General features: G+C 43.7%; 1 protein-coding gene across 2 annotated transcripts; it reads left to right on the top strand.

Moving 5' to 3' along the window:
* Positions 1 to 71,812: 71,812 nt before the first annotated feature.
* Positions 71,813 to 139,895, top strand: MNT (MAX network transcriptional repressor). Of its 2 annotated transcripts, XM_054008604.1 has the most exons (6): positions 71,813 to 72,073; positions 97,354 to 97,939; positions 100,830 to 100,871; positions 101,542 to 101,653; positions 135,754 to 135,946; positions 138,412 to 139,895. In XM_054008604.1, exons 1-6 carry the CDS (start codon positions 72,001 to 72,003, stop codon positions 139,125 to 139,127), a joined length of 1,722 nt encoding a protein of 573 aa, XP_053864579.1. In that variant the 5' UTR covers positions 71,813 to 72,000; the 3' UTR covers positions 139,128 to 139,895. The 2 variants fall into 2 exon arrangements, with proteins under 2 accessions (XP_053864579.1, XP_053864580.1); XM_054008605.1 differs by lacking the exon at positions 100,830 to 100,871.
* Positions 139,896 to 144,179: the final 4,284 nt, after the last annotated feature.

Genomic DNA, 144,179 nt, shown 5'->3' with positions numbered 1-144,179 from the left:
AACGCTGCCAAACAGCTGTTTGGCGGCAGCCGGGTGGGAAATGCTTGGGAGGTAGGCGGAGGAGGAGGAGGTGGGGCGGGGGGTGAGGGGAGCTTGGCTGCCGGTGGGTGCAGAGCACCCACTAATTTTTCCCCGTGGGTGCTCTAGCCCCGGAGCACCCACAGAGTTGGCGCCTATGCACGCTACTGAAATAGTCCTAAATGTTGATTGAGAGTTTCAGTCCCCCCTCTTTGCCCCACAGTTGCTGCCATCATTGTCCACGACAGCGAACCTTCAAATCCTGTTAGATAAAAGCAACAAGAATCCCACTGACATGTAAGATGGAGGAAATAAACCACTCGTAGTGCTAAATGTCATGCTTGGAAATGAGCCTTGCACGTGTTCAGCAGCCCTTTACCAGTTGAAGATTAAAAAATAATGTGAGGGGATGCATCACCAGTCAGAAAAATAGAAAGCACTCTCCTCGAAAAAGAACCGAGCCAGCAGAAAGCACTGGCAGGATCTCTGGGCCAGTGAGCTGTTACCTAGTAGCTTAGCAGTTCAGTCTCTGGGAGACACAGTCACAGAGCACAGGAGAGCAATAGATAGCTGTAGCTTGACATTTTGGCACCTGAAAGAGAGAATTAAATAAAATCACTGGCTTTTAAAAAAAAAATTAAAATGTGTGTGCTCCCATCAGCTGTGAGGCATAAAAGAGAGCAAATTAAAGTCAAACAAGACGGTAAAGCCCCCAAACCAGCCTTGTGGCATGGGATTTACCATACAGGTGTGGCTAGAGGGGCCAGTGGTAGTATGGCTGCTGGGGGAATCCTGCTGCCAGATAGGAAGGGGGCTCATCTATATGGCTAGAACATCCATTTCTATCAGATCCTTGAGATCTGTGTGGCTTGGATTCCTGACTCATCTACAGATCCTTGATTCCCTCACCTATGAAGGGAACATTTGTAGCGAACTCTGCAAGGTGCACGTTGTGATGAGCTTGTAAGTTGTATTCATTCTGCTCACCCATTAAATGTCAAGGCCTAGATCTTCCAGACTGTCCAAACTGCATTAAGTGCAAGAGCAGGGGATGGACCTCTATGCATCTCGAACGCCAGAGCTGGCTGAGGATTGGGCCAGTCCCCAACAAAGTTAGAGCAACATCAGAGCTGGTCCTAATTATGACCAACTGATCATAGCTTTGAAGGGGCCATTTCAAAAGCTGGGGATTGCTGAAGCATAGGGACTACGGCTGCTGTATGCTGTGAATTCTCGTAGGCAAAGGCAATCCTATGTGGTTTGGATCCTCCGGCTTTATAGTTCTTTTGTGATGCCAGAGGAGGCTCAGGATCTGGCCCATAATCAACAAAATTCAATGCTGGTATAACTTTTTTACTTTAGTGGAGTTACAGAGGACATTAATTTGGCCTGATAGGAGGATATTTAAGCTTTGCATTTCTTCAGCAGGAAAATCATCAAGAACAGAAAAAACAGAGGTGAGAAAGTCTCTTGGTCGCTTCTAAGAAATCATGTAAAGCGTGTATGACAGCATTTTTTCTGGTACAGGTTTGCATAGTAGAGACACATTGCTCAAAGGTAGGCATAGAAGCTGCCAATACATGATCTCTCAATGGCAAGAAGTGATTCCTGATACCTTCTCAAGAGTAGATCAAAGAAAAGCATACATTTGACTGAAATAAGGACATTTTTAACTGGGAAGGCACCCTAGCTTTACTAATTTAATATGGCTACTTCAAATAGTTTCTCCTACCTTCAAACTAGAAAAAGAGTCTTTCCATAATTATGGCTGTGTTAAGATAAGTGACAAAAAAGCTACAAAGGATAAGTAGGCTAATTCCAGGGAAGCATAGGGACTTGGAGGCTCACACAGCCACTGTACTTTGTAAAAAGATGATAGCACTTTATTTAAATGTCTTCTTATGAAATCTAACTTGAACTTAGGTATGTTATGGGTGAGTAAAGGCATTTGTTTTTCACCCCTGCTGTGCTATCCGTGACTTGGATACTGTGCCTATGATAAAAGCGTAAAAGGGATATTTAAAATGACAAATCAGCAATGGAACTAAAGTCTTTCTTTCTTTCTTTCACATATGCTTTCAATAAACTATATTAATATACATACGTATATAAAATTAAGTAACAATAAATTTACTCACACACACACACAGAATATCCATGAACTGAACTGATCATAACAGACTGATGACAGTCTTCAAATATGTTGACGTGATAGGTCTGTTATAAAGACTACGTGATAGGTCTGTTATTAAGCTGATTACTTCTCATACTACCTTCAGCGGACATGGAGAACAATTGATCACCATCAATTGTTCTCCATGTCCGCTGAAGGTAGTATGAGAAGTAATCAGCTTAATCTGCAGCAAGGGAGATTTAGGTTAGATATTAGGAAAAACATTCTAAACATAAGGATAGTTAAGTCACCAAGGGAATTATGGAATCCCTGTCACTGGAGGTTTTTAAGAGCAGGTTAGACAAACACCCCTCAGGGATGGTCCAGGAGGTATACTTGGTGCTGCCTTAGTGCAAGGGGATAGACTGATTGACCTCTCAAAGTCCTTTGCAGCACTATGATTCTATTAGTTTATAAATATCCAGAAAACTGGACCAAATTTTGTAATTTCTTTCTTATATGAAAAGAAACCCTCTCAAGATTAACCACATCTGCTAAGCCAATATGCTATTTTTCAATATACATTTTAAAGCTAATAACGTTTTAGTTGCTAAGCTAGCCCTCAATGAAAATTTCCCAGGTGCTATCGTTATTTGAGATGAATTACTTAGATGTGCAATATGCTTCTTTTTAGTAGTTTTATCTTTTGCAAAATCAAAAGACAAAAACACTCCATATCTAGAGCAAAAACCCTCACTCGTTTGATTTCAACTGAGATATGCCATTTTATACCAGCTGAGAATCTGGCTCCCTAAAAAAAACAGTTTCTCTGCACTGCTTTGTACATTTTCCATTGAATAGTCAGTAGAAAGTCTTCCATTGCCTTCAATGGGACAAGAAGCTATAAGAAACAAATTAATCTCTGGTTAATATTAATGAAGTTACCCCAGAGATGAATTTGACCCTATATATTTCAATCAGCAATTTAATTTTTGTACAAAGATTGCAATTAACAAAGTACATTATTTTCAAACCCCCATTAATGAACATAAAAACTTGATATTAGCTATTAATTATATTAGTAGGCAAAATTTAAAATACCACAAAACCTCATCATAACACACTTGTAATTGGAAAAAAATCATTTGCAGTGTAAAGGATTAAAAAAAAAATCTAAACTGCAATGCATGGTGGGAAACTTACAGTGCATGTTAAATATTCCAGAAACAAGTTAATTCTTTCCAGTGCAAATATGGGGGCCAGATCCTCAGATGAACTATAATGGCATAGCGCTGTTGACTTCAATGGAGCTATGCTGATCTACACCAGTTGAAGATCTAGTCCATTCGGGCCTGATTCTCATTTACTCGAAAACCACTTCACACCACTCTGGTGTTGTAATGGGTGTAATTTACTTACTCATCACACTCCACAATAAATATATGCATCTCCTGTTGTGAGAAATTATTTCAGATTTCCTGCCTTTGATACTATGAGAAATCTTCTGCGTAGCATCATAAGGGCAAATCTTTTGGATCAATTAACCAGATCAATTAACCAGACTGGGAGGTGTAACTTATGCCTCTCTTTGCCAGTTAATCCTCCCGATTTACACTAGAAGATAGGTGGTGTTGCTGTTGTTGCCGTTCCTCAGAGTTTTCTACCGAGGAGAGTAACTTTGGTTTCTGGATTCATACAAGCCCTACTAGTGGCTGATGGGATGTGCTGAATCATAGCATCCTGTGGCTGCCCTTGCCGTGCCCTCGTCCCCGCCGGGCTGTCCACTTTTGGGGCTATATCTATTTGCTATGAGATGCCCCCACCGACCTTGCAGAAGGAAGGTTGCAGCAGTTTTCTGTCAGTGCAACCTCATCCTCCATAGTAAACTTTTCCCTTAGGGAAAACCCTTTGCCTGAGTTTACCGTTGTGAAAGTCAGAGCAAACCTGGGCTGACTCTGACCCATGGCTTTCAGCCACATAATAATTGCTGGTTACTTGTTGGAAATGACATCTGGCTTAGGAAATGAGGTGGAGAACATTGCATTTGCCTATGTCACTCACTGGTAGAATACCAAGCATTTCCTAGAATATAAGAATTATCATTGTACTCAGGACTTGTCTAGTGTGTTCCATCCAAGGATCCCAATGCCGTTATAAACTTTAATTCACGGATTCTTACAACATTCCTTGTGACATATTAAAGTATTATTATTCCCATTTACAGAAGAGGAAACTATAGTAGAGAGATTTTAAGTGACTTGTACCAAAACATAAAGTGAGTCAATGGCAGAGTTGGGAATAGAACCCAGAAGCAGCGTGGCCAACTCTTCTGATATTGCGAGTCTCTCGCTATTTGATGTAGTCTAACTCCTCAAAAAAACGAAGATAAACAAAAACCCTCTACATTTATTATTTATTTATTATTTATTTTATTAATTAAAAGAAAACTCAGGATTTTTCAGCCAATCTCACGACTCCAGGTCACCTAGATTGGGTTGGCAAGATACTGCTGAGGTCTGACTGACCCGTGCTTGCATGCTTTGAGTCTGATTCTCCATTGCATTGAACCTTGTGGAGTCCTTTACATCTGTGCAAAATGAATGTAAAATGCTACCGAATCAGAATGCACCATTTAGCACTCCCATTGCACAGGTGAGGGCATGACACCAGGTACAAGGCGGTGGAGGCAGATGCTCTCTGGGCCTGAATCTGATCTCACTTACACCAGTTTCATACTGTTCTAACTCCTCTGGCTTTGATGGAGTTACTTCTGATTATACAGGCCTGAGGACAGAATCAAGCCCCTTAGAGTCACAAGAAATGTTCAGTGAGCTGCTGCTACAGCAGTCATGAACTGCTATCAACCACTCCAAGTGAAATAAATAGTCATCTGGAATGCTGAGGACCTTAGGTTAGACCAGGAGTCGGCAACCTTTCAGAAGTGGGGTGCCGAGTCGTCATTTATTCACTCTCATTTAAGGTTTCACGTGCCAGTCATTTTAATGTTTTTAGAAGGTCTCTTTCTATAAGTTTATAATATATAACTAAACTATTGTTGTATGTAAAGTAAATAAAGTTTTTAAAATGTTTAAGAAACTTCATTTAAAATTAAATTAAAATGCAGAGCCCCCCGGGCCAGTGGCCAGGACCCAGGCAGTGTGAGTGCCTCTGAAAATCAGCTCGCGTGCCACCTTTGGCACGCGTGCCATAGGTTGCCTACCCCTGGGTTAGAGGCAGGAGGGGAGATGAGGGGGGAAGGGAGCTTGGAAGAAGCTAAGGAAATGGGAAGAGAAGGGAGAGAAGCTGATGTCAGTCTCATTTAGCAATTAAGGAAAGAATCTGCCTTTATCCGTGTGGCAGACAGACAGAGGAAAGTAAGGAGGGGAGGGGTTGGTCTGGGGTGTTTTCTTAGGAACCCAGGCTAGAGTGAGACAGCTGAGTGAGAGCAAAAGAGAGTGTCTGCTGTCAGTATAAACAATAAAGAAATGTCTTATCAGGTTGACAGTCAGCTAGTCAAATATTCCATAGCCCATTTATTAGCCAGGTGGCCAGTTCCCCACTTAGCCTGCCAAATGAGTTGATCCATCAGCTAAGAGCCAGACAGAATGCCAGGTGGCCAGATCCATCACTCAGGATCCAATTAACAATTAGACTGGTTCAAAGCCAAACAGCAAGCCAGTTACAAAACAGGGAGAAAGCAGCACCCCAGAACTCCTACGCTGCTTCCAATGTCATGTCTTTTTTGTCCCCCAGCCTTTAATTCTCCCATAAAGCCCCCCTCTGTGACTCTCCACTCTCAGTTCCTTTTCTTACAGCCCTCAACTTTCTCTCTGTCTCTCCTTCCTGTATCCTCTACCTCTTTTGGGGAACCTGTCCCTCGTTTCTGAAATTCCACATTGTCAGAATTGTGCCTGACTATGTGTGATGGCACTGGGTCTGTCTAGTCTACAAAGAAACTCCCAAACTCATTTCTGAATGGCGCGCAGTATTACCCCAGAGACAAATAAACCAATTGGATGTTAGCAGGTAGCTGGTACCCCAAGCAGTAGAGCAGGTGAACTCTACCTGACTGGATCTGAAATATTTGGTAGCAAACAATGGACCGACCCACTGTCCCTCCTAGTTCCCATCGAGAGTGTCCTTTACCTAAGAGAGCTGTCTTGTGAGTGTTTTTTTGCACAAAGGCCCAGTTATAAACAAGAATCTACTTTTGGAGCCTGATTTGACACCCATTAAAGCCAATGGAAAGACTCCTATTGACTTCAAAGGGTATAGTGTATGGCCTTTATTACATAAGGGCCATTGAAGGTATATCTACATTGCAAACCCCCGCCCCCAAACCCCAGTGGCAACAAGCCGGGTCAACTGAGAGGCTCGTGCTACAGGGCTAAGAATAGCAGTGTAGACGTTCCCGCTTGGGCTGGCGCCTGGGCTCAGAGACCCACCCCCCTTGCCAGGTTTCAGGGCCTGTGCTCCAGCCCAAGCCAGAATGTCTACAGTGCTATTTTTAGCCCCATAGCGTGAGCGCCTGCGAGCCTGAGTCAGTTGACCCAGGCTCTGAGACTTGCAGCCGGGGGGTATTTTTCGCTGTGTAGCTGTGCCCTGAAGGGCCTGATCCTTTTCCACTTAAAGTCTGTGGCAAACCTCCCTTTGACTGAAATGGGAGCAGGATAGAGTCCATATCAATTAGAGAGAGAGAGAAAAGAAAGGATTTATTTAGAAATCCAGCACTCTCCAGAGCACTGTTAGTGTGTCACAGCAGAATGTTCCATCTTTACAGCTTGAGGCTGACAGTTAAGGCAAGATAAACATTCGTGAATGAAACTATTTGACTGGCCAAAAGTGACCTGATGGTTTATAGGGAAGCATCTATATATAGCAGCCAAGATTTAGCAGCTCAGTTTGAAATGCAGTAGTCAGGGACGCATGAGCAACTCAGGAATCATCTGGCACCACATCCAGAAATCTGTTAGATTGTACAAAATCCTTCTGAAGAATTGCTACTGCCATTGATATGAATACATGCCTCCACCTGAGGACTAGTGGTCTCTAGACAGCTAAGATAAGCAGATAGAAAGTTAAGAACATTTAAAAGTCCATTCCAGAAGATAGATGTTAGGTATGTTGCACCTGATTGTTTCAGTTTTGTTTAAAACATAAATAAATGTATATAAAAGGCAATTGAATACATATTATGGAGGTATGTTCTAGTGAGACAGAGGTGTGGTAAACTGGTCTGACCACTGAGAAGAAGGAGACCTGTGTTTATTTTCTGGCTCTCCCAGAGAGTTAATCTGGGAACCAGGTCAAATCACTTAATACCCGTGCCTCAGTTTCACCAGCTGTAAAACAGGAATAACAATACTTGCCAGCCTCACAGGTACATTTTGAGACTTAATTTATTAATGTTTACAAAGCCTCTTGAGAGCTTTGGAGGACAGGATATTAACTGATTAATTGGAATCCTGGGTCTACCTTTGATACCCTCTATGATCTTGGGTAGGTTTCTTAGTCTCTCTGCCTCAGTTTCCCATATGTAAAATGAGTCTAATGATACTTAATCTTGTACTTTAGAGGGCTGTTGTGAGGTATAATTACTGTTTTTAAAGGGCTTTGAAGATAAGTGACTAAATATCAATGCTGACTGTTATACTGTGCTCTGTAATTTCTGGAATAACTTCATGAGAGTAAGAAGCAAAACATGGCTCTTGTTGAGGCAGGGTTAACAAGCAGATGAAAATGCTATGCACTATGTCACTCTTGGCTCTGCAGTCAGAGTTCTCTCCACTCTCAGTGACTGTATCCATACATCCGTGCTGTCTCTCTTGGCTACGCATGCTTCATTGGCTTCTTACGAAAGGACGCAGTCTGGTGATTGCTGAGCATGATACCAACCCCCTTGCATCATCCTCTTTCCTCCCCCTCTTGGTAGCACAGCTGTTATAGTCACAATTCTGCCAGGAGGAGTGTATCTGTCTGTGGTACCGCTACCCATTTCAATCCCTTTCAAATGATCACAAGAAGGTGTGGTTTCTGTCTTGCTGACGTGTCTATGTTTTTAAAGATCCTCTGCAGTCAAGATACCACCCAACCGTGTCTCTGCGCTGCACTATGTATAGCAACATGTCTGCATCAGAGGCTGACAACTTGTGGCTTGAAAACATTATGCAGCTTTTCAAAGACAGTCAAGCAGCTCGGGAGCAAGGCCTTGAAAAAATCAAATATCTCACCAGACACTCTGTCCCCTGTTCAACTCCCAAGTGCCAACGGTTCAGCTCTGCCTCTTCACTCTCTCTGATTGGCTATTTGGTGTGCTTGAGAAGAGAGCGAGAGGGATTTTCTTTTTTATAATGTAAGTTAGAGATGGAAAAGACCTATTACACAGTTGAGCCTATCCCCTGACAGTTGCAGGATACAGACCCCCTGGCAGAGGGTGTATCAGATATTAAACTGATACAGCACTAATATTGAGCACCGTATACACTAAAAAAAGAATTGTATATAGTACAGGTACATCTAAATGCACTTGATCCTCTCAGAAGACACTCAGCACCTCACAGGATTAAATCCTCTTGAAAACAGATTTTTAAAATAGATTTAACATACTCTGGCTGATACACACTTACCAGGCAAAGCATCTTAAACCCTTGGTCAGCTACGCCATTTTCAAAATAGTGTTCAGATAACAGATTTTTTGTACTCTAGATGGGGCCATCCCCTTATCCAAAAATGCTTCTTCTCTCTTTCTTTTGTCCTTTACGTTTTGAGTAGAACTGGTCGGGAACTTTTCAATTAAATGTTTATTTGTCAGAAAATGCCAATTTGTCACACACAAAAAATTAGTGGAAATGTATCAGTTTTGACTAAAGATTATTCAGGAAGATGTCTTAGTTCCAGGATGGAATTTCTGGTCAAAAGTGGAGGGGAGGGGCCTTGGTTTTGTTCCACATCAGGACAGAAATCAGTGTCGAGACCTTGCATTTTTTTGCAAAGCGGAAGTTTTATTTTCTGGCCAACCCTAATTTTGAGGACTTTGTTTTTGTTTTTAGTTTGGCTGTTTTTAAACATCTCCCCAATTTGGGGGTGGAGGTAGGTGGCTATTGCATCAATTTACTGATGTGACTTTATTAATATAATATTAGTAATATCCATTGATTAAATCAGTTTACCAGAAAGTTTACCAGCTTCATCAATTTCAACGCACCAGGGTCCAATAGATCCCCAGGCTGTAGGGTGTCCTTTGCCATTTAAATCATCTTAGCTGGAGATATATTTAGCTAACCGGTCTTCATAGATATTATTTATGCCAGGCTTATCATTGTGGTATCTGAGCACCTATGGATAAAGTATTTTCATTTGTTCGTCTTGATTCTCAGAGATCTAGCCCGGCTCTTCATCTGACAAACAATATACAGAAGACGAACGGGATCAAAATCAGTTGACAGTGTACAAACAATGTACCATTCTAAGTCAGTTGGTGACTGTTTTTCTGGTCAAGGTTCTCACAGAACCAGACACCAGATGGAAAGCAATTATGATTTGTGGACCTGATCTTGCAAGGTGCTGAATGGCTCCTGAGTAGACTATGGGAGTTGAGGTTGCTTGGCGTCTCCTCAGGATCAGAGCGACAAGACCTTTTGGGGGCAAAAAGCAGCTGTTTGCCTTGAGCACAGGGGCTTCCACCAGCGATATCTCTGTGTTCATGTGAATTTAGACATGTTTTTAGGTGCACATTAAGCCTCATGCACTACCAGGGGTGTAGCCATTAATTTGAAATTTCTTCACACACCGGCCTATCCGTTGTCCCCTGACAGCAGCATACCCATTATTTACCATGATAGACATGCCATTGCACACAATTTGATCACTAACACAGCAGGTGCTGCTATAGATCTCTGGCAGTGTGTTAATAAAAAGCCTTATGAAATTCAGAAAGCCCCTGCCAGTCACCATAAGCAATGTTGCCCCAAGGAAATGAAAAATTGCTTGCCTGCTTATACCCATGTGCATTACAGATTAGAAAGTGGCTCCAGGTATTTAGGTGCTTGAAGCCTGTCTGTAAGATTACTCTCCCCCATAATAATGAAGTGGAACCAAATGATCCATTTTCCAATATGCCACAAGGCTGATTAAAATGGGAGGTTGGCAAGGAGTTTTAGACCCAACATTTAGCTTTGTTTTTTAAAATGGGGGAAGAGTGGGGAAAGATTACAAAGCCTGGAATGAATACAAATAGTTTCATGATTTAAAAAAAACAAAACAAGAAGAATTTCATTTAAATCCTGCCCTGCAGAGCTGGAAACCCAAAGATAACAGCCTGTGCTAGAGGAGAACCCCAAAGGGCAACCGACTGTGAACAGAAAGTGTAACTGACCTCGCTGGTCTCACTTCAAGAAGCTTTCCCTGGGCAGGCAGCGGCCCGACTTTGAGAAGCACTGGTTTAGTCTGCAGAAGAGAAGAATGAGGGGGGATTTGATAGCTGTTTTCAACTACCTGAAAGGGGGTTCCAAAGAGGATGGATCTAGACTGTTCTCAGTGGTACCAGGTGATAGAACAAGGAGTAATGGTCTCAAGTTGCAGTGGGGGAGCGTTAGGTTGGATATTAGGAAAAACATTTTCCCTAGGAGGGTGGTGAAGCACTGGAATGGGTTACCTAGGGAGGTGGTGGAATCTCCTTCCTTAGAGATTTTTAAGGTCAGGCTTGACAAAGCCCTGGCTGGGACGATTTAGTTGAGGATTGGTCCTGCTTTGAGCAGGAGGTTGGACTAGATGACCTCCTGAGGTCCCTTCCAACCCTGATATTCTATGATTCTATGATTCTAAGTTCTTTCAACCTAACTGTTTATGGCTACTAAGATGGGTAAAGCAATTATTATTTATAGTAGTGCCTATGTAACACTTTTCATCTTCAAAGTGCTTTGCTAGCATTAAGTGATTCTCACAACACCCCTCTGAGTTAACAATAATCATAATAATTGTTTGTACCTAAATAGCACTTTACATCTTTGCAAACACTCGCCAGTCAATCCTTGCACAACACCCAAGAAGTAAATAAGTTACCTACCCATATATAAGTAGTGGGTAGGTGTGACTGATGCTTTACAAATGAAAACAGGCTTTGCCCCAATGAGCTTGCGGTATAAGGCTTCGACCTTGCAATTGGATCTGTTCAGGAGGACATCTGTGTCTGCATGGAATGTCATTGGGTTCTCCATTCAGGTGCATTTTCTGCCCGTCTAGAGCCACTTGTGGGATTGTGGCCTACAAAGTTATACAAACATGGATAATGAGAGCAGATAAGGGTAGGGTGAGTGAATGGAGGGAAACAGGTGACAGTAGAGATTGGCTGCTTTGTTGTGCTTTCTTGTATATGCCGTTTTCTGAGAATAAGTCAGGCAGGGGAGCAGGAGTGGAGAAGAGAGAGAAGAAGGCTATTTTAGCTGTAATATGTTGGATGAATGGATTGAAGAGAGAAGAAGTTAGAGACAGAAAGGCTGGAGAAGAAGAAGTTGCTGTAGTCTGGGTGAGTGAGAACCGAGGCGTGAACCAGGCCTTTTGCAATGGGAATAAGGCAGGAAGGGATGCAATTTAGAGTTGTTAGAGAGGGAGAAGCAGCAAGATTTTGTTGAAAACCTGAATGTGAGGGGAGAAGGAAAAGGAAGAAAACCCCAAGATTGTGATCTTGAGTGACCAGGAAGAGACTGGATTTGTCAGCAGAGATGACAAAAGCGAGAAGAAAAATTTGTAGATGGAAAGTTTGTGAGGGGTTGTGGAAATGGATTGAATCATGGGGTGGGTTACAGGGACACAATGAGGGTGGGGATTAGCCCATAAGGGTGATTGGGGAAGGCCTAGGGTGAGGTGAGGGAGATGGGAAGCTAGTGAGAGCAGTGATTTAGCTAATAGGGACATAAAACTTATAATTACCAGCTGAAGCTGATTCGGGTCCCATAATTTGTATTTGTAGCACGCTACAAGCACATTGCTTAGACTATAAACCAGGGTAAGAACAGTGTCTTCCAATGCAACACCTAACACAACAGGGTCCTTATCCTGACTGGGTCACTTGGACTCCGCCACAACATTAATAGTAAATATCATAATGACATAATTAATTAGTCCTCATAAACTCTGTGTGACAAGGGCAAGTAAAATTGTCCTTCCTGAGAGGTGGGCAAAAAAAAGGCACAGAGAAGTTAAGTCCTCCTGGAACTCAAGCACATTCCACCCGGTCTCTATCTACCTCGATTGCTTTTCTCAACAATGTCCTGATTGCTGACATTTGCAAAACGGCCACCTGGGCGTCCGTGGACACTTTTAGTCATTACTACGCAATTACTCATAAGGCAGCTTCAGATGCCCTACTAGGACACACTGGCCTATCATCCGTATTAAACACCACTACAAAGCCCCAGCCTTCCAACTACGGGCACTGCTCTACAGTCACCTAGAATGGAGCACCCATAGGGACATCACGTGAAGAAGAAGAGAAGGTTACTCACCCTTTGCAGTAACTGAGGTTCTTCGAGATGTGTGTCCCTCTGGGTGCTCCACTACCCGCCTTCCTCCCCTCTGCTTCAAAGCTGACAAGCTCTGCGGTAGAGAAGGAACTGCGGGGCAGTTGGACAGCGCAAGACTGGCAAGAGAGCATGTGAGGTCCAACAGGCACTGCTACCGAAGATCTCTGATCTTAGGTGCAGGGGGCGCTCCCGCACCTACAGTGGAACATCCATAGGGACATCCATCTTGAAGAATCTCAATTACTGCACAGGGTGAGTAACCTTCTCTTCTTGTCTATAGACTGTGCTATCAATCTCTCATTTCCACTAGCATTGAACAGAGACAGATTTGACCCAGGCTGCCTGGGTGTGGATAGCTGAGTAGTTTTTTTTAGATATAAAATGCAGTATTATGATGATGTTTTCTGAGCAATAATATATATGTCAAGAGCCCCTTCCTCAGCTGATATAAATCACCTTAGCAACATTAAAGTCCAGGGAGCTACACCAATGTACGCTAGCTGAGGTTCTGGCTCCAAGTATCTTATTCTTGTCCCTTGATTTACATTACCGTGCTTAGCTACAGATTAATACATATTGCTTATCAGTTTATCATTCCCTGTATTCTTTACAAACTGTTCCAGTTGAGGATGGCCCTTAATAAATCAATGAAACAAGTGCAAGGACAAGCTGCCTGAGTTTGCTTATCTGGCTTCTAAATACCCAGTTTTTAAGCAGCATGAGCAGATAAACTCGTCTGGAAGAGTGTGGTAGATCAACATTGAAAGGAATACTTCATTTAAATGATATTAAGGGTCTGACCCTCCATTGTCTTGCACCTTGTGTAGTCATTTAAACCACTGCAAAAGGAGTATAAATGCTACCAGATCAGAGTGGCAGTGTTTTACACCCACCTTGGAAAGGTATAAATGTTTACACAAGGTGCAAGGCAGTAGGGAATCAGGCCCTTAAATTAAGCAATATGTCCTATGCATGTATGTATTGCATATTGACAACTATGTATTATCGATGGACCAACCAGTATTTTTGTTCAAAAGAGAGGAAACTGCACAATCCAAAATAGAGCAAACAAAGTCCAAACATAACCAAAACATTTAATTGTGAGCTGTGAAATAACCTGTAGCCAGTGTCATTTTTCAGAGAACCCTAAAGAGAGGATTATTGCACAGATCTCACCAAAAGACCCCTGTGGATTGAATCCATAGCCAAATCATGCTGCTACCTGTTAAACTAAAGCAAGGGTGTTTCAGTTCTTAATTACTTTTTAGGTTTGTTTGAAGTTAGGGTTAATTTTGTTCCTACCTTTCATGAGGGTATGCAACAGCTCTACCATCTTTGGGAGCCAAAAATATACTGAAAACACCATCTAGTTTTATAGCCTTTTGGAGACAAGGGGATAACTATTCATTCTGAACCCTGATCTACATTTTTTTAAAGTGATTAGTAATTTTGGATACCTCAAATTTTGGGTGTCCAAATTAAGACACCTTAAAAGGGCCTGATTTTCATAAAGTGCCACCCTTGAATAATCAGGCCTCTTCAAGGCATGTCAAATGGGGCACCCAAAAACGGAGACATCCAAAATCACTCACCATTTTTGAAAATTTAGGCCACTAGCTTTTCTGATTTTTAGTTTTCAGCTTTTTGTTAGTATTAACTCTGTGTACAAACCCACGCTCCTAAGTGCTGTCTGTACCTCGGACACACTTTCTCCTTATTATACCCATTCTTATGGCTTTTGCTTTAATACTGGCCTCATTGAAGTCAATGAGAGTTTTGCCACTGGATTCAGTGGAGCCAGAATTTCACCTAAAGATTTTTGTCATATTGGTAACATCATATGTGGTGCTGCCAGATTTTCATTGTGACCATTCAGAAATGCAGCCCACATCCTCTGGTCAAGGGGAAAATGTATTGCAGAATGAGCAAGAAGCTCTTAGATCCTGCCAGCTACCTGATACAGAACCTTAAATTTCTGCCTTGTAAGAGATTGACATCCAAGCTTGCCTTCTTCTCAGTCAAGCCTAGGAATTCTTTTCATGCTGAGAATTAGCGAGGAGATGAGTGGCTCTTGCCTGTAAATCCTACAGTGAGGTAAATGGGGCTTCACTTAGGAGCTTAAGAAGTCTTTGAGAGTTTGTAATTTTTTTCTTGGATGGTTTGTATGTATCTTTTGCCACTGAAAGTTTAACATCTAATCGTAATATGCAGCACTTGTATCTCTTCAAAGTATGGTGCAAACATTCATTAAGCCTCGTTGCTAATTATTTTCTTCTGTGAGGTAGGTAAGCATAATCCCCATTTTACAGATGAGAAAACTGAAGTAGAGAGTGTATGATGCTCGCCTTTTCAAGAGTGGCCTCTTAATGCAGGTGCTTACATTTTTGGGTGTCCAGTTTTACATACCTGAGGCCTGATACTGAGCAGTGCAGGGCACCTATGGTTCCCATTGGCTTCAACTGGAGTGCAAGTGCGTACTACCTCTATTAGGCCTCAGGTGTCCAAAACTGGGCACCTGAAAATTGAGGCGTCCAAACTAAGACTCTAGAAAATTTTGGTCTATGTGACTTCTCCTAGGCCACACAATGAGACATTGGTAAAACTGGGATTGAACTCCTGAGCTCCTAGCCTATCAGATATGAGACTCCAGAGAGGGCAGATCCTCAGCTGGTATAAATTATGACTCTATTGACTTCAGGGACAGCTGACAGTCTCACCTTTCTATTTTTTTCCCACCTCCCTTTTGTGCTTTCTTTGGCAAGTACAAAATTGTAGCTACTCTCTAGGGATTGTCCAGGCAGGAAGCTACAGTCCTTTAACTCTCTTTCTGGGGGCAAGAGAAATGTCTTTCCATTTCATAGGCTATTCTTAGAGAGTTTGTGACATATCAAGAGATTCACCACAGTTAGACAAGGTGCTGCAGGTTGTCTGCCATTTCGCTGAGCACTGAAAGTTGTTGTTTGAAACACTTCAAAGTTCCCAAGCTGCAGCTGAGGGCGGTCAGCAATCCTCGTGCTGCAGCGCCATTCTCTTGAACGTTTACGTGCTCAGCTATTGTTCCTGAGATGCTGCGCCACTTACAGAAGATGCCATTCTGTGCCAACCTACTGGCATTTAATCAAATTCTCTCTCAGCTTCAAATGGAGCAAAATTTCAGCACTGCTGTCATTGTATCATGTGTTAGAGGCCTACTCTGTACTCAGCTTCGGTACTGATATAACTATTTCAGTTAGAGGTGTGATTTTTACAGAAATAGGTATACCAGTACAACCCCTTGTGTGGATGCAGTTATACTGGTGCCTTATACCGGTATATCTTATTCCCTATCTCACACAAGGATAAGCTATACTGGTAGAAGCACCTTTATATTGCATCCACACTGGGGAATTAGGAGGGTTGTAATTATAAGAGTATAATTAAAGCAGTACAGCTTTTATGTGTGGCCAAGCCCTTAGCATTGTTACCATCGATTACACCTAAGTAAGGATTACACAGTTGGGCTCAGTTCAGTCTAATTATTTGAAATCATTGTCAAACAAATTGGCTCTTCTCTTTTCAGTAAAGTAATTGAGTGCAGGGGACTGGACTAGATGACCTCTCGAAGTCCCTTCCAGTCCTATGATTCTATGAATTCTGAGTATCAAAGAGAATCTATAGTCATAATTTATTCAGTTCTAGTGTAAAATTTGGCTTCATGATATGCGGCAGTTAAAGAGAAACTAAATCCTTGAAGAAAAACTTTCCCAGAGGACCTTCCCGTCCCATTTTTTTATTTCCCCTGCTGCAGGTGAAACGTTTTGGTAGGATAGGTCATTAAGTATGGAGGCATCTGTTCTTTCCTTCTCCTCCTTCATGTATTGGTATCTCTATGGCTCCCTGCTAACGTGTCCTATCTGACTGCCAGCTGCAGTTGAATTCCCTTGCACTTCAGTAGTGAACGCACACCAAGCACTTCTGCAGCTAAGCATGGATGTAATGGCGCCACACTTGGCTGCTGCAGAAGATCTGTTTGATACGTGTTCTCTCGGAGCATGAGGGGCACTGAACTGCAATCGGTGGCCATCCACCATGGAGCAAATTGAACAGACTGTAAGCTGGTTGCCGTAGTGGCAATTCTGAGACACAATATATCACCGAATTGAAGTCTCAAAGGTGACCTTACAGTAGCATTTCTTTCACCCTGGCTGAGAGTCGCTTTTATAGATAGGTGCGCTACGTTTAAAGGAGTTTGTCTTTGTTCCGAGGAACTTCTCATGAATAGGTTTTGTGTAATGTTCGCTGGACAATCAAGCGTTTCTGTATTTTACATGTAAGTAGTGTTTCGAAAAAGCATGCTTCCGCTTTACGATTACTTGTATAATTTCAAATATTCACATGGGGTTTCGTATCATCTAGAAAATGGGTCTTATTCTCCTCTCATTTGCACCTACCTGTTTTATACCCAGGGAGTTCCATCGTCTTCAGTGGAGCTACTCCTGATTTACAGAGGAAGGAATTAGACCTAGTGTTTTTATTTTGGATGCAATTTTCTGTAAATTGCCAGATCCCCAAAACAAACCTTAATGTATATATTAGACAAGAGTTGGTTCATTATTGTTATTATATCCTATTCTTTAACCAATGTTATAGAACCAAGAAATGAGCAAGCTAGTTAATGTCAGTATTTGAATCCTGCGATTGCTACAGCAGTATGGATAGTTAAACTTGTTTCTGGTTTTGCTAAGGAATTAGCAGCAACACAATTTTGAAGTGAAAAATGCAGGTATCTGATGGAGATACAGAGACTAGTAATAATAAAGATCAATGAAGTAGATCACCCCCAAAATAATCCCCAGTCTTTTCGTACACAGGGTAGCAATCAGTAAAATCATTATTTTTGTAATGTGAGGGAATGTCAAATTTTTGATCAGTTCATAGCAGCTATTTTGTGGCTCTTTAGATGTCTCTCTTCCCTCTTAAAATAAGATTCTGGCACCGCTATTCACACATATGTGAGTAGTCCTGTTGAAACCAATGGGTCTACTGGAGTAAATTCTCCCCACTATGTATACGGACTCCCCAGTATAATTCATTACTTTGGATTAATCAGATTTTTAACGTCCAGGAGCTGATTTGTCTTTTCTGGTTTTGAGAGCTTGTTTTGTTTTGTCTTTTTCCTATGGACAAATATTGGTTTTATGTTATGCAAAGACTTCCAGATACCCAGGTTTTCCACCCGCTAGCTAGCTTGCCTTTGCGTGGGGCATTTGAGAGCTAATTGTTCGGTGATGGCTGGGTTCAATCTCTATGCTCAGGGCTTTAAAGTTTTCCCCAAAGAAGGAAAGTCCCCACTCCAGGCAGACTGACTAACAGCCAGTTCTTGCTCCACTGTTATAAGATAACGTCATCATCATCATCATCATTATCAGCTAGACAGAATGGACTTCTTGATTATCTAGCAGACTTCCAGTTTTCCACAGTGTATTTGTGGTTCCCCATTTCTTGTAACCTTGCTGAAACGGACTTTTTAAAAGGCAAGGTTGAAATTTCTTAATTTTTTAGGATTTTTGTTCTAATTTTTAGCTGATTCTTCATTTTCTCTTATCCATTGGGCCTGATTCTCCCAGGGTATGGTCACAAGTTGGGGTAAAATGTTTGGTAGCATTCTGCAGCCACTTTTCACAGCAGTAAATTACTGCAAAAAGTGCAAGACATCAGAGAAGCAGGCCTATTGGTTGTTAACCCTATAAGGAAGCATACTGCTTTATTCACTTTTTTCATTCTTTGCTTTGATATTTTGGATATAATGAGACCTCCAGGAATAAAGTCTGTTTAAACTCTTTTCTTCCCCTTTCTCTTAATGGGCAATGTTTTTTTGCAGCTTTTGATGTACACCATTTTGTCTCTCCCTGGTACTTCTGTAGTTCTGGTATATTGTGATGCCCCTAGGTGAGTCATCAGCAGTGGGAATAAAACCATGGCATAGAGCTAAAAGAATGAACCTCTGCTGCCTGAGCCAAAGGACCCATCTCAACCTTGTACCCAATTCATACACCTTCCTATGTGATCCAGCCACTAGAGGGAGACAGAGAGCCACCCTATATTAAGGGAAGGAAATACTTTTGTTCTGTCACTCAGCAATAGCATCATCTCAGCCTCTGCATTACTAGTAAGGTTGTAGGATCTGGGGGAGAGCCTGCATCTGAGCTCCACCCAGAACAACACATGACACAGGAGATTAAACTCACCATCACCAAGAAAGTGAAATTGATTGTATATCCGGCCTATGGTCAGTGTTATACAGCCGGTAGACTAGATAAGCACAGTGGTCCCTTCTGGCCTTATAATTTATGAATCTATTAATCAAACTGCTGACAAATTCACAAATAAACAGACTAAAAAGAGCAATATTAATGCAGGTGTTTCTTGTCACAATACACACGTTCAGATAGAAAATGTGATCAATGTTCTTTCAGTATCTGAAAGCCATATTTCTAATCATTGTGTGCAGTGGGGTTCAGAGTCATTCTATCATCTTTAAATATTTTCTATTGCCAAACAAATGCAATTTTGTTTTTGTGTGTGTAGACCAGCGGCGGCCAGCACATCCCTCAGCCCACGCCGCTTCCCGCAGCCCCCATTGGCCTGGAACGGTGAACTGCGGCCAGTGGGAGCTGCAATCGGCCGAACCTGCGGACGCTGCAGGTAAACAAACCGTACCGGCCTGCCAGCGGATTTCCCTGATGGGCCGCGTGCCAAAGGTTGCCGATCCCTGGTGTAGACTAACAGTGACATCCAGTGGCTGACCGGCCTAATCCCCAAAATAGTAGCACTCATTTCACCTGGAGCATCTTAATAGGGTGAGCCTGTGACGTAGAGCAGATTTAGTTTGTGGGAAGATCATTGCAAGATTTTGGGACTGATACAAAGTTGTCAGCTTTGCATTTATTCCTTTGGAAATATGCTAGTGAAAGTCTCAGACCTGCTCCCACAGTAACCAAAGGAGATGATGTTTTCGTTAGTGTACAGTTGCTTCCTTTTAGATTTCCTTGTCAGCAAATTTGATTCACTCAGCTGCCTACAGATTTCCCTATGGTTTAAATGCATGACAATGCAAATCTTTGTATAGCTGCTAAGCAGAGTACAGTAGCCACTGAACATATAATTAGCCAGTTTGGCCTATATCATTAGGCCTTATTGAATATTACTTTATAAGGCTTTTGAGCACACACATGAATATAAGTTTTAAAAAAATATGTACATTTTGGTTAGCTAAAGTGAAGCATACTAATGAGCTACCTGAGGCTGAAGTGATAGGGCCCTGGAATGACAGGAATCCATTTCTCTCAAAGCAGAATTTATAAGAACAGGTCTGGGATAGAGATAGTGCGGTCAGATGCTCAGCTGGCGTAAATCAGCATAGCTCCATTAAAGTCAGTGATGCTACCCTCATTTACAGCAACATAGCTCTAGCCCGTTTATCTTTTAAGTCTTGGTTGTTTTCAGGATAGATAGTTCTTTATGACGAAAAATGTCAAGGACTGAATTAAGAATTAGTTACTTTTTCTAATTAGCATATGGGAGGCAGAACATGTTAAACAATACAATGCCAGTTCATGATGGAAATGATGTAACTAAATACTGCAGGACTATACCTTTTAAAGTTCAAATAGAGTGAAATCCTAGATATGGTAGGAAAAGCATAGATGCCAAATACTATGGTGCTAGGCGCCAGTATAAACCCTACATAGATAGCAGTAAAACTTATTACCAGAAAACTGCTACATCCTGTGAATTATGTAGATACTATAAGGTCTATAACAATGATGTAGATATGGTGGCCATTGGCCAATAAAGAATTGATTTACAATGTAAAAGGTCATTTCATATATACCAAAATATAACAAACCCCTTATGAAGTAAATTATACCAAGAGCGTACTCCCAGAAGCAGTAATAGGACAATATCCTAACAGTGGCTAGAAGTAAAGGGCAAAAAAGAATACGTTAATTTCACTGTGACATGTGAATGGTGTTTGACAAGAGCAGGTGCTTGGTGAGGATATTGTTTGTCATTGCAGTGGATAGCCTCAGGCAGTAAGACTGAAATTAAAGCTATCATTGCAATCAGTGATTACTACAGTGATGGGTGTAAAATGAGAGTATGTGTTGCACGTTTGTTGGTAATGCAGTGTTTATTCTGTTTGCAAATTACTGATGTAGGGTCAGGGTAGATAACTATTAGGGAATCCTGTTACCACACTATATGCATTCTGTGGAGATGATTTTAGGGTTGTTTCCTACAATCTGCTGTAAATTTTAGTTCATCTTAATGATGCATCATACACAGAACCTACCTGGCTGGGGGAAGAGGGGAATATTATATTATCATTAGGCCTACCCATACTTACAGAAGTGTATCTTGCCCTAGACTTACTCATAATAGTAATACTGTGTTTCAGTTATTATACAATCTGTGTCAGAAAAATCTGGTACAAAAGCGATACTGTATCCCATAAGAAGCTGTCTTCTGATACTAAACACACAAATAACCTGATAGAATGAATGGTTGCTTCCAATGTGAACACATCTAATTTTAGACAGTAGCACTTTGTGTGCCTTCCAGTACTTCAGAAATGAATGATTTACAGTTAAAAATAGATTTTTTTCATGTGTTTACATGTGTCAGGGGATATAATGTTTAGTTACAGAACTATTTATTTCAGTATATTCTGGAGATGGGTTTCACAAGGTCTGCTTAGCATAACTAATTGCACTGTCACAAGTGGAAAATGTTTCCAACCCTGGTTATAATTCTAAGAAGTAGCTTGCAAATTTATTCTGACTTGACTGCCTTCTGTTTGGTTAATTTAAAAAGTAAATGAGATAACTGTTATAATAGCTGGTTGAGTAAGCCATGCATTGTGGCATAATTTCCTTTCTACTAAATAAATGTACAGGATATAAATTGTGTGCAAAATGAGGATTCTATTTCAGAATAAGAATGATGTGTATGGAAATGCCGCCTTTGGTTGATAGTAATGGTAAATTGTTATTATATTACATTTACCAAATGTCTCTTTGCAACAAGGGGCCCAATTTTCTTCTCATATACACCAGAGTAATCCTGTTGAAGTCAGTGCAGTTACACCACTGAAACTGGCATAACTGGGACCCTGCACAAATACACTGAGGAAATTTGACATGTCAACCACTGTGTGTTTCCCTAGCATGCCTTGCAGCCATACACAAAAGAGCTCCCAACTTTCACTCCACTATTTGGACTAGACATTCTTTGAGAACAGTGGGTATTTCAGAAGTCCAGATTAGTGGACCTAAATAAAAGGTATTTTCTCTTTTAAGAAGTTAACCTTCATGTACTGCCTCTAGAAGGGATTGGGAATTTTTTCCCCCCAAGCCTTGTTCTTAGTTCATTTCTTTACTTGTTATTTGCCATCTCACTTATCTTGTGTTTGTTAATCTCCACTTTAAACATTTTTCTCCCCAAGTCATTTCACTCTGCTTACCTCCTTCCTACTCGGTGATGTAATTTTAATCAAATATCACCAGAAAACGAACAGATATTTTAAATGTGCACAGTTGCAAACAGTGCTCCCGTCACAAAGCCAGCTTGTTATTTTAGCATCCTGAGGACTGCATGTTATGAGCACTAAGGGACCTCAAGATTTAACAGGGAACCAGCTTATTGTGCAAAACCTGGAAAGCAAATATATACAGCACATGTTCTTGAAGGGCCAAATGATTCCACTATTTTTCTAAGCATGTAATATATCCACAGAGAACTGATTTTGTATTAAGTGCTTAATTAGCAACTAAAGAGTAAAGTCAGGAAAATTCAGTTAATTATTTTTCTTAGGTGCATAGTATGTTTCACGTTGCTATGTTCAGTAATACGTTTATATTAAGACTTAACACTTTCATGGTTCACAGGTCAAGATTAATCATTTGTGACCTTGGAATGTAGCTCTTCTGTTCATGAAGTAAAAGCTGAGTAAGGGAGACTCAGACAAGAGTCCATACGTTTGATCTGATAGAGTGGTTAAAGTGTAATTGAACAGGGAAGATAACATTACTTTTTGGAGAGAAGAATTAAAAACCTCAGGGACAAGAAAGGTGAAATATGAGTAATTGTTCAGTGTGAGAGAATTATGAATTAAGCCGTAACAGGACTGAGGATGCTTGTCACACTGTTATTTTTCTACTAGAATTGTTTTTCAAGATCAATTTTATCTGTCTAAAATATTAAATGGCTTTTTTTTTTAAATGTATCAGATGCACTGATGGCAAGACTACCTACTGCCTCATTGACCGTAGCAAGTATCTTTACTTCTTCAGGGCAAGAAAAAATAGCTTGACAGTGGATTACTGAAGCCTTTTTAGCACTGATTTTGGACAGACACACGACTGGTTTGTTAGTAAACAAGCCATGACGCCTAATATCTATGGGGCAGCGTCTCAGCTGCATCTGAACACCACTTGAATTCAGGGAGTGAGGGGGTCAGGAAACTGATTGCAGCTCCCCAATCCTGAGTGACACCCAGACCCCTGCAAAAGAGCAGCTCTGACTTACACTCGTTCAATGACCTTGTGCCAGTCTTGGGAGGCAGCCGATTCCTGCTCTTCCATGTTCCATTCCTGCTCTGCACCTATCCCAGAATGACCTAGCATGCCATCTCCCCCACTACGTCAGTGATGGGGAGGCAACTATACTATCTCTGTCAACTTTACAGCAGTGGAGTTCTGCACAAGGGGAGTTCTCCACTGATAGCTATTTAAGGATATTTTTTTTGTAGCTCAGTGGGTTTAACAGACCAAAGAATCTCAGCCTGATAGTCTGAATGTCTTTCTTTTCTTTTTTTTTTTTCTTTTTTTTTTGTTAAACTGAAAACAGAAAGCCCTTACAGTTCTATGCATTGCATTGGTATGAGAATCAGTTTTCTGCTGTGGGTTGGCTGGAGGGCTTCTATTCAAATTGTATTAGTCAGCTGCCTTTACAATCATTTTAAAATTATCCACTCTTCACTTTAGAAAACCTTAAACTGTTATCTCTACAGATTTAGGAGAAATTCAGAAAGGAAATATCATTTTTGCTTGGTTGCATGGCTTTTTCTGTCCTACTGTACACTGAACATTATAAATTAAAGCTAACATGTTCCTGGGTAGAAAATGAATGACTTTCACCATAATACATGATCTCTTAGAGCAACAAGCTTTTTCCCTATTATTTTCTGCTTTTATGAGCTTCTGTGCCAAGTCAAATCATTATTTTATAACTCCTTATGGTTGTTTCTCCTATCACCTTTTTTTATATTAAAACTCAAATACTTACTTTTACAAATATTTAATTATTGCCAACTCTCATGATTTATTTTGAGTCTCATGATATTTGGTGTTTCTCTTAGCTCCTGAAGGCATGTGATTGACTGAGAATCTTTGTTTTAATTAAAAAAAAAAAAAAAAGTTTCCAGCCCTCATGGTTGCACATGAAAACATGACCCATAAGGCTCAAAGGCCAGAACACAAATAAAAAGAACCCCACATTTATTATTTTTAAAATAATTTCATTCTTTTAAAACATGTCTTGTAAGTATTTGCATCCTCACTCATGATTTTTGAACAGCTGGAATTGGCACCACTGATGTCTGATTTACTTTTCATATTTGCATGTTGTCTTGGACAATAAAATTGAGAGGAGTCCTTTTCCAGTTGTTTTTAGTCGATTTCACTTTCTGGTTCTCATGCACTAGCACAGGGGTCGGCAATCTTTCAGAAGTGGGAGCCGAGTCTTCATTTATTCACTCTAATTTAAGGTTTCACGTGCCAGTAATACATTTTAATGTTTTTAGAAGATCTCTTTCTATAAGTCTATAATATATAATTAAACTATTGTTGTATGTAAAGTAAATAAGGTTTTTAAAATGTTTAAGACGCTTCATTTAAAATTAAATTAAAATGCAGAGCCCCCCGGACCAGTGGCCAGGACCTGGGCAGTGTGAGTGCCACTGAAAATCAGCTCGCGTGCCGAAGGCGGCACGCGTGCCATAGGTTGCCTACCCCTGCACGAGCACACTGCAGCAGTGTTTGGTTTGTAAAGTGTCACCCTGCTGAGTACTATATAAATCCGATCTAATATTTTCATCAACTTCTTCTTTTAATCCAGGGAATCATTTGTATTTTTATTGGTTTTGTTATTTTCTGTTTAAACACACACACACAATTTTGGTTTATATGTGCTTGACGGTGTCCCTTGTAGCATTGTTTGTCTGTTATTATGAGGATAATAAGATGGAACAATTTGTTAGTCTGTCAGCCCTTAACAAATTAGTTACATTTATTCTGCAGCCCTAATGCAGTGGTTATAGGTTAGCCATCTTGTAAATTCCATAGGCATTTCTATACATGTGTAAATAAAATAAACTAGATTCTTACTGGTTGACTACATCAAGGAAAACTATGGTGAAATCCTGGCCCTACTGAAGTCAATAGCAAAACTCCCATTTGGGTTAATAGGGACAAGAATTCACCTGTGTCGCCAGTCCTGCAATGCATTGCATCCTTGCAGAGCGATACTAACTTCAGTGAGGCTCCCTACAGGCACAGTAGTGCACCTGCATGCAGCAAATTGCAGGATCAGGACTGAATTGACACACTTCATTTGCCCAACTGGTGGTCATGCAGCAAGAAATACTTTCAAACAACATATTCCTGTCCATATCTATGCTTGAAGTAGTTTCGTAGTACTCAGCTTTTTTTAAACCTTAGTTTATACTTGTTTTGTACATTGTATGTGTATAAGATTTGTTGTAACCGACGCAGAAGTAAGCATATGCCTGGCGTTACACTCCAATCTGAAAATTGTCTCTGAAACATCAGAGTTTGATTCTTCTTTACACTCAATTAATAGAGTTAATCCTTATATAAATGCCACATGCTTGCCATGTGCACATGATTGAGCACACCAATGATGGAATGGACAGCTATGAAAATACCAGAAGTGGAGTCCTTTACAATTGCTACAAATTTATATCTAATTTGTTCAACTTATTTTTGTCCAGGGGTATGTCTGCACTGCACAGAGATGTGACTGCAGTACGTGTAGACACACACAAATGAGCTTTGATCTAGTTAGCTCAAATAAGATAGCCGTGAAGCCATGGCAGCATGAGCTGTAGAAGCCCACTTGGGACCCTGGGTTTGTACTCAAGTTGCTGTCCATCACACCTCTGTAGTATAGACATACCCAATGTTTGGTACTTTATTTCAAAGGACACTGGCAAATACTCTTGCATAAAATGATACTGGCAACAGAACATTGGATACCAACTGTTTTATAAGGATTCTTTTGTTTAAATATATTTTGATATTATTCAGCGTAAATGTCAAGAATCTAGAAGCTATTAAAGTTCTAATGTACTCTCCTGAAAAAAGAGTTTGGACTTACAATTGATACACCTTCGGAAAGGTTAATTCCGACTGTTCTCTTAGGAGTTAACTTTATCCATTGGGTAGAAGATCTGATTGAACATGATGCTGACAAAAACACAAAACTCTCTTTGATGAGGAATTTAACATAAACATACAGTATGCTACTTACTAATCCACTTCTTATTTATTTGGATGATGTTGGTACACCAGTTCACTTTCACCAGTGGAGCTTGTAAGTGATGCTTTTGATTGACTGCGGGTTTGGCTACACGGCAGCTGGGAGCATGCCTTCTAGTGCGGGTAGACAGACTCTGCTCAAGCTAGCTTGCTAAAAAGAGAAGCATGGCTGTCACAGGATGGGCTAACCACCTGCTCTCCCCCCTGGATCTGAGCTCAGGTGTCCGGCTAGCCTGTGCTGCAAAATCAGTACTGCTATTTTTAATGTGTTAGCTTGAGCAGAGCTAGTCCAAGTCTGTCTGCCTGGGCTGGGAGGCATGCTCCCAGCTGCAATGTAGATTTACCCTAAGAGATCCTGATACAGGCTGGCTCCAGGCACCAGCGCAGCAACCAGGTGCTTTGGGCAGCCACAGAAAGGAGCGGCATGTCCGGGTCTTCGGTGGCTGGTCCCTCAGTCCCTCACGGCTTTTTTTTTTTCCCCCCACCGCTTGGGGCAGCAAAAACGCTGGAGCTGGCCCTGCCCTGATATGCATCTACGGATATTAAATTTTTGCAGTTGTTCCAAACAAACGGTGTTTGGGTGAGAGACTGGATAACATCTGTCCTCACGATACTTGGTTCAAACCTCTGCTCAGTTCCTCCATACTTCAGTCTGGACTAGAAATACCCCTACTTTTCCCATCCTGGATCTCTCCTGAGGATACAGAATTGTGTTACATTTTATTGTGGCTGAGTAATGTGCACACACAAATCTACTTTGAAGTTAATTTTTGAGTCTGGTTTTCCTCTATTAAAAATATTCTGTAATGAATCCATATTATTCACGTACAGTAATTTATTTCTCCAGTCTTTGTCAATAGCAGTGCTTCCTAGCTTTCTCACTTTGTACTGTGTAGGATATCAAGATAGTACTCCAGTTACTCTTTATACTGATTTTTCTCTTGAACATCTGTGATTTATTACAACCTGAATACATCCACGACAAATTTTAGCTTTGCTTTTTGATCAGTTCATTCTTCAATTAATCCCGCTTCTCCATTCCACATGCATTTATCAAATTGGCTGGGCCTTGTTTGATTTCTTGAGTGTTTAATTATTTTTCAACTCCGAACTCTCTTGTGTGATAAGCCACAAAGAGAGTTTAAACAGAAGCCAAGGAAAACACTAGGAAAACCATATCTGACGTATGATACCCTGTGCTATGCAACTGTACATTAATTCAGTTAGAAGAGGGATATGGTTAGTCTGATCCATTTGGGGAACGATGTCAAATCTTGTGAGCCAAGATAGTTTGCTGATGCAAATACACTGTCCGCCGTCTTTCCCATCTCTTCTGGGCTGCTGTTTTTACCAACTCTTCTTTCAGAGAGAAAGTTCATAGCAGTGTTGTTTTGGTTTTTTTAAGCAGACCGGACAAATGAGCTTGCTCCACAAAGCTGACTCCCTGACTTCCAACCCTGCAAAAAATGATCACCTCACTAGATCTCCCAATAGGCAGCACATTAATCTTTTACCAAATCATACACATGACCCATTTGTTGTATAATTAATGAAAATGGCTTTTTCACGTCAGGCTAACTTAACCATCAGCATCCTTATTTAAAAAATGCCCTGGGTCATATGGAATTACCTCAGTTGATGTTTTATAGTTTTAAGAAATATAAGGCACACATCTTGAAGAATATGGTTTTCAGAATATGGTGAATTCTTTCTTTGTAGGTTATTTAGGTGATTTTAATGTGGTAGGGCATTGCATGAGCTTGACATCTATGCAGAAAGTTTACCATATGAAAAATGCAAGCGTTTTCAAAAGAATCCTAACCTCATTGTTCTTTGTCTCGGAATTTCCAAGACCCTGTTTCATCTCATCCCACACACATAACTTTTCCCTTAATATTTACCTTTAGTATACATTTACAAAGGGAAGGTTTCACTGCAGAAACATCTGCTGCAACTGGGTTATATTGCTCCCAAAGAGAGCATGGATTGAACAGCGTGTTAGCATCCTGGATGAACTCCCCTCAGTGGGCACTCACCAGGCTCCTGGACTGGACCCAAGCTTGGAGCGTGTGCGTCTCTGTGGCTATAAGCTTTAGGCTCACACTCTAGGTGCAGATTCCATGTCTGACCCTGCTTCTTGGCAGCGGGGACACTGCAGTTTGATTGCCAAGGTCCTGAAACCAGCACCGTCTCTTCCAAGCTTCCTCAGTAGCTGTTGTATGCTCTCAGAGTTCTCCTGATGATGTGGACCCTCTGGTTTACTGTTTCCCTCTCGTGGCAACATGACAGTTGAAAGACACAGACTCTGCAAAGGAATTTCTAAACTCACTCACCCTTTACTCTTAGACAGCACAAGAGATACACACATCTGTGGAAGACCACAAAAACCTGTATGTAAATCCGTGCCTCAGTTTTTGCATCCCCCAAAGAACCCTTTGGGATTTGGTCAGTGTTTGTTCAGGGGGTCCATGATGCTCCTCTTCTCCATCTGCTGCTCAGCCTTGCCTTCTTTTGGTCCTGGGCTACTCCCCTTTCTGCCTCCCCAAAATGGCTGATGAGAGAGACTACTTTGTATAAGGTTGCAGTCCCCTTTGTCAGCTGACCACCTTCAGTGACTTCAAGTCCCTTGTCCGGTGATCCATTGCTTGCTCACCTGGAAGAACAGGTTTCCTTGGGTGTTAGCTAACTCATTGTCCAAAAGTGTTTCCATTTTCATAGGCGATCCTCCAGTTTAAGGAGCTTTGACTGCTCTGCATTGATCAGCCTTAGCCAATGCCTCCAGGAATCCCAGTCCATGATGGAAGTAAAACAACAACAGTGAGGGTAAAATGCAGTTTTGCAATCTAGACGGTGTTCACAAAACAAAATGGAGTTTGTATTTTGCTATAGAGACGTACAGTCATACACTAATCCATCACACAGTGCAATGTAAATCTATAATACCTTCATTGGGATTTGCGGTTTTGGGGATAAAATCGAGTTGATCTAAGGAACTGATAGGTTAACCTGCTTTACCCTCTGTTGTACAGCTACAACCAGTGACTAAATAAACTTTTCTGTCCTCGGACTCCCGGGTACTGGTCTTCCCGTTTGCGTTCCCAGTCTATGTTCCATTGTGCTATGTAACTTTTGCAGCTCTGCTGTTCTTGTTTGCATGGGAAGGAGGGAGAGCTGAAAATGCAGTGACTTCTGCTGTAGTTCTGCCATTTGCGTCACATGAACTGCAGGTTCTCTGAGCTCTCTTCTCAAGCAGCTTTGAAAAGAATGCAGACCTAACGCAGCCCTCACACCCATGTAACTCCGACTCCTGGAGTGCTCCGTAGGCCCATTTCCCATGCACAGGCTGTCATCCGTCTAGTCAACTTGGATGCAGTAGTCCATCTCAGCAGGACATTTTTAGATTCCCTTTCCAAGTCTGACCTAGATACAGTGCAGCATCTCCCTGTCAAGATTAAGCAGCAGCCAGTTTCACAGTTTGATATGGCAGCATCATAAGATTAGTACTTTCCCCCACCTACCAGCATCAGTGAGTGTTCTTGCAATGAAAACTGCTACCCCTCATTTGGCAGCTCTTCTGAGTCACCTTGCACTGTGTGACCCCCATAAACTCCATCTGGCTTCCTTGTCATGGATGCATGTCTGGCAAAACATTCTCCCGGTGTCAAATCCAAACCCACAAGTTTCTCCCCAGACTTCCCCCGTCAGAATCCACAAGTTCTGTCTGTCCTTCCTAGGCTCAGCCAAGTATCTTGAACCTTCTAATTATCTCTCATCTCCCTTGAACTGGATTCTGAGCTCAGAGTTACAGGAGATAATCAATTTGCAAACTTTCCTGATACTTCCACTGTGTATTCCTCTCCTGTGCTCTATAGACTTCATCTGTCTTCTTCCAGGAAAATTTAAAGGTATTTTTTGCTCTACTTTGCTGTTCCCAACAGTTCTGTTAAGGTAATCCTGTTCAGGACCCAAAGTGGCTCCATGATTTCATGTCAAAGGCTTTTCAGGAGGGAGACCACAAATATTGTGTTTTCAGCAATCAGGGAATTCTAAGTATCATTGTATTTAAAGAGTGTACTTACCTGTGCCAGTAACCATATGGTACTGAAATTATCTTATCTTCATCCTTAGCTTTTTACATATTTTATAGCAGAGATTTCTTCTTTAACTTAACTATTGCATTGAAGGTATTCTCCAAACCAGTGATCTCCTTGAGATAAGGGAACAATTTCATCACTACATATTTGGGCTGGCTCAAAGTTCCTAGCGAGTTGTTGTTCCTCCATTAAGTGTTCATTGTGCATCAGACCGAGGGTGAAGTGAGTAAAGAATGCTTTCTTTCCTTCTTTCTCAGAAATCAGAGTCAGCTTATCATCTGGTTGGGCAAGATGTTTTGCTCCAGGGGGAGAGTTCAGAGAAACCATATGGAAACTTCAACTATTAGTTTGCTCCATCAGGCTGTTTTCACCTGGTGGAGTATTTTAGCATCATGTTGGAAATGGGTGAGAACACAGGAATTGCCGTAATGGATTAGACATTACACCAATGGTCCATCTAGTCCAGTATTTTATCTCTATCAGCAGCCAATACCACATGCTCCAAGCAAAGTGCTGGAAACCCTGCCGAAGATAGTTATAAATAACTCACCTATGGGAAAGTTTCTTCCTTATGCCCATTAGTAATAATTGGCTCATGCCCTGGAGCTTGAGAATTTATATCCCTTCCAAATCTTTCTTTTAAAAAAAAGAAAATCTTTACTATCGTACCTCTAGATATCCTTGTTAGCCGTATAAATGTCCAGTTCTTTATGATTCCAGGAGGATTCCATATTTTCCAATTACAATGTTATTTCCCAATTTCCTGGTATTTATTATATAATGGGAACACATTTGTTAAAATACTGGGGCTGAAACTTATCTATGGGTATGTCTACATGGCAAAAAAACGACCCATGGCAGTGAGCTTCAGCTTGGGCTCTGAAACCTTGAGGAGAATGGGGTGGATCTCAGAATCTGGGCTCCAATCTGAGCCCGAAAGTCTACACTGCTAGTTGTATCTCTGTAGCATGAACCCCTTGAACCCGAGTCAACTGACCTGGCCTCTGTTTTTTTTGTGGCATTCATCACTGTAGTACGGGGTGGGCAAACTATGGCCCGCGGGCTGGATAGTCTGGGGCTTGCCCCACTCCGGTGCTACAGCCAGGGCGCAGGGTCGGAGGCTGCACCACACGGCTCCAGAAGCCACAGCGTGGCCCCACTCCGGCTCCTACGTGCTCCAATGGCCCCCTCCAGTGCTCCAATGGGAGCTGCAGGAGCGGTGCCTGCAGAAGGGGCAGCATGCAGAGCCAGAGAAGGGACATGCCACTGCTTCCAAGAGCCGCTTGAGGTAAGCGCCGCTCGGAGCCTGCACCTCTGAGCCTCTCCCCACACCCCAACCCCCTGTCCCAGCCCTGATCCTCTTCCCGCTCTCCAAACCCCTCAATCCAATCCCAGACCACCCTCCTATACCCCAAACTCCTCATCCCCAGCCCCACCCTAGAGCCTGCGCACCCAACCAGAGCCCTCACCCCCTCCCGCACCCTAACTCCAATTTTGTGAGCATTCATGGCCCGCCGTACAATTTCTATTCTCCGATGTGGCCCTCCAGCCAAAAAGTTTGCCCACCCCTGCTATAGTATCTGAATGCTTCACAAATACTAATGAATTTATTTTCACACCACCACAGTGAGATACAGAGGTGCAGTTCCCCATCTGTAAAATGGGGATATAGTGGCACAGAGGGATTAAGGTCAAAAGTAATTACTAATTTTGGGTTCCTGATTGAGATGCCTAGGACCTGATTTTTCAGAGCATGTAGCATTATGTAGTATATAATATGTTCAAAGCATAGCTCCCGTCGACTTCAGTTCGGTGTAAATGCTCAGCACTTCTGGGTATCAGATCTCTGGGTCTCAAGCCAGACATCAGTAAAAGAGGAACACACAATTGGTGACTAGGTGTGAAAAGTTTGATTTAAGTGACTTGCCTAGCAGCATCACACAGGAACTCTATGGCACAGGGATAAAATCCAGTTCCCAAGAAACCATTCAGTTGCTTTAACCCTTGACCCTTCTTTCTCTTCCTCTACAGACACCTGCTTCATTCACTATGCACCTTCCAGCTTCTGCAACAAATAAAGCAGTTCTCCAGGCAAGAGTCTCCTTCACTACACAACCCTGATTCATCCCAGAGCAGATTGCCCCTATATACTAAATGATGCAGGGGTCCTGTGGAAAAAATAGTATAGGATCATGTAATTAAAGAGTGCATCATAATGCACGTGCACAAGGATGCTGAATTAGGGGGCCCAGGCCACCTTAATTCTCGCATTTTCTATCTTCTAAGAGCTTGATTTTGCAACCTTAATAATATTCTCTTAACATAGGTTTTTGTGTGTTATTTCAGACCTCTGGGTCTCAAGGTTTTGAAAAAAGGAATCTGAAAAAACAACAACAGAAATTCCATCATATGCAGCTCTGCCTATTCTTAAGGATGTCCAATATTCCATTATAAGAACCTGTTGTCAGTTGCTTGTAACTTGCCAAACTTTAGCTGTCTATAATGGGAAGAGTCAGACAACTTTAATAACAGCCCCACCTATAACAGATAGATCGATAGATTGATCATCTTGACTGTGGAAGTTTTGATTAGATCCTGAGCGTGAAGAGGGAATTACCATTAGTCTGAAGGTATCCAAAATTTCCTTGTGTTCTTAGTTGCTATTATTACATGGTTCATAAGGTGGGTTAATTCATCAGTTCAGTGTGATTGATCAGGTGGAAAAAATGTTGGCAACAAAAAGTTCATTGCAGGATCAGAGCCTACAGGTGAAAAATGCCAGATGGAGTACCACAGCCCAAACAAATTGGTTAATGGTTACATATAGGTGTGTGGATAACATGGTGCCTGCTGTATTATGAGAATAATTCAGATAGATGCAGCTTAAATGAAGAGAGCCATCTATCACTGGTTAGGGCAGAAAGAGAAAATATATGTGATGATATTGCTGACACCAGTATTGTACTGTGATTAAAATATGGCTTTTGATTAGTAAACAGATGGGTTTTGATCTGCATCACAAGCCTGAATAAATTTGATGCCAATTCTTGAAGCGATTTGTGTTCTTGGAATCAAACTAGCAAACAATAACAGATGTGAGAACATTGAGCTGTCAAAGAGCTTAATGAAGTAAAACTGAGATCACTAACCAGTTTTAGAGAAAGGTGAAGGGGATCCCCTTTTGAAATCTAATTATTTAGGACAGCACACCTGTCATTAGGCAGCAGCAGATACCAAAAAATAACCATTTGTCTCGCATGAATTCTTGCTCTGCCACATGTTGTTGAAATGATAGACAGAGTTGTAGTTCAAAATTAATTGAGCTTTCAACCCGAGAATTTAAGTGGGGGGAAATTCAGATATAAGGTTATTAGAAACCATTAAAATCTTTAGCATGGTGCACTTCCTATAATTATGAAACATTTCCTATTAATTCTTACCGTTATAAGGATGTCTTAGTTGCTAGAAAATGATAATTAAATCCAACATATTAAATGCAAATATGTCTGAATGTCTGGACTTTGCATGCTGTGGTTTATCATGGAAAAGACATGATCTTGTAGTTAAGGCAGTGGACTGAGACGGTTCCATTCCTGACTGCTCAGATTCATGTGTAACCTTGGCCAAGTTCCTTCACCTCTGTGCAGCTCTTCTGCCTTCTGTGCATCTCTAAAATCGGAATAATAATACTTCTTTTGTCTGTCTCATACACATAGATTGTAAACTCTCCTTGGCAAAGACTGTCTTCTACTGTGTTTGGACGGTGCCTGACATATAAGGACTTTGATCTCAGTTGCGGCCTGCAGAGCTACTGTAAGACAAATAACTATAGTAATAGTATCAGAGGGGTAGCCGTGTTAGTCTGGATCTGTAAGAAGCAACAAAGAGTCCTGTGGCACCTTATAGACTAACAAATGTAGTGGAGCATAAGCTTTTGTGGGTGAATACCCACTTCATCAGACACATGCCTAATTTGGATGCCTAATTTGGGCTGAGCAATGGAACTGTGTGTTGATAATTTGGTATGTTGCTTTGAACTGTGTGCTCAATGGACTAGTTATTTTTTAAAAACTTTAATAGTAGATGTGTATCTAAATCCTCTGCACGGCTTTAAAAACCCAGCCCTTATGTTTAATTCAGGCGACGTTGCTCCCCTCCGTGACCCAAGAATATACATTTATAGCAAAGTCACAGGCCCAGATTTGAAGTTCCTGGCTTTTGTTGTTTGTCACACATGAACCACTATTTAAACATGGATATTAACTTACTATACAAGAATCCATTTCCTCTACTTATATTAAGATCCAGGCTTTACACTGTCGCCTGTAGCCAGACTGACTAGATACCCTCAAACGTTGCTACAGAGCAGCTTTGCCATTTCTTACAGTTCTCAGATTATTATCCACTTCCCATCTCCACACAGTCTCTCTTGTACATTCTGACCTTTATCGCTGGAGCTATGCATGTGACCTTTTACTAGCTGTTGTATTCATCCCCTTCCCATGGATCAGTCTGCACTCATGTCACACACATACACAGTCTATTGTATGTCTCTTTCTGCAGTGCATGAATTCCATACTCACTCACTGTTCAGTGGTAGCCTCTGCATTTTCCCAGCTGATGCTCAGTGCACCCAGGACCATATAGCCTTTTCATTTATGCCTCTGCCAAGAACCAGCGCTCTGATTACTGGCAATTTCCTTTCACCTCACTTGATGCATTAGGCAGTTGTAGTCAGTGTGGCTAGTGGGGGATAAATCACTTTCTTGCACAATGATTATTTCAGTTTAAGTAGTTATTTAATCTTTCCAATGTGATCATTTTAGGTTAATCACACCAGCTTTATTAGCCTTATTGCTACTGTAAAACAGCCAGTGTGGGAAACCAATATATTTGTGCAGGCAGATAAAAACAGGCAGTTCTGAATACTTTAGCTCTTTCCAATGAGAGGTGCTTTCCATGATTGTGCATTGAAAATATGATCTCAATTTGTTTTTTTTGTTTTTTAAGCTTGAAGCCATTGGGAAGGCTGCATATTAGAAATGCAATACAGATATTTGTTTGTACAATATCAAGATTCTGGTAACAGCAAATATCACTTCAAATCTTTCTGTAAAAAAATCCCATTATCTATGGTGGATTTTTCTCCCCCCTGAAGTTACTTGTAGTGTTAGCAGAGGATGATATCACACTGGCATTGATGCCAAGGATCTTAAATTTATCTTCCATGACCTTTTTTTCCTGCCCCCTCCCCTAACCTTTCTGGAGACTAGTGTTTGTATATGTTACCTATAACAGTATCTGAAGGTTTTCAGTGTGAAAACTGTTGTGTTTCTCTCTGTGTCTCTAGCTAGGTTCTTATATGGCTCCTTCTGATTATTAAAAACAATAACCATCTCTCTTAAAAACTTCAGAAACAGACTTCAAAGAGAAACAGCAGAACTAAAATTCATTTGCAAATTCAATACCATTAATCTGGGCTTGAATAGGGACTGGGAGTGGCTGGCTCATTACAGAAGCAGCTTTTCCTCTCCTGGAATTGACACCTCCTCATCTATTATTGGGAGTGGACTACATCCACCCTGATTGAATTGGCCCTGTCAACACTGGTTCTCCACTTGCGAAGTAACTCCCTGCTCTCCATGTGTCAGTATAGAATGCCTGCATCTGTAACTTTCACACTATGCATCTGAAGAAGTGAGGTTTTTACTCACGAAAGCTTATGCCCAAATAAATCTGTTAGTCTTTAAGGTGCCACCAGACTCCTTGTTGTTTTTGTAGATACAGACTAACACGGCTACCCCCTGATACTTGAAACCATCTCTCTTCTTTCCAGCCTGTCAGAGAATTGGGATTTGTTTATAGGGAGGGGTTTATTCGTTTTGTGTACAGATGGTGATGTGAGTGAAAAGGAATTTATGCATGTGCCATGTAAGAAGTTTCAGTGAAGTCAAAGGGACGATTCTTGTGTTCAAATGGCTTCCTGTGTTGAAGCATTGCTGAGGAAACACTAAGTCAAACAGGTTTCAGAGTAGCAGCCGTGTTAGTCTGTATCCGCAAAAAGAAGAACAGGAGTACTTGTGGCACCTTAGAGACTAACAAATTTGTTCTCCTGTTCTTCTTTAAGTCAAAGAAATGTATTTTGCTTCAAACCCTTGTCCTACAAACACTTAAGCACATGCATAAAGTCAGGGCCAGCTCCAGGCACCAGCTTAAACAAGCAGGTGCTTGGGGAGGCCAAGGGAGAGGGGCGGCACCTGCAGCAATTCGGGGGCGGCAGGTCCCTCACTCCCTCTAGGAGCGAAGGACCTGCCACTGAACTGCCACCACCGATCGCGGCTTTTTTTTTTTTTTTTTTTTTACTTGGGGTGGCAGAAATGCTGGAGATGGCCCTGCATAAAGTCTCACTTGAATTGTCTCACTGAGTTCAATTTGTACTTATGTGTGTAAGTGTTTGCAGATCAGAGCCTGCGTTCTGAGAGCGCTTAGTTCTGTGGTCATTCTATTTTCTTGCCAGAAAAAGTTGCTTAATCCTGAGGTCAGCTCCTGTGAAAGTTCTGTCTCCTTCCCTAATGAGACTCCCCAGACTGGTCAGCAGAGTGGACAGTAACTGTGATGGAAAGTAACAATCATGGGAAGAGGCAGGTTCTCAGTTAGGTAGGCCCAATCCAATGAAAGCCTTTGAATATCAGCATAGAGACTTGGAGTGTATTCAAAAGCGTGTCTACTTAGTAACGTTTTCTAGATATTAGGTGAAAACAGTATGGTGATAATATGTTTTTTTTACCTAAAAGTTTGTAACCAAACATTTATCAAAGCAGCTTTACAAAATGCACCAGATGGGACAGCTCTTGAGCTATCTCGGTGCCACAATGCATTCTTTTACATAGGGGTTTGCATTGAGATTGAGACTACTGCTCCATATATTTTGAATATTTTCTTTCCAGGAACTTTTCATATAATGTAGGTATATTGCTGGCTGAAACCACAAACTGTTTTTGACACTCAAAATTGTACATAATCTGATAAAATGTGCATAATTTTCAAAAATGTTGCTCCAGATTGTTGGACATGTAATTATACTTTCAGCTTTCCTTATAGCTGTGGATTATTAGTGGATAACTAATTCCTACTTCACATTGAAATTGCAACATCAATCTGTAAAGTTTCCATACTGTCTACTTTGCTAAAATAGCAGATTAGTAACTTAGATGGTGGAAAGATTATGAATGTTTGCTCATCCTAAATGGTCTATGAGTCCAATCTTGTAATGACTTTGTGAATAATTTTACTCCTGTGAGCAGTACTATTGAAGTCAATAGCCTTACTTAAGAAAATCATAGCTACTCATGTCAAACTTGGAGACTTTTCTAAAATAAGATTTTTTTAGAGGGTAGTTAATACAGGAAAAGCTGTGTGATCCGGCACTTTACCATCCAGAAAGCTCTAGAAACCGACATTTCTGATATCTTCCAATACAAATCTTAAATAGGGTTGCCAGGTTCACTATCTGACTCCGCATGGCTCCCCAGAAGCGTTGACATGTTCCTGCTGCTCCTAGGTGGAGGAACGGCCCCGGGGGCTCCATACAGTGCCCCCGCCCTGAGCACTGGCTCTGCAGTTCCCATTGGCCGGGAACTGCAGCCAATGGGAGATGCAGAGGCGGCACCTGCAAGTAGAGGCAGTACTCAGAGCTGCCTGGCCAGGCCTCCACCTAGGAGCTGCAGGGACATATCGCTGCTTGCGGGGAGCCACCCTAGGTGAGTGCCGCCCGGATCCGGCACCCCAAAAACCCTCCCGTGCCCCAACCCCCAGCCCTGAGCCCCTTCTCACACCCAAACTCCCTCCTTCCATTGGTAAGTATAACTCTTAGTTAACCGGAATTTTTGACTAATTGGCACCCTCCATTCCCCCAACATTCCAGATAACAAAGCTTTCACTGGATATTGAAAGAAAAATAACATAATCTTTCCCTCTTTAACATGAAGGATGCACATTTTTGCCACTAGGTTCCTTTACTGAAAAGCAAGTTTACAAGTCCTAGAAGGTCGCTTCATTTTTACAAAGGATTGGGATAAATGTGCAAACTCCTAGTGTAGTTTCTTTCTTTCATTTGGCATGCTACTGATGTCTATTTTCTTCTTTTAGGCATTATTCGTAAATTCCCAGAGAGAAATCTTTGAACACTAACAAATTGTCCCTCTTCCTGTTAGTGAGATAACTCTCATAGTTCCAGTACAAAGAGTAACATTTTAAGTCTGTATGTTAGAAAGATGGATATCTGTTGCTTCTTCCTGCATAGAAAATCTGCTGTGTGGTTCTTCATTTATCCTGTTCTTTTTTATATAAATCTTTATAATAGGTATGAACATCAACTTGCTAAGTTTACTTGAATACCATTAGTTATTTCCTCTGATGGATTTACAGATGCTTTTTTATTTCTTTCTGAGAAAATGGTGGAAAGAAATAGAGCAATAAAGCCCTGCTGCAGTGAAACATAGAATCGCAGAAGCATAGAACTGTAGGGCTGAAAGGGACCTCAAGATTCCCCAACCTTCCTTGGAAGTCTGTTCCCATGCTTAACTATCCATATACTGTAGTTAGAAAGGTTTTCCTAATATCTAACCTAAATTTCCATTGCTGCAGATTAAGCTGATTTCTTCTTGTCCTACCTTCAGTGGACATGGAGAATAATTGATCACCATCCTCTTTCAAAAAGCCCGTAACATATTTGAAGACTCTTATCATATCCCCATCAGTCTTCTTTTCTCAAAACTAAACATGTCCAGTTTTTTTAACCTTTCCTAACAGGTCAGGTTTTCTAAACCTTTTATCATTTTTGTTGCGGTCCTCTGGACTCTCTCCAATTTGTCCACATCTTTCTTAAAGTATGGCACCCAGAACTGGACACCGTACTGCACCTGAAGTCTCACTTGTGCTGAGTAGCAAAACAATTAACTTTCATGTTTTACATATGACACTCCTCTTAATACACCCCAGAATGATATTAGTGTTTTTTGTAACTGCATCATATTAAATTTGTGATCCTCTATAACCTCCAGGAACTTTTCTGCAGTACCGCTGCCTAGCCAGTTATTCCCCATTTTGTAGTTGTGCTTTGATTGGTCTTCCTAAGTGTAGTACTTTGCACTTGTCTTTATTAATTTCATCTTGTTGATTTCAGACCAATTCTCCAATTTATCAAGGTCATTTTGAATTAAAATCCTAGCCTCCAAAGTGCTTGCAAACTGTCCCAGATTGGTATCATCCGCAGATTTTATAAGCATACTCTCGACTTCATTATCCAAGTCATTAATGAAAATATTGAATAGTATTGGACCCAGGACTGACCCCCCACGGGACCCCACTAATTACGTCCCCCCAGTTTGATAGTGAACCAATGATAATTACTCTTTAAGTCACAGGCGCTGGCTTCTAACTTTCCCCGGGAGTGCTCAACTCCCATTCAGCCCCAGGCCCTGCCCCCACTCCACCCCTTCCCCCAAACCTCCACCCCAACTCCGTCCCCGCTCTCTCCCCCACACTCAACCTGTCCCCACTCTGCTCCCTCCTAGCACCTCCTGCACACCAGGGACCAGCTCATCACGGCTAACGGGCGGTGCTGGGAAGGAGGAGGAGCAGTTGATCGGCCGGGCCACTGGTGGGCAGGAGGCGCTGGAGGGTTGGGGAGAGCTGGCTGCCAGTGGGTGCTAAGCACCCACTATTTTTTTTCCATTGTGCTCCAGCCCTAGAGCACCCACGGAGTCGGCGCCTATGCTTTAAGTATGGTTTTTCAACCCGTTTTGTACCCACTTTATAGTAATTTCTTATAGAGCACATTTCCCTAGTTTGCTTATGAGAATGTCTAGTGGGACCATGTCAAAAGCCTGACTAAAACCAAGATATATCACATCTACAGCTTCCCTCCCCCATCCACTAGGCCAGTAAGAACATGTAAGCACAGGTACTGAGTGGTCCCATTGTCTTCAGGACTACTGATATGCTTACAGTTAGGCATGTGTTACAGTACTTTGCTGAATGGGGGGCAAGGGTCATACTGTGGATTTGTTTTTAGGATAAAACCGAATGATTTGCTTCTCTTTTGATTTAATGATTTTTTAACATGCAGTTCTGAAGTTTCTAGTATTTTTAAAGATGTAGTATTACTTTATAAATCGCAAGATATCATTTTTATTTTTAAAAGTCCCATTTTAGCATAATACGGGCCCAGTCCTACAAAAGGGTATCTGAGTAACTTTACTCATCTGACTTGCGCCATTAATACTAATAGGGAGAGTAAATTTACACATTTACATAAGTGTTTGCAAGATCTGATCTTAATTTTGACATTTTTTTAGGTCAAAAGACCTTTAGCTAATTTACATTAGCTGTTTCAGTGGTAGCTGTCATAGAGGTAGATAAAAACATAGCTTTAAATCTGACTAAACTCTTAACTGCAGTGTGACTAGCAGTCTCAGTATAATCGTAGGCATTTTTCTGTCGGAAAGCCACTAAAACCAACAGAAAAACATGATGTAATTGGTATCGTTTTGACACAAGTGACATATTTATCCCTATTTACAGCGCTCAAGCACTGAAATAGCTGCTGTGTTACACAGAACGGGAGGGAGCGGGAAGAGAATTGGCAGTGCTACATCCTGCAATGCAACTTGCTTCTTTTATGCTACCTTTTACTTGATCCCTCATTTACGCTTAATTAATAAAAAACCAACACCTTTTGGCCATTTGAGAATTATTTACTAGTACAACATACACAGAGAGAAATGTGTTCTTCCATCTTTTAATTTGAATAAAATTACCCAACCTTCTAGAAATGTCTGTAAACAACAACTGGATTTTAACATGGTCTCAAGATATCTTCTTGTGGATTTAAGACCCTTTTATCCTGAAGTGGTTTTTTTTTTTTGTTCTTCATTGACTTACTTTTTCCTTCCCAGAGGGAGGTGTCCCACATATCAAATCAAGCAGAGTAGCAGAGGACTCTTTCTTTCCCTATGAATTCACTGCTAAAACCTATACAATAGAGGGTACAAACAGGTCCCTTTTATGTCTTTAATGCAAGCAACTGTGATCAGTTGTCCTCCCCCTTCGCCCCCACCCATCAAAAGCAGGTGCTTGAAGTACAATTATTATGAATTACTTGTATTACAGGAGCACTTAGAGAGGCTGCAACCAAGATTGCGGCCTCATTGTTCAGGGCCCTGTCCAAACACATAGTAAGAGTTCCTGCCTGAAGAGCTCACAACCTAAATTGACAAGAAAATCAAATGGTGGCAGGGAAAACAAAGACATAGAGTGGGGAAGTGACTTGCCCAGGATCACACAGCAGAGCCAAGAATTGATCTCAGGGCTTAGACCTTGTCTATATACTAGAGAAAGGTTTGCCAGTGTAGCTATACCAGCAAACTCTCCTAGTATAGACACAGCTTATCCTGGCAAAAGCCTACTATAACATATACCAGTCTCCGGACAAAATAAACAATGGAGGCAAAAGCACTTTTTTGCCAGCACAACTGCATTTACACTAGGACTTGTGCCAGTATAAAAATGTCATAAAAAAATCACACCCTATGCAACATTAGTACACCAGGAAAAGTTTCTAATGAAGTATCTGGGCCTTGTACCATAATAGACTGATAGCATTTTTTTTTTTTTTTACAGAATAAACTAGAACTTAATCCATAGGAATGTTTTGAAGTACACATTGAGCAGGAAACTGGCTTTTATGGATATTTCTTGATTCACAGTCCGCAGATAATTGCATTAAACTATCTTTAACTAGAGGGATTTGAAAATCATATTAAATGTAACAGTCATATCATAGCTTCAATGATATAGATCACTGACAGATTAAGATGTTCTCTCCCCCTGCAAAACCTTTTAAAGGGAAAGGTATTATTGTCAGCTACCTGTCTCTCCAGCTGTCAAGATCTTGAGTTAATTGATTAAAGACATGCAAGTTTTCAAGTTATGCAGTTGAGCATATGTTTTCATAAGTCTCCTGAATTCAGTTAAACAATAGTTTTCCCGTGCACATTAAAACAATCTTACACCGAGCCATGCTGGACAATATGACCAGTTGTGAAAGAGTACTGCTTCCCCTTGCTCTACACCTTTTGCATTGTTTTTGGCCATTTTCTTTTAAATGTTGTTACCTTTCAAAGTGCTCATCTTTTATAAAGCACTGTGACTTCTGCTGATGAAAAGCTGCTATGTAAGAACTAGGTGGTATTGTTGTTCGTTTGTTAACCAAGGAGAGCATTTATTTATGAGACCAAGGTTGAAGGGAATTTGAAAGAAGTTGGTTGTTCATTGTGGGGTAGATCATGACTACCCCTAATGGAGCTATGCAGGGGAGTAGTAGGAAATAATGCCCCCCACCCCACGGCTGCATTACAGTACCAGATCTTAGTTCGATGGGTAAAAGCTGCACACAGTCTTTTATTTTAAAGTATCAGAGGGGTAGCCGTGTTAGTCTGAATCTGTAAAAAGCAACAGAGGGTCCTGTGGCACCTTTGAGACTAACAGAAGTATTGGGAGCATAAGCTTTCGTGGGTAAGAACCTCACTTCTTCAGATGCAAGAAGTGAGGTTCTTACCCACGAAAGCTTATGCTCCCAATACTTCTGTTAGTCTCAAAGGTGCCACAGGACCCTCTGTTGCTTTTCATTTTAAAGTGCTCTATATTCAAAATGGATTAAAACAGTGACTTTCGCATATTTCTAACTGAATATCTTTTAATGGGTATTTTGTACAGATCAGTGGTATCTGCTAGCTAGATAAAGACTGCTGGGATACATATTATCTGAGCAAATATTTATGCTAGAGTTCCTTTCTTACAAGGGGGACACAATCTAGCCCAGGCAGAAATGAGTAAGAAAAACAACAAACGTTTATTCTTTTGCTGGCATATTTTCACTTAGGATTCAGTAAAGGCAAAACAGCCCAATGAATATTTAGTAGGCTCTTCTACTTTTGCTCAGTCCTTAAGTGAAGCAGTGGCAATGGAATGAAATAGATTGTCCTGTCCACATGATTAAAAGGAAGATGTAACAATAACATGCTCCTTAGGTGCAAAAATAAATAACAGTTCAGCAATCATCATTTACATTAAACTCTTAAAAGCATTTTTTCTTTGCAGGCAATCATCAGCAGCTCCAAAGGGATAGATCTGTAGCTGTTTTCAACCACATATTGCACAGGCTTTCAGAATTACAGACCTGATCCGAAGCCCATTGAAATTGCAGAGTACATAGCAGGGCTTGTAATTACTAGTTCTAGTATTACCTACTGCAGCTCCTTGAATAGAAAACATATGCGGATTAGCGAGGGCTAAAGGGTCAGGCCATCAGTCTGCATTTATATACTTTGTATAGTTCTTTCCATCTGAGCATCTCAGAGGGTTTTACAAACACTTCACGCCATCTCAGTGAGGGAACGACGTATTGTCTTCATTTTACAGATGAGAAAACTGAGGTAAACTGAAAAAAGGAAAAGTTTATTTTAAATAAGAAGCGGACTGCAATATTACAGTGTAAATAGCACGTTTGAAATCCAAAACTCTTGCTGATTTCTTTCAGTCCTTTTTTGCCCTGTTCATTGTGAATAATATGAAAGAATGCTGTTTGCTGAAGGCTTAAAACCGCTCATGTACTGGAGTACTCATCACCCTACTGTTAATAATACATTCCCAAGCGTTCCATTAGATGCACTTAACCTGCTGCAGGAAACAACGCTGATTCCTGATTCGTAGTAACCCAGCAACAGTTTCTTAGCACTGGCTCAGCTGATGTGTGTGCAGAACAGCAGCAGTTTTCCTGGGGAGGTGGGGGCAAGGGCGTTTCTGGGTTGGAAAAAAATAGATGCACCTCATGTAGCTCCAGAATCCAGACAAGCTGAAGAGCCAGCCAAGACTGGAAGCCAGCTAAGCAGAAATATTGGCCTACATTTTTTCCTTCTCTTTAGTGTAAGGCATGCAAGTTTCTATGGCAACTTCTGTTTTCTGTTCTGTAAGGCCTACTGGCTCAGTTTGTGTCAGAGCTGCACACTGGGAAAAAAAATTGTTTTCTTTCCCTGCCACGTCAAGTGGCTCCTTTTTTGTAGCCCATTGCTCTTGTCTGAGTTTGTCAGCGCGACAAAATGTCTAGTGTTTGATGCGGGCACAATTCTTGCAGTTTAGATTGACAACAAAAGACAATGACACGTAAAAACGCCCTCCTCTTCTTGAAGAATTGCCATAAGGAAGCTTTGCTTTGCCGTATCTTAAAATAACACATCAGCCTAGTTAAAACATGGGAATTCATTAGGTCAGTGCTCCTTGAGATAAAGCAGTGTTATGCCAAGAAGGTAGCATTTCCCTTGAGAAAAACATCTGCAAATGGGGCAGTAGCTATCAGACCATAGTGACTTACCCATTTTGTGAGACACAAATGCAATGTCTCTAACAAAGACTAAATCAAAATATGCATCTATGATGTATTTGATAATCTTGACTGGAACACTGCACACAGACTGTTATTGCCTTCTGGGATTTGTATGCACACAGTCCTCCATTAGGTCTTGAAAATGTAACCCTGTATGGCCTAGCTATTAGCACATGGCTGTATCTCATATAGAAGCCAGCTGAGTCTTGCTTTAGACCAGTTGAGTCTTTGCTAGGGTTACCATATGTCCTCTTTTTCCCATACATGTCTGGCTTTTCGGCACTCAAACCCCCGTCCGGGGGGAATTGCCAAAAAGCCGAACATGTCCGGGAAAATGGCGGCTCTGCTCCTCCCCTGACTCTTCGGCTCTGTTTAAGAGCCGGGCTGCCCGAGCGCTACCGGCTTTGGGCAGCCCCCAGGCCTCCGGACCCTGCGCCGCCGGAGCCCGGGAGGGGAAGTGCCTGGCTGGGGGCACAGGGTCCGGAGGCAAGGGGGCTGCCCGAAGCCCAAGCGCTACCGGCTTCACGGTTTGCCAGGCAGCCTCCAGATCCTGAGCCCCCCGGCTGGGCGCTTCCCCTCTCGGGCTCCAGCTGCGCTGGGGAAGCGCCGGCCGGGCGCGCAGGGTCTGGGGGCTGCCCGGCAAACTGTGAAGCCGGTAGTGCTCGGGCAGCCCTTTCCCCATGGCTGGGAGTGGGAGGGAGGAGGGGGCGGAGTTAGGGTGGGGAAGGGGCGGAGTTGGGGCGGGGCTGGGGGGTGGGGAAATGGGCGGGGCCAGGGCCCGTGGAGGGTCCTCTTTTTTTATTTATTAGATATGGTAACCCTAGGCTTTGCAAAGATGACAGCCTTGGGTAAGGACGTTGAATGTGTGGCGATCGTTTTGGAACATCTGTCAGATCCAGTGAGGAGTATCAGAAGCTTTTGAAATAAAGAGGTGGTACTTTGGGATTACTTTGGAGATAATGGTAGTTTAGAATGAAGGGAGCAGTATAAGATCAGGGCCTTGCTCAGAGCCTGCATAATTGCTGCCTTAAGGGGATTCAGGGTGCTTTTGGACCCGATGGCTAGAAGGAATCAGTACATGCTCAGAGCCTCACACGAGGCAATGCAAAGTAGATTCCTATCTATGTATATCTGTAACTGTTTACTGTTTTTAAAAATCCACTTCTTTTATATTGCCTTGGTTAGAACATTGACCTCGATTAACGGCTATGTCCAAAATTATTTTTCTAAAACATGCTAGTCTCCATTTCAAAAATGGTTTAATTCATGCTTTAAATTTTTGTGGTCTCACTCTAGATATGAGCTCTATGGGCCAGATCTTCAAATGGTGTGAATCAGTCTGGCATCAAGGATCTGACCCTACGATTCCAGCTTATTATTGGGAAACCAGTATAGACATTTAGGCATGGCTTTTCAAAGGAGCCCTGGGAAGGTTGGAACCCATCTGCCATTGAAATTCTACAAGAAGAGTGTGTCTAACTCCCTTAGCCTCCATTGAAAAGCTCAGTCTTAATGTACCAAAGAACACTATGAAGATTAGTACATTCCTCTGGAGCGTTCGTCCTCCTAATCACAAACATATGGTATGCTTTAAGGGAGATTATATTGTTAGTGTTAACATGCTGTCTTCTTGCTAGTTTTATTAAGCAGGTATCCAGTCAATGGTTAAAGCAGAAGTTAGGGGAATAAAACCCAGGAATAGATTCAGCCAGTAACCTCTGTGATTCAGTGACCATGGACTGTCAGTTAATCTCTGCATCAGTATCCCCATCTGTACAATGGGAATACATACCCTCACCTTACAAAGTACTTGGAAATCCCTGGATGAACGGCACTATGTAAGTGCAAAGTATGAATTATTTAAGCACTGATAAAATGCTCAATATTATAGAGAATACCGGTGAGCTTATGATCGATTATTGTCTGTTGATTTATTACTAGTTTTTACATTGATTGGAGATAGGCACAGTGATGCAGCTGTCAGTAAACTGTGTAGGTTGTAGTTAGCAGAAACCGCACATTAGCTTCCCCGCATTTGCTGTTCATGCCATTAACACTTAGAAATGATGGTCAGATACATGGGGACTCAAGCAAGCGTGGTCCTACTAGTTCAGTGAGTAGGAATATTTTAAAGGATTCATGTCAGCATTTTATAGAAAGATGCCCATTAATTATACTGTGTGAGGAGGGAGGGTTACGTTGTAGCCAGCACTCTGAGCGACAGCGTAATGTCGTGAATGAAACACATATTCTAGAAAATGTTATAAATGTGTGTAACATGGAAAAGGCAAAGGCTGACTATTCTTGTTCTATATAGTAATTTCAGTTATGTGGTTTTGTGGGGAAACTTAATCTGAAATCACTCATAAATTGGCCTTCTGGTTGTTGCATTAAGCTGGATTACCCAGCGTAAAGCATTGATTTTTAGATTTTAAAATGGTGAATAATTTATGTGCACATTGCCTGCTAACCTAGATTGTGGCAGTTTGACTGGTGTGTCCCTTTCTAAAATAGGTCCAGATAATGACTGGTTTAGAGATTGGCAAACTTATCATTCTTTTATTTGGTTAACACCCTCATTAAAAAAGCGAGCACATCTTTTCCAAGGCTGTCCTATTTTATTGTTGGGTTCATTTTATGATTTCCAATTGCACAGTCCTACTGGGAGCTTTGTGGATGATTTTGAAGTGGTTAAAATCTTCTCTTGTTATTCATTTCCTTTTAATACAAGAAGAAGAACAGGAGTACTTGTGGCACCTTAGAGACTAACAAATTTATTAGAGCATAAGCTTTCGTGGACTACAGCCCACTTCTTCGGATGCGAAAGCTTATGCTCTAATAAATTTGTTAGTCTCTAAGGTGCCACAAGTACTCCTGTTCTTCTTTTTGCGGATACAGACTAACACGGCTGTTACTCTGAAACTTTTAATACAAGCATACACTGCAATCAGGAATGTTCAATACAAACTGGAATCCATATAGCTGGGGAGCGATTGTATTTTTAGTAACCACTTTGGGGTTAATCATAAATGGAAATAAAATCCTGTCAGAATTTCCGTCAAATAAATTTGAGACGTTCCGACTTGACTATATTCATGAATAATGCTGCGCGCTGCCGCTTAAAAATAAAACTGCGTTTTGAGAAGTAAATTGCTTAGGTGAACTGAAGAGCTTTATATACCTTTGATTAAGACCCAGATGTTGGGGCATTGGTGCTGGGGAAGGTATCCTCCTTAAGGATTTTTTTTTTTTTAATATAGTGCATTTTTATAAACCATTGGAAAAGTGGCCAGAGTGTGTTGATGATCCTCTTGTGCTGGGTCAGCTTTACTTAAGACTCATCAAAAGCGAGAAACATCTATTAAATGTTCTTTTGCTGAATCCTCAATATAAATGAATTTGCAAGAAGCAGCAATTTCCCCCCTTCCCATTTTCCCTGGACTAGCTTCTGCATCCCTCAGAGGTCAAAGCCTCCCCAGTGTCTGGGAAACCCTGGTCTAAACAAGTCCAAATGCAGCTATTCAGCGACAGAACAATAATCTCACTCAACTACACTAACTTCCATCCATCAAAACGATTGACCCTATATATAATAGGATGGGGGATGAGAACAGGTAATTGTAATAACACAATGCCTGATGGCAAACTATTCTTTATAGTAGCCTTTACCTAAGACAGTGCATTATCCTTACACAAAAGGCGATTGACACAATGTCAGATGTTGACATTTATAGCAGAGTTATTGACAGTGATTGTCCCATGTTGTAAATAGATTGGCTGCTTATAGCTTTTTACCGGTATCTTAGCGTGTTTATCACTTGCTTTATAAACACATAGGCGTAGGGATCATTCCTGCTCTCCAGTTCAGGGCATGCATTACGGAGACCCCAGTCCCGTAAAGACTTAAAGCAGGGATTCAGACACTGTTATGTATGAAAAATATAGCATAGCCTCTCCAAATTAATAGCACTTGCTCTTCGAGTATTACCGCCTAGCTTGGAAAATCAGTTATTGCTTTCCACCATCCCTATCTAAACCTGGGTATTGACTAGATGGCACTAAATGGCGTTTTCTACTTGGTATATCCTCCTTCAGCACCTTCTGGGTTTTGTTTTTTTAACTAGCTGCTATTGTTTGGTTGGGGTTTTAATTTTCCTGATAAAGTGAGTCCACTGTAATTTTTAATATTTTCCCCAAAAATCAAGGGCTAATATTATTTAAATGGTTCAACCAAATGCTGTAAACCAAATCTTGGTTTACAGCCTCAAAGGGAAACTACTGCTCCACTTTGCTATAGTAAATAGATTTCTGATTGGCTAGTCACTCCAGCAATAAGTGAAATTCAGTTTACACAATGGACTCAATGCTGCTGTACAAGAGCACTGGCAGTATAATAGCTTTACCTCTCTGTTTACGCTACACCAGATGAGTTAGCTCCACTTATGCTTCGTTCCACATATCTTTAGACCTAATGCTAATTTATTGCCTGCTAAAAACTGTATAAAATTGTTCAATGAATGATCTCTATTTATAATGTTTGGTTCTTTGAAAAGGTTCCTTTATAAAGCAACTTGCAGTGTTTTTCCTGATTTGATAAAGCTTTTTTTTACTACACATTAACCCTGGCCTACATAAATTGTAATTGTTTCAGTGAGAGACTGGATGTTTTTGAAATCTGAATTGCCACGTCTCTGTCAAAGCACAAAACTCATAAGACTTTGTCTACACTACACAGCTTTTAGTGACTCGGCTGTGTCGCTAAAAGTCAGACAGTGTAAACGCTGCTTGTTGGCACTTTTGCCGACAAAATACTTCCACCCTCTCCGAGCGGGGTTTGCATTGTCGACAGGAGAGCACTCCTGCCGACAACGAGTCGTTTACACTGCCACTGGCCTTGGCAAAACTTTTATCTGGGGGTGGGTTGGGGCTTTTTAAAGTACCTGTGAATGACAAAAGTTTTGTCATTCAATTGGCAGTGTAGACAAAGCCTAAAAACCATCTAGAGACAGGTTTCAGAGTAGCAGCCGTGTTAGTCTGTATCCGCAAAAGGAACAGGAGTACTTGTGGCACCTTAGAGACTAACAAATTTATTAGAGCATAAGCTTTCGTGGACTACAGCCCACTTCTTCAGATTGATCTTTACAAAACTAACCTGAAGACCTGAATTTTTAAGGTGAAAATACATGTTCTGAAGTCATCAGTTTGTAGCAGAGTTTGGGTCCATCTAGTGGTGGTAGTAAAAAATATGACCATAAATATATTTTATAAATATAAAGAAAATAAATGTGTAGTGTAACTCACGCAGTCCACTAAATGCCCAAATAACAACTAGATGGGTGAAACGAGACAATCACTATGCTCTCGAATGAACTCGCACAGAAAATGGTAAATAGACAAAAACACCGTATCACCTCTGGGTGAACACTTTTCACAAAGCAGTCACTCTGTGTCTGGCCTCTCAGTCTCATCCTCAAAGGAAACCTGCACGACGCCTTTAAAAGATGAGCCTAGGAGCTTAAATACATAACTTTGCTAGACACTAAAAATCATGGACTGAATAGAGACACTGGATTTATGGTTTATTACAAAAATCTATAACCCACTAACTCCCTCCCAAACACAGCTTTTTTTCTCTCTTGCCTTTCCCCACTATGTCTGGAGAGGTGTAAACTGGCCACTTCACTTTGAATGGTCCCTTGAAATATGTGTTAACTACTTATGCTAAAAAAACAACGAGGAGTGAGTCCGGTGGCACCTTAAAGACTAACAGATTTATTTGGACATAAGCTTTCATGGGTAAAACAATCTGTTCCACCTTGTATTTAGTTGTGACTCTCTGAGTACATTTCTCAGACCTGAAGAAGAGCTCTGTGTAAGCTCAAAAGGTTCTCTCTCTCACCAACAGAAGTTGGTCCCATAAAAGGTATTACCTCATCCCCCTTGTCTCTGTAGAAAAGCATTGTTTGTTAGTTGTCTTGCTTGATAAAGAAGGAAGAGGAGGGTTGATTTGTGTTTCGCTGGCTGTTTAATTTGTGTGTGTGTGTGTGTGTTTGTGATGTATGGTAAGGGCACCAAGAGTGTTGCCCCTTTGTATTTTTGTATACACATCTAAATGAATAAATAATAAAAGGAACGTCAGAGACCAACCAGATTGCACAGCTGTAACCAATTAGCTGTACATTTTAGTAGCAGTGGCACAGGCGCCAGCTTCTTCCGGGCCCCAGGGGAGCTCAACTCCCTGCTTGGCCCCAACCCCACCCACCCTCTTCCTCCAAGTTCCCACCCCTGCCCCGCCTCTTCCCGCCCCCACTCCACCCCAGGACCCATCCACACCCCGCCCCCTTCCCACAAGCCCCCACGCTGCCTCTTCCCGGTTCCCGCCCCCTCCTCCAAGCTTGCCCCATTCCTCCCTTCTCCCTCCTCCCCCAGCGCCTCCTGCACATCACGGAACAGCTGATCGCGGCAGGCAAGAGGCATTGGGAAGGAGGGGGAGGAGTTGATCAGTGGGGCCACCAGTGGACAGGAGGCGCTGGGGGGAGCTGGCTGCCGGTGGGTGCTTAGTACCCACTAATTTTTTCAGTGGGTGCTCCAGCCCTGGAGTATCTCATCAGTGAAAGCCAATTAAGTGCCTATAAGGATACGTCTACACAGCAGTTAAACACCTGTCGCTGACCCAGTTCAGCTGATTCTGACTGCTGTGTAGACGTTCAGGCTGGAGCCCAAGCTCTGGGATCTCGCGAGGAAGGAGGTCCAGGAGCCCACGACAATTTTTAGCCCCACAGCCCAAGTCCTGCGAGCCCAAGTCAGCTGATGCGGGCCAGCCACAGCTGTGCTGTGGGTCTTTTATTTCTAAGGGGGAAAGAAAGCCACCAATGAACCAACAAGCAAAGCCAAGATACTGACATATTTTTTTCTCCTGCACTAAATTTTTAAAGTAAGTAGACATGACAAGCACTAGATTTCTGGTATCTCATAGTAATGAAGACAACAACTTCATACAGATGTACAGTAATCCCTTACAAGTACTTACTGGGCAGATGCCAGAAGAGATAACTTCCCTGGGTAGGCACTGAGAATGCATTTGGCATGCATCCCTGTCTGTCTCAAGTGCTTCTGTGGCCTCATGACCGTAGTACCTGAACTCCTCACTCTTTTTAACAGCACCCCTGTGAGGCAGAGCAGTGCTATGGTCCCCATTTTACAGATGGGGAACTGAAGCACAGGGAGACTAAGTGACTTGCCCAAGGTCACACAGGTAGTGTGGCAGAGCAAGGAATTAGACTTGAGTCTCCCATGGCCCAGGCTAGCACCCAAATCACTGGACCATCCTGCCTCCCTGACCATGTGATCTCCATCTGCAGGCCTCTCACATGTCAGTGAAGAGAATTTTGAATTCTCCTAGAAGGCCACTGAACCGCAGGTGTGGATGGAGTGAGCTAAAAAGAGAGGCCATGGTTAGCAAGGATCTAAGGAGTGCATGGTACATGGCCTCCACAGTGTAGGCTTGGTTCTGTACCCTTCCTGATGTTCTAGTTCTACCAGGAAATGGAGATTATACAGTAGGAGTTCACTTATCCAAGTTTCAGAGTAGCAACCGTGTTAGTCCAAGTTGTGTCTTCTAAGATGCCTGACCTATGTGGAAAAACTCCTCCTGTCTAATAAATTCAACACCACGGTTCAGATAAGATAAATAGGATTCCACTGTCTAAAAAAAATGAAGGTTAATTAACAATGTGTTACAACAAATGCTAAGCTAGTCCGTGAGGAACACTTGAAATATTTTCTCACTTTATTCATGAAGGATTCCAGAAAATTTAGTAGAACTCACACATCTGGCTTTTGCACTAGGGAAACCAGACACATTATCTGTCAAATCTGTTCCTTAGTCTCTGAAATTTAGCTAACCAGGGACACAGTGTTGGCTTCGTTGCGTCAAAACTGTTCTGCTGCTTTATCAGGGTTATTTTATTTGGCTCAGATTTTAACATAATTCTGAGGTGACTCAAAGGAAAGTGGAGGTGAGTCATCTCCATTCTTTCTAACAGAAACATTCTAATTTTTTGGCAAACTGCCTGATAATTTGAAAACAGATTCATCGGAAGGGGCAAGTACACGTAACACATTGGTTTAACTGGAAATAAAAAAGTGAAAATGAGGAAAATGTTGTTGTAAAATATGTCTGTAAAGTATCTGCTCCTTCTGCTTGATGAAAAGGCCTGCTTTTGAAAGATCAGCATGGTTTTCCAGTTGAGAGAAGACATAAGAGAGTTCTGTTTGGAGAATATTTCGATTTCTTTTCATATTTGGTACATGAAATTATATAATTTCAGCTAAGTATTTTATTACAGATAGCAGGCATTGGTTTATATTTGATTGGGAAGATGTGTACAAACTAGTATTGATTTTTAAGTGGGTATTGATCCTTTGGCCAAGCGATTCTTAAACTGTGGGACATAGACCACTGATGATCCCCAGAGCTCGCGCACGTGGTCCATGGAACTGCTTTTGTCTCACTGGTGTATAAACCATTTCAGAAGCATTTCTAGAGCCAGTTATGATTTAGTCTTTCACATGCTCGGCAACGGGACAAGGCCTTTGCCTCTCTGGAACTATACAGGGCTTCTGTTGACTTCAGTGGGCTTTGGATCGGGCCTTACATGGAGCTCAAGTTCAGGCTTGAGACGTATCGATTGCAGGAGTAAGGATTTCGCAGTCCAGCCCTAAAGAGCAGCCCTAAGTGTAAATATCGAGAAGACAATCGATATTTCTGAAAATGAGTGACTTTGTGATTCAGTTTTGCTGAACCAATATCTCTTGGGTATGTAGCGCCATTTATGATACATTTTGTAAGAATATTATTAATGATGCAAGGGGAATCTAGCCATTTCCAGAAACAGAATGCACAATCGTGTTTCCAGTGCAATGCGGTGACAAAAAGGGCTAATGCAATCCTTGGATATATAAACAAGGAGGTAGCAAGTAGGAGTCAGGAGGTGATTTTAGCGCTATACGTGGACTGATACAGGAATGCTGAATATACTTCTGGTATCCACGTTTTAAAGAGGATGTTAAAAATTGGAGAGAGTGCAGAAAAGTCCCACAAAAATGATTTGAAGGAGGGAGAAAATGTGTGACAGTCAGAGACTTAAAAAGCTCAATTTGTTTAGCTGATCAAAGAGAAGATTGAGAGGTGACTTGATTACAGAAAATACCAGGTAGTAAAGGGCTTTTTAATCTAGCAGAAAAAGGCGGAACGAGAACCAATGGCTGGAAGCTGAAGCCAGACAAATGCAAACTAGAAATCAGGCACAGTTTTTTAGCAACAAGGCTGATTAACCATTGGAAGAAATTACCGAGGGACGTGGTGGATTCTCCTTCTTTTGATGTCTTCAGATTAAGACTTGATGCCTTTCTGGAAGATGTGCTTTAGTCAAACACAAGTTATGTTTTAGTCAGACCCAAGTTATTGAGCTCAATACAGGGATAACTGGGTAAAATGTAATGGCTTGTGATCTACAGGAGGGCAGACTAGATGATATAAGGTCCCTTCTGGCGTTAAACTCTATGAATCTATAAATCAGTGATGTCTTCTGATAAATTGCAAAATATAATTTACCCCCCCACACACCCGACACACACACACACTCCCCCACAAAATCCCCTGTGCAGTTAAGAGAAACATGAAGATTTGATTTGAAGACATTACACATAAAATCTCAGCACTTCCCATGGTTGCCACAAGGTGGCATATTTGTCATTTACATCCTACATTGCATTTTTATTGCAGCGGGCACATAAGAAGCTGTTATGCACACACAATTAAATTCATTCCTGTGCTCAGAAGGCCCAGACATTGCCTGGGCATCATTTCAGTCCCAGTTAAGCCCTACAGAATTCACTAGTGCCTGGGTCTTGAGCTCGCTCTCTACACCGGGGTTAATTTCACCCATCGTGTCAGACTGAAGTAGCCTGGTATTGTAATGATTAAAACTCTGCAATCAATATTGAGTGTCTTGTTAGAAAAAAGACCCAACAGGAATCCAATAAGGTAAGACTACTACCTATTTTCACCACTGTATTATTTGCATGCAGCACCGGCATTCAAAGACCAAAATATTAAGCTGAAGTCCAGTTTTTAAATAAGTACAACTGGAATAGTTTCTTAGACCTAACCATCTTGTCCAGTATGAAGGAGATTGGCTCAAAGAGGAAAGAAATAATCTCGCCTTCTTAACTTGATTCTTAGCTCTTTCAGTCCCCAGTTCAGCAAAGTATTTAAGCATGTGCTTAACTTTAGCAGTTGAGTATTCCTGTTGACTTCAATGGAAATATTCACCTGCCTAAAGTTTAGCATATATTTTGCTGAATCAGGCCTATTACAGAAAAGCAAGTTGAAAAGACAGTGGTCAACAGTGCAATATTGTGCATGGTTAGAACATGGGAGTTGGAATCAGGAATCTTGGGTTCTATTCTTAGAGAGGCAATGTGGTCCATTAGGACGTAGGACTACGACTTGGGAGACTGAGGTTCAATTCCCTGCTCTGTCACAGACTTCCAGTGTGTGTTTTGGGGTACGTCATAGTCTCTCTGTGCCTCAGAGCCCCATCTGGAAAATGGAGACAATAGTACGCCCCACCTTGCAGGCATGTTGTGCGGCACTCAGATACTATGGTAATAGAAGTAATCTAAAGACCTTAGATAGCCGAGAACCTACAAGTAAAACTGACTGGAAACAACAGCAGCACAAACTGGTCTGATTTCTGTGTCCAAACTGAAAGCAGTACAAATAGAATAAGTAGTGAAAGCTAATTAATCTTATAAAATGGAGTTAGGTGCCCAATGCGAATTGTAAGTCATTTGTTTTGTAAACTAGGAAAGAAGAGTTGTGTTTTGTACCTGATTTTTAACCTTGGCCATAAGAATGTGACACCACAGGAGGCCTCTCTGCCAGGGTTTGGTCACAGAAGTTATATAGAACTGTTCAAAATAAAGCCTGCATTTTTTGACGATCTCATAATAGAGCTACTCAGACACCAATACAAGTAGAGGTGGATACTTCCATAAATGCTGCTTTCCAAATGAGAAGAACATGCAAACAGCTGTGATACAAGCATACTGGACTCTTGCATTCCATGTCACAGTATGAAGCAGCAGAATGTCTGCAACTGACAGCAAGTTTGTACTTAGGCTCAGTCGCAATGTAACCGTGTGGGGAGATTGGGAGAAAACTGGGTGTCCCTAAGTGATTGTGTTGCGGCCAGCATGCATCCTCCAGAGCATGGAGTTTTAAGAGAGTGTCCATAATGCCAAGAGCATAAACCCCCAACAGCTGTTCCTTATAAATGCAACAATGGCTATTAGCCAGGATGGGCAGGAATGCAAAACCCAAACCAACACGACATTCTGGTCCAGACATCTTATGCAAGAAAACCAAATGCAAATAATTTCCTTAAGCTGGTTCTCCAAAGGAAAAAAAAAATAAAACAAAAATCATAGGCTGAATTGCAAATATTAGAAAGAAGCGGACCGTATAAAAGCTCGTGTGTTGCCAAAAGTTTTGCTTATGGCTTTGTATAATCGGAGAAAGGAAATAAAAACAGAATATTAGAAAAAGGAGAACTGTCAAGTCCTTAACCATATTAGAGTTTTTCTCCCATGGTCAGACAGGCAAGGTCTAAAACATCCAAGTTGTTGCTACATGATCAACAGTAGGGTGTTTAGATGCTTAGATTATTATGTCATACTTATCCCATTATGCGAGTATATGACATTGGACAATAAGAACTTCTCTACAGTGCCTGTTTCTTATCTTCAGCTGTGATTTATTTTCTTCCCTTGTTAGCAGGATGTTGATCCGAGGAAAGATAATGAGCCCAATAATCACTGCTCGTTCACTTGCTCTTTCTGCATGTAACTATCCTGATCTTAATTTTTACCTACTTACATCCAAATATATGTACACAGTGCCCCTCACAAGAACTGAAGGGAGACAGCACATTTCACAAAGTACAATACGGCATTATATTTGTGCTTTATCGAGCCGATGTGGGGCACTTAAATTATGTTCTGGCAACCAGCCTTCATGCTTAATTGTGGTAGCCCAAATCATCACTCATATCCTACAAGAAATTGAACCAATTTTATTCCTGGTGCAACTCCATTGATTTCAGGTTCACTTCACCAAGGACAAAACTGACTGAATATTTACAAACGGCAACATGTACTAAATAAACCACAGAGTGGGACAAGTAGGAAAAGAGAAAAACCTCAACATCCCTCCACCACCTGCAATAAAATATAGACCTGCCAGACCACATCCACTTGAAAAGGATAGGAAGGCTTGAGATTCTGCACTCTGGATGCCACATCTGATCTTTCAAATAGATCAAAAGAGAAGAAAATTTCACTCACAGGCCTTGCTGCCCAAACTTTCAGGATTATACCTTGGGGAAAAGTTGACCATTTCAGTCCTACTGTGACGGAAAATAAAGAAGCAGGTGGTCCCATAAGTACACAGGAGTGATATTTAAGGCTTTGAATACTAAAAGCAGGGTTGCTAAAGAATAAGCAGAGGGTGCAGGTCACACAGCACAATCCTCAGTGACTCTCCTGGGAGAAGGCCCTTGCACAGCTGTGCATCCTGCAATTATTCGCAACCCATGTTTGGTTTTCAAGGGTCACCCAAATAAAAAGCATAGAGTGACCCCAGTACAGAGTCCACCAAGGTGTGGATTGCTGTGGTGAGAGTTGTTTCTACAAGAAAAGGTTCTGAGTTTAATAAAATTTGAGTGATAATAAAAAAACAAAACCAACAAACAAAAAATACACTTGGGCACCATCAAAACCTGAACTTCCACCTTCAGCTGTGCAGCATAGATCAAGTTCTGCTCTTTCTATAAGCTACGGGGTGAAACAGAAGGCAGAACTTGACCTACTATGGACATATCGCATGTCTGCACAGTTTAAAGGCTCTCAACGAGGGTTGAAGAAGTCAATCCAAATAATTGGAATGTTTTGTTTTATTGCTGACCATTGCAACAGGATCAAATGATTCAGCCAAAAACTTTCTTAGGATAATCCTCCAGTGGTAAATGAATTCAGGAGTGATGGATTTGGGATAATTTCCAAAAACGCTGTATTAGTTGGGTCCAAAAGCCCTCAATAAACAAATTTAATCAGGTGCTGTGTAAGAAGCATTACTTTTATACGAATGTGTAGCAGCAGTAATTTGTACATCCAGCTGCCAGACAAAGCCAGGAGGCATCTTAGTGAACAAGAGCCCAGTGGACTAAAGGTTTTAGAACAAACTGATCTCTTTAGAGATTACAGTGTTGCGAAAGAGGTTACTAGACAGTGAGAGGGAGAATTTTACCTCCTGTTAATCAGTTAACATGACACATGCTTCAGCTATTCCAGTGCATCTGAAATCATTTCCTTACCAAGCCATGTTCTAACACATGCTCCACTACAATTGCTTGTTGTTGTATTTTTAATGAACATCAGATCCAATTCATTTTTCCAGTTTTGGAAAGTTTCTCTTTTTTAACCAATCTGCTAAAAACTAATCATTTACGACATTTGTACATATGGATACTATATAGACCGCAGTTGGCTGTTTTGACAATTGACTATAAAGCAGTAGGAGGGAGCTATATAACAAACAAAAGCAGAACTTACGTAGTTACGAAGAGGCCAAATTATGCCTTTCGCAATGGTATTATTTGTAAACCACAACATTTGATAACAAATTAGCTATCCATTCCTGAAAAAGGCCATAGATAGGAACATTTGGGTGTGTGATATACAGGATTAGATATAGTGTATAAAAAAGAAAAGAGAGAGGGAGTGTGAGGAAGAATTTTCAGATGAATGAAGTCACATACATAGGCCTATTGCCACTAGGTTACAGCCCCATTGCAGCAACTCAAAGTGCAACATATGATTTTGTCTGGGACTGACAAATTCTATTTCTTGCTTCTCTCAGCTAGTCAGTACAGGTAGCAGGAATTGTACGCTTTCCCTCATAATACCTTGCTAATGTGCTTCCAGTCTGACTCTCAGGGACCATTCACTTCTTGGCTTCTCTGCTGGGACTCGCCAAATATAGTGGTTTTGGATATAATGTTATACACAAAAAACTATGTTAAAAGAACAAATTAAGAAATGCCATAATTAACATTGCCTGTGTAGCCTTAAGCCAGCTCCTTGTACATATATGCATGATGATACCATCTTTTATTACCTGATCACTTTATTTTTTCCATAGGACCCTTGCCTCATTCAGTGATGAATCAGGGTCGTGTAGTGAAAGATTTTTGTCTATAGGACCCATGCTTCATTTGTTGCAAAAGTTGGAAGGTGTGTAATGAATGAGGCAGGGGATTGCCGGAAGCGAAAGGGTAGTTCTGTGGTAGGCAGTTGTATACTGGATTCTATCCCTGTCTCTGCCAGAGTTCCTGTATGATACTAGAGTAAGTCACTAAAACAAACTTTTCACAGGTGGTCATTAATTGTTTGCTTTTCATTCTCTGCGGCCTGACTTGAGACTATGGGCTCTGATTTGCAGAAATGCTGAAAACTCACAGCTGCAGCTGGAGTCAATGGGAGTTGTACTTGAGTGCTGTATAATCCCAAATTACCTGAAAAGTCATACCACAGGCATCTGAGATTGGGCACCCAAAATTAATGTACACTTTTGACATTAATGACTCTGTGCAGTTCCCTGTCTGGCATTTCCTCACCGCTGAGTGTTTGACTTTGCAACCTTAATAATATTCTTTTCATGTAGTTTTTTTGTATGTAAATTCCTAGGTGTTCTAAAAAGCAAACTGAAAATTCCATCATGTGGCATCATATTGACACCCTCATTGGGTGGAAACTCTTAGACCCACAGCACAGACCTCTGCCACTTAAGCTAGTTGAGTAACTGACAACAGTGTAGGTTGTCGTCCTTTGTGTGGACCAGCCACTGGAGGAGGATGAGACACACATTTTGCCAATGGGTTTCACAGATATTTGCTGACAACAGGGGAAAGGTGAGACTCAGGAATCTCAGGTTCCATTCCAGATTCAGGAGGGGAGTGTTCTCTAGTGGTCACAGACTCTTCTGCCTCTGTTCCCACCAAGCCGGTATCCCTTCCAGCTTGTCCGTGACTCAAGCCCTTCTCCCCATCAGCTCCTCATCCAGGTGTCCATCCCATATCCCCCCCGCCACCTCATCCCAATCCCAGTCTTCTCCACACTCCTCTCAGCCCCAGTCCTAGTCCCCCCAAATCCTTGTCCCAATCTACTCCTTCCACTCTTACCCCATTTTGGTTATTGTCCCCGGGCATCTGAGTCAGATGTTTCCTCCTCTTCATTTCTTGGGTGCCAACAAGGGGAGCATTGACAGCACAGTAGAAACTGTCAGTTCCTTGCCCAGTTCCCAGCAGCCAGAGTGAGCAATTGCAAGGAAAGTCCCACTCAGCCCCTGCAGCCCTGGGACAGAACATGAGCAGTAGCTCTATGCGGCTGGAGCAGCGTTGACAACCTCAATGATTTTTCACCAGATGGGCTACGTTTGGAAGGCCTCAATGACAAAATATCTGGAATCAGTGACAGAGGACTTTTTGGGCTGCCAATTTTTTGCCTGCACCGAAATGTGGGTGATTTTACTTAGGGCTTGAATACGGGGGCCCAGCCCAGTGGCAAAGCCCTGGCACATTAGAGGGGTGTGAAGGTAAAGCGCTCTATCGTGGTGATGCGCGCTAGCCCTGTGTAGACCTGCTAGCATGCTGTAAATACCTTGTTTCCATTACCTTGTCTGTGGACTTAGGTACCTTTTACAGCTTGCCAGCAGGGTCTACACAGGGCAGCCAGAGCACAGCACCATGTTACAGCCCTCTGTATGCACCTCCACTAGCACCCCCAGCAGGGAGCACCTCTGAAGCCTGGGCACTGTAAGGGCACCGTTCACAGTCCACTCCCCCAGTGGGGATTATATGGCTTCATTCCTCCAGAATCATAGAATCATAGACTTTAAGGTCAGAAGGGACCATTATGATCATCTAGTCTGACCTCCTGCATAATGCAGGCCACAGAATCTCACCCACCCACTCCTGTATGAAACCTGTGTCTGAGCCATTGAAGTCCTCAAATCATGGTTTAAAGACTTCAAGGTGCAGAGAATCCTCCGGCAAGTGAGCCGTGCCCCATGCTGAAGAGGAAGGCGAAAAACCCCAGGGCTTCTGCCAATCTGCCCTGGAGGAAAATTCCTTCCTGACCCCAAATATGGTGATCAGCTAAACTCTGAGCATGTGGGCAATACTCACCAGGCAGACACCCAGGAAAGAATTCTCTGTAGTAGCTCAGATCCCACCTCATCTAACATCCCATCACAAGCCATTAGGCATATTTACCACTAGTAGTCAAAGACGACTTAATTGCCAAAATTAGGCTATCCCAGTATACCATCCCCTCCATAAATTTATCAAGCTCAGTCTTGAAGCCAGATATGTCTTTTGCCCCCACTACTCCCCTTGGAAGGCTGTTCCAGAACTTCACTCTTCTGATGGTTAGAAACTTTCATCTAATTTCAAGTCTAAACTTCCTAATGTCCAGTTTATATCCATTTGTTCTTGTGTCCATGTTGGTACTGAGCTTAAATAATTCCTCTCCCTCCCTGGTATTTATTCCTCTGATATATTTATAGAGAGCCATCATATCTCCCCTCAGCCTTCTTTTGGTTAGGCTAAACAAGCCAAGCTCTTTGAGTCTCCTTTCATATGACAGGTATTCCATTCCTCGGATCATCCTAGTAGCCCCTCTCTGTACCTGTTCCAGTTTGAATTCATCCTTCTTAAACATGGGAGCCCAGAACTGCACACAGTATTCCAGATGAGGTCTCACCAGTGCCTTGTATAACGGTACTAACACCTCCCTATCTCTACTGGAAATACCTCGCCTGATGCATCCCAAGACCGCATTAGCTTTTTTCACGGCCATATCACATTGGCAGCTCATAGTCATCCTGTGATCAACCAATACTCCAAAGTCCTTCTCCTCCTCTGTTACACCGCTACCTCGATATAACGTGACCCGATATAACATGAATTCGGATGTAACGCGGTAAAGCAGTGCTCCGGGGGGCGGGGCTGTGCACTCCGGCGGATCAAAGCAAGTTCAATATAAGGCAGTTTTACCTATAACGCGGTAAGATTTGGCTCCCGAGGACAGCGTTATATCGAGGTAGAGGTGTACTTCCAACTGATGCCTCCCCAGCTTATAACTGTAGTTCTTGTTATTAATCCCTAAATGCATGACCTTGCACTTTTCATTATTAAATTTCATCCTATTACTATTACTTCAGTTTACAAGGTCATCCAGATCTTCCTGTATGATATCCCGGTCCTTCTCTGTATTGGCAATACCTCCCAGCTTCGTGTCATCTGCAAACTTTATTAGCACATTCCCACTTTTTGTGCCAAGGTCAGTAATAAAAAGATTAAATAAGACTGGTCCCAAAACTGATCCCTGAGGAACTCCACTAGTAACCTCCCTCTAGCCTGAAAGTTCACCTTTCAGTACGACCCGTTGTAGTCTCCTCTTTAACCAGTTCCTTATCCACCTTTCAATTTTCATATTGATCTCCATCTTTTCCAATTTAGCTAATAATTCCCCATGTGGAACTGTATCAAATGCCTTACTGAAATCGAGATAAATTAGATCCACTTCATTTCCTTTGTCTAAAAAATCTGTTACCTTCTCAAAGAAGATCAGGTTGGTTTGGCACAATCTACCTTTTGTAAAACCATGTTGTATTTTATCCCAATTACCATTGACCTCAATGTCCTTGACTACTTTTTCCTTCAAAATTTTTTCCAAGACCTTGCATACTACAGATGTCAAACTGACAGGCCTGTAGTTGCCCTGACAGGCCTGTAGTTGCTCAGAGCATGATCAATAACAAGAGAGCCTGGGTCACAGTGGCACACACACCTGCAGCTGTGATTAGGAAGCCTTATTAATTTCACTTGTCTATATAGTTAATTTCTGGTCAGTTCCACTTTCTGGCTCGAGTGCACTAACACAAGGATGCAGTTTTTGGCTTGCAAGGTCTGCAGAAGGAACTCTGGTGTTTAATTAAACACAGTCCTATTTAGATTGAATGGTATCGTTTCTATATGGTGCTATAGAAACCTAAATTTCTGTGAAGTGCTTTGGGCCAGATCCTCCGCTAGTGTCAATCAGAACAACTCTATTGCCTGTGAGCTATCCCAATTTATACCAGCACAGGATCTGGCCCCTCATGTGAAAGGGGCTATAGAAGGACAAAAATGTTATTGGTTTTTTTTTTTTTTCACGCAGCATATTTAAAACTTCTCCTTTACATTACCATGGAGAACTGAGCAATCTGGTTTTCCCCCTCCTCAGAGAACCATGCTAAAATTGAAAGCTTTGCTTGATAATCACTGCCTTTATGTTGTCATCTGAAATTCTGACGGAATTCTTAGTTTGCAACACCAAATAACTGGGCTTTTGTTCTGCATGTGCTATTGTGTTATGTGATGCATACGCCTATTAAGAGGCACTGAGACAAAGAGATTAGTTTTATTACAATTCTCTACTCCTTTTATTGGCCCAAATTAATAACACCAAAGGAGGCAAAGGACCTATTTCTAGCATGGCCTCTACAGAGACCCTGGGTCCTTCAGAAATATTGCATGATGGCAGATGGAGAAAATTATTGAAATGAAATTTAAAATATAGGATTCCCTTAAAAAAGTACAAGAGGACCTCAGATGAAGGCAAAAGATTTCAGCATTTGAAGCAGCAGCAGTCCCAGTTCTGACAATGGCCTTGGACAAGACACTTTATCCATCTGCACTTTGGTTTCCCCGTCTATGAAATGAAGATAATCACACTTACCTTAATAATGGTGAAGACTAATTAATTAGTATTTTACAGCACGTTGTAGTTGAAAAGTGCCGAGTTATGAAGATTGCAGACGGTTTGAGAGGTCAAAGCAGCTCTGAGCCATAGCGGCTCAGGCTATTGGTGAAGAGGTGATGAGGAAGGTAGCCCAGGTATTGGAATTTGCCAGTGAGCTTCCTCCCTCTAAAAACTAAACAAAACTTCTTGAGGTTTCCAAGATTTGGCTGCTGCTGTCTGGGGATGCATCTGGTGTAGAGCTTTCCTTACTTTCCTTACAAGGGGATGACACTGCCAGTTTGCTCTGCTGGGTGATTTGGGATAACCAGTTTTTAAGGCAAAGTCTAGTGCACTGCACCATTAGCCCTTGTCTGTGCCGTGAAAAGGCATCATGTTAAAAACCATGCCAGCTACCATGATCTTAAACACAATTTTGTCCTTAGGGTGGACAAGGACAATCACGTTTAAAAATGTGTTAGTAGGGCATGGTTAACCCTATTGTTGATTTACAATACAGTGGTCCAGACCTGTGATCATGGTTCGTGGGCCTGGCCTCTATCCAGCCCTTTATTATCCCACAGCTAAAGGAGCTCAGACCTTTATCTTGAGTGGTAGATGTAATAAGGGTGAGCTAGTAAGAGACTGGTCTGTATTCTCTGGCGTCAGTCACAGGGAATAGGATTACAAAAACTTATACCTCATCACATGGGAAGGGTCAGCATCCATTGACTCAACTGGCTGCTGTTAAAATAGAGGCCTGTGGTGCTGAAGGTCCTAGGTTCGGTGCCTACTGATGGCCATGGTGTCTGTATGCCATATGGCCATGGTTTGTTACACACTCAAGCAACCAACTCCAGCCCTGCTGTAAAAAAATGCACCTTCAATACAGATTTGGGCCTAAAGTCACACATTCAGCATCACTGCATCCCCATGGCATCCATTTGTTAGTCAATGTACTGGATGGGGTTGGGATTGGGAGTAGCAGATAGTGCTGGTGGAGAGAACAGGCCAAAGGAAGAGAAAATAGACTGAAGAAACTGTCTTCTGTTTCCAAATAAATCTTGCACTTCCTCTAAAGATATGTCAGATCAACACTGCTCCATTGAGGTCAGCAGAATTGCCCAAGGTTTCTCTCGTTGCCACATCACCACTGTACGTATTAGTCTTTCTCTCTCTCTTAAATATGCATTCATGTCTTGTTATTTTACTTTATTGCTGCCGTGGGCTTGGGGCAACAAGGAAAGAGAGCACTGCAAATCTCGCCTCTGGGTCACTGAATCAAATCCCAACTTCCCCATCAAGCTTTCCTTTTGGAAAATCATGGTTTTGACTGGGTTGAAATTGTATAGTGTTGCACACTATAATGTTGCACTTGCTAAACTTTCCCCTTTCTAGTCTTTTTGAAATCTAATCTGAAGCCCTGTGAAGTCAGTAGAAGTCAGTCCATTGTCTTCTGTGGATCTGACCCTTAGTCTTAAACGGTTTTGCCCCAAATGCTTCCTATAAATAGCAGGATGGGAAAGGATTGTCTATGGTTAAAGCTCAGCACTGGGAGTCAGCAGATGTGGGTTCTGTTCCTAGATCAGTCATAGGTTCATTGCATGACCTTGGCCAAATCACTTAATCTCTCTGTCTCAGATCACCTAGCTATAAAATAAGGATAATACTTAACAGACCTACCTCATGGGGGTGCTGTGAGACTTATAATATTAACATTTGTAAAGTGCTTTCAAACCTTTAGCGGGAAGGTGCTGGAGAAATATAAATTAGTGGTATTATTATTTGGCTCTGATATTTGCCCAGACCATAACTCTATTTTGATCACTGAAAATTTTCAACTCAAGAGAGGGATAACCTCCAATATGCTTTAGCTGGGGAGGGATGATTTAGTTGGGAATTGGTCCTGCTTTGAGCAGGGGATTGGACTAGATGACCACCTGAGGTCCCTTCCAACCCTGATAGTCTATGATTCTATGCCATAAACAAGGTTTTGTTGGACTTTTCATAGAAGTATAATGTTCTTGTTACCAAAACTGATTCCTAAACTGCTTTTCTCTTTGCAATCAATGGCCTTAGGCTTTGTTTATAGATCAGACATTGCTCTTACAAAGGGCAATGGGTTTCAGGTCTTTGGACCAGATCCTCACAGGTATTTAGGCACCTAACTCCCATTCGGTGGAAGCCTTTGTGTCCATTACCCTTCCTTCCCTGAGAACTGGGCCATAGAATCATAGACTATCAGGGTTGGAAGGGACCTCAGGAGGTCATCTAGTCCAACCCCCTGCTCAAAGCAGGACCAATCCCCTTCTATTATACAGTTCAAGCAGTCACCTGGGACATCAAATATGCAGGGCAGTGCAGCACAATCTTTTTAGTAATGATCCTGATCACATGCCCACATCCAGGACCCAGAGCCTAAAAAGCTGGACCAATACACACACTATTGGACTCAGCAGCTCCACGTAAAATGTAAGGGTGGGTAGAGGGAGCACGGCAACACAACTAGAAACCCCGATATATTTCTTTACAGATTGATTGGAAAGATATAGATCTGATTTTAACCAGTCTCACAAATCTGTAACCACAGCTGGCAGTATCTGGCTTTCTTATCAAAGAGGCCAAGGACTGAAGTGGCCTTGAGGACTCAGCTACCTTCTCACCATCACCAGGTCAGGGTTGAGCTACAAAGTCAGGACAGAATGCAGTGAGCTCACACTGCACACGCTGTACCTGTACTGTAGACAAACAAAGGACTTTAGTCTCTAGGGTTGCCAAGCCCCAGTACCTTTCACTGACACTACATTCACATGAATCACGGGAAAGACATCATTAGAATCATAGAAGAATCATAGAAGACTAGGGCTGGAAGAGACCTCAGGAGGTCATCTAGTCCTACCCTCTGCTCAAAGCAGGACCAATCCCAACTAAATCATCCCAGCCAGGGCTTTGTCAAGCTGGGCCTTAAAAACCTCTAAGGATGCACCATCTCCCTAGGTAACCCATTCCAGTGCTTCACTACCCTCCGAGTGAAATCGTTTTTCCTAATATCCAACCTAGACGTCTCCCACTGCAACTTGAGACCATTGCTCCTTGTTCTGTCATCTGCCACCACTGAGAAGAGCCGAGCTCCATCCCCTTTGGAACCCCCCCTTCAGGTAGTTGAAGGCTGCTATCAAATTCCCCCTCACTCTTCTCTTTTGCAGACTAAATAAGCCCAGTTCCCTCAGCCTCTCCTCATGTGTCCCAGCCCCCTAATCACTTTCGTTGCCCTCCGCTGGACTCTCTCCAATTTGTCCACATCCTTTCTGTAGTGGGGGGCCCAAAACTGGATGCAGTACTCCAGATGTGGCCTCACCAGTGCCGAACAGACGGGAATAATCACTTCCCTCGATCTGCTGGCAATGCTCCTACTAATGCAGCCCAATATGCTGTTAGCCTTCTTGGCTACATGGGCACACTGTTGACTCATATCCAGCTTCTCGTCCACTGTAATCCCCAGGTCCTTTTCTGTAGAACTGCTGCTTAGCCAGTTGATCCCCAGCCTGTATTGGTGTGTGGGATTCTTCCATCCTAAGTGCAGGACTCTGCACTTGTCCTTGTTGAACCTCATCCGATTTCTTTTGGCCCAATCCTCCAATTTGTCTAGGTCACTCTGGACCCTATCCCTACCCTCCCGCATATCTACCTCTCCCCCCAGCTTAGTGTGATCTGCAAACTTGCTGAGGGTGCAATCCATCCCATCATCCAGATCATTAATGAAGATGTTGAACAAAACCAGCCCCAGGACCGACCCCTGGAGCACTCCGTTTGATACCGGCTGCCCACTAGACATCAAGCTGTTGACCATTACCCGTTGAACCCGACAATCTAGCCAGCTTTCTATCCACCTTATAGTCCATTCATCCAATCCATAGTTCTTTAACTTGCTGGCAAGAATACTGTGGGAGACCGTATCATATATGGTATATCCTGTCCACCACTTTCCCCATATCCACAGAGCCAGTTCCATTCATTCAGCAGTGAGTAGAGTTATTGATCCTATCCCCATTTTTCTCTCCTTTTGTTCCTTTCCCATTCCTAGTCCCTTCCCCTTTGTTACTGTAATTGCACTGTTGTGAGTATAGTTGTAATTCAATTGAAATATTAATCTATTTGAGCGTTAGATCCTATCCACTAGGAACTGTTTGAGTTGCTTTGCGAAGGGGCAGCTGGAGCCGGCATTCTTTTAGGGCCTGATCATGCAAAGTGCTTAGCAGCTTCTGAGAGGTGCTGAGCCCCTCAGCTGCCACGAGACAGATTTACAATGAGGAGCCTGCCGTGGGAGTTGAGTGCAGGGGTGGTGTAGCCCTGTCGGTCCCAGGATATGTGAGAGAGAAGTGGGTGAGGTAATATCTTTTATTGCACCATTTGCTGGTGAGAGAGCCGAGCTCTGGCGCATACAGAGGGCTCTTCTTTGGGCCAGCTGCTCAGTTTTGCAGGATCTGGCGCTAAGGGCCTGATTTTCAGAGGTGGAGCATCCTGCAGCTCTCACTGAAGACCAGTGGAGCTGAGGGACCGGTGCTTTGCAGGATCAGGCCCTTACTTTTAAGCCTTTCCCTTTGGTGCTGAAAGATATGTGTACACATGTGGCGCTTAGATGCTGCTTTCCTATCTTTTTTATTTATTTTTTCTTCTTCTCCTTCCGTGCAGGGATGAATAACAGCAGGGAACTCCCTGTATTCAAATCCTGGGCAGAGCCAGCTCCATTTTCCTGTGTGCTGCACAAACTTCCCTGCCTTGTCTGTCACGTAGTGTATTCCTGGCTCACGTGTTTTCCCCGGCTGGGCCTTTGCAGAAATGGGGCGCAGTCCCTTTAAGGAGCAGGCTTGCCCAGAGCAAGCCATGACTAGACAGATTATCCTGTCCGGGGTGACTGAGCTCCGCCTCCCGCTCCCACCCCCTGCAAGATCAGGCGGTTTGTGTAATCCCTGCAGCTCCGCCTCCCTCCACGTTGTTTTTCTTGATTTATTGTGAAAGATTAAACGCCGCAGAAGATGTTGCCTTGCCTTTTCTTTCCGCACCACACCCTCCTCCTTCAGTCCCCCCCCTCCAAGATCTGTCTTCTTCTTTCTTAATCATCAAAATGCAGAGGAGAGCGAGCCACGAGCAAAATGAATAAGGAGCCTGGGAGATTGCACCAGTTTCTGTGCACTTGACTATCTAAGGGGCCGGGAATAACGCACAGCCCCGTGTCTGCGGGGAAGGAGTTCAATATCTGGGCACCTCTCAGACCAAAGGCATCACATTGACCCTGGCACTGTGGCGTGCATCGATCACCTCCACTCAAATGCATCCTCCCCCCCTCCTGCAAGGCTCATAAACCCTGCAGTGTAGTGTGAGGGACCGTCCTCTTTACTTGGGTTTCAAATAAAAGGTGCCCGTCCCCCAGGTTAATACGCCTCCCACTGCACCCCATCATTATGTACCTTTCACTGGAGCCACTGATACCCAAACTGAATCCATCCAGCTCTGCTGAACCCCTTCCCTCCCCCAAAATAAGACGCCCTGCTCTGTACAGGAAAAATGCGCCAATTTCTTATCGCCGAAGATCGAACGGACTCCCCCGCGATAATGCTTCCGGTATCAACCAAAATCAAGCGTGCTAAGCCCATACCCCCCAAACTAGTGTCCTGTACTAGGCCGGGCTTTGTAAAGCACCGGATTTTTAGGGGCTCCGGATTGCATCAGCTTCTGAGCACCTGGTATCAGGTGCACCCAGCAGACCGTGAGAGGCGTCTGCCCTGGACTTTGTCTGCCGGATGCCCTTGATTGGAGGCAATTCATTTGGCTCAGAAATGAATGCAATGCGCCTACTGTCTGCAGAGACCTCCCCTGCTGGAAATAGGCAAGGTTTGCTGTGCCCTGCCGTTTTCTGACCCTCGATAAAATGTTTCACTGGTTCATGGTGTTCGCAGCATTTTAGGATTTTTGTTTCCTGATCCCCTTGCAGGTTGTTTTATTCGTCCATCCCTCTTCCCCCCCTTTATACTCCATGATTTTGCGCATCTCTGTACCAGGAGCGTGGGAAGGAAAAACCCTCTCCCAGTGGCACACTGACGGAGGAGCAGCCATCAGGGTTCACCGGGGGTAACGTGCCCTCCTCCTTCTCCAGTGCGCTGTTCATGGCTGCTGGGGAAACTCCAAGGGTGGCTGGCCCTTTAAAGAAGACGCCGTCGGAGGCAGACGGAGCAGGGTGCCCATGTGGAGTTGCTCCATGCCTTGTTGTTTTCCAAGCGGATTGGCTCAGGGCAGGATGACATATTTTAATAGGATGCAAACGCACTGCGGGGGGAGGACCAGGTGGAAAACCCGGCTACAGGATTATCTCTCCTGCATCCCACAGAACTCACCGCCCTCCCTCATCCCCTTGCAATTAGACGTTAGACATAATTTAATACAAAATAATAATACATTGGGATCATGGGGCTGTCTATTTCTCTCCCTCGCTCTGGGCCAAGCTTATCTGAAAGCAAGATGTATCCTTCCTCCCTAGGAATGAACAAAGTAAAAGAAACTGACACAGGGCAACTGAAAACAAGACTGATGTCTTTGTCAAAATAAATGCTGCAGATTTTTTTCTCTCTCTGCAGAAACACCTGAAGTAGCCTTAATCTGTATTTGTACACAGTTGTGTACAATGACACTTACCTCCCTGTGCTGCAAGGAGTAATCTTGTGTTGGCAACAAGGGGTGAATTAAATGATCTAACAGGCCTTTTCCATCTCTATTTGTATACATAGTTTATTTAGCTTGTCCTGTATTATGCATTGAACCTCATTTCTGTTCAATAATACATACAGGTATATATTGATAATTGTGATAACATCTTGTCTTCTTTCCATTTCCTTGTAAAATCCCATAATAAGTTAAATGTTTGAAAAGTACATACTGATACAATGAAACGGTACCCTTTCCTTTTCTAGGGACCTGCTGCTGTAAACTGAGTCATATAAAAACAACAAGGAGTCTGGTGGCACCTTAAAGACTAACAGATTTATTTGGGCATAAGCTTTCGTGAGTTAAAACCTCACTTCTTTGGATACGAAAGCTTATGCCCAAATAAATGTTAGTCTTTAAGGTGCCACCAGACTCCTTGTTGTTTTTGTAGATACAGACTAACACGGCTACCCCCTGATACCTGAGTCATATAGGTTGTTCCCTGTCCTGGCATAGGCCATCTTGCAGAATCAGTAACTGCAACATTGTCATGTTTATCTGTTTTTATTAAAGATCTGTCATTTATATTGAGTTGTATGTACAGATAATAGAGGTATTTCCAAATAATTCATGACATCTGCAGAAAAATCAGCTGAGGTGGGAGTTCCAAGATCAGTTTGTGTTAATAAAATATCAGATGACTGTTAAATCTGCATAAGCTATTTCAGGCCTAGTAGCGCTGAGCACCCAAAAGTCCAGATGAAGTCCAGGGGAGCTGGAGGTACTTAACACCTCTGAAAAATCAGGTCCCAATAAATAATAATAATTACAGGCTAATTCGACTGGAAATGACAAGTGAGCAATGATACTGCAGTAGCTGTGGGTTGGGAAAGAGAACAGAGAGCAAAATGACCTAATTTTTTCCACCTATAATTATTATAATTCCATGAATGACCCTCCAAAATCAGACCAAACCAGTCTAATTTATGGGACAGAGTCTTTTTGGATTAAGCTGTAGATAGTTTAAAAACGATCTCAAACAAGTCCAAGTTACAATAAAGTTCCATGAAGATATTGTCTATCTATGCCAGTTTGAATGACAGATGACATTTTAAATGTCTCACTCAAATACACGCTAGCAAAAATAAATCTGTCGTGAAAAGGAGAAATTAAAAAAAAAAATCCAACACATTGAAAACGGATCCCAAATAAGAGCTTTGGCAGATCCGCTCCCTCTGTGTAAAGAGGGTTCACTCCAAACAGCAGTGGTTAAACTCCACCCCTGCAAAATGGCATTGTCGAGTTCCAGTCCAGTGACCTACAAAGATCCAGGCCGGGTTTTGTCTGCAGCAGTCTGTATAGTAGCTGAGGGCTGTGTTAGTCCTTTTTTCTTGTTGTGTTTCTGTTACATACTCATCGCCATCTTGTTGCAAACCCTTTTCTTGTCTGGAAGATTCGCAGGGGATCGGGGTGGGGGGTGGTCTGATTCGGCATTTTTACCGGGGAGAAGACAAGGAGAAGGAAACCCCCGGTTTTTTTTTTTTTTTTGGTTTTTTTTTTAAAGTCTCCAGGATTTTGGATCCTCCACTGAAAGGCAACCCAAGCGATGAGCATTGAGACGCTTTTGGAAGCGGCCAGATTTCTGGAATGGCAAGCCCAGCAACAACAGAAAACACGTGGTAAGGGAGGGGGGGACAGCATGTAAAATCGGAATTAGAGCTGTTTAAAGACACAGGACACCATTTTCCAAAAGCTGGAAAAAAATATAGTCTTTTATTTTTACAAGAAGGCAGCCTGATTTCCAGTCACCCGTCGCTGCACTGTGTGTTACTTACTGTGTCCGAGGCGGGTGGAGGGTACACCTTGCTTTCAAAGCTGATTTGGTAAGAAAAAAGCATGGTCTCGAGTACATGATGTTCTGAATTAAAATAAATGTAAGGGATGTTGCAAAGGGGCTTGGAGTTAAATCAGTCTCCCTTTAGCCTTTCCCGTCGCCTCTGAAGTAGGCATGTCTGAATTTTTGTTGGGAGTTGAGCGTTTAATAGCGATGTGCTGACACATGCTTGTGGGCGATCGGAAAGCCCTGATTTTCGGGAGATTAACGTTGTCTCCCTTTTTCTCTCTCTCATTCATCCATAATGCAGAGACTCTTATTCTTTGGATGGGAGTCTGCAAAATGCACTTTTTCCCCCCTTTGCTGAAATGGTGAAAACGATCGTGTTCCAAAAGTCACAGAAATCGAAGCCTGTTTTATTTTTATTTTTGTTCAAAACCTAAAGTATTTTAATCATTAGGATAGTGTGTCTGTGCTGGTGGGTTGGGAGGGGGCAGTTATTCGCCCAAATGACCCGCAGCCTGTCTTCATAGGACCTGCCGGCGATTTGCTTTGCAGTTGAATTCGTACAATGGTCATTAATATATGTAACGTGTACAGTTTCCCCCCCACCCCCTTTGGGGGGGAAAATCTCCTCCTGTATTTCGGATCATAGGGCGGTGGCAGTACTCCAGCAGAGCGGAGTGAGGGGAGGCTGCTTTTGCATAATGAAATGACATAGAGTGTCATATGATACACTCCACCGTTTCGCCTCCCTCCTTTTTTGTATGTTCTGCCTTCCTGGAAATTTGCAGAGGGGAACCTTGGGTTGTTCCACCCCACCCCCCCAAGCCAATGGTGTGATGGGTGGGTGGGGAGATCCGTGTTCTCGTGCGCCCTTGATTCCGTCTGGGGGGGGAAGGATCTGGGCCAAGGCAAAGGCAGGGCTGTATCTTTCCTCTCTCATTTGGAATGTAGCGTGTTGCTGCGTTCCAAACTAGTTAGTTTCATTGGGGGAGGATGACGTGTCAAGCCCCGCCCTCTACCACGTGCGCCGGGGACACTCCCTCTAGGGCTTCTGCTGGGTTGCTTCACAGCTGCACTTTCATTCTTACAACAGAGCGTGTGGTTGGGTGGGGGAAGGGCTTCTCCAGTCGGAGCTGGTGAGATCAGACGTGCAGGGGGGTTAAAGAATATTTCCACCCCTACCACCCACCACTGATCATCTGCTAATTAATGGTGGTGCAGTGCTTTGAAAATATAAAGTGCAAGATATGTTTAGCAGTGCATCTCCTGATGCAGGAAAAACCAGTCCTCACCCCAAGGAGTTTATAGTCTAAACTGGATAAAAATAGGGCAGCAAGGACTATACTTTGGTATTTTCCCTCCAGCTTATCTCAGCCCCCCTCCCAATCTCCCCATGTGATCTTCATCCTGCAGATAACAATGTGTATATGTTACAATTATTATTTAATTTCTTATATTGTGGTGGCATCCATTGTGCTAGGCGTGCCCCACACACACACAAAGGCAGACCTGGTCCCTAAGTGCATCAATCTGATCTATCAATTCCTGCTTGCTTGCAGGGAGACTCCTTCAGTATTTTGATCAATTTTAATGATAGTTTTAAAATCGTCTTTCTGTCATTGACAATGATTTTATATGTGAATGTGTGTACAAGTACAGCTCTTCCTTTGTGGGGATATTTTTGGCTGAGTGGATGTGGAAATCTCATTCTAATTGAACTTTAGACTTGGGCCTACATCATGATGAGCCTAGACAAAATTGAACTCGGGGCTTTGACTGGCATTCAGATAGTGGGTGCAGGAGGGTATGGGCAGGATGACACCTCCTATATGAGGTAGTATAGGGTAGGGCATCCCCACTTCCAACCTGTCATTTTTAATCACGTGGTAGGATAGTTGTAGGTGCAGATGGTACTTGCTGCTTGGCAAGAATACCACCTTTCCTGATGTACTTGTTATTGACCTTAACCCAGATATAATTCACTTCGAGTGTAACCTTTTCAAAAGGAGAAGATCAAGTGTGTGTGTGTGTGTGCACGTGTGTTGTTAGATTAGCAATGCATTAATACAATTAGTGGGCTTTCAGTTAATGATTCTCAAGCCAAGGTTCTTGAAAAGATTGCAGTAGAATTTTGGGATTCCCCTTTTTATTTACTCATTTTATGTGCATGTTGTCAAGGTTGCTAGAGCTGCATTAGCTCCGTGACACTACTGTACCTGCTGCAAAAGCAAGAAGGAACAGTTCTCTTTGTGTGTCATTGCTGTGGGATGGAGCTGAAAATCTATTGTTTCACTGATGAGTCATGCAGGAGATAGTGGTTGTTGTGAAGAAAGGCAGCTTGGAGACATGAAAGGGCAGGCAGCTTTCTGGTTAACTAAGAAGGAAAAATAGTCAACCTGTGCTTGTGGGCTAACATATCTTCTCCTCCTGAGCCAGTGCTAACGTCATTGCTGAGGCCTGGAAGTTGTACCTGCATCCTGGAGCAGTACAGCTTCAGGGTGAATTAAAAAATCCATGTGTACATTTAAGACAGTGATCGTTTACAGTCTCCATAGTCAGACTTGCTCACTGGTTAGTGCTAATATTCCTAGCGGCACGTCTAATGCATTCTAGAAGTAGAAGAGATTAAATATGTGAGACGTGGTGTCAGGCTGTGCCGTTCACCTCTCGAGAAGATGGTTAGTTTTCAGGCGCCCAAAAATGTGCGAGGCCTATCTCAGAACAAGTAGAGGAATGGCCCCAGCTGTGGCTGGCAAGGTGAGTTCAGCATGACACAACAAATGAGGGTCACAAACACACAGGAACAGGTGGCAGCAGCATGAGCAAGAAGGCACAAGAATGACTCAGGTCAGCCAGGCTTGGGCACAGCTTGCGAGCTGCGGGGGACTTTTGTTAAAAATGGACTTCCTGGCAGAACTGAGTTTGAGGAGGGGCTTGAGCAAGGTGATGTGGCAAACCAAGCACAAAGGAAAACGGCCCCGAGGTGTCTTCTTGAGTCTGTAAACCCTTCAGGGCAGGGACTGTCTCTTTTCCCCCCTCTGCTTGTACAGCACTCAGCACAAATGCCCCGATCCTGCGCAGGCTCTTTGGATGCTACCATAATAGAAATACTGACTACTAGTGCTGTGAGAGGAGGGCTCAACACTGGCAGAGCGGAGAGGGCGTGTGGCAGGGGAGAGTCAATGTGAAAGGACACCAGGTCAGAGAAATGGGTCGTAACTGTCTGGTGAACAGCCTCAAAGGAGACAGCAAGTTGTACGGACTTGGTATATATGGGGCCAGGAGGAAACGGTTGAGCAACTCAAAGGTGGGGGGGAGTGACATAGTGGAAGCGATGGGCAAGAAAAAATATTTTGGGCAACCGCAGACTTGTGGGGCTGACGCTGGAAGGAGGAGGAGCCTGGAAGAATGTCTGCCAGTGCTGCTGGGGTTTGATGTTGCTCTAGCCGGGACACACTGGAATATACTGGCCTTGTGGGAAAGCAAAGCAGGAAGCTGCTGGGGAGGCCCTGCTGTCCAGGGCAAACTCCAAACTCATAGACTATGTTGCTTCCCCTCTTCATTCCATTGCCGGAGAGGGAGAAAACTTTGTGCCACGGCTCCTTATGCCTCCAGCCAGCCATGGAACTGGACAGGAAGAAATCACTGCTCTCAGAGGTGTCCCTCTGCTAGAGTTTCCTCTTTTCTTTTCTTTTTTGGCAAGGCTATCATGTTTCTAACATGGAACTGTTCGTTTGACAGAGCTAGCAGAGTAAAGATCAGTGTGTCATTTGCTGTGCTGCTCTGGGGAGAGATCCAGACACTAGTAAACACTTTATAGCATGGACTGTCATTTTCTGTGTCTTTGTACAGCACTAGCCCAATGGGGCAGCAACCTGTTGGCCTCCAGGCTCTTCCACAATATAAATGTTCAATGTAAAGGGGGAAGGAATTGTTTTGGGGAAGGAGGAGAAGATTAAAGTAAGGCTGATCTTGTTTTTGGAGATCCCAGTAAATGTTAAGTGTGGCAGTGGAACTTTTCGCTTCAGTATTTGTTACCCAGGGTTCCAGACTGTCTGTGACTACATACTGTGGGGGGTACATCTGTTGATGTAGAAGTTTGCACAAGTCTTGTATTGAATCAGGGGAGCAATGTAAGAGCGATGCGTTAGAACGTTGATTCGCTGGTGAGGAGACAGTGGCTGGGATACAGTATATGCTGTCTCAGGAAATCTACAGTTAAAACATGGGATGGGGACCCAGGAGACCTGAGTTCTGTACCTGGCTGTGTGACTTGTGCAATATGAGCTTGGGCAAATTACTTTACCTCTCTGTGCTTCATGTGTGAAATGGGGCTATCCGTGCTGATATGTCTCACAAGGGTGTTGTGAAGCTTAATTCACTAGTGTCTGTCAACTTCTTTGAGGTCCCTGGGCAGAGGATGCTAAAGGGCAGAGAATTACGAAATAGTATTAAAGCACTTGATCCTTCTTTGACCCAAATACATAACACAAACTCGGGACGAGCGATACCAACGGGGACAAATATTAATACAGTGTAAAGCATGTAGCTTTCACTTTGACACAAAATTACAAAGGCGCCACCCTCCCCCCTGGTAGTGAGAGCGGAAGAGGCCAATGGACAGCCGACTGGGTGAGGCCTTTGGTTGAAGCACGCTGAAGCTGATGCGTTCAGCCAGTCCAGAAATCCAGATTGGCTGAACACTCTAGAGTTCTTTATAGTAGGAAGTGGAAGAAGATTCAAAGGAGGCAGCGTGGCCAGTTTGAATTCTGTCTAGGGCAGTGCACCCACCTGCAAAGGCTCAGTGACCTCCACCCATCTGGGCAGGCATGATGGATGGACTGGTCTTGACAGCAAGTCAGGGTTGAGGAGGAGGAGATCTGCTTGAAAACAAAGGAAGCCATAAGATCCAGTGAAGAGAGCAATGGTTATTCTGTTGTTCGACTTGCTGGGAGATCAGGCGAGCAGCTTCTATCACCAGCTGGTTTGTGTTTTTTTTTCTCCCCCAGATTGACCCCGTTAGTGGATTGCAGCTTGAATGTTCTCAAACTTCAGGGATTACAGCAAGGAAGAACTACTGGGAAGGCTTCATTTGCTAAACAGTAATGAAATCACATTCTTAAGGGAGGTTTCAGAGTAGCAGCCGTGTTAGTCTGTATCCGCAAAAAGAACAGGAGTACTTGTGGCACCTTAGAGACTAACAAATTTATTGGCGCATAAGCTTTCGTGGGCTACAGCCCACTTCTTCGGATGCATATAGAGTGGAACATATATTGAAGAGATATATATATACACACATACAGAGAGCATGAACAGGTGGGAGTTGTCTTAGCAACTCTGAGAGACAACTCCCACCTGTTCATGCTCTCTGTATGTGTGTGTATATATATCTCCTCAATGTATGTTCCACTCTATATGCATCCGAAGAAGTGGGCTGTAGCCCACGAAAGCTTATGCTCCAATAAATTTGTTAGTCTCTAAGGTGCCACAAGTACTCCTATTCTTAAGGGAGTCAGCTGATCTCTGCAGAAGTGTGAAGGGGATCTCTATCCCCATATATTGCACTGAACTGTCACTTAAGAGATCTCTGAAGCATCTAGAAAAGGCCTGTAGGATACCAGGCTTGATAGAATGAGCTATGTGGTCTGAACTGAGATGGCAAATCCTGTGTTTGTAGGACTGTCGTGTCACTGTCAAATCTAGTGCATAAAACATTGTCGGTTTCACAGCAGAAACAGTACTAGTTCCTTAGCATCATGTCTCTTTGGTTTAATTGTGTATCTCAGAAGGCTGTTTTCCCCTGATCACACATGTGGCTTCCAAATGTTTTGTAAAGCTGACTCAAGTATTTCCAAATATTTCGTTTCCCCAGAAGTTACACTGATGCCTTTGCTCTTGGCCGTTCTGCATTTGCTATCTGTCATACGTGGCTTTTTGTTGCTCTTCCATCCTTCCTGATGTGAAGAAAAAACTAAACCAGGTAGGGGATTGTTGACCTTAACTGGTAACCTGGGTGATCATCTCCTTCAGTTCTCTAACGACTTATACGAGGACATTTACTGTGTTGGGGAATTGTGTTTATAACACAGTTTGGTCTTGCCTTTGTGGATGAGATAAAATCATGCCATTAGCCATGTTAACATTCCTCATCAAAACCAAACAATTTCTAACCCAGTTGGGAAACTGCCTTGTTGTTACCCAGTGCCCCAAAATGGTAAATATTTTTCTATACCTGGGTTGTAAGGCCTTGTCTACTGTTCAAACTGTGTTTAAAAATGGTTCTTACTAGAAGAGTGCTTGGATGCTATGATATTTTAATATGCCTAAGATTCCTGCTAACATGGTTTCAAATAGCGGTGTAAACAGGACCTAAATATGTTGTTAAATGGTATACAACAGCACAGTGAGGTTAGGTAGGGACCTCTGGAGTGAACGCCAGTGCATAGAGGATCTGAAAGTTGTACCATGATTAAAAGAGGTGTCAAGTTTTCAGCCTTTGCTAAAAGATGCACCAGGGTCTCCAAAAGATGGCACGAGTGGGAAACTGCCATCTCCATTCAGCGTTGGCGCACAGGCTCTGTAACACATACGGATATAATTCGGGGATTGTGTTTTAGGGGAACTGTGCATGTATTGGCTCTTTAAATGGACACTGTCCAGCAGTCCCTCATGAGTTGCTTACACACGCACTTCATAAGGCCTTTGCAACCTGAAAATATCTGCTTCTTTACTAACATTTATTTTTTTCTTGATCTTTGTTACTGTAGTGTTGCTCTTAATTGCCAGTTGCATGCCCGGGTTTGTTATTGTAGGGTTGCTCGAGATTGCGGCATGCCTAGTTTGCTGGTGGGGAAATTGAAGCACCAAGAGATGAATGGCCTAATTTTAGAAGTGCTGAGCTCCCCTGTTCCCCATTGCAGGCACCCTCTGAAAATCAGGCTGTAAGTGACATGCCCAAGAGCACACTGCAAGTTGCTGGCAGACTAAGCACAGAACCCAGGCATCTTGATTCACGGTCTCCCACTCTAACCACTAGCCTTGCCACTTACTTTGTCATTAGTCATGTTGCATGCAGAAGCTTGATTCTTTCCAGAGGTTAGACTCTGTGCTTCCCCAAAGAATAGGGTGGGGATTTTATTTTTTTCTTCCCTCAAAGGCTTCTGGTTCAGTTGCATTGGAGCTCCACTGTGGTCAGAAAGGAGGCATGTGCCATAATGGATGGATGACAGGTGGACATAGCTCTGTTGATGTAAATACTAGCTTGACTTTTATGAGTCTGCATAGGCCTGCTGAAACCACAGAATAAATTGACAGCAGGCTGGTTTCAGGAAAATAATTGCCTCTCATATCCCTGACCTATCTTGTTACTTTACCGCTTGACTAAGTAGCTGTTGTGTTCACCTTTTTTTTTTTTTTTTTTTTTAACTTTATGATGAATGCAAACCTTGTACAGCATGTTAACATGCGTACAGATAATCAGGACAGGTGAACTGATGAGCAGAAGAGTATCTCTGCGTAGCTGGAATTTAAATCTTCTCTCAATCTGCTGCTGTCTTCACAATTCATTTGTATTTGACACACTAAAAAGAAAGTATTTTGTATCGTTGTCTAAGGAGTTGGGGTTGGTTAGTGGGCTGAGCAGAAAAGAAATCAGAACCTCCTGGCTTCTTCTCCTAGCTCTGCCGCTGTCTCCTTGTGTGGCCTTGGGAAAGTCATTTAAATTCTACGGGTGAAATCCTGACCCCGTGAAGCAAATGACATAACTCCCATTTGACTTCAGTGGTGTTTGTTTTCCTATCTGTAAAATGGGGGTAATAATATTTATCTACCCCACAGGGATACTGTGCTGATAAATTTCTTAAATTTTGGATGGCCCCTGAAGTGTATGAAAAGTTATATATGTCCCTAGAGCCAGACTTTCTACTGGTATGAATTGACGTAGCTTTGTTGAGGTCAACAGATCCGATCCTTAGTATTTTATACATGAGTGTTTGATGGATGCATATGCTGGACTGCTATGAAAAATTCAGGGAAGGAAGGAAACCATCTGCCTCCAACCCTCCCCCACACATGCATAGCGTTTTCATAACACTTTGTTCATGGGGCTCTATAAATGCTTCAGACTTACCATTCTGCATAGTCTGAATCTTGCTGTTCAGGATTTGGGATTCCCAAGAACGAATTGCATGTAAGTGCCTGCATAATTCCATCAGGAACATGGGAATTGTCTTACCAGATCAGACAAGGAGTCCATCTAGTCCAATATCCCGTATTAAACAGTCATCTCTACTAGCAGCTCCAGAAGAAGGTGTAAGAAATCTTGTAGTGGACAATTAGGAACCACCTTCCCATAGGGGAAGTTTCTTCTTAACCTTTGGCAGAAGATTGTTCGTTTATGCCCTGAGGGATAAAGGCTTAGAGTTCTTTGTGTTTTAAGGTGTTTTCAGTGAATTGCACAGTTAAGTGTGTTTGTGTGTGTGTGTGTGCAACTTATGAGGGACTCCCGGACAATGTCCATTTAAAGAGCAAAAGGTTTTCCTTTGATAAGTTTTCAACTTGTTGCTTTTCAGTTCTGTCGAGAGTCCTGTGGTTTTTGTATTATGAAACAGAGTGAATCGGCGTTCCCAATTTACTGTCTCTGGTCCATTTGTTAGTTTATGTACCTTTGCCACATCCCCTCTGATTTCTCTGTCTAAAATAAACAAGCCCAATCCCTCTTTGTACGGAAGTCTTTCCATTTCTCTCATATTCATCATCCATTTCTGAACCGCCTCTATTTCTACTCTCTCCTCGCGGGGTTAAGGGGGAGGAGCAGGGTTGAACAGAGCATTCGAGGACAGGGGTGCCCTGGGTTCATATAATGGAACTAGAACATTGCAGAGCATGGGAGTGGGGTGAATAATGAGGATTTTTAAGTGACTTAAAAATCTGTGACTGTCCCGGTCAAAGTGGGGTATCCATCTCTTCTAATTCTTACCTATTTGGAAAGAGATCATCTCAGTTTGGCTTCTGAGTCCACACTCTCTTGCATGATCATACTCCTCCGCTTGTTAGGAAAGCTGCTATATTTCTTCTGATGTCCTGTTTTTATTTTTCCCTAATACAACATACAGGTCCCTACAAAACCAGGAATAACCTGTATATGTTTCAGTGTTCGCGTTAATCCTGGCACCGCCCTAGAATTTCCTGGCTTGCTACCCCTCCCCCCTTTCTGCTTCCTGAATCTTCTTCGTAAGACTAGCAGAATCTGATTTTAAAAAAGCAAAATGTTTAGTTGAGGGCACCTGGGGAAAGCCAACAAAGTGGCGATAACCTCTTGGAAGGTGAGGGATGGACCTGCCATGTGTTAGCATAGTTGTGAGGTGCTCTGCAGGGCACAGATGAAATCATGCTAGTAGCAGCTGTGTTTAAAGCTGCTAATGGGATTCCTGGTTTCCCTGGACTGTATGGGGAAGAAGTTTTGTGCATGTCTGAGAGACCCGTTAGACCCATGTTATGGATTAACTAGAGGAGTCAATGTATTGGGCTTTGTCTGTGCTAGGAAACTGCTGTTTAGTGGGTATGAAACCCAAATTCCTACCTCTCCCAGCACTCTTCAAATAGGGTTGGAAAGTGTTTGAGTTGATCATCCATTACAGGAGATCTAGGTTTTACCCCTTAGTTCATTCTTTCATCCAGCTATCCATCCAGTTTGTTCGAAATGCCTCTCTGGAACTCTAGGTAGCCTCTATAGTCTTTAAATACACCTGTGAGACTTCATCTGGCTCAGGGTTCAGAAGTCTCTCCCATCACTACACAACTAAAATCCCCTCTTGTCAACGGATTGCTACCCCATTCAAGCCACCCTTTGTGGAAAGCCTGGGAATATATAGGCCTTGCAGTTTTCCACAAAAGTTGGTAGGTCCAGGCTCTGACAGATCAAATGAGGAAAGAATTCTAGAGGCCAGGACCATCTCCTGAAAATATCCTGCTCCTAGCCATACAGCTTGAAGCATTCAAACAGGTTTGTGCACTGCTCCGGGTTAGCATTTTTTCTCTGAAAAACAACACTGGCCTTGTTGGCCATGGAATCAGTGCCAGAAGCCTGCTTGAGGGCGGGTGACTCGGCCGGTGGCGGCGGCGTCATGTTCTGGGCCGCACCAGGGGCGGCCTGGTCCACATCCTCCGCGCCAGAGACGTGAGGGGGGCGGCCGGGCTCCATCCTGCGGGGGGCGGGGTGCACATTGAGCCCCACTACTGGCAGTTCCTGGGGCTGACCCGCCGGCAGGTGATCCACAGTGAGCTCCTCAACAGCTTCACGTGGTTCTGGATCATGTAGCACTTCTGGCACAACCCGGATGCGGTGCTGGGTCACTTTCCTTACCCAGATGCTTCGAAATGGACAGATGAGGAATTGGGGATTCCTCTTGATGATGAAGAATAGATTTACAGCTCCAGCTACCAGTGTGTCCTGTGGTGGGATCTCTGAAGAAGTTGAAGCTTTGGCTCTTGTATAATTGTTTCAGCAAATCCACATTGTAAATAAAAACAAGTTACAAGCTTGTAAAAACAACAACAACAACAACAATATGGCAGAATTTTAACTGTGATCTGGAGCGAGTTCTTGTCAGCCTTGCCGTAAGCAGAGCACATTAGGCTCTTATCAAGTCAATTCCATGAGGAATAGGCAAGTTTTGAGCTTGCCTGAGCCGCTGATGGAAGAGGCCACGGAGGTAAAGAGTTGCAATGTGCTATTAATTGTGCCACAAGAGGACACGGCCCTGTTTTGCTAAGCAGATGCCTGGGCATACCACCCGGTGTGACACCTGTTCCCTCTTTGATCCTGTTTATTAGAAATGACTGGAAAAACCCTTGCAGGAAGATGAATATTGACGTTCTTGTGAACTTGGAGACAGTGTGGATGCTTGTTGCACTATGAGGAGTCCTTGATCTCAAAAAAGCTGTGAAGGCTGGTGACTCCAATGCTTGTGTGCTGTCCTTTGATAAGTAGATGTCTTTACATTCTTAGCTGCTTCTCATTTGCAAATATTAGAGTGGAAATTTCAGAAGCACTCCATGTGCTCCCATTGACTTCAGTGGGAGTAGAGTTAGCCCAGTGCTAACTGCTTTCGAAAATCCCACTCTTGCAGCCTTTTGACCAAAGCTGTGGGGTACTGTACTTCAGTTATTGGAATCTAATAAAACTGATATTGCGTGCTTTGTACTTAGTGTTGCGTAAAATAGTGCCAAACAAATGTACCATTTAAAGAGACAGATGGTTAACGCACAGCGCTGCCAGCATGACTCAATGTGACTTCGAGTAAGTCACTTAACCAGCCTGTGGCTTACCTTCCAGAATCTCTAAAACTGAACTATTAATTCACCCACCCGCCAGAAGCATCAGAAGGCTTACTTCATCTATAGCTTTGAGATCCTTGGCTGGAAGTTGTGTGAGACGTGCTAAGGATTTTTGTTTTATCAAGTCATTTCTTGTTTTCTTTTGAAATAAGCTTTATTAAAGTAAGCACAGATTTACAGTTAACATTTGACCTGCATATTTAAATAGTACATAGTTCCATTGGGTTTCTACAGGCTTTCTGATAGATCTCAAGCCATCCCAATTTGCAATTCACAGTCCCTCCTGTGAGTGTTTGTTTAGAGAACATGGGACTGGATTCCATGTTCTCTAAACATGCTGTGGGGTTTTGCATGGAAGCCATTCAGCTGACAAATAGCTTCTTATAAGAATAAACTGGTTTTCTGGGTATTCCTTCAAAAAAAAGCAGTTGATTCTCAATAGAAAAAAAATTGAAATAAACATCCTATTGACTCATAGACTCATAGACGTTAAGGTCAGAAGGGACCATTATGATCATCTGGTCTGACCCCCTGCATGCTGCAGGCCACAAAACCGTCCCTACCCTTCCCTTGACTCTGCTGATGAAGTCCCCAAATCCTGTGTCTTGGTGACTTCAATTGGCAGAGAACCCTCCTGCTACAAACAACTCTGGTGATTATACTCCTAAGGGCCCTTCATATGATGCAGTGCAGTCAGTAGTAAATCAGGTGCCACTTGTGGTTGTTCTGTCTGCTGAAGCCATAGTTCTACATTTTCACATCTGGACTCTCTATATCGTTGTACCTTCCGCCGATTTCAGACTGTCAGACCCTTGGCGTGTGCCAGGGAAAGGGGCTCAGTTATTATACAGCGTTACCTTTTGAAGGCAATGGCGTTAGAGCTTTTGTATAAATTGTGTCGTGATGACTAACAAAGGGGGGAAAAAATAAACCCTGGTCTTTCCTTTGACTTTGTTTTCCTTTGAGTGTTTTGTCTCTTGGCAAATAGGCACTATCATGTGAATAACACAAAAAACACTACGTCCCACCCCAAAATGGGAGCATAATATACAAACCTCTAGATCTGCTGCGTTGGGAAACTGCCAGCATTGGAGACCTGATGGAACAAGGGCCCTGAAGCTTTCTGAGTCCACACGCAGATCATCAGAAGCCATTTCGAGAGACAAAGGCCCGCAAGTATAAGTGTACTTAGGGTTGAGTTTTCTCTGTTATCCAGAAGCCAGGTGTGATGTTGTAATTTGAGTTCTTTCCAACTGTGCCTGGCCAGTAACCTCACATGTTATCTGTGGGCCAGCAACATCTAATTTGTCCAAGCCTCTTGTGTTAGACACCCCTGCTAAGCTTAAAGGGCATCTCTTTATTACCTGAAGACCAGCTTTGGCTCTGTTACTCTGGGGATCCACATAACACCACTCTGCGGGTCTTATTTAGAACTCTCCCCTCCCAGGCTGGGGTAAGAGCTCCCTAGCAGAGTCCTTGGGAGAATAAGGTTAAACGATTTTCCCTTGTACCTGTGTTGAATTGAGTTCCCACCCCACCCCCATCCTTGATTTTTAATGTAAGGGGCCTATATCCAGTCAGGAATGTGATTCTATGTCAGCTGACTGTGTGCATCTTAAAACCCTAGAAACTGGAGCTGGAAGTTTCCTAGCACTTTATCTGATCTCTTTTGAGATGTCAAATCCTTTGAAGTGTTCTGTTTTTCCCCCCACTCAGAACGGCATAAGGACAACTAGATCCAGCTCTTGACTAACGGGACTTGAATTAGGGTTTCAGAAGCAGATTGGTGATTGTGGTGAGGGGAAATATGCACTGCCCAACAAGCTGTCCATCCCCGAAAAAGTACGGTAAAGTAAGGGTACGTTAGCCGCTGGTTCGGCGGCAAGCAATCAGTCTTCTGGGATCGATTTATCGCATCTTGTCTAGACGCGATAAATCGATCCTGGAAGTGCTTGGCCGTAATCCTGCTCCGTGAGAGGAGTAGGCGGAGTCGACGGGGGAGCCTGCCTGCTGTGTGTGGACCCGCGGTAAGTACCTTTAAGTTCCAACTAAGATACTTGGACTTCAGCTACGTTATTCATGTAGCTGAAGTTGTGTATCTTAGTTCGAACTGGGGGCTTAGTGTGGACTAGCCCTAAGTGTGCCCCTTCTTCTCACTTAGCAGCTTATAGGATCTTGCAGTCATTTCCTTCTCTGTTCATTTAGGTTGGGTTATGAGTGTTGCTTAGTTTTCCGAAAGAGCTTCAAATAAGCATGTCATAGTGAAACCTCCAATGGCCTCTCTTAGTTGATGCTGCAGAAGTCTGCATAAAGTCTGATTTATTTGCTTACACAGATATGCTCATATTTCTTCTGAGTGGGGAAACAGGGACTCAAGCTTTTTGGCAGTAGTAGTGCCTAGTGACTAGTCTTCTGCACCTGAATTGCTAATAGTAAATAGTACCTCAGTGTTAGAAAGGATGGCTTTGTGGGGTGGGCATCAGCTAGGCATACCTACCCTTCCTAGAACCACAAATTCAAATCCCAGCAGGTTTGACTTCATCCTTTAGACAGTGGTGTTGTCTGAGCACAGAACTGGGAGCCAGGATCTCTTGAGTTCTAGTCCTTGCTCTGCTGCCGACTCCCTCCATGGCTTTGGGCAAGTGGCTTATCCTTGGCTGCCTTTCCCACAGCTGAAGCAGCATTGACTCCCACTTGGAAATTCTCTAAGGTTCAGCTGCTGTGGTGGAAAATAGCTGCTTCCGGCTCTGTCCCTTCCTGTTCCCCAGAAATACACCACAGAGCTTTCGCAAAAGGGTTTCTGCAGGACTCCAGGGTGGGAGATGATATCATGGATTGGTAATAAACCAAAGCCCTATGTCTTCTGCACTGACATTCAAGATACCAAGGTATATTCCTAAGAGTAGGAATTTGTCTTGGGTCCTTTTTTGCCAGTATTTCAGCTTTCCACCACTTTGGCAGACAGTGTCACACTCCAGAGGTGGATGCATTTCAGTGCACTGTGCATACAAACAACTAGTGAAACATTTTACCATCCTTTGTGATGAAAGACCATCTTGGAAATACTGAGATATTGATTGTGATTTATTTTCACTTGAATAATACAGTATCCGTAGCCACATCTCCATATGGCATGAGAACAGGGCATCTTGCTAGCACCTTGGAATTGGAATGAAGTACTTGGATCAGCAACAGTTGGGGAAACACTGATGGAGAAGAAACAGCTGGCACTTTTCCTGTGGGCACATTTTTGTTGTGTTAATGAAGGCCCAGCCCCACACTGGAGATATCTGTCAAACCACATCATACTAGAAAGTTGATAAATTGGAGAAGGTTCAGAGAAGAGCCACAAGAATGATTAAAGAATTAGAAAATATGCCCTAGAGTGATAGACTCAAGGAGCTCAATCTATTTAGAAAGGAAAGGTTAAGGGGTGACTTGATCACAGTCTCTAAGTACCTGCATGGGGATCAGATATTTGATAATGGGCTCTTCAGTCTACCAGAAAAAGGTAAAACATGATCAAGTAGCTAGAAGTTGAAGCTAGACAAACTGGAAATAGGAAATAAGGCGTACATTTTTAACAGTGAGAGTAATTAACCATTGGAACAATTTACCAGGGTCATGGTGTATTCTCTATCACTAAGAATTTTTAAATCAAGAGTGGATATTTTTCTAAAATGTATGCTTTAGAAATTATTTTGGGGAAGTGTATGGCTTGTATTATACTGGAGGTCAGTCTAGATCACAATCGTTCCTTTTGGTCTTGGAATCTGTGACTACAGAGACAAAGGATAGAGGCTAGAAAGCAGATGGGGGGGGAAGGCGTTAACATCTCTTATAGAGGAAGGAGTGAACAGTGTGAGCCCCAGAGCCAGGAGAGTATTATAAATAAACCATAGCACCTCGTATTCAAGGTGCGCCTAAAGTGAGGCAGATGCCAAGTGCAGCTGGTCAGCGCTCACCCTCATGCTATGCATGTTCCGGCTGAGCTAGCACCGAGTGCACGTGTGTTGTGTGTGGAGAAAGTAGTTTGTGAGGATTGTGCCTGTATGTCATAATTCTGCATAAAAACGGTCACAGGTGAAAGGCCCATAGGAACTTTTAAAGGCAAATAGAACCATAAGGTATGTAGTTTTATCCCCAGTGTCTTACTCCTGGCCCTTGCTTCTTTGAAAGTCCCTTCCATTCAAACCAGTGGCTCCAGCCAAGACCAGATTTAGTATTTTGCTCTGGTACAGTGAAGGATAATTTTTTGAGACAGCATCCTCCTCAATCTCTCATTGCTCACAAATTCCTGCCTCCCCCCCCAAAAAAAACCCCCAACCCTCCATCAGCTTTACAGCACACAACCGTCTTGGGCATGGGTTGGGTCAGGTGGGCTCGAGTCCAGGTTAGGCTTAAAAACTAGGCCCGAGCAGAGCTCTAGTGCAGTGCCTTCACCGTAATAGATCCTAACTTAATAGACCCTCATTACTATGATCCTTATACACTTGAGAGATGGATGTTGAACTATCAACTGGGGAAGAAGGTAAAATCAGCTAAACAGAAGTGTATTCAGTAGAGATGGAAGGGAGCAGTTGGGGTCGGGTTTTGTCATTTTTATCTGAACTGCCAAACTCAGGAATGCATACTTCATTCCATCTCCTGTTCACACCTGAATCCAGGCCCACACATGTGCCACTGCCTACTTCCCAGCTGTTATCTACCTTTGTGTCAGCAGGGAACCACTTCTTGAGGGAGGGATTGGGTCCACCATCACCCACCGCGCATGTTCTTGTCATCGGTTTCTCATCTTCTCAGCCCCTCTCTCCGCAATCTGCAAAAGCAGAAAATAGTCTTCACACTTCCAATAGTAGTTTATTTGTAATGGCCTTGTCCTGCCATTTTCCAAACACAACCAACAGTGCTCTCAGTAGATTATACGAATGAGGACGTGAGCTGCATCATGAGTATTATTTATTTTACAATGGTAAACCAAAAGTATTGTGTTGCTTTTGAAGTCTAAGACCCTAACGTGAAACAACCAGCTTCCTCCCCATCCCTTCTTTGTCAAAGTCTGTCCTCTTTTCCTATTCCCGACAGGGGGACTCCCACCAGAAAGATCAAATCAAAGCATGTCTTCATGTCAGAACTCAGTTGTTTGTAGCTACAGTGTCCGGCCCAAACATTGATAAGCAAATTTTAGCTCTATGGCATTGTCCTCCATACAGCTGCTTATTGCTTCAGTCCACTTGGGACGCTGGGATAGGTGATGTTTGCTGTGACATAAGATGCTTATGTTAGTGCTGCACTAAAACATGAAATGACCAAAATGCACTGATACAGATGGTCTTTACAAGCTGAGCTAAGGTCCATTTCTAGCACAACGCAACAGGATTTATTTGTTCCATTTTCCCCCAGTCCTACCCCATGAAGCAACCAAATTGCCGGGAAAGGAATCCTCTGTTTAATAAACAGTTACTGTACTTGTTATTCAATATACACTACTAACATTTTTATGGAGGGGCCTGTTTACACACAAAGAAACAGAGCATCATCTCTAGTTAATAGTAAAAGGCGAGATTTTCAAAGGCATACAGGGCAGTTAGGCAGCCAACCCACATTAACATCCAATGGGATTTTACCTTTAAAAATCTAGCCCTAATTCCTTTAAATTCTTTTGGAAATTCCAGCCAATAGGCACGTAAATAGACATAAATTACATGATTCAAAGGTAGAGGGAAAAGAATAAACACCTGGGGACCGATCTGGTGTAAATTGGGAGTAAGTACACTGAATCACACTGATGTAAAACCGGCGTGCAATCAGTCAGAGCTTCTGTGTGGCACGTACAAGTTAATAGAGTAATTTTCGAGTGTTCCCAGCTACCTGAAGTATTAGATGGTTCAGATATACACTGAAATGTGTCAGTATGTTGGACCTGCTTCTCTTCGCATTGACTGCAGTGAAGTTCTGATTTATGAAAGAGAATTAGGCCCAATGCATAACTAACTACATGTAGAGTTATGGAATGTTCTCTCTCAATATTCCAGCATAAGATGACTGATTTGGCCAAGGCAGGCGCTCTTTACACCTGATTTATGAATGCTGACGGTCTGATTTATGAATGCTGTCCAGTTAGGAGCACTAATAACAGCAGGGATCCATCAAATTGTAGTCTTGCAAAATGCGTTTCCTTGAAAGACCGCACGCAGCCTGCTCCTTCAGTGAACTTCTGCATTCTTGACAGTGGCCGCTCCTGACTGGCGGTAGCAGGAGGCCTGGGTAGCTCTGTCTGCAGAACTAGTGCTTGTAATTGCAGCTTGAAAAAATGTCCAGGCCAGTTGAAGGGGAGGCGTTAGACTTAAACCCAGCAGATTATTATATAACGGAGTTAGAGTCCCTGCTGCTGTGTGCTTCTGAACCAGTCAGGCTTTAGTACTCGTCCACTGGTCAGAGAATGTTGACTCTGCTTCCTGTATCCTCATGTGACATGATTTGCTGTCTCTTCTGTTTCTGTTGCTGCTAATGCTGCCGTCCTCCTCCTTTATTATGTGCCGCCACTGTAGTTGGGTTGGCAGCTGAACTAAAATCCTCAGCCCGAGGGACTGAAATCTATTCACAGAACATAGGCAGCTTGAGCAGCGGTAGTGAAAGTTTCCCTATTCCAGTGTGCCTCCTTTGTGACCTAGAGAGACCCCTGGGGATCAGAGGGGGGTTCCGCTTTCATGGTCCACTCAGACCTTGTTCTCTCTGCTGAGAATGTCAAAAGTGGGTCACAGTTATGAGGGTGAATTTTGGGACGTTGACCCCTGTTCAGCAATCTGTGTGGGCCAGAAATACTGGTGACTTGTATGTGAATGTCACAAACATCATGTGTGTCCTACATATTGGATTTGTATGAGATCATTTACTGGCTTGTAAGTGAACTAATATGAAAGTGGCCCTTTATGTGTGTGTGTGGACTGTAATATCTGATCTATAGGGTGCCATTTGCTTCTGTATCTGGGTATATGAAGCGGATGGGAAAAAGTTCCTTGAGATCACCCAAGTTATGTCATACAGACTACTAAAGAGCTCTTAGATGGACTTCTTAAAATCATAGAATCATAGAAATGTAGAGCTGGAAGGGAGTTCAAGAGGTCATCTAGTCTCACATTGAGGCAGACAAGTGTTCGTCTGACCTGTTGTTAAAAACCTCCAATGATGGGGTATCCACAACCTCCCAAGGTAACCAGTGCTTAACTCTCCTTAAAGTTAGTAAGTTTTCCTAATATCTAACCTGAATCTCCCTTGCTGCAAACCAAGCTGATTGCTTCTTATCCGACCCTCCGTGGACGTGGAGAACGATTGTTCGCCAACTTCTTTATAACAATGTTTTACATATTTGAAGACTGTTATCTCTAAACCAAACATGCCCATTTCTTTCAACCTTTCCTCACAGGTCATGTTTTCTAAGTCTCTTATCGTTTTTGTTGCTCTCCTCTGGATTTTGTCCAATTTGCTCACTGCTTTCTTAAGTCTAGTGTCCAGAGCTGGCCACAATACCCCAGCTGAGGCCTCACCAGTTAGGCACAGGTATAAAACTGAGAAAGAAGTCCAGGCAGAGAGTTCCCTGTGGTTTGATGAAGCTACAAGCACGGTTTCCATCCCATGGAATCTATTTCCCAGAGGTATATCGGGTGTAATTAAGAGAGGTGTCTTAGGCCTGGTTTACACTGGTGGGGGGAATCGATCTAAGATATGCAACTTCAGCTACGAGAATAGCGTAGCTGAAGTCGACGTATCTTAGATCGACTTAGAATTACTTACTTCACATTCTCGCGGCGCGGGATCGACAGCTGCAGCTCCCCCATCGCCTTGCTTCTGCCTCTCGCCGAGCTGGAGTTCAGCAGTCGACAGGAGAGTGATCGGGGATCGATTTATCGCATCTACATTACACACGATAAATCAATCCCCGATAGATGGATCACTACCCGCCGATCCGGCGGGTAGTGTAGACATACCCTAACGCACAATTTTCCCTTTTGCATTTTCAGGAGCAGATGCCAGTTCAGGTCCTTTGTGTTTGTAAACAACTCGGGTCATTGAGCTACTGGTGTCAGATTTGGGCTAAAACATCCTTGAAATGAATCCTGTAGCACAAGAGAGCCCAGCATTTGTGATGCTGAAGGCCTGATGGGCAGCTTGTCGGGAGCCTGAGTGAGGCCTGTACCTGCTTTGCAGATGCATTTACATAAATATTTCTGAGCAGGAGTATGTGCCTGTAACCATACTTTCCTGCACTCTTATCTTCCTGGATGAATTAAATTTGCTCATTGTATGCTTTTCACTAACAACGCTGATCTGTACATTGATTAGCATTGTCCTCACTTTGGGGTCATAACACCAGGGCAGCTGCAGGCCACATTCTGGGCTCTTACACTATTTTTATCTCGACTTAAATACCAGGAGCCAGGACAGACATTCATTCATCATTGACTTCAGTTGAGTTATCCCAGGGATGAATTTGGTTTCAGAATTTACCAGCCCTAACCAGACTTGCAGTAAGTCCAGGAGCTTCTGTTTATCAGACCAGTATTTAACTTCTTACAACTAGTTAGAGGTTCTCCTTCCATTCATCACAGGCAGTAAAAACTGGCACCCGTGTAGCGCTGGTGACATACCCCTGGCCTCTGTGAGCAGAAGTGCCCAGTAGTTCTAATGCTGGAGTACCTGCTCAAACAATTAGTCATCAGGTCACCGGGATCGAATTTCCTTTTGCATTCTGTGCCAGGGCCATCCTGTTGGTTCTGGCTGCAAACCAGGCAGCAAATTGGAGCAAAAGAATTGCAAACAAAGGGCTTTTATTTATTAGTTCTTAATGTTGTTTGGTTTAAGTGAATCAGTCTGAAATGGTTGGTAACTCAGGTTTAAAATCATTTACATCAGTGGATTTCTGCTGATGGGTGTTTGCCCTTACATCTTCCTTTTAAAAAAAAAAATGTCGATAATGTTATTTTCCCAATATAGCTTATATTAGAGGAGGCCAGAATCAAGGTTGGCACCCAAACACCCCCTTGCTTTGAGGATGTCCAGATCCCAACTTCATCACTTTGATCTCTGTAACAGGCTGAATCCAAATGCTGCGTATGAATGTTCTGTGACCTTAGGAGAGTCCAGATGATATGTGAAACTCCTTCCAAGCCGTTGAGTTTCACATGCTTTCCAGCCAAAGTGCCCCCATCTCACAGAAAGGGATGGAAACCTAGTCCTAGTTTTTGAGCATGATCCAAATGTTGCCTTCAGTTTTTCTAGATCAGTGGTTCTCAAAGTTTTCTATTGGTGACCACTTTCACGCAGCAAACCTCTGAGTGCAACCCCCCCTTATACATTAAAAACACTTTTTTATATTTAGCACTATTATAGATGATGGAGGCGAAGCGGGTCTTGGGGTGGAGGCTGACAGCTTGCGACCCCCCCACGTAATAACCTTGCTACCCCCAGAGGGGTCATGACCCCCAGTTTGAGAACTCCTGCTCCAGATGCTGGAGTGTACTGAACCACCAAGTCCTTGGACCAGTCTGTGGTCCGATTGGGTTTATGCTTTGCTTATAACTGCTGCTGAGAAATGAACCAGGATTCTCAACATTTGTAGGCAGCAGCTGTAATAGAGGAGTAAAAGGGAGGCTTCTTTCCCTCCTCTGCCTCAGCCGGTAGGAACCACGCTGAGCTGCCCTCAGCTGGAATTTGCTCTTTGCATATTTTACACTGCCTGCTGCAGATACTCTTCCTTCTGAGTTTTGTATCCCCTCCCTGACATGCACTGGGCCAAAAGTCTGCTTTCAGTTACTCTACTGCAAGCCTGGTTGATTCTAAAGCAGGTCTGTGCCGGTTTATCTGAGCACAGAATTGGGCCTGAATACTTTTCTGTGAGTGGGTTGGTGGGAGGAAATATCCTGTATCGTGTCTGACAGCGAGCATGCATGTTGGAACGGGACAAACGTTCTTTCAGAATCTGGAAGAACATTTTATTCCCCCACCTCCTTCCCCACTTGCCCCACTAAGCAACTTAACTAATGCAAAAAGCTTTTGTTTTTAACGGAGGAAAACGGCCATGAAGTGGAACTGAGCTTTCAGCTTTGTGTATGTGAAAAGGAAAGTTTAGCTGTGTGTGTTGGAAGATTGCTTGGCTTGGGGGCTTTGTTTTTTGTTTTGTTTATCTTTTATTTAGTTATTCCCTAAGGGGAATAGTTTTATCAGTGGTGTTTGTCTCTCTTACAAAAGGGAAATCCCCTATTAAATGTAGGTTGATGTGGGTTTCTGTTTTTGTTTAATTTGACTACTCTTCCCACGTTGAGTGCTGGCCAATGTACTATGGGGATAGGAGTCATCAAAGGACTAGGTGGACAATAGAGGAATTTTATTACATTTTAAATAAAGCGAGCGATGTGATGTATGGATTTTTATGGTGGATGAAGACCAGTATTAGATGTTTTGGGGTTCATTACTGACTCAGGGCCAAATTCTGCTCTGTTTTAGAATCCGCAGTAACTAAAATGCTTCAGTGGAATTACATCAATGGCATAGTATTACATTATTTATATTGTGGTAGCCCCTAGAGGCCCCAACTGAGAGCAGGGACCCATTGTAGTGGACTCTGTACACAGAGATAATGAGAGATGGTCCCAGTCTAAACAGAGACCTAGACAGGAGAAGCATCTTGCCCAAGGTCATACAGCAAATCAGTGTCAGAGCCAGGAATAGAACCGAGGTTTTCTGACTCATAGTCCAGAGCCGACTCCCTTGGACCACACTGCTCCTGTAGTACAGAGATTATCATGTCTAGCGTCAGGAGGTGAAGATGCCAATCCTGCTAGAATAAGCAAGTGCTCAAATTCCACTTGCTCAAAATCCCCATTTTCTGGGATTATGAACCTCCTTTATATCCATCCTGTTTTGACACTGCTGTTTTGGGGAAAGTAGTAATAAAATGGGGATACTGGTGTGCAGAGTAAATATCTTCATTGAGTCAGACATCTTACATACATACAAGGCCTCATGCTTCATAGTACAAGCCAACCGCTAGTTTCTCCTTGGACAGTTGTGTTTGACAATTGTGGATGTTTCTTGCATCTTCCTCTGAAGTATTTGGTACCAGCCACTGTCAGAGACAGGATAGCAGAATAGATGTATCACTGCTCTGATACAGCCTGGTAATTCCTTTGTTCCTAAATATTTGTAGTGTATCAGAGGGGTAGCTGTGTTAGTCTGGATCTGTAAAAGCAGCAGAGTCCTGTGGCGCCTTATAGACTAACAGACGTATTGGGGCATGAGCTTTCATGCGTGAATACCCACTTCGTCAGACTGCATCCAAAGAAGTGGGTATTCACCCACGAAAGCTCATGCTCCAATATGTCTGTTAGTCTATAAGGCGCCACAGGACTCTTTGCTGCTTTTAAGTATTTGTAGATCATTAAGAGGGAGCAGGGGTCACTGGTACACAGATGCAGTCAATGGACCAGATTCGTGACTGCAATCACTCATGAAAACTTGAGGGCAGTGGATTATCTGCCCATTTCAAAGGAGTGAGTTGGTTTTCTGGATGTTTGATTTAAAGCTGGGAGGTGTCGAGATGCCAAGTCAATCTGTTTGTATAAATAAATTTCAGTTGTGCCGTATTTGCACTATGAAAGCCAGAGACCTGGAATGTATTTCATGAGGTTTATTTTGCCAGTCAGGACACACACATTTTGTCTGGTGTTGTCAAAACACATGGCCACACGCATGTCCAAGTTAAGTTAAAGGGCCGACTATAATGCACAATGGCAAAGAAGTGTAGTTTATGAGCCTTACTCTCTTCTCTGGACAGTTTCACATCAGTCTGTGGGTTTCAGTTGAATTCCTCCTCACTGAGGGCTTTATGCAGCTCCCATTGAAGTCAGTGGCCAACCTGCCATTGACTTCAGTGTTGCTGGATCACACCCTCACACAGCTGTAAATCAGAAGGTTCTCCAGCCCAACAAATCCATTCTGTCCTGAACTCACTCCAGGGAGGCCAATTTGAACCACATGCCCACTGTTGATATTACACAGTCTTTGAATGTGCTGGATCACATCTGTGTGAATTCGAAGAGAGGCATGCCTGAGTCTGTAGGGTTTGCCTGTCTCTCATATACAGGATGTCCTTAGGGAGATGAGGCTGAAATGATTTTTTTTATGCTGGATACCCTCATTGTCTCTGCTGTCTCTGGGCCTGATCCTGCACCCATTGAAATCCATAGGAGTTCATCATTGCAGCTTTAACAGTTGCAGGATGGGGTCCTTTTAAAGACATTCAACAGCCCCTTTGCCTGTTTATAAATGAAAAAGGAAGAATTGGACGGATGTGCTGTGGATTGAATTCTGCTGCTGTAAATGAAGCTTCAGCAGTTTCTTTCTAGAAGTATATAGGCATACAGAGCTTGGAGGATAAAACACACCGGGGAAAGGGTTCTCTAGAAATGCACTGTTTTGAGGGCTCAGTGCAAAGGGCCTACTTAAAATTGTGTGACGTCATATGGAGGCAAGGACCAGGGCTTCTCTTTTCTTAAGTTTCCTTGTTTTGTTTTTTTTCTCACGATGAAATGTTAAGAACAAGCTTCTGGGAGGCAAGGGGTTAAAATAGATGCGTTTCATGTTTATTAATGCCAAGACTCCAGATTTGCAACCAGGGTTCGTTCAGAGGTATTTAGATCTGAGGTTTTGCTTTGGACCTGTCTTTAGTTCAGGGTATAAGATAATAGCTACGGGGGCCAAAAGGTATTCTCTGTCCCAGCCAATATATACGTTATTGCACAACTAGCTAGGCCTGTTGTGAAAGGGTTTTTATCATCCTCTGAAGAACCAGGGATCAGGCCACTACCCAAGGCAAGATGCCGATCTTTATGGTCTGTTGGTCTTGTCTGGTATGGGAAGTTCTGTGTAACAATAAAGGCAGTCAGGCACAGCCTTCCAGTTTGGCGGGGAGGGGGAGGAGGGTGTCAAATCTTGGGAGGAGGAATTGGGCCAGGACATTTGCAGTCCCACTGCTTGAGACAGTAGGAGAAGGATTATCTAGCGGTATGTGTCTTTTAAGAACATAAGAGCGGCCAGACTGGGTTAGAGCAAACAAAGGTCCATCTAGCCCAGTATCCTGTCTTCTGTCAGTGGCCAATGCCAGGTGCCCCAGAGGGAATGAACAGAACAGGTAATCATCAAGTGATCCATCCCCTGTCGCCCATTCCCAGCTTCTGGCAAACAGAAGCTAGGGACACCATCCCTGCCCATCCTGGCTAATAGCCATTGATGGACCTATCCTCCATGAACTTATCTAGTTCTTTTTTGAACCCTGTTTCTGCCAGAATGCCTGGTCTCACTGCTGCTGGGGAGAGCAGGCTGGTTGATTTGTTGTGGAATGTGTGCAGGACCCTAAAAATCGAGGGTTAGCAAGCAGTCCCTTCAGTTTCTTGTGCTGAAGGTCTGGTTCTGAAGGCAGCTCATGTTGTATTTTAATAATCTATGCTTGAATAAAGGGGAAATGTAGGGAGAGAGAAGCATGATCCAGTGGCTAGATTGCAGGACTGGGAATCAAGAGACCTAACCTCTATTCCTCACTCTGCACTGACATACTGCATGGCCCCGGGCAAGCCATTTCATCTCCCTGGGCCTCAGTTTCCCCATCAGGAAAAGCGGGTGGGGGGGATACTGATACTTACCAATTTTGTAAAAAGACCTAAAGATGGAAAATACGGTGTCAGGGAAAAGTGCTTCACTGTTGGCGCTTTTTGTTTTCTTTTACAGAAGAAAATGAAAAGCACGAAAAGCTCCGCCTAGAAAGAGAACAGGAGCAGAAGAAGGCCAGCGTACAAAAGGTTAACAATGCCTTTCACCCAGAGGACCCAAGGAACGAAATCCCAGCAGTGCCCATCTCGCCCCCTGCACCAGCTCCTCCTCCTCCTCTGCCGCCACCCCTAGCAGCCCCCCTATCAGTCATTCCCATCCCCGTGGTCACTAGCTCACCTCAGCAAGCAGCCCAAACCACTCTGTCCCCTCCGCTCATACAACGCCACCAGCCTCTCATAAGCACTCCCAGCATCAGCAAGGAAGTGTCATCAGTTGCACCTGTTATACAGAGACCATCTGGCCCACTTCTTCCAGACGTCAAGGCTGCTACGCCCCCTTCAGGTAGCCCCAAGCAGTTACCGCAGTATGCAGCTCCAGTACTGGCCATCTCTCAGCATCACCTGGTTCAGCAGCCAATACAGCCCCAGCCTCAACCACATCAACCTCTGCAGCAGCACCAGGCACCGCCTCAGCAGCTCAATGCTCTTAAGCTGGCCCCGGCAGAAGATGCCAAACCAAATGAGCAGAAGAAGAGACCTGGAGGGTGAGTCCCCAGAAACTTATAAACCGTTGTACAAATACGTCATGTTGCCGCAATGTAGGATCTTTGGAGAGCTTGTGGGGGAAAGGAAATGGAGGAGGAATGGGATCTTTGAATACTGCATCAAACCCGAGACACCGCTGCTTTGTGGAGGGTTCTCCAACCCTGTCCACAGTCAGATCACAACCATGCAGACTCCATGAGCGTTTGAATACATTTGTTGGCGGTGTGATTTTAGCTTGGCTTTCTCTGACCAGAAGGCAGGTTTTTGTCTGACCCCCGCACTACATTATATAACAGTTCGCTAGACTACCTCTCTGATCTGGAACAGTGCTCAGGCAAAAAACCTGTCCCTGATGGCCAGGGAAACCATGCAGGGACCCTGTTAGCAACAACTCTGTTTAAACGTGTCATTACAGTATCCCAGTGCAGACAGCATCGTAATTATTTCTTTGTGCAATGATCATTTTAAATTCTAAATTAAATGAAAGGTGAGTACACGGGCACCGTCCTTCACAGAGAAGGAATGCCCTGGCTGTGATGTGCAGAAAGTAACAGAGCAAACATGCTCACATTTAGCTCTGGTGGATGAGGTCTTTGTGGTTGGCATCTTAGTTCAAGAATTAAAGGGGAACCTTGTTGAGACAAAATTATACAATCCTGGCCTGGAGAGATCACTTTTACCTTTAAGGGGTAGTGACGGCATTCAGTCCCTATTGTCCATTCAGCCTTCCATGCCTCTGCTGAAAACAAGGATGCCAGATGTGATGGTGGCCTTTTTGGTGTGTATGGCTGTTCACCAAGAACTGGGTTGGTACCAAGCAACAAAAAGTGGCATTGTCTTTTGCTCATTACCAAACTGAGCTGGATTTGTACCTCTCTAGTCAAGAGGTTCAAAGCTTCATAGTCCATTGTTTACATCCTATGCTCGCCAGTCCCCTCTGCATTAGTTCTCAGCATTGCTCTAATGCGACTGGTAAAACAACAAGAATGGAGGGCTGTGAATTCTGCTCATTTGTGGAGAGAGGGTGCCTGGCATTGCTGAAGAATATCCTCCAGCCCTTGGCTGACTAAGGAGTGATATTGACTCTCTGCCAAGGGGGAATCTCATCTTGTTCTCCTCAGCCAAAGGATAATGGCTGCAGTATGGTGCCTTGAGAGCAGGGGAGGGCTATAAGGTGTAAGAGAAGATTAAAGAATCCATAGTATCTTTTGGGGATGCAGAGGTTTCTGTCCTCTACCTGCTTTCCTGGGAAGAGGGATAGAAAAGAGTCTAAACAGGAAGCGGTGAAGAGGATGGCATTTTTTCTCCTCAAAATACGATTATAATTCCAGCTAGAAAGGTTATGATCTTTATCGCTTGATTAACGAAAATGCCAGTTGCTACCAGGATTGCTGGTGAAAAAGAGATTGCTCGTACAGATGGCTAGTTAGACACGTAACTGGCCCTTTGTGTTCATGCAAGTCCATAGTCTATGCAATTCCAGTGATTACGCTTCCTTAATAAGTGAGCAATTGGGTGCCTGATTTTTGGGAACAGGCCCTAAGTGTTTCTTTCTGTTTTGTAAAACTAGCTCTGTTTTTGTGGAACGGGAAAAGTGCTGCTTCAAAACGGATCACCAAAGCCCCAGTCCCTGGGTCAGTCTGTAGGACTCTGCTTGTTGTAAGCAGCCATCTCCAGACTTGCACCCATTATTCCTGGAGGGTTCTAACAATGTGCAACACACTTGACAATTTGGCTTCAAACATGATGTGCTTGTTTCCAGGGCAACAGGACTATTAAGTTTTGCACTCCATACCAGGCGTGCCTGGATCTAAGAGCCTGTACCATACGCTGAGCAAGCCACCTTGTAAATGCTACCCTGTTTAATGCATGTGGGTCAGACACCTCATGGTCTGTGCTGTTGTCTCTCCAGAGCTGCTTGTCCAGACACACGTATATGGAGAGATATTTTATTCGGCTCATAAACGTTTCATGGGAAAAGGCCCTTGGCTATTTATTTTTAATTGATTGAATAGTTTTAGCCCTTATTTAAAAAAATGACCCCACTTGCAGCATATTTTTAATTAAAGGTAAATAATTTTGTAGAGACTTTATGGACGATACTAGAGCTCTCTCCCTGTCTAATAATATATCATAGAATCTGAACACCTGAGCTAAGTTGTAGTGAGGTGGAGGTGACATTTGTGAATTCATTCTGAAAGAAGTTTTTCTCTGTTTTTATAAAAATCTGGAGCACCTGGCCCCTTACTGTCTTTGTTGGACAGTGACTGGAGAATTCTGTTTTCCTTGATTATATTATTTCATATTTATATTTGGTTACATTATTTCAGTTACAGCAGAAAACGAAAAGCTTTAAAGTACGCCTGCCAAGTACCATATGTTTTAGTTTATAATTGCAGAACTCCCACTCTGACTGGTGGGTGGGCATGGATTAGAAATGGGCCTGAAGTCTGGCTCCAAATACTCTGTCAAAGCTTGGATATATCACTATAGTGATTAGTGCTGTATACATACCCAAAATTCACACTAATGTAAATACCTCTGAGCTTTGCATCTTGCCCCCTCTTTAATGTATATACCTAATATACTAACTGGAACCTATGTCTACCTAGTATACAGTATATACATTATATATTGTGTATGTGTATGAGATATATGTGTGTGTTTATAGTATATTATGTACATATATAGTATAGATCATATATATAATAGGTCTATACTATATTTACAAATAATACATTATAAATACTTCTAATTTCTGAACACTTTTCAAACGTTCTTTACAATCTCCCCCTATATCTCAGATGCACACACTGCTGAAAACTCAAGCTGAATGGACATAGTTCTAAACCTGACACTGAGTTTATCTTTGTTCTGTTTGGGTTGCAGGGTTGGGACCAGGGAAGTACATAATAAATTGGAGAAGAACAGGTGCGTAGAAAGCCAGATTTTTGTTTATTGTAACACCCTTTCTTTTGCTTGTAGTCTATAAATACTCGTTTTTCTAGAAAGACTTGAACGAAATTTGTAGCAACTTTAATTAATCCTATATTACCCGGCTTCCTTTTAGCTGACTTTTGTCTCTGTTGCTTCCTAATATGTTTTGCTTACTACCTAATTGCATTACAATAACCTTGCAAAGCCCTGATCCAGCAAAGCACATCAGCACATGCATATTATTATTGTTGCTTATCATTGTATTAAAGAAGTACTTAGAGGCCTCACCTGAGATCAGGGCCCCACTGTACTGCAAATAAATAGTAAGAAACAATCCCTGTCCCAAAGGTCTTACAATCTAAATAGGTAAGTGGTGAGAGGGAAAACAGAGGCACAAAGAGTTGACAGGATTTACCTAGGATCACACAACACTTCATTGGCATAATTGGGAATAGCATCCCGGTCTCATACGCTCCAGTCCAGTGATCTACCCACTGGAACACGCTGGCTCAGTTTTAAGAGTGCAAGTAATCCCGCTGACTGCAACTCACCGGTTTAAATGCTTTGCTGGATCGGGCCCCAAATTAAATCCTAATCCTCAATCAAATCACCTTTTTGGTTTATGGTCCTTCAAACTGACGTGCAACTCCTGTTGTTTCTTCAGACGTGCACATTTGAAAGAATGCTTTGAGACGTTAAAACGCAACATCCCCAGTGTCGATGACAAGAAGACCTCAAACCTCAGCGTTCTAAGGAGTGCCTTGCGATACATCCAGGTATGGCCTTCTTGCAACTGATTGTTACTCCTGGCTGCGGATTCGAGAATGCTTTACTTGATGGAGCAAAAATCCAGTATTACGTTTTTATAAAGTTTATTGTTTTCATCTTTGGTTGAATTCTTTTGGTTTCAATGCTTACAAAGGTAAAAGGAACAGGGAAAGTCTCCTTAATTGATAGTTGTCATTCGTAACTTGCAAAATTTTCAGCATCTTTGGATCTGCTAGGACTACCTTGTGTAATCCAAACTCCTGTTGTCGGAAACTCCTAGTTAACCAAAAGTCATTCATGCCCATGAGAGCAATCCATTTTGGATCATATTTCACTCTGGTGCAGTGGGTCACCCGGAGGATTGTGTAGCACTTAAACCTGATTTTACGGGGCTTCAAAAGGGACGTAAGTGGTCTATAACCCAGGCGCTGGTCCTCTGCACCCCTCGTGCATTTTTCTCCCTGTGTGCCTAAAACATTAGTCGTTTTTGTGACGGTTTTGAATTTCTCTAAAATTTGTGGGGGAAAAGAGGGCTGTACTGAATATATGATGTGCTCTATGGCAGGAATCTTGAGCTACGGGCCTGGAAGCTAAGAGTGGTTGTAATGCAGGAGTCGTCAATGAGAGATTAAGGATAAAATTCAGCCCTCGTGTAAGGAGGCCCGACTCTTGTTGAAATCGGTGCACAAGTTTTTCGTGATTATCTATAGCTAAGTGTGGCCCTGTCAGTGGTGAAGGCTGGACGCCTTGTTCATATGCATTGCTCTGTAGATCCCCAACACCTTTTCCTTCTTTAACGTTTGTCAGAGTGGTTAAAAAGGAATTCCCAACACGGTGCTCTGTGATTGGAATGTTACTGTAAGCGTGAGTTAAAACTAGCTTTGTTATTTAAGATGGGTGTTTCCTAAATATCTGTACATGTGGTATCTTACTGCTGACTTTCAGAGGTGCTGAGCACCCACAGCTCCCAGGGATTTCACCTGGAGATCCAAGTGCCCAGCAATTACTCGCCAACTCTCAGGATGAGACGATGACTCATCCCTTGGCTTTCTTATCAGCTTTGCTCAATTGTTTGTTTGTTTGTTTGTTTGTTTGTGGTTTGCCAGGAGGGCTGCCTTCAGTGGGGGAGATGTGGGGGTGTGGAAGCCAGCAAAATGTCAATGGGAACCAGCACCTAAAGGCTGTGTAAACAAAAGGAGCAGAGCTGTGTTCCCGAGAAAGGTCATTTCTGGAGACACAGCTGTTTTGCAGCTAATGGGCACCGGAAAAGTCGTGAGTCTTTCGTCTGATTTCCAAAGCAGGTTGCTGTCAGTAAGGAGCTGAGCTTCCATTCTCGCTAACGGAGACAGAGAGAGCTGATCGCCTACTCTCACATCTGGGAGTCGAGTCCGGAGTCACGATGTCACGAACAGAGACGTCTCTGGCATTGTTAGCTGACACTCTGTGAATATTGATACAAGTGCAGATCTAGCCCCGGGCAGACTGTTCACAAGCAGAATTTCTATGCTGTGCCTCTGGAATGCAACTTAAAATTCTCCTGAGGATGTCATTGGGAATGACTGGTTCTCTCTGTCTCTGTAGTCTGGATCCATCGTAAAATGCCTTGAGGGTTAGGAACAGTGCAGACTGCAGCACCACACTGTAAACAAATGTGCAATCAGATCTGTAAATTGCTAAGATTTAAGCTCTTGCACTAATTATAACAGAGCGTTTTCCTGATGATGGAGCTGTTTGTAAGAGGAGGATAAATGTTTCCATTCAGTTAATGAAATACGTGGTCGTGTCCTTAAGTGCCTAGGACGCATAATCTGCGTTTAGGACAGTCCAAAACGTGGCCGTTGACTCAGAAGAGCAGCCCGCTTCCCATGAGTTTTCACCATGTGGTATCTGCTTCAGTTTTATCTCTGAAGTGCCTCTCCTTTGCTCATCCATTCTTCACTTAGGAGGCCAGTCATTATTTGTGCAGACCTGAGTGGCAAATGAAACTAATGTGATGCTGGGTTTACAGCTGCCCAGTTGCTTTTGAAAAATGTCTTGGGAGCGGTGTACTGTTTTGGGGGGGCCTGGAGAAAAACACATGCCTATGCACTCATCTGTACGCCCACCGATTGGAACTGAAAGTCATGTCAAGGTAGTATATAGTTGCAGCATACCTAGCCATTCAGTCAAGTGACAAATGCAGAAATCCAGGCCGTTTTGATGCCAGGCTATTACAAAAATGGCTCCGAACTAAAGCAAATCTTTGTATAATTATCCCCATTCATCCTTCCGTTAAGTTCACAACGACCACATTGTGGTGTCAGAGCTTTCAGGTGCCTGCTGTTCATTTCTTCCTATTGTAAAAGCCACTTCTTGTCTTGGACGTTATAAGTAAAGAAAAAAGAGAAGGTGAAAGGGTAAGAAAGCAACGCAGCAGCTTCCTCTTCCCCTTCTGCTCCAAGGGTGATCTCATCCGCTTTCCTCCAGTGAAGTCCTTGGTAGGTTTCGGCCAGACTGGGAGAATTGTGCAGCATGGGGAATGAAAACATAACTGGGCAGCTGACCAAGCCAGGTGTTAAGAGTTGTTAAATAGGGAGCCACCAATATTTGAAGCCTCTCCAGTTTCAGTCTTGCCTCTGAAATAGATCCAGTGTTTCAACCAGCCCACAGTACCTGTGATAACCTCATAATGGCATTTGCCAACACCCTCGGTGAACCTTCTGTAGGAGATAGCCCGGATGGCAATCTGCATAAATCCAAATGCAGTGGGTAAGCTCAGGGGAGCTTCTGGCCCCATAAATCCCAGGGTTCACAATAAGAGAAAGCACTAAGAAACAAAACGGGGGAGATTTCCTCTCAAAAGTGCAATGCACTGGTGTCCGAGATTGGCATGAAGATCTTCACAAACCCCTCGGAACAATGGGCTTTGACGAGTCCAGAGAATGAGGGCTCTGGACTTTTCCCATCAAAACAGTTAGGCCATTGGTATCAGTGGAGGATTGTCCAGATCCTGTCCTACCTGCGCTCTGCTCACACGAGGCTCTACAGGGAACTGAACTGTTTCAGTTTCACTGTGCAAGGTTGGGAAGGTTATGGGGTGTGGATGTCTACCCGCCTGCCCACTGTGGAGCTATGCACCGTGGGGACTACATTGATGGTAACGCAGGCCAAGGGACAGGGTTGGGGGCAGGTGCATCTGCAGATAGTGGGTGCATACTGGTTGTAGATGCTTTTGTGGCTTGTTGTAGCATTGTAACGGGGAGGTGGGGGGAGGGAGGCGAACTCCCACCGGATCGGTGCACTTGGCGTTCGTGCAAAGGGACAGGATTTGGGCCTGGCTGAGGAATAAGGACCAGAGGGCCAAGCCTGATTGCCGTTGCAATTTCATCAATGCAGTCCTGTTGCTAACAGGACTGGTTAGGCTGCTCTTATTGTCTGGTGAATAATTGCGATAAGCTATTTTGAAGTTTTGTGGTAAGAAGTGGAAGATGGGCAGTTCTGTGCTTTCCTTTTGAAAAACACCTCGACAGTCAGATTCAGATGTCACTACCAATTAAGATCTTGCCATGCTGGTCATAAGAAAATGTTTTACAGTGGATGGATTCAGCAGGGCTAGCTGGAAGCTGACAGTCTGTCTATCTTTATGTAAAAGATTTAATTTAGTCACATTTGGGCAATAATATGCTCTCTCCCCCCCCCCCCCCCCCAAAGAAATCAGTTGTCTCTGGTAGCCCTTACGTCTCTTTCTTCCTACCATTTCAATCCCCAGGACAAGACCAGTAGAGCAGAAAGATACCCCAACAATCCTGCCTCTGAAACATCACAGTAGTTAGTAATGCATTTCTCTCCATTCCTGGGTAGGGCTGCGCCTGCTAGCCCTACCCAGGGCGATGAGGAAGTGAAGCTAATTAATTGGTGTTTGCACTAAGCAGACAGTGTGTGGAGTTGATTCATTATAAATGTAGGGGACCCAATTTGAAGTTGTCATAAACGTGTGTGATTCTTTGGCAAAAGTGGAGCAACACCTGCTTATGCCATTGATGAATTGGCTGCAGAAGGGGAATCAGTACAGGTCCCCTCACTTTGATCATTACCTCTGAACACCAGTGCAGTGGCCTGTTCTTGCCACGTCTGAGTCTTGTGCTGGGCTTCAAGGCTGAGACAGGAATAGTACTGCTAATTTGTACTGTATGACTCCCCACATACTAGGACTTCATGCTATGATCCTGGCAGATCGCACAAGCTAAACCAGGTCAGGCCAGATCAGTACTTGGATGGGAAATCCCAAGATCACTTTGGTGCCCTGGGAAGTGATATTGGTGATTCAGGAGGTGGCACTTTTTTCATGCTGAGTCAATAGTGAACCCGAATTCCAGCATGGTGTCAGGGGACTGCTGGCCAGCCCTTCTTTAGAGTGAGGCGTGAGCCGAGGCCCCAGCAACTTGTAATCATTAAAGATCCGAAGGCCTTTTTCATAAAAAAGCGCAGAGAAGTGTGATCAGGGTGATTTCCCCTCCCAAAATCCCCATGACTGTTCCGTTGTAAAATTCCTCCTACCACCTGCTGACTGAATTTCAGCTCTGTTATTCTTGCTACATACATCGGGTGCCTACTGTCCTGTTAGGGAGCTAGATGCACCACTTCCTTCAGTTTCAGCTGGATACAATTTTGATTTCCTCTCCTAAAGGGCTATGGAGTGTTTCTGTGCCCTGTTAAGTAGCTCAGAGATGGGCCACAATGCTTGATTCTCTCTGTAAATCTTTTGGGGAGCCTTCAAGATAACGACGTCACACCTGCAGCTCCAGGCGCCCCCATCCCACCAGGGGCATGTTCATTATTTCTGATCCAGTGCTGCCTCTGGTGTGCTGCCCTGGTGAATCATGACACGTCCCTTTTCACGTGGCCTGAGCAGGCCACCTCATCCCATCCTCCTGCTTGACCGAAAACCCCCCTTTCCGCTATTCTTCCATAAACGCACACATCAGTTTTACACCCACCTCCCTTTTGTCTCTCCCCACCATCCCAGGGGGCGAGGCAGAGCAGATGGATTAGATCAAATCTCTGCTGGATTCTTGGATGTCAGGGGTTCAGTTGAATGACCTACTGTGGGGGGTGGCAACGAGTGGGAACCCAGATCTCCCCAGTCCCAGCTTAGTGCCTTAGCCAGGAGCCTGCGCGGACACGCAGACTGTCGGAGCCGCATTTCCGAGTCGGAGCGGCTGGATCGGGGCGTGTAAACGCCTGCCAGTCTCCAGGGCAGCCAATGCCGGCTCGCCGGGGCGGGGCGCTGGAGCCAGGCTTCGGGCCGTGCACACACCCCGGGGTGCAGCGTCCTCGCGATGGCGGTGAAGGTCACGGTGACCGCACCAGCCCGCCCGCTCCCTTCCCTTCCCCCCGCATCCACGTGTGCAGCAAGCACATGGCGAACGCCCGCCCGCCTGCCCGCGGACGTCACCGGGGCGGCCCGCCCAGGCGGGCGGCGTGAGCTGCACGGAGCGAGGGCGGAGCTGCCGAGCCGCTGCGGCTTGTGGAGCCGCCGGGGGGGGGCAGTGGCTGCCTCTCTGGCGGGTGGGTGGCGGCTGTAGGGCAGGGAAGGACCCCCGGAGAGCGGGACGTGCCCTTGCTTTCGGGCACTGTGCGGGGGGGCGCAGCTCTCTGCAAAATCTCAGATTGAAAAATAAGAATAATTACTAAAGAGATCATTCCAACCCAGCTTAGTTTTCGCTTTTCATAAGGAAAAGAAACGGGTCAGTTTCACTTTTCAATCAGTTTCGTGTCTTAAGGCAGCAGGGTAAGGTGGGGGTTTCAGGCTTCCAGGGACTGGTTACCTACAAATGAAATACCGATGGCATTTGAATTTTAAAAGCCCTGGAACCTAAATTTGGGGCCACCTTCAATCCGGCGGCGTCCCGAAACTCCCCATTCGGTAGTGCTAGGGGGATCAGATAGAAAGTATGAAAAATCAGGATGGGGGTGGGGGTAGGGTGACCAGACAGCAAATGTGAAAAACTGGGACGGGAGTGGGGGGTAATAGGAGCCTATATAAGAAAAAGACCCAAAAATCAGGACTGTCCCTATAAAATCGGGACATCTGGTCACCCTAGGTGGGGTAATAGGCACCGATATAAGAAAAAGCCCCGAATATCAGGATTTCCCCTATAAAATCAGGACATCTGGTCACCCTAGGTAGTGCTTTCAATGTCAGATGTAGAATCAGGAATATATGTTCCCCGCAAGCCCCCTTGGCCACCCTTTTGGCTTTTTGCCAGGTATCTATGCATAATTATTGTTTGCAACTATTTTTTTTTTTCAAAGTTTAACACCCCCTCAAAAAAATACAGCGTGGGATCCACAGAATTATGAAGGGCGAAGTGGCAGCCTGTTACGTGTAGGCTGTGCCTTCACTGCAAAAAACCCAGGTGTGTCTTTACATCAAGATAGCTATCTTGCTGTAAAAATCTCAGTGGAGTTTTTACCTCGATTAGCTACATCAAGGTAAAAATTAGACTCCAGGGTAGGGTTGAGTCCAACTATAAAAACTACCTATGCCTTGTCTCAACTAGGATTTAGCTATCTCAAGCCAAAAATACACACTCCTTTTTTTTTTTTGCAGTGAAGACGTAGCTTGAGTGAATGTACCTACATATCTGGTACAAACAGTGAATTAACCTAATGCTGTCTGAGTCTGTCAGAAATTCCCTTCCTTTTTTTCTCTATTCCCCTATCAGCTCTCCTCTCCTCCTTCCTGTTTGCCAGAAGCTGGGAATGGGCGACAGGGGATGGATCCCTTGATTGATTACCTGTTCTGTTCACTCCCTCTGGGGCACCTGGCATTGGTCACTGTCGGTAGACAGGAGTCTGACCCAGTAGGGCCTAGGGTGACCAGATGTCCCGATTTTATAGGGATAGTCCTGATTTTTGGGCCTTTTTCATATATAGGCTCCTATTACCCCTCACCCCCCCCCATCCTGATTTTTCACACTTGCTGTCTGGTCACCCTAGTAGGGCCGTTCTTATGTTCCGGAGTACCACAAGAAGCACTCAGAGTCCCAGCACTTCTTCTTTAACAGATTTGACACTTACCTGTTACCCTCCAGTGTGGCACAGGATTTGTGCAAGGGAGAGTTAAAAAGTCTCGACACAGCAAAATAGTTCAGGACAAGAGTGAGGGATTTCTCCCCTCCCCCCACCCCCCAAAAAACCCAACAACAACAACTTACTATAAAATTAATCCCCTTCGAAACCAGTAAGCCTTGCCAGCTCTGAAGCTGCAGTTAACTGACGCTGTGTGCCCTCAAGGAGTGTCGTGCTAATTTTGGAGCATCTTTTCTGGCAAAAGACTTTTCCCCCCTTTCATTCCAGCTGGAACTTCTTGGAAACGAGCCTGTTTGTTTCCTTGGTTGGATTTAAATATTTGTGTCTGCGTCACGTCAGATAAATCAGACCGTGAAATTCTGAACGCCCCATGTAGCTGTCATTTTAATTTATCCTCCAAGTTGGGTTTGTGATCTGCAACAACAAACAGGGATTTCTACAATTAAACAAATTATTGCACAAAGGAAATTAGGCTGAATGCAGTTGGAAGTTAATAATCTTTTAAAATAAACCTACAGGCAATGTAGCAGTTGGGCTGCAAAGCACCTTGCTCCAGTGCTTTCAGTGGGAGGGACTGTGCCCTATTGGTTAGAGCAGCTCACCGGGCCTTAGGATTCTTGTTTTATAGCCCAGGCTCTGTCACTCATTTATTGTGCAGGCCACTTAACCGCTCTGTACCACAATTCACTCCGATGTAAAATACGGATAACAATTCTTAACTCATACAGGTGTCATGAGGTTTAGTATATGTAAAATGCCTTGAGGTGCTGTGGTAAAAGGTGCTTTGGAGGAAGTACGAGTATTGTTTATTGAGTATATTCTTTTGGTCGAAACGGTGGGCCAGATCCTCAGCCTAACTGCCGTGAAGCCCACTGAGAGCTCAGGGGAGCAAGCTCCCTCCTTTCAAAAAAAATCGGGGAACCTCAGAAATGTGGAATTGAGCCGGTCTCTAGCTATGCTGAATAGGGCCCTGCCTTACTGGCCAATAAGCAAATAAATTATAAGTGGAGGATAGAGAGGAGGCAAAGCATAGCCAAGAGTCTAACTCAGATAGGAGTTTTGATTCTGAGCATCTTTAGAGTTGGAAGGATTTCCCTCCTGCCCCTACCCCTCTAGGAAACCTGTAAGCATCTTAGCTGGGATATATGTGAGGCCCTTAAGCAAGGCTGCGTTTCTCTTCTATTTGTGTTCTCAAACCGTGCTCATCACCATCGTCTCTGAACACTTGCCAGGTTCAGAGGTTATTTTCTACTGTGTGTTAGTTTAAAACAAGGTCCAAGTGATTAGCTCACCGGGTAACATGAGGGCATCAGGACAGTCAGAATCAGACTGATCAGTTGCTACAGATTGAGTCAAAGCCTGGCAGGTTTCAGAGCCCACTGCAATCCCTATTTATTTGCCAAAGCTTTCCCACTCCACCCAAAGTCCAACGCCAACTAAATAACAACCTACTTACAAGAAAGAAGACCAAGCTGAGCTTCCCAGAGCCTGCAGAGGCAGAGGGCAGAATCCCATTGTGAAGGCTGTAATGGACAAAGACATGCGGATCTAAATTGCCATGTACAGAGCTTAGATACTATGATGGTGGGTGCTATAAAAGGCCTAAAATAGATAAATATTAAGGCTCAGGCAAACCACGGGAATGTTTACAGTTAGAGGGAGTTGGCTTAGTTTATTATTCACAAAAGATGTCTGCCAGCCTTGCTTCCTGTTCCTGATTTTGTATAGAGTAGCCATCAAACAGATGGAAAATTATGAAATAGATCACAGTTTGGTACTGCCAGTGTATCAGCTATATTTTGGCTTGGGAAGGAGCAAAGGGGAGAAGATTAGGAGTTATTTGTGACTTGGGACAGAGGGAAAGTCAGAAGTTAAATTCTGTCCTGAGTTACACCCATTGAAGTCAATGGGCTTATACAGGGACGAAGCTGGCACAGAATTTGCCTCCCAGGCATCCATGTGATCATCAGTTGGATTTTTGTTGCAAAAGTTGACTTTTTTTCAATGTGATTTTGGTTGTAGTCAGATATGTTTGGGGAGTTGTATGAATGATTTCCTAAGAAAGCACTCTTCGCAGTAAGGGTTTGATTCAATAGAACTGTTCTAAACCAGCTGACTAGAGAGGTATGTTTTCCCCTTTCCAAAATAAAATTAAAATAACCTTTATTTTTATGAAATGTCCTCTCGGTCCTATTCCCAGGGGCAAGAGATCACATAAAACCCACGCACCTCCAGCTGGGAATAGCTGGCTCTGAGAAGCCAAGCATTACATGGATATAGACCCTGAAATACCCTCTCACCCTAGCATTAGTTCCTTCAAATCCTGGTTGAGATACATCGGCAGAGCTTTGTGGAAGGAGCTTGCACTTCAGCTGCCCAGGTGATGTTCTGTACTGAGGCTAACATAGCAGTGAAGACACAGCAACTTAGCTTTTTAGCTTGGGTTAGCAGCCTGAGTTGATATTACTGAACCAACTGAAATATTGTCTCAACCCTAACATGAGAGAGAACCAATGTGGTTTCCATAGAGGTCAGTCTACAATCCATGCTATATGCACCTTGCGGAATGCGATGGAAAAACAACAAGAGCGATACAAGGAAGTTACCGTGTTTATAGACTTTGCAGCTGTTTTTCAATCAGCACGGTGGTTACTGCTATATCAGTATGGGGTGCCTGAGGATGATGGCAATGATATCAAGTGAGTGAACAGTTTTGTCTATCTGGCTAGATAGCTGACAGCAGGAGGTTCAATAACCAAAGAAGAAAATGACTGCAATGGTGGCATCATGTCCAGCATGTAGAAGAAGGCAGAGTAGTTCTGCAGAAGGTTTACAGAGATGAGGTCAAAGGAAGTAGAGTACAAGGTCACCCACAAATGAGGTGGGAAGATGCAATTTTGGAGGATTTAAGCCTGTATCCTCTCATACTGACCGTTGACGAAGGGAGACAACTTGCAAGGGATCGTTTGAGATGGAAATCCATTCTTCATGATACCGTGGCCATATTATAGCCATGTGAATCTGCTGCTGCTCCAGACTCCCCTATAGGTTTTAACCCCAGCTGCTAGCCAGAGTTAAAAACCGAGTTTCTTTGTCTTCACTGCTATTTTAAGCCAAGTTAAGACTGTGGTTTTTTTGCAGTGTAGACAAATGCACACGTGTCTGAATGAGACAATGAACTGCAGTTTCCATGGCTATCAATCTGACTCCTTTCATAGGAGCTGAATTCACACAAAACATGGAAGTATAATTGAATTGAGCTAGTTGGAATCTTTTTAGATTCCCAAATGAATCAAGTGTATTGTTCATTCCTAGGGAAGAGTGTCTGACTTCCTCATCCAATTACAAGTACAAGCTTCTTCATTTAAAAAAACCCCAAACAAACTTCAAATCACAGAACATTGACCTCAGCTCACCTTATGACTAGGTCATGACTGTCCAAAGAAATATTATCACCACTCATCAAATGGAAGCACTTTGAAGTTAAAGCAAGGAAAGAAAGTTCATAATTTATATTCATTATCAAAATGAAGGATCAGTTGCTTGATCCATCAGATGATTGACAATAGAAATAATCCTTCAGTAGAGGTCGGGTCTTGTTTGGATTCTGGTCCAGCGTATAAGGCCCTGGACTGTGACTCAGGAGGTGCTGGTTCTGTTCCCAGCACTACCACTAACTTTTGTGTGATGTTAGGCAAGTTGCTTCATCTCTTTGTGCTTTGGTATCCCCTTTGTCTTTTCTATTTAGATTGTAACTTCTTCAGGACAGGGGCTGTCTATTACTATTTATTTGTACAGTGGGGTCCTCATCTTATGGGGGGGCTCTCGATGCTACTGTAGTACAAATAATAAATAAAGATCGGATTCTCAACTTCCCGCAAGGGGTAGAAGATCACTCATGGATCAGTTTGTCCATGTTAATTAGTAATGATCAGAATGCTGCTTCTTATCAATTACTTTTAGTTTTTTACTTTTGTCATGAGATTTCAGTTAATTTCAGCCTAACCTCTCTCATAAATTTAAAGTGGAAAAAATTACTTGCATCACTTTAGGTGAACAAATTATTACTGCAAGTTACCCATCCACATTAGTAAGCGGCAGCGAAAGTGACTACCTGAGGGCAAATCAGTACAAATATAATCCAAATGATGTCAAATTAGCGCAGCTAAGAAATGTTAGTCCTCGGTCTTTTTGCTGATCCTGTAGAGGAGAGGGCTGGGGAGACACTGTTGTCATGAGATATCTTTTTGCTTAGTGGCAAATGAATTTGCTGAAGGCCCCATAGGTTAGTTCTGAGTTTTCCAGTTGATACCGCAACACCTCTTGTTTGTTTTAAATTGCAGTTAGTACCACCCAATCAGAGCTTAGATACAGTGGTGCTCTATAAGGGATTCATCCCGCATGTGCAGAGGATCAGAACAAAGCCTGTACATCACTTTACATCCCATGGAAATGCTCAGACTAGTCCTTAAACGGTACATAGTCGTGCACAGGGGTGAAATTCACACTGCACTATGAGCTTGCTCCTGCATCATTGGAGTAAATGGAAGTTTTGTCACTGACTTCAGTGAGAGCTGGATCAGGCCCTATGACAGAAAATCCCCTCGTGTTTGACTAACACTGCAAGCCATGTTCATCCCTGCAGTAGTATACACAGCAAACCCCATTTGCACCACGTCTAAATTTGATCTTATCTATATTGTTCTTCTATAATGAACTGAGCTCATTAAACTCAAGTGCCACAACAGCTGAATTACTGATCAAAATGCCCGAAAACGAGCTTTGGTGTCCAATCCAATAACTACATTTTTTCTTTCCCCACCTTTTGAAAGTACAAACATAATCCCGTTCGTTCCTTTTTATTTTATGCCGACTACTAGAGAAATGACCTCGTATAAAACTTGCCTGATCAGAGTCTGCCTCTGTTCGGAGGCTTCCTCCTTCATGTGGCCAGCATTCACGTGCCAAGGGCTGCCTCTTCATGTTGTTTACCTGACCTGATCCATTGTTTCCGTCTCATCTAATTAACCTGGATTTCACTACACAGAATAAAGGCTTCCAGCAGCTACAGGCAGTGCTCATGCACTAGGATATTTTATAAGCTGCAGGTTTCAGGAAGAGAGGAGAAACTTGACATTTTTTAAAAAATCACTGATAAATTCATGTGGAGCAGCAGTTTGTAACCCTGTGTTAAAAGTATGATATAGATGGGAGGTGAGATATAGGGGCTGATCCTTCACTGGAGTCAATGGGAGTTTTGAGGTTCACAAGAAATGCAGGATTTAGCTCCCGTGACCAGCTTCTCATCTCATGTAAATCAGCGTGGCTCCATTGACTTCAGTGGGGCATCTGAGCCCTAGAGTTTAAAGGGCCAATCCCGTGTGAGCTTTCAGTCCATTGGTATTGGAGGCATCTTTCATGCCTGGGTCTCAAGATGTTCAGATCTGCTCCACCATCATATTGTCTAAAGGGGTTATACTCTTCTGCCCCTGGCTTCAGTGGGAGCAAGTCAAAACCTATGAGAAATCTTGCAATATGGTTTTGATTTAAAAATTGTCACTGTTGGAGAATCTACCACAATCCTTGGTAAATTGCTTCAGTGCTTAATTACTTTCCCTGTTAAAAATGTACGCCTTATTTCCAGTCTGAATTTGTCTACCTTCAACTTCCTGCCATTGTTACATTTCACAATAGTTGCCTTCCCTTTGAGTAACTCGTATATTAATTAACCTGAAGAAACGTAGGATTTCCATACTGCATCGGACAGCTGATGCATCTGATCTGGCATCCTAGCTTGAGCAGTGGCCAATGCCTGACTGGGTCCAAAAGCAGCCACGGAACACTGAAAAGTTCCAACCCACATGTACTGCAGCCCTTGCCAGTTGTGGAATTCTTGACATGACGGAAGATTCCTTCCGGAGGGCTGCGGCAGCCAACGGATAACTTTTCCGTTAGCGTGTTTGACTGCAAAAGACAGTATGATCTGTAGCATAACATGACCCCGCTCTTTTTAAACATCCAGCCCGCTGTTTGTCTCCTGTTGGATGGATGATCGATGTGTACGTTAGCTTAACCGTGGGAGATGGAGGTGTTCCGACACACATCAGTTCACAAAATGGAAACAGGGTTTTAAACATTTGTTTTCTTTTATCTGTTTTAAATGTTAAAAAGTCTACACCTGTCAAACCATTATCGCATAAGCAGTTTAGAGAGCCATTGTCGAGGTCGTGATGCCTCAGCTGTGACTTACCATTGTCCCAGGCTGCAGATGCTTATTATTGCTACTTATGTCTAGCTTGTTTCAGATAGCACGCACAATGTGCTTGGGACTGTACAAACACAAAGGAAGGGGCAATCCCTGCTCCAAAGTGCTTGCAATCTTAAAAACTGCAGAGAAAGCACAGGGGGAAAGAGAGTGCAAGCAACCAAGATGATCATTGGCCAGGCCTTGATAACACACAGGCTTTATTTTCCATTAGCTATATAGCAGTTACCCCCTCTTGCCAATCGTGTCGTGATTAGGTCGTTAGTTCTTTGCAGGCATCACATTAGAAGTGGGTCTTCAGGAGGGATCTGAATGCAGAGAGTGGCAATGGCCATGCAGACTCTTAAGCTGTCCAACAAAGTAACTGTTTTGTTTCTTTTTTGTTGGCGGGAGGTAGGGGGGGTATTTTTTTCAGGTGAGACTGGTTGTATAAAGGGGCTGGACAGTAGGCTACAGAGCCTTTCGCTCCTGGGTGAGCAGTTTTGAATCTGGCTCAGCTCCGCAGTGACCGTCTGATGGTTTTGTTTTGGTGGCCATGCGGAAATGAGATTTGGTGGTGCCAGGCCAGCGAGCAGTGGGCTGGGATCCAAAGAACGCTACCATGGGTAGATCTAGGTGACCCCTTGCTGGCAGTCTCAGCAGGCAGGACAAGGATCGAATGGACCCTGGAGACTGAGCTAGCCTCTCTTGGTCTATTGTCAGCTTTTTGGGGCAGGCCTGTTGTCCACCTTTTGTTCTGTGTTTGCACAGCACCTCGCACAGTAGGGTCAGGGTCCATGATTAATGCTCATAGGCGCTGTGATAGTAATACTAGTAGAAGTGGCCTCTTCAGGTCAGGGTGGTGGCTTAAGAGCAGGGCCGAGTGGAGGAAGCTTGCCCTGCTTGTGCTCTGCCTTTTCTGTGTCTAGAGAAAGGACTTTGGTGCCCAGGGCTGTCGTTTGAGGAGGTGGCCTTCCATTAGCGTCCACCAACCCCCAGGGTTTACATAGGCCGTCACCTTCCATTAGGACTCACTCACAAGTAAAATATAATCGTTAGCCTTTGCTTTTGAATCTTAGATTTCCCATTACAACTCCATGACATGAGACTAACTCTGGCCACACGGAGACTAAAACAGCCACTACGGTTCTTGAAGTCATAGAAGTGTCACGAGAAGGTGGAGAACCAGGGTGTTAAAATGTTTTCCAGAGTGGCACTTTGTTGAAACAATGTATAATGTGTTATGTGATATAATTACAGTCCGGAACAGGACTCCAGCAAATACAGCACCTTGATCCTGTCTCCTCATTTACATAAGCGACCTGGCGTTCCGGACCTGACACTTTTCACTAATTGAGTGAGCAGATTAAGGTCACTGCCCAAACAGATCTCTTGTTTCCTTAAATAGCTTGGTACAGATCACAGATCTTCTGCTGACTGCCGATGGGAACAGATGTTAACATACAAATGGAGGCAGGACTAGCTACCAGGGAGGGCTGCTATCAAACAAGGGTCCAAGTCTAGTGTTTCTCTGCCATAGCTTTTTCCTCCAGGGGACCGAATGGAAAGGCCATTGTGCATTTTGTGATGGGTTAGTAAGTACGACTCTTCACTTGGGATCTGTTCCATAACTGGAGTCTCAGTGAATGAGTTCAGTTGCAATTTTACACTGCACGTATTGTACTTACACACATGTGTGGGTACAGAACGGATGTACCCAGACATGCCAAATTAATCCCGGATAAACGGTCTAAACATTCACAACTACGACATCACGTGCATTTTAAAAGTCAGCCTTTGGGTGCAATGCTACAGGCATGTTACCACCTTTTCCAGATCCATTGTTCACCTTCCTTCTAATGCCTTGTTCCAGAGAAACAAATGCTTGTGTAAAAAAGATTTCCGTGAAATTTTTCTCTGGCTGTTTTTGGACCCAGTTTCATATTTAAAACAAGAAATTAATCAGTAAGTTTACACCTCTCTCAAGACTGCCCAAACAGTACCTTCGGGCTTTCTAGAAAGTCAGGGTTAGTACAACCACTTTTCTCTTGTAATTCCTGTCCCTGGGGGGAATGCGTTGCCTAATGGTTAGAGAAGGAAGCAGTGTGGATTATATCTCGTCTTGGCGAAGTCACTTGACTGTGTCTTTAATGTGGGGCTAATAATACATACCCATTTCTAACAAGGGCTTTCAGATCCTCTGATGAAAGGTTCTATAGAAATGTAAAAATATTATTTTTGTATTATTATCCTAAAGGGATTCTTGTGTCTTTTCCACCTGGGGCACTGTTAAACATCTGTACCAGCCATTCAAAGAAGGAGGGAGAAGGGGAAAAAATGAAGAGAATTGTGGAGGAAAAACAAATGGGAACATCTTCTCTTTCTCCTAAGTTTCAGATAATTTTCTAACAAGACTTTCCGGGCACCGATAGAAAGTATGGCATGAAATTGCAGAATCCATGGCGATAGAATCAGCCCACCCGGAGAACAATGGTTCCATCTGTCTTTCCACCCCCCAAATGAACAGGCCACTTTAGGAAGCCCTGTGTTGGTGCCATCAGAGGGATCTTCTGAATATTTGCATCTTAACTCCAAAGCCCCATGGCACAGCTGCAGGGGATTTAAGGCCCCTTTTCATATATGTAGCGTGTGTGTGTGTATTGCAAAGAGAGCTTGTGATAACAGATCAGATGATGTACTTACACAACTTTATATATATACACAGAACTATATATGTACCTTATGTATATATCTATAATTGTGTGAGTATATGTATATAGTTTATATAACCTTTTTTTTTTTTTAATTAATGGAGATATCCTATCTCCTAGACGTGGAAGGGACCTTGAAAGGTCATTGAGTCCAGCCCCCTGCCTTCACTAGCAGGACCAAGTACTGATTTTGCCCCAGATCCCTAAGTGGCCCCCTCAAGGATTGAACTCACAACCCTGGGTTTAGCAGGCCAATGCTCAAACCACTGAGCTATCCCCCCCCAACTTTATTGAGTAAACTCTCTATATAACCCGATTTGTGTCACCAGAAATTCTCAAGGCATTTATACCCTTGTAAATTGCCGTTAATTAGTTATTAATCTATTAAATTACTAGCAGACAGTTACAGGAAAACAACAATTACTGCCTATTGCATTGCACCAGAGTGATACAGAGCTTAATCCTTGTTATTCAATGGACTGTAGTCACAAATTTGAATTACAATATTTGCTGGATATGATTAATAAATTACAAAATAATAAATGAGAGGGATTCTGCAATTTTTTAATGACCACCAGCAGAAAGCTGTAGAGATGTGCGACCCTCCCTCCCCCCAGTGTCATATTAACATTGGTGTCATGTTCTACTGACACCGATATAACATATTTTGAGGAAATGGAAATATGGGCAGGATTTCGAGAGACTAGCAACTTGAAATCTTGTCGTTTTCCAAAGATGAGTTAAATGTAGTTTTTGGTTCTACATCTGCCCCTGATTCCCTCTTCCAGCTTTTGAGGCCTTTATCAGCATGCTCCTCTGTTCTCTAGTTATGTTTTTTCTCTCTCCTGTTGCTATGGGAAAGACCCACACAAACAACGGGAAAACTGGCTTGCCATCTTGAGAAAAAAAAGGAAACTGTTTATACAGTTTGGGGAAATAACACTTTTCTTTGATCTCTTTCAGTTACAGTGATCTGGAGTGTCATCTGTAACATTGGTAGGTTAAAAAAATTCAGACAGAAGTTTGATTAAGTTGAGAGCGTCCCTTTAATCTTAGCATCGAATTATTCTTTTTCCTAATAACAACACTGTGGCCCTGAAAGGTAATCCAGTGGCCTACAGCAGTGATTCTCAAAATTTTGTACTGGTGACCCCTTTTCAAATAGCAAGCCTCTGAGTGCAACCCCTCCTTATACATTAAAAACACTTTTTAATATATTTAACACCATTATAAATGCTGGAGGCAAAGCAGGGTTTGGGGTGGAGGCTGTCAGCTCGCGACCCCCCATGTAATAATCTCACAACCCCCTGAGGGGTCCCGACCCCCAGTTTGAGAACTCCTGGCCTACAGAGTTCCAAGTGCGGCTCACAGATGCTAATAGTGAGGGCATCCTGCAGAGACCACAGCTTCCATCATGCCATGATCCATCTTGATCCAAATAGCTGGGCTGCTCCGCTCACGATAAAGTACCGCAGGCTTGAAAAGGGAATGCAGATGCCATCTGACTTATTATTTTATACAAGTTAGGTGCCCTCTGTTGAGCAACATTTTGACTCCCTTGATATAGTTCCATCTTGACGATCCAGTTCCTAACATTTAAACTCTACCGTCCTTGTGGTGTCACCTGAATCCTCCGTTAGCCTTAGAAAGACTGGACTTTACTTTGCTCATCTTCCCAAAAGCCAGAGCTATTTTTATTTAACTGGAAAGTGCAATTTAAAAAATACATATCTACATTAAATTTTCCAGAGAAAACTCTTCCCCAGCAAAGATGCATCATTTATTTGTGTCTAACTTGTGTGTTTCTAGGTAACTGAATATTCTTGTTAATCCTAGTGCATTGTCCTTAATTAGGTGACCCAGCACCCTCAGAAGGTCTGGCTGTCAGCTGCTGTTAAGAGATTAGTCACTTGGAAGCTCTGGTATTGATCACTGCAACACTGTATTTTCCCCTGCAAATTGCTACACTGGGAGACAAAGGAATCTGATGGGTCTTATTCTGTATTTTTGTCCCTGATGCTGCAGGGCACAAGAATGATCCTGTGATCTGGGTGTTTTGTTGGTATCTCTCAGTCAATCTGCACTTTTGGTTTAGGTAAGATTTTCAAGGGCGCCCGAGTGATTGAGGAGCCTAAGTTCTGTTGAATTGGAGTGGGACTTAGGCGTATAAGTTTCTGAGGTCGTGTCTACATTACAAACTGTGGTCGACGCAAGTTACATCCGCGTACAGCCACCAGAATTCGTATATCACTTGGGTGCATGTACACGTGTGTCAGCGCTGCACGTGCTCACCAAGAGTGCTTGCATCATTGGAAAGTTACTTTTGAAAATGGCTCCAAAGTCACTTAAGTGCTTTTAAAATGTTTACCCTTTGTTCTTTCTCCCCTCTCTCCCCGCTTCCCCCCATAATTGTAGCATCTAAAAAAACTCTCAGTTTGCATTATGGAATCACAGGAAAACATTTTAGGTACACAAAGGTCAGTGAAAACGATAGCAAAGCAAGAAACCATAACCTGCGATGCTACCGTGCATGTAAAACATAGTTCCATTATTCTTGAGCACTGACATTAGCTTTATCCTCAGAAAAATGTGATTTTTTCAACGTATTCTTCACTTGAATAATGCTCTAATAATACATTCATAGGAGAAGCTGCAGAATGCTGATCAGCTAAGAATTATGAAAACTTTCATAATAGGAATGAGCCATAAATGAAACAGAATTTTAATTAAAATATTCCGTAGGAAATTCCCTGCAGTGCTTTGCTCTTTAGACTTAAGATAATATATATATTGTGATTCAGGGTTCATTATCATCGGTAGTTTGGCGCCTCTCTGTCACTCTCCACTTGAAAATCTGAGAGTGCCTTACATACTATGGATTAAGTCTCACCCCATTTTCCTCAATTTACAATAGGGAAACTGAGGCACAGACATTGCATGACTTGTCCCGTCACCCATTGACTGAGCAATAGAACCCAGGTTGCCTGACTCCCATTTCCGTGCTTTACACGCGGTAGCATTAAAATTTAAGCAATGCTTGGGCATTGCCTTTGCTCACAACACCCAGGACGGCCTTGCCTCTCCCTTCTAGCAGAACGAGATGACTCAGAGTCCAACTTCCCGCATTCCCAGTAGCTTGCAAACACAAAGGCAAGCCCATACACTCTAGAGGCCATCTTGGCTCCATAGTTCTTCGCCTGGGTGTACTAATTTGAATCCGTGTCGGAGGCACCTCGTCCTCCTTCTCTTTATTTCCCCCATGACGTGTACTAGCATCAGCCATCATCTGACTTTTTGGCATCTTCTGCACTTGCTCTCCCTGTGCTACGGTTTTCTTTCCTCCATCCAGTTTTATTCTCTGTCTCACTGGGACAGTCTCAACTGTTTTACTGCTTCTCCACAGATTCCCTGGGATGGGACCAGATTGCTCAGAGCTCTAGTACAGCGGACACAAACTGGGCTGTTAGACTTTATTTTGTTGGTAGTAGGGGCGAGTTGTGCAGTATAGCTACCTAAGGTGGGGCTGGCCCCGTTGTGAGTTACCTTGTTTGCTTTCTGTTCTGGGAGAGGAGGAAAGTTCCTGATGAGATCAACTGATTATGAGGTGCCAAAACTGTATGTGGTAGACGTGTCACCCATTACAATTATATTATGCAGGTAGGGAGAGGAGTGAAACAGCTAATGTGTGTTTGTTCCTCCCACCCCATAAACTTTGGGGACATTCGGGTCTCAGAACCTCATTGTTGGCATTTATCAGTGGGCTGAACCAAAACACCAGATACAGGAACCTAGGCATTGCCAGACTGAATCAGACTCAAAGTCCAGTGTCACCACCAGATGCTTCAGAGAAAGGTATACGAAACCTCTAGCAGGTAGATGTAGAATAATCTATCCCCACATTATGTTTCATCCTGACGATCTGTAATAGTCAGAGATTAGCTTAAGCGCTGAAGCATGAGGTTTAATATTCCATCCAAAATTTTTGTTACCTGAACATCAGTTTGGCTGTGGGTTTTGCAGGATCCAGCTCTGACGGTGAGAAGAAAGGCTTTTGTTTAGCTGCTTTTTGCTTCTCCTCCCTTGGTGATTAAATCTATTTCATTCAGAGAACCACGTTGGCCATCAAAGGCAGCCCGGATCCTGGCTCATACAGGTACTGGGGCAAGGACTATCTTTTTGTTATGTATGTGCACAGCTCCTGGCACAATGGGGCTTTGGGTGAAAACACAATCTAAATAATAAATATAAAAGTTTCCCTTCCACCACCACTGCTCTCCTCTGCCCCCTTGGCCCCTCTAGCTTGAGAAGCACTCTGTATAGATAGATAGATAGATCTGTTCCATCAAACTAAAAAGAATAGGAGTGACTGTGCCAAAATGTATTTAATCACCAGCTTGTGTCTCCTTACTGAAATGGTCCTCTGGCCACTTGTAGAAAGGGCAGCGCTGTGTCTGCAGCAGGGGAGTTGCTCACTTCCTGAAAACACCATGCTGGCTACAGATGTGCAATCATACTCTAGAATATAGCAAACCTCTTTGGTTACCATCCCCATCCAGTGTGTTAAGGGAAAACTAGGTGATGAGGCCACTAACAAATGACAGATTCAGGTCTGTGTGATCCATATATAGACCCGTGCCCTCTTACCCATAGTCAGACTGCAGCTCATGTAGCCTTCTTGAAAGAATGTGAAAGGTAGCTGGCAGATTGCCTATTTGTATGTACTACAGTAGCCCTGACAGATACAGGGATTAGTGATAGAGCGAGGGGTAGGTTGGGATGGTTGACCAGGCTCTTCTTTTGTTTTATTCCTTTGGACATACATTTTGTTGGCCAACACTGGGTCAGACCAATGGTCTATCTAGCCCAGCATCCTGTCTTCTGACCGTGTCCAATGCCAGGTGCTCCAGAGGGAATGAACAGAACAGGTAATCATCAAGTGATCCATCCCCTGTCGCCCATTCCCAGCGTATGTGAATTTTAGTGCTTGTATAAAAAGCTGGCTTGACAGCCCACTAAACTGAAGTCCCCAAATGGACAGTGGCAGCACAAGCTTACCCCATCAGCGTTTCTCAACCCTGTCCAGGAGGGGCGAGAGGAGCGTTCGGTCTCTGGAGCTCGGTCAGTCCTTGATGTCTCTGCCCAGGCTGGCAACAAACAGGGGCACTTAGCGCTAGTTGGGGTGATTTGTGTAATATAGACCCTTATCCGCCAGGAGCAGGGACCATCACAGTCATTCTCCAGAGGCCACCAAACAGCCATCAGGTGGCAGTCATGTGCAGTGACTCCCAAATGAAAACTGATCAGCTACCAGAGCCATAGATTTTTGCCTTTCCTTAGAAGTGATGGCATTTTAGCACCCAATCAAAAGCAGGTGGAAATGAATGTAAATCTGTATTAACTTTGTTGGGCTTTGGCTCCGGCCCTTAATGAGCTCATAATCTGCCTGGGGAGAACGTAGATGCCAGTCTTCTCTGAGTCAGAACTGCCACTGAAACCAACAGGAATTTGCTATGGTACAAATTGCTGGGTGTAGGTCTGTGTGGTTGATTTTAATTGTATGCACATGCGTGTGTGTGTGTGTGTGTGTGTGTGTTTCCCTAAGCATTGAAATCTGCAGCAGCAAAGAGGTTACTTGGACAGTTCTTTTTCTTTGCATGATAATGATATTGTGGTGCAGAGACACGTATTTTCCTTTCTGTAGCAGGAGGCTAAAGAAGCAGGAACTTTCACTGCTGCCACGGCAAGATTTCATCTATAAAAGCCAGCTGAATGAAATAGTTGCTATGGAAACCCTAGTTTTTGTTCCCTTGGAAACCAGCTGGGGGTTTCACACATGCAGAGTATTAAATACAACTCGTACCTCTGCTGCTGGGCCTGATCCTGCCAAGTGCTGAGCGCTGTACTGTGCAGTCCTGGGGATTTCATTGACTATCAGGCCTGAGTCTGCTCCTGTTGATGTCAGTGGGAATTGGGCCATTGACTTCAGTAATCGCAGTAGGCCTTTGTGTGAGGACTAAGAACATGATATTATAACCCTGGACTCAGATAATTAGTCTTTATTAACATGAGCAATCCCAGCTAGGTAAAGGCAGCAACTAGCGTGACCGAGGACTTAGAGAACAAGTCCTTAGTTTTCGTGCTCTTCTTACTCAGGGAAAATCCCACACCTATGGAGAAGTCCTGTAGAGACAGCAGTTCTCAGCCAAGGCTCTGGGACCCCCTAGGGGGCCGCGAGCAGGTTTCAGGGGTCTGCCAAGCAGTGCCAGTGTTAGACTTGCTGGGGTCCAGGGCAGATAGCTGAAGCCTCACCACATAGGGCTGAAGGCCGGGGCCCAGCACCCCACCACCTGGGGCTGAAGCCAAAGCCTGAACAATGTAGCTTCCTGGGGGCCCCTGTGGCAGGGGGCCCCAGGCAATTGCCCTGGCTTTTATATGCAGAAAACCAGTTGTTGTGGCACAGGTGGGCCATGGAGTTTTTATAGCATGTTGGGGGTGGACCTCGGAAAGAAAAAGGTTGAGAACCCCTGCCGTAGAAGGTAGTAGGGGTGATTTGTATAGAACTGCAACAGGGTTCTGTAGAAACAATTCTAAACAGCTATAGAACTTAATAGAGGATTTAGCAAGATTCAGACAGAGATTAGGCATTTGTATGGATAACAAAAATATCCAGAGTTGTTATATTAATTCTGAAGTAGTGCAAAAATATAAAAGCTCATGCTCTTAATCCCTAGAGTTAGGTTTGTGCGGGACTTATTCCAGTGCTTCCTACAGGGTAGGTGTTTTTGCACCTACACCTGAAGCATCTGGTATACTTAAAGTTCAGCATGTGCTTAAGTGTTTTGCTGAATCTGTGTGACAAAGGGCTGGAACGATTGGCTCCTAACGCTTTGGGATTATTCCCTACTGCGTTGGGCCATCACTGACCCCTGTGCAAAGAGGGTGTAAAATGCTACTGCTGGTATCAGCAGAGAATCCTGCTTTGGTAGCACATTACAGCCACTGTGCACAGCTGTAAATGACGACACAACGCACAAGGAGAATTGGACCCTTTTGTATTTTATTTAAATGGACGTCCACCAAATTGATCCTCCCAACAGTCTCTGAGGTAGGGAAGTATCCATTTTTCAGGTAGAGAAACAGAGTAACAAACAATTTAAGTGATTTGCCCAAGGCCGAGAGAAGGAATCAGTGGCTGAACCAGGATTAAGTTTAGGACTTTTTGGCTGTGAATTAACATACTTAACCCACTAGTCCCTGCTGCTTTCTCTGACAGACATAAATGCGTTAAGTGGCATGGCTGGATAGCTGTCCAGGGTGCATAATGAGTATGGAGCAGTCAATATAAAGCTCGGATAGTCGGCCTTAACTGGCTTACACTGTTTGAATATACAGATCTCCAGGTACATATATCTGACGTATTTCAGTGCATTAATTTGAATACATTAGTTGGACGTTCGATGCTGCATGTGTTCTGTGATACAAGCTTTGAACACTTACAACTTTTCTCGGACGTGGGCAAGGTTTTCGTCCTCAGCAAAGCTGAAGTGCGCTGCGACTTTGAAGTTAGTCTGAGCCTGAAAACCGCATGTGGGCAATTGGATATCTGGTGAAAAATGCTTCATTCTTTTATTTTTTCATGCTTCAGTAGCTCAAAGCCAGTCAAATTAATTTAAGTGAAAATCTCAATCACCTCTTTCCCAATATTCACCAGGAGAAATTCTAGCCAAAAGGATCTTTTTTGGGTGGAAAATGAGTAAACCTGAAAAAGAAGCGCATTCTAAATGCCTAAGTATAGTGTCAGTGTTGCAATGGTATAATACAAGCCTTTGTTTTTTTACACTGACAAAGTGATCACTAACCTTGGACTCCTGCAAGTACCATCACAATTGTCCTTGATCATGTATCATCTCTGTAAGAGCTTGTTCTGTCACTCTGGAGGAGGGGAGCACTACAGATGAAAAATGAATCTCCTGATGATCTAGTACAGTTGGGTTCTTTTTGAGCTTCGTGGTAGAGGGAAAGAATTCTTGGCCAACTGAGAGTAGTTGAGAGTTTGCGGTTTTAAAATGATCTATATTGGTGTTTCAACCTGCTCTGAGAGGTTTCTGTTTTAAAACACCAGAACTCCCTGTGTCCTAGTGATTAGTTTCCCACACTGCCATGCAAGCTACCTGCGTTTGATTTCCATTCATGGTTTCTGACTCCTTTCGTGCATTCTTCCCTTATGGAGGAGTGACTGCCTCCATGTTGCTCAGCAGCGAATGACTGGATATATAGATGGGCTTCCTTCCAGTCCTCCGCTGGAGGGATGGTGCAGGACAGTAGGGAGGTGCTCAGAGGACACATCAAAGGAAAAATCAACTATATACCATCTGCCAGATCATCCCTTGCTCATTAAAAGGGCCATGGGAAGATATCACTAAATGGTTCTTCTTGTGGAGAAGCTGGTTCTTCTTTCCAAACTGTTTCTTGGTAGAATCAGCAGGAGCCCGGCTATCTATAACATTTAATGGCTGATTTGTGGTTTTAAATCCCCCCCCTCTCACACACACACTCCCCCGCTCTGCCCCCCCCCCCCACACACACACGTGCTCTCAAAATAAGATAATACTCATTGGTTTCAGAAAGCTTGAGAAACACACACACACACACACACACACACACCCCTTTTGTTTATGGATCTTCTACTTCCCAGCTTCCCTTTAAATTGGAAGCCATCTACCAGGGAGAAAGAGAGAGATGGAGGTGTGGTCTGAGCACAGGACTGGGAGACTGGTCTCTGGAATTCTAATCCCAGTTCTGGCGCTGTCACTTAGCCTCTTTGCCTCAGTTTCCCCATCTATAAAATGAGAATGCTAATGAACTACCTTACGAAAGCTTGGGGAGGGTTCAACAGTTAATACTTGTAGAGCACTTGGGGGAGGCAGAGTACTGTGCGGAGTATTATTATTAGGTATGTTTGTGAGCTCACCCGCTGGGTAGTACAAAAGTTCCTTTGTTACAGTATTTCATTCCATACACAAGCTGAAACCCGCCATGTTTTGCTGAGGGGAGAGAAGTACTGCAGAGGGCAAGCAGTCTCCTGTGAACACAGTGAGGCCAGACCATTATCTGGTGAGGGGAGATCAGATGAGACTGTGCAAAGTGCACGTCTCCACTTCAGGACAGGAAGCTCCTAATGGGACTATATCCTGATGGAAACAGCAAGGCAGCCTGGAAGGAGGAAGTGATCCTTTATAAAGGACGTTGCTCTAAGCAAAGGATTTTCATTTGAACATTCAGGCTCGGAGACCTGGGCCAAAGTTGGGGAACATGCATCTCTCCGTATCTTGGCAGACAATTTAATCTTTAGGAGCCCCTGAAAACTCCTTCCCGGAGTCTTAGCTTTGTCTTCTCTGACAGTTTCCATTCGGAGTGACAGCTAGGGAAAGTGGGTCAGATTGCAGTTAAAAACCTGCCACTGTCCCAGATACACGTGCAGCCGCTTTAACAAAATATCAGACCTCGAAAGAGAAGAATCCGGGGTATTTGTATTAATTCCTTTATCAAAACGTCATTCCTAGTAAGTTTTTCTCTGCATTATCGGTGGTCTGGTATTTTTTTCCCTGCCTGGTCTAGTCTTGTTTTCTAAGTCTGTTGCAGAACCAGCAGACAAGATCAGGTGAGATGGGAGAATATATTTAATTGGATCCTATTTTTAAAAATATGCAATTGCTGTAGGGGATGACTATTGTTTGGGTTGCAGTAGTACCCGGAGGCTAGGTCCCGTTGTGAAAGGCATGATAATAAGAATTCTTCTTTTAGCAACGTTGTGCTGGGGGACCGGGAGGGCTGTTGGAAGATGCTTTGCATGGCTGAAGGTGCATAGGTAAGAAGATCCAGAAGAAATGGGGTTTGGATATCCCTGTGCCCTTCCAGGTGAATTATCTGGCAACCCAGTGTCTGACATGGGTGGGTGTTGAGAATGCTCAGCTATGGACAGGCAGATGCTTTGTCTAAAAAGACCTCTAGATGATGCTAAATGAATCAGGATGAAATTCACCTCTGACCTACTTAAGCCCTACGGTGTGGGAGATGCAAGCACAGCAAGACCTTTGCAATTGCTGCGTCCTGCAAGCAGGACTCTGCGTTGGCAGTGCCTGGAACAGACAGGGAGTGCTCTTGAGTCAGATTTTCGCCTGGGGGGGCCCTCGCTGCACACTAAGGCCGATTCCGTGCCCTCGGAGCAGAAACTCCTGAGGAGAGAGGGTGTCCGCAGTGACCACGCTTCCAGCTGGAGGTGAATCCATTGTGCTGCACAGGGATCAGCGGGGGCCCAGAGGGTTCATGTCCACCCCCAGCTCTGTCTCTGGTGAATGCAACTCCAGTGTCTGATTTATTTATTTTTTTAAAAAAGCTGTAGCAATAAGAGCACAGGGCCTGGGTGGTGCGAAGCGGGCTGAGTGTGTGTTTGTAAAGGGTAAAGAGAGCCTCGGCTGGGTGGGACTAAAGCAGAGGGGAAGATCCTGACCGTACTGATTGATGAATAAGAACGCCTTGCGTGACATTAGGCTACACGGCTGTGGTGGTTGCGAAATGCATCTTGACACGTGTAGCCTCTTAGGAGCTTAGGGTGTTAGAGAGAGCTCTCTGGTGGTCCTGCTTATCTCAGTGCGCTCGGAGTAGGGTGACCAGACAGCAAATGTGAAAAATCGGGACAAGGGGTGGGGGTAATAGGAGCCTGTATAAGAAAAAGACCCAAAAATCAGGACTGTCCCTATAAAATCGGGACATCTGGTCACCCTAGCTCGGAGAGCTTCCTCTTGGAGAGCCCCGTGCATGTACGTGCATGCACCAGTGTCAGGAGAGCTGTCTGCACAAGCCCTACAAGGAATATGTAGCTACAGTGAGTGGCTGTTGTGAGCTGGCACCGGGGCAAGTCATTTCCCAACAGTGGGAGGGACTCAGGCTGCTGACATGTGGAGCTCTGCTTCTAAGGGGGGCGGAGGTGGCGGTGGACGAGAAGAGGAAGGGATGGGCCTGGAGCATTGCCATGCAGACAGCCTGTTTTCCAAGGGGCGGTCCCAGAGCCATGTGAGCGATGGGGGAGTGGATTACTGAGCGAGCATCAGCACGCGATTTCTGACTTCGGCAGCTAGGAGAGTGTCTAGTCACTGTTGCTAGGGGGCCGCTTTCCTTTTGGTAATTAAATGTGTGTAGCTAATTAAACCCAAGTAGCTGCGCTGCCTCACCTGGCGTCGCACTCTTCTGTTGCCTGGATTCTTCGCTCGCTCGCCGGAAACAAAATCCGAGTCGGGATTCTGGTGACGTACGAGATACGGGTTCAGAGACTGCGGAATGATTTTGGAAAGCTACGCGGCTCTGTGTTCTCCTTTCACTCCCCACGCCATGTGGCGAATCATGTGGGGATGTCTTTGGAGGGAGATTATGTGTGGAGAGCGGTAGCAGGTCTTGTGTTTGCACATGGGTTTATGAGGATTTTATTGGCAGGCTTTTTCCTTTTCATGTCTCCCTTGCTTACATTGCAAGGTGACAACTCCTACTCAGCTCACGTGGGAGCTGTTCCAGTGTAGGAATCTGAGAATAGGATCATGTGTCTTCCCCCAGTCTCCTCCGCTACTTCAGAAATCAGAACCCAGCTACCTTGTATTGTGTTGTAACATACCCGCCACAGCCCGATGAGGAGCCGCAGAATAATGGGCTTTAAAAGAACCCTATGGATTTTAAGCCATTGCAGCCTTGTATGGATTTAAACTAGGTCTCCTAAGATTAGAGATCAGAGCTGTAATACAGTCAAGAGCTCTGACCCCTATATTCCCCATTTAGAGTAGCCATAGAACAGCTGATTGGCCTGCCTTTTATTGTCCCAGTGTTTGCCATTGCTGCTATAAGATGTCAGCGATTTCCATTATATACCTCTGGGATTAGGGGGTATTCTAATTTGCCTGTTTAAAAAAAAATGAAAAAATTCTCCCCTTGGAGTGAAAATATTAACTTGTAAAAGATGATTTACACTGGACTAAATCCAGCTGTGGCATAAAGTGAGGGCAGTCCCATTTACATCCATTCCCCCCCTGATGCCAAAGCTGAATTTGGCCAATTAGTATAAATGAGTTGGTTCAGTTTTAGGATAGTTGCTTTGTTTGCTTTCGAGGGGAAAAAAGAGACCAGTAATTTCTGTGGTTCACTAATATAGTTTTGACTCCGCTTTTCTGTAAGAAGGAAGCAGGGGCCACCCCAGTTCGTTGTTTTTGTATCTAACAAATTAAGAGCCCCAACTTAATCTAGAGCGGGGGTCTCAAACACGCGGCCCGCGGAGCTCTTCCCTGCGGCCCGCCAAGCTCCCCGTGCGCCCCCCCCCGTGTTATTTTATGTGGCAGCTAAGCTCCCTGCTCGCTGCTCCCCAATGTTTGGAGCCGGGTCTCTCCCCCGGCCCCACCTGCCACCCCCACGCGTCTCCCCCGAGTGTCCCCCGAGCTCACTTGCTGCCCCCTCACTGCCCAGAGCCTGCAGCTCTGCAGGCTTCCGGCATTACCCTGCTGCCCCAGGGTCCTAGTGCCCCCCTCCACTATGCCCAGGTCAGGCTGCCCTTCCCCTTCCCTTCTGCCCTAGTTCTGAGCCTCTCCAATGCCCCAAACCCCTCATCCCCAGCCCCACAGCCCTCACCCCTGCATCCCCTCCTATCCCCAAACTCTATCCCAGAGCCTGCACCCCCCCACCTCCTGCCCCAGCCCGGAGCCTGCACCCAGCACCCAAACTCCATCCTAGAGCCTGCACCCCAGACCCCCTCCCCCACCCAAACTCCCTCCCAGAGCCTTAGGCAGGTAGGGGTGGAGTTTGGGGGAGGGCAGGTTCTGGGCACCACCAAAATTTCTACAAACCTGCCACCCCTGGAAGAGGCAGAGCAGGGGTGGAGTGGTGGTGCTCCCAGTGCAGTGGGGGGGCTTTAACAGGAGTACATCTAACTAAGTGCGTGTTTTGTCCCTTGAGTGAGGTGCATTATTGTTGGTGGCGCTTAGCACTTTCCAGGAGGGAGGGGAGAGGAGCAGGGATCCGTGGGTTCACGGGAGGAGGTGGAGAAGAGACGGGGCAGGGGCGGGGCCTCATGGAAGGGGTGGAGTGGGGGCGGGGCCGGGGACAGCGAGGGGGCGTGTCAGTGATGCGGCCCTGGGGCCAATGCACTAGTCCTCATGTGGCCCTCGTGGTCATTTGAGTTTGAGACCCCTGATCTAGAGTCAAGCAAGCACTGAGGGTTTCCCAAATAAGTCTTGAGTCAGTTGACTTCCGGGATTGTTAAAGTGCATGGAGCTGTATCCCGTAGGGAGACTCACTGGTGGAACTGGGGTCTCGGTGCCTGTATTCTGAAGATCATGGGGCTGATCCTGCACGAGGAAGATCAGTGGAAGTTTTGTCTTAGACTTCAGTCAGTTCTGGATTTGAGTGGGGAGAAACAGCCACGATGGGCTATGTGAAAATCTCTTTGGGTAACATTTTCAAAAGCCCCCGTGCGACTTAGACTTCTAAGTTCCTGTCTCTTTTGAAAGTGGGATTTCTGCTCCCGGGGCCTTGAAAATGAGACTTGGGCACTTTTGCAGATTTTACTCATTACCTCTCTTTCGGGCTCATAATTGAAGCCCAAGGGGCTTAAGGCCTCTCCTTATTCACAGCCAGCACTGACGTGGAATGCAGTTGTAATTAGACATGTAGAGCTGAAAGGGTCTGTACCCCATTAGGGTCTGTACCCCTGTGCCTCACTGCTGGCTTAAGGCTTCAGAAAATGGAAACATCTGTCAAGATCAGCTATTGTTCTTTCTTTCTTTCTTTCTTTCTTTCTTTCTAAATTGGTCACTATCTGATGCATTGACTTTACATGTATAGTCCACTGTAATAAAACTAGGTTCCATAGTGGTGTTTTGTTTGCTATGCCTTTGTGTACTAGGAAAACTTCATTGACACCGCATCTTTTTCCTTCTCTGGTGATCAATATATTGAAGGGTTTCAATACTCTGTTAGTGGGTGCTAGCAGAAAAGGACAGCATATGTTTTCTTTCTTACTTGACTTCAGTTTTTCCCTGTGATGCAAGGTATTGCTGGCTTTTATCCATCCCTCCTCTATTAGTACCTCTTTTTGAGGCTGCGTTGCTCTTCAGAATGCCCATGTCACCCTCCGAATAGGAAACGCAATCTGTCATCCTGTTTGGAGATATTTTGATACATTAATGTTTTAGGGCCTGGTATAAAGCTGGAACAAGTGAGCTCGACGGATGTGTTGGGATGGGAAGAGTTTACTTGCCCTTCCCAAGCCACAGAGCATCCGTGGAGCTGTTTCACTATGACAACCCTGTCCGCGGCCCTTTCCCAGATTTTGAGCAGCAGATCACTGTAGTTACAGATTCATTGGCCACATCCCTTCAGTGGTCAAACTACAGATCTCAGGCCGCCTCCGGCACAGCGGTGCAAAGAGAGCCGTGCCCATTCCACCTCCTTTGCACCCATTCCGGAGCCCTGCTTCTTAATTTGATCAGGAATCTAGGAGAGGTGAACTGAGGCTGAAGTCAGGAACCGAGAGTAACTCCTATTGCGCTGCAGGCAGGTTACAGCACAGAAGAAGCAAGGGACGCCCTCAGACTGGGATAGAGGAGGGGAGTGGAAGGAGTATTTAAGCTCATGCTGCTGCTTTGGCGGAACGCCCCTGCTAGGGCTCTGAACTGCCTCTTTTGCTGCTTCATCAGCTTATGTTTCCTACATTTTGTATGTGCTCTGCATCCGTGATTCATTTGCCGATGTCCTTAAGAGAGCCTCTTTCCATGTCAGCGTTTGCCACGCACGTACAGTCAGAGTGTTCTGGCAGGGAGCTTAGGAAGTCAGCGGGGTGGAAGCACGGTGCTGGGAAGGGTCTGACTTTCACATTCCACAGGAATCAGATTCGTTTCTTGAGTCTTAATTTCTGAGTTTTGTTCGGGGCAGGGGGGCGGGGGTGGCGGAATGTAGAGTGAAGTGTCTGGTTTGTTTGAAAGAAAACCATTTAATGAACTGAGACTCGCTCAAGAGTCCGGGTTATTTTTGCATAGAGCTAAAGTGGTTTTATGGGAGAAAACATGTATACGATTATTTTTCTTCTTGTTTCCATTTATAATCATTCCTCCTCCTCCCTTCCCGCCACAGGCTACAACCCTCACAGATCAAATCTGAGATTTAGATAATGGAGAATGCAAACTACTCCGAGTTTTCAGCAGTGATTGTGCCTTGCATTCTAATGGGTCCCAAACTGTGCACATGGAGAATTCACTTAAATGCAGCCATGTCTGGGAGACAGAGCTGCACTCAGATGGGTAAAAAAGCCATAGAGCTCTTCAGGGAGGGGAAAATGTGGATGCGGGGCAAACCCTTTCTCTTATGAAAAGTGGAGTGGGATCTTTAGTATTCATTGAGACCAGATGTGATCTTGATTTTTTTAAGGCCTCATCTGAAAGACCCTATATGGGGTATGCTCCATGGAATATGAAATCTCTGCCTTGGAAGGATTGAGTTTATCCTGCTGCGATTTGGATCTGTCGTTTCTGGGAGTCTAGGTATTTGAAAACTGAGAGCAGAATTTGAACCACTGTGTCCTTGAAGCAAAGACCTTCCATATGAGACCCCTGACCGGGCAGGTCGAAGTGTCTGTCTGACCCATATATTCCAGTGTCTCTTCTATAATCTCCTCTCTCACCTTGCTGCTGTCATCTCTTCTGTTGATCCATCCAAAGCAGAACATGGACCAGAGAAAGATGGAGTTCCAGCGGGTGTGACTTACACAGCAGAGTCTAATGACTTGACAAATCAGTGCTCTGGCTGTAAATCATTTCACTGTAGAATGCTTAGGACATGATCCTGAGAGGCGCTGAGCACTCAAAGCTCCCACTGGAGTTAAAGGGAGTTGTAGGTGCTCAGCACTTCTCTGGATCAGGCCACTAGAGAGCCCATTTTCCAACCATTAAACAGGGATGAGTTTCAGGAGGCCTGTTCTGTTTCCTAGTTGATTTGGATCACCTGCTACTAGAATCAGCCACTAAGGACTTTTCTCCATCTCTCATGCACATTGCAGAGTTTGCCAGGTGGATTATGGGATGTTTTCACATTGCTCTGAAGCATTCAGCAGGACCCACTGCCAGAGACATGGTGCTGACCTTGGCAGACTATAAATTCACTCTAATGTGGCAAATCTTACATTTCAAAGAGCACGGCTTCATGAGCTTTGCAGCCAACTGTTACTGTTTGTCAAGGAGGGGAGGAAGCAGTATTGAGACGTTTCTTGCACAATAAATTGTTGTGTTGTGTGCTTCTCCTTATTACGTCACCTGGCCCAGTGCCACCTATTCTAGATGGCAATTAACACGATTCCCACAAGTTTTGGTTGACAAATCCAGTACGTTTTGTGATCTAACTGTATACAGAAACAAAAGCATCAGCAAACAAATGGTAGGTGAGATTATTATAATGTGGGCCACAATTTGCCTTGGCTACTTCAACATAGATTATGCTGCTCTGTTACTTGGTGCTGTGGTCCTACAGTAAGGGACCGATCTTGCAAAGTCATGAATGGTCAATGCATCTCATGACTGGGCCGTACATTTTCAGCAGGACATCGCACTTTGAGGTGGGTATGTAAAGGCTAAACGGATCATAGCTCCGTATAGATATCAAGTTCTGGGTAAAGATTTTCAACAGTGACTAGTTGTTGTTGGGTTTATTTGTGCGTTTGTTTTTGGTGCCCAACATCAGCTTAGAAGGGGGAAGCTCAGCACTTTCTGAGAATCAGGCCCCTTGAAGGCATCTTAGATTGAGCACCCAAAACCTGAAGGACATGAAATCGCTAGTCACTTTTGAAGATTTCAGTGATAATAAGGTACGCTGCAGAAATACATTCTGCTTAAACAGAAGCAGAAAGAAAGTCAGTGGAAGGATCTCTCTCCCTCCCCCTCCTTCCCTCCCTTTTTTTAGGTAAAATCCTCTTGTTGAGGTATTTTTGTTTGTTTGTTTGTTGTTCTTGGATTTTTTGGCCTGATGGGTTGATAAGCTTGCTTGTTACAAGTCTTATGGGGGTGTTTTGGTTTGGTTTTTATGGAGGGGGCATGTTGGTAGCTGGGGATGTTAGTGATGGGGCGTTATCCTTGCTGTGGTGGAAAAGCTTTTTCGAAGAGGAAGGTTTTGCAGCTTTTTCTAAAGACGGTTCGACTCTGGAGTCTCCTGTGTCCTTTGGAAGTTCGTTCCATGGCTGGCTCCCTTCAACCGAGAATGCTTTGCCCCCATGTCTCAGACACTGCGTCATGGATTTTGTGATCTAGAGAACCACAACTGCCTTGACAGTTCAGAGATCAAAATTAGGCCTTTAATGTAGCTGGGGCTTATTCCTAGCCTAGTATTTTGCAATTTGAGGGGAGATAGGCCACAGTTGCCGCTGTTTATTTTGATGTAAGGCTATTAAGACTTTCCAAAGGAGAAATGATTAAACCACACACACCCCTTATTTACGCAGACCAGTGGCTATACTGGGCTAAATTCAGACCTAATGCAAGCAGGTGCAGTTCTACTGGTGTCTATGGCGTTGCTTAGGGTTACTTATATACTTAGAGTTTACTTATATCTGATTTGATTTTGGCCCATTAATTGTTTCATTTTTGGTGCTGTGCTCAGACACTGGGATCAGCGCTATTCCTATTATGGGGGAGATTCCATGGGATCGACCAAGTAGAGCGTTCTGTTTTTTATGGTTGTCACCAGCCCTCTCCCTTACTGTGAGGATTTAGAAGGTGTAGCCTTGACTGGAAACCAGTGATAAAGTGGAGACAACTGGTAGAAACTAGGAATGAGCAACAGGGGTTGGATCACTTGATGATTGCCTGTTCTGTTCATTCCCTCTGGGGCACCTGGCATTGGCCACTGTCGGAAGACAGGATACTGGGCTAGATGGACCTTTGGTCTGACCCACGATGTTCGTTCTTATGTTCTACAGGCAAAGGCAATTGGCGTGTCCTGGTTACAGTGGGTCACATTTTTATTTGTATTTCTTCCATTGCTTTCTTCATCCTGTCCTTAGACTTTAAAGAGAAAGGAGAAGGAATATGAACATGAGATGGAGCGGCTGGCAAGGGAGAAGATCGCTACCCAGCAGCGACTGGCCGAACTGAAGAACGAGTTGAGCCAGTGGATGGACATCCTGGAAATTGACAGGATTATTCGACAGACAGTTCAGCCAGAGGATGACCAGGCATCTACCTCGACTGCATCAGGTACCGTTAGCTTCTCTGTTATTACTGTGGTATTGCCTGGTGCTAGTTTGACCTTGAAACCATGTAAAACAACCTGAGTTTCCTCTCAGTTTCATCCAAGACCTATGAATATGGTGCTAAGCGATGGAATCTCCTTTCAGGGTCATTAAGACTTTTGACTAAACCAGCCCATGTTTTGGTTTTGGACCAGAACGTGGAAGTGGACACGTTTCAGCTGGTGAAAAGATCCATTTTAGCCTGGTCCACACTAGCTGAAATATTCTTCCCAGCACAGTTTAACACTATTAGCCAAATGGCTTTCACAGCCAGGTAGTTGCATCCACACTGCCTTTCTAAGGACCATTGTTGCATCCGACCAAGTGAACAATGTTTCCAAATGCTGCTGGAGGATTCAAGTATGGTTGTGCGACAATGCTTACGTGTTACAGAATAGTGTGTGTTTGCAAACCCTGCTATCCAGTTTTAAATTGTGCTAAGTGCACTAGGTATTTCAGGCCTCTCCTGGCGGAATCTGGAGATGGATTGAATGGGATTTTTTCATGCCCATTAACAGGTGGGTAATCATCAAAAGTTGAGCTGTAATAATACATCCAATTCTGAAATCAGGCTTCAAGCAGAGTGGCCTGGTGATACGAACACAGAATTGGGAACCAGATGACCTGAGTTCTAGTCACACCAGTTTGGCCCAGTTTTTTGTCCTCCATTTTTGGGTGCCCAGGTTCACAGCCCAATGCTTGATTATCAGAGTGCGGAGCGCTGGAAGCTCTTGCCGACTTCCTCTGGAGCTGTGGGTGCTTGGCACTTCTGGAAATCAGGCACAAAGTTTCTTGGGTTCGGCATCCGAAATCAGAGACCACTTTTGTAAAAGTTGTCCTTAGCCTCTCACATGGGGGGAGATCATTCTTATTCACCTCCATAAAGCACAGTGATGGTCTTGCAGGAGAAGTTCTATGTACGTACAAAGTGTTATTATTTGCAAGTGCTGTTTTGCGCACTAAAAAATCTGCATGTTGGACCTCCTACATTGTAAGACTTAGCTCCCCACATTCAAAACCCAGTTGTAATCTAATGCCAACGCGCATTCCTGCTTGTCAGAACTGAGCGAATATAAAGCAACAGGTGTATTTGCACTGAAATCTCAGAGGTTTTTCTGCCATGTAGAGAAGAGCCTTTAGAAGGGCACTGAATGGAGGAGGAAGTCACCAGTGCATTTGAACAGTTTAATGAGCCGTAACGTTTGAAAAGGACCCATGATGAAAAGTAAACGGTTGTTAATGGAGGCAAAACCTTTTCACACACATCTGCCCTGTAACGAGTTTATCAGTAAGATAGGAGGGGCCATGCTTTTGGCTTGACTTGTGATTTGCCATATGAAGAATAGACAGTTCAAGGACATGCTTTGGCCGAGGTTAGCACTCTGTAACCATTTGTATCAATTCCTTCAAACAGTAATGGAATCCGCCTGTGAAACTACCGGCAGTTGATACAGCAGCAGCCGGAAAGGGAAAACCTGAGTTTAGCAGTTCGGTCCAGGTTCTTGTACTATGCCCATCCCCATGGTGTCTGAGCACCAACAGACTCAGAATTTAGGCTGATGGAAATGTGGAATGATGTCAGCCCTCTCTTGAGTTGCCATCTGCACAGAAGGATCTCTTAAAGGGTTGGGAAGAGGGAAAGGTCTTCCCTTGTTCTCCCAAGCCACCGGGTCTTTCAAGATATGTAATTGCCACTGCATTGCTGGCTTTAGAACGAGCAATGCAAAGTACCACACTCAAGGTCCCGGTCTCACTGGGGTCCCCACAGTCCTGCACTGACTCAGCAGTTCACTGGCTGGACCAATCTCCCTTTTCCGTAGCCAGAGGGTAAGGAAACTAGCTGCTATATTTCCCCATCTCAGCTTCCTTCCTGATCTGAGAGCAGAAAGAGAGGTGCAAATGGATGAAATGACTTGGCGGAAAGTAAAAAGAAGAGTCCCAATGAGCAAGGTCTCTCTACGACAAGAAAACTCCCCGGGTGTGCAGACTTCCATCTGTTTCCCATGCAGCCTATTTTTATAACCTCCCCTGTGCACCTGTGAAGCTGAGACAGAATTCACCCCTTGTAAAGGGAGGACTGAGGACTGTCCCTGCCGCCATCACAGGAGGCAACTCTCACTGTCTGATTTCTCTCCCCCTGCCTGGCATCTTCAGGGCGCCACACTCAATTGGGGTGTCTCACTTTCTAAGGCGGGCTTTGCCCTGCTGTGAGAATCCCCCTCTTGGCAATCTACTGGGAGTGGGAGTGGGGAGAAGTTGGCTGCAAGTTTGAACCTGAGTGTGGTTGGGCTTCCTTCATGCTATAGAGTGATCACTCTGTCCTACAGTTATAATCGGTTCCTCCCTTTGTGCCCCGGAGATGAGGCTGGATAGTCAGGCTCATCCTCTGCTGTTCTGTTTACCCCACTTTCTTCCTTTCATTTTTTCCAGAGGGCGAAGACAACATTGACGAAGACATGGAAGACGACAGGCCCGTGAACTCATTACCAAAACTAACCCAGCGCCAGCACCCCGAGCTACTGAAGGCTGTCCCTCCGAATGCTGCTTCCCACCACCCGGCAGTCTTGCCTCAGCACCTGCCTCTGCATCAGAAACAAACCCCACCCCACGCGCCGCCGCCCCTCCAGACCCAGGCACTGGTCCAGCCGCAGGCGATCGTCCCCGCACAGACTCACATCGTGGCGGCTTCGACGGTGCAATCGACTGTAATCGCCCACACCGCCACCACCCATGCGTCGGTCATCCAGACTGTCAATCACGTGATTCAGGGTCCACAGACCAAGCACATCGCTCACATAGCACCTTCCACGTCCAGCCCCGTGCAACTCACCACTGCTGCTCAGCCTATCGGCCACATCACTGTGCACCCGGCAACCATAAATCACATGACCCACCTCGGCCAGCAGTTACCCATTTATCCTCAGCCTGTGGCCGTCAGCCAACCGGTTGTGAGTCACATCGCTCACACGATTTCTCACCAGCAAGTGAATGGAACCACAAACCTAGGCCAGCAAGCGGTGATGGCCAAACCTGCTGTAGGAACCCAAGTTGTCCACCATCAACAGTTAGTTGGGCAAACAGTGCTAAACCCGGTAACTATGGTCACCATGCCATCATTCCCTGTGAGCACGCTGAAGCTGGCCTAGAACAGGAAGCCCACTGGCAAAGTCTTTGGCAGGCCACCTTTCCTGAAACTCCATACATTCCAACCACGTCCGATTCCAAGGGAGAACAGTGCAGGAACTCTGTGAACAGGGGAAGAGTGACACACCTAAGGTTGGGACTGCCAAGTCCATCCTTAATCTTTTAATAACCAACCTGGAAGTGGTAATGAGAAACGGGGGGCTTCTCGGCACTTGAATTTCGCTAATCAGAGAAAACTTTAATGACAGTTGTTCATAGTGATTTTTTTTCCTTTTACGTGTAATCAGTGAAATATGAATATGATGTTCTTAAGACTTTAATTTTTCCCTTTCATGTGTTGCTTCTTTGTAGAGTAAAAAAGGCTGATCTCTTTATTGAGACATTGCGTAGAATGGGAAAAAAATCATAGAGGTCTATATTTATATGTATATGTATCTGCCCAAAGCTACATATATATAAATAAATATAACAGCGGAGAAGGCCTTTGGCAAGGTTGATTGTTTGCAGGATTAATAGACAACTTAAATGTTAATTTTGGAGGAAGAAAGCAGAGTGTCCTCTTTAAAAAAAGAAACTTTAAAGACAGATGGTTTAGTGGACCAGGGTACAAATATTTGATGACAAATTAAAAAATAACATGTTAAAGGTATTTCCCTTCACTATATTACATTTCAGTAAACCATCTGAAATCACTGTGACTTGTTATGGCATTTAAAGGAAATTCTCTGTCCTGTTTAATAAAAGGAAAAAGAATACACAACCGGACTTCATTTGTTGGAATTTCATAAATGGCTCAATTTTTACAGCTTTGTCAAAAGAAAATTTCATATTTGTTATTTTCATGGTTTAAAAATATGTTTTGTTTTGGGGTTGTTGTTGTTTTTCTAACGCAATAATTGATTTCGCAGAACTCTCTGTGCACATCTCTATCAATTTCAAGATTCCTCACCCCAGTCCCATTCCCTAAAAGGGTTTTGACAGAGGCAGTTATTTAGAACTAGTGGCTTTGCAATATATTTCGCCAGTTGGGTGGAATGGAACCTGGGACGAGAAAGCTGCCAAAAATGAGGTTGATTTGTGGAGTTTTTTTCCTGAACGTGACCACATTTTAGTGCAGGATAGTGAACGGATTAGAAAATGGATAAATATGCATGTGAAATGCTCCCAGGGGCAAGAGCTTTTAAAAAAAAATCAAATGAAATGGAATTTAATTTTGTATAAGATAACAGTGTATTCCAGTAAATCAGAATATAGAACCTGACAGTGTGTCTTACAAAATACAGTGAAATCTGATTAAAGAGCAACCCCCTTCTTATCTAAAGTGACTACTTTAAAGTATCCCAAGGTTTCTGGTACAATTTTGTTCCATCTTTTGTGGTGGCGGAACCAGATCCCACTGAAGTCAGTGGCAAAATTCCTATTGACTTCAGGGAGACACAGATTTTCTACAGGTACTTGCCATTCTCTTCAGTGATTGCTTAAGACATGTTTAATTATCCATTGTTTGAATCTTCTGTTCCTTGTCCCACTTCCCATGTCGTACTATTGCTAATGTTCTCCTTTTTCTTCTTTTTTGATCTGTAATCCTGATGCAGGCAAAACTCCCGCTGCACCGAGGGGAAGTTTTGCACGTGTCAGGACCAGGGGATGGTGGTCCCTATGCCAACAACTGTCCTTTCTTATCATGTTACTGTCTGGAAATGGCTAGTAGTGGGAGTAAAGGTGCAATTAACTCAACCTCCTTTGGAAGTGACACCAACCCAGACCAGGATGTAAGGTGTGTGTTGACTAGTCAAGTGATCGGATACCTTCACCACCCTAGCCACTTAACGTGCAAATTTATTTCCGAGTTGAGATCTTTTTGACCGTAGTTGTGCAAAACTCCCATTCACTTCAATGGGATTTTCACCAGCGTAAGGACTGCAGGATTTGACTCTCTGGCATCATCAGAGTCAGATCGTTACTCTAGGGTTGTTTAAGTTTAACTTGAGAATCTACCCCTGCACCACACTACAATTGGAACTGTTAGAAGGCGTGGTTGCTGCTAGCAGAGATCTAACACAGTTTCCCTTGCCCGTGTAGACAAGGATATTTCTCCTAAGAATTGTAATAGGCTCGTGTTTATAAAACCTTGCATGAAGTGAGGAGCACAGTTGTTAGGGGAAATAATCCCTGTTCACAATGGCATTAGCATGTAGCCTGTCAGTTACAAAGCAGTCAGATCTTAAAGTGAATTAGGCCCTATCCCCAAACCACCTTTATACAAATTTATTCCTAGTCACGACTAATGTACTGTTAACATTGTGGAGGTAACAGAATTGCTCCTTTATGCATTCAGATGCTTTCTCAGTAAGGTTGTATTTCTTGTGTGAGTTGGAGCCTTTGATGGACCTCAGCGGAGATCTAGAGTTAGCCAGCAGGACAGCGACTTTTCATGAGAGAGCCTCAAAAGCCTGGAATATGTGTGGCAGGGTTGCCTGCCTGTTAGGAATAACTGTGTGGCTTTGTCTCTTGAACCTATTGAGGGGCAAAGGGGGAATAGAGCTCCCACCTGCCCTTTGCACAGGTCCAAGTGGTGGATCTCTAAAGGATAACAAAAGCAAACCAGGGAAGTCCCAATTCTTGCCGACGAAGGCTACGTTTTTCAAAAGACAAGAGGCTCCGATCCAAGGACTAGAGCTCATTTGCACATGGTTACTGCGATGACACATACAAATTGCCAGCTAGGACAAATGTGGCCAGTGAGTCCTTTGAGCAGGGTTGAGGGCACCCCGGACCCCACAGGATTGGACCCACAATTATCAATATTTGCAGGAAATTACAGTAATGGCATATGCAACTTTGAGTGCTCTTGCACACATATTTTTGCATGTGGATCTGCTGTCTCTGTGTTGGAAAATATGGCCCAGGGGGTGCGCCTGAGAGCCTTTCGTAAAACACCCTGGATAACTAACAGTGAAATAGACACACAGTTACTCCTAAAAACACCGACCCTCCAACACGGAGTTTTCTCTAGTGAAAAGTTGAGGTGAAAAGGAAGTGCTGCTTTTATTTTATACAGGGGAGTACATTTTCTTGTGGGTTCTTTAATGGCTTTTATTGCATGGGCGTGTCATCTTGCCGGCCTTCGAATCTTCTTCTCCTTCTGTCTGTAGATTAAAATGTGGTGGTGACTGTAGGAGTGATGATGGGTAACACCCCCGTTTCACTTCCTGTAATTTAGTTCTGACGGACGTCCCCTTAAATGATGTTAACTAGCCCCATTACAAGTAAGGCTCCTCTCATCTGGCCAGACCTGAGCCAGTCAACTAGTCTGGGGCTATGTCTATGTTAGCAGCACTTTTGTCGGCAAAACTTTTGTTGGTTAAGGGTGCGAAAAAAACACCCCAACTGACATAAGTTTCACTGACAAAAGCGCTGGTGTGGACAGTGGGTACAACTGTACTGTTGTAAGATCTGTAGTGTAGATCTAACCTGGACGTCCTGGACCAACTCATTCACGTTCTCCGTGACAATCCGAAATATCTTCTTTGTTGGGTTTTGTTTTTTTCCAAATCAACAATTTTCTTTCTGTCCTAGGGTGGGAATCCCAACCCCGACTCCTCTGCCATCAACTCTGCCATTCCCATTGAAAAACTTCAGAGTCACTCAAATGCTTCTTAGAAATCAAGTTCAGTACTGTATCACAAGGGGCACTTTAGAAATGTCTCTCCTCCTCTGAGATGTGTGTTTTCCCTATGGAGAAAGCTATATATAAATAAATATATATCTATATATCTATATCTGTACACTTTGGGCTTCAGAAGATCAATATGTCCCAAATTAAATAAACAAATAAATATGAAGTTTACAAGAAATCTCTTCTGTTGTTGAATAATATTAGTTACTGGTAATCCTACCACAGAGAAGGCAGTAAAAAATGGGTTTCCTGGGCAGACGGCTGCTGTCATTTAAGACCTGATTCAAAGCCCATGGAAGTCAGGGGAAAGGTTTTCATTGACTTCAGTGGTCTTTGGATCAAGCACTTGAACTGCAGTGTTTCCTGACACTGCAGCCTTTATACAAGCCATAGTGCATGTACAACATTATGTGCAGTGTAGGATGCACTCCAAGATAGGGTACTGAGAACAAGCAATCAGAAGGTCAGTCAGTTTCAGTCTCTTGTTTCAAGTTAATTTCTAAAACTAACCTGCTGTATAGGCAACATCTAAATGCCGTCCAGCAGGAATAAAAACAAACTAGCTTTAAAAAATCACATGTGCTCAAAAAAAAAACAAAAAAAAATCCCATCTTGCAGCTGACATATTAAATATGGGGTATGATCCTCACCTCACATAGATGTAAATCCAGAGCGGAGCTCAACCAGTCTGAGATTAGAATCTGGTCCCATTTTCCAGCCTTGTGCACCTTGTGTAATCCCTTATACTTTTGTGAAGTGGGTGTAAAGTGTTCCCATTCTGGTTTGGGAGTGGTCTACACCCACTCTGCATTAACATTGCGCAGGGCTGAATGACGACACACAGAGCAAAACATTGGAGAATCAGGCCCACTGGTGCCTGGTGTACCGTGATTCATGATAGCAAACACACACACAGAGTACCCTGTTCTTAAAGGCATTGCTGTTGTCCAAGCTGGTGTTTGCTAGGCCCTGATTTCTCCCTTTCATAACCTAGAAATTGCTGGGGCTTTTAAAAACAGACCAAAGCTGCATCTGTAGCTTTAAAATAATAATAATAAATAATCACTTTTACCTGATGTCAAACTAAAGAAAAAAAGATAGCGGGGGACTGGCTGGAATTTTTAAAGGCTAAGTCACATAGAAGCAGAAGTCCTAATGACTTTCAGTAGGACTTCTGCTCCTAAGTCACTTAGGCACTTATGAAAAAAGCACCCAGGATACACACGCAATATAGCGTGTGTTGGGGACATGTGTTGGCTGCAAAATATCTTTCGTTTACTCAGATTGGAGTGAGGGGCTTAATTCTGCCACCTTTAGTCGAGTAGCACTTTCTCATGCATGTAGATATTAATGGCAGTGTTGGTAGAAGTATTGC

The sequence above is a fragment of the Malaclemys terrapin genome, chromosome 18 (genome assembly GCF_027887155.1).
Source record: "Malaclemys terrapin pileata isolate rMalTer1 chromosome 18, rMalTer1.hap1, whole genome shotgun sequence".
Taxonomy (NCBI): domain Eukaryota; kingdom Metazoa; phylum Chordata; order Testudines; family Emydidae; genus Malaclemys; species Malaclemys terrapin.
Note: the sequence above shows the minus strand (reverse complement) of the source record. Positions and strands in the feature narration are given on the sequence as shown.

Excerpts from the sequence above, each read along its gene's own strand:
- MNT (XM_054008604.1), top strand. The coding sequence starts at position 72,001 with ATGAGCATTGAGACGCTTTTGGAAGCGGCCAGATTTCTGGAATGGCAA. Across the intron at positions 72,074-97,353 it reads GCAACAACAGAAAACACGTG|AAGAAAATGAAAAGCACGAA; the intron begins GTAAGGGAGGGG and ends TTTCTTTTACAG. Across the intron at positions 97,940-100,829 it reads CAGAAGAAGAGACCTGGAGG|GGTTGGGACCAGGGAAGTAC; the intron begins GTGAGTCCCCAG and ends TTTGGGTTGCAG.